Source organism: Brachyhypopomus gauderio, chromosome 1, assembly GCF_052324685.1.
Source record: "Brachyhypopomus gauderio isolate BG-103 chromosome 1, BGAUD_0.2, whole genome shotgun sequence".
NCBI lineage: Eukaryota > Metazoa > Chordata > Actinopteri > Gymnotiformes > Hypopomidae > Brachyhypopomus > Brachyhypopomus gauderio.
Window position 1 is genome coordinate 29,871,150 of NC_135211.1, and position 144,179 is coordinate 30,015,328.

Genomic DNA, 144,179 nt, shown 5'->3' on the forward strand with positions numbered 1-144,179 from the left:
AGCGTTAAATTACGCAGCCCCCACCCTTTGTGTTCAACACACAGTCTCAGGACAGAACCTGGTCAGGCCGTACTTCATTTATCTGATGGCAGAATATTCCGGCTGTTCCCAGATGCTTTGCTACAAGGTAACGAAGAATCATTCAATCATGTCTGATTACCTTATCATCGCTGTCACTCGTGCATATAGACAAATGTAGCCCGCTTTTGCCAGCAGTGTTTATGGCGATGATATGAATGAATAGAGAATGCAATAAACATAAATCGAAATGAACAAACCAAAGGTAGCTTTACAATGTTTTCTTCAGATTAAGGATTATGGAGTCTACTTCCAACTGTGACACACAGACACACACACAATAATATAAACAAGCAAAAAAAAACACACACAATAGCACACACAGAAAACACACAGAACATATTATAGTTAAAAAATGATGCAAAGTGAATGGACAAAAGAAAAATCTAAATTAAAAAAATTCAACCTTTTGCTTTCAAAACAGCATCAGTTCTTCGAGAAACTACACTAACTAAACTAAACTATCAGGGATTTTGTAAGATTATAGTCGGGTTTATGAATAATCAGTTATACCAATGATAATGATCATCGTTTTCATATGTAGGTTGAAAGAATGTCATTATCTGAATCACAAGCCGCTGCAGCAGTGGAGGTTTAAACCTGGGTGAGGAGAACCAAACCCTGACACCGAGGTGAGCTTCTGGAAGACTTCATGTCAGAGATCACACACCATGGCAAGACTGAGACACAGCAACAAGGCACAAGGTAGTTACACTGCATCAGTGAGGTCTCTCCCAGGTGAAGATCTCAAAGCAGACTGGGGCTTTGAGATGTGATGTACAAGCTCTTTTGAAGAAGCACGCGGAAACAGGCGATGCTGAGGGCCGTAGACGCGGCGGCTGGCCGAGGAAACAGCAGATTCAGGGGATGAAAGACACATCATGCCTACTTCCCTTCGTCCAGCTCAGAACTGGCAGGAACCAGGGGATGTGGGCTCACCCATCTACTGTTCAGAGGAGTCTGGACAGAAGTGGTCTGCAACGAGGGCCAAAAAAATCAGACCTTCAATGTAGAAACAAGGCCAAGCTATGCATGAAAACATCAGAACCAGGGAGCAGCAAAATGGCAGGAGGTGGTCTGAAGTGATGAGACAAAAATGTGAAATATTTGGCTGTAACAGAAGGCAGTTTGTTCTCTGAAAGGCTGGAGAGTTGTACAGTAAAGAGTGTCATGCAGACAACAGTGAAGCATGGTGGAGGGTCCAGGAGTTGGGGGTGTGGTCAGGATTAATGGCCTCAATGCCCAGAAATACAGACAGATAGTTGTGAGGCATCTGATTGGCTCCAAATTTATTCTGCAGCAGGACAACGAGCACAGACATCAGCGTAAAAAAGAACAAGGAGTCCTAGCAGTGGTGGTATGGACCACATATCAGTTATCAAAAATCTGTTTCTCACTTACATTTCCTTGCATTAACTTGCATTTAGTTAATTGACAAAAATAAACTATTAACACTTCTGTTTGTGAAAGCATTCTCACTCTATTTTTTTTTCACACCTCCCTATAACATTTGCGCATACACACACACAGGAATCAATTTAAATGTATCAATTTAAACTCTTCTTCATTATAATATATATATATATATATATATATATATATATATATATATATATATATATATATATATATATATATATATAATATTATAATGAAGAAGAGTTTAAATTGATTCCTGCAGTGCCTTTGAGTAGGCAGTAAACTAAGATTTAGTACCAAATCCAATTGTGGAAGATAACAGACTTAAAAATGGAATGAGAAGTCCTTTCATAAGATATATTGAATATTACAATATTACAGATATAGTCCCTTTTGATATAGTCTCAATGATGTAAATGCCACTTGCAAACATTATTATGATGTGCTTTTAGTTAAGCACTTCACTCTAAAGTGATTAGTTTAAGAACACTTAAACACTTATCTGGCGGCTGATACATTTACAATCTCAGTCCTTGATTTCCAGGTTATACAATTTCCCCAGTGGCAGAATATCTGGCCAAATACAAGCATTCCTTATCAGTCTCCTTACAATCACACAGCAGCCTCTAGGTCCACGTTATGTCTCACAGAAGCTACAAACAGTCAAATGGTCAATTATGTTTTGCACAGCTGATAAAGCAAATCAATAGCAAAGGCTAGATGAATGACACTGATGGATCACTCAGTGTGTGTGTGTGTGTGTGTGTGTGTGTGTGTGTGTGTGTGTGTGTGTGTGTGTGTGTGTCACGCCAGCAGCGTAATCTCTGGCGATCCTTTGCAAGCTATATATGCACCATACAGCAAGCTTCACCTGTCCATTATATAGCGCATCGTCTGTTAAGGACAAAATCAGAGTCTTTCCTCTGAGCAGAACCGCAGACAGAGAGAGAGAGAAGGAGAGAGAGAACAAGAGAGAGAGAGAAGGAGAGAGAGAACAAGAGAGAGAGAGAGAGAGAGAGAGAGAGAAGGAGAGAGAGAACAAGAGAGAGAGAGAGAGAGAGAACAAGAGAGAGAGAGAGAGAGAAGGAGAGAGAGAACAAGAGAGAGAGAGAAGGAGAGAGAGAACAAGAGAGAGAGAGAGAGAAGGAGAGAGAGAACAAGAGAGAGAGAGAGAGAGAGAGAGCGCTGCCCTGAAGGGAAGCACGTAGCCACCATTGCATACCACGTATAATGTGGCTTCAAAGTGTTTTCACGTTTTATTATTCGTATGGTTACATGAAGTTGTGAAGAGCTCTGCCTTTAAGTGTCACAGGAAAATAAGCTTAACAGAAGCATCCATGGCGGATATGGGCCTTCATTAATGATGAGCTGCTCATTACGTTCAATGTAAATGACAAGCTGCATGTGTTGCTACATTTAAAAAAAAGTCACCAATGCCCCGACATCAATTACGGAATCAATGGAGCGCGATCAATTTGCATTACCTCCTCCCTGCGGCCCGAGTTCTTGCGCACGGGCAAATAGCTCCCAGGCTAATCACTAACGACATTTCGGGCAGAACTATCCATCTCGGCACGCAAGCAGGGCCGTGGCTAACCGTGAAGAACACACCTGCCGGCCGCAGGTTGTGGTGGGAGCCGCCACAAAGCTCGTTTGTGCGTTGGGGACCACGGAACCAGCCACAAAAACCGCACGTGCCACACGAGCCGTTATGAACGGTTCCCACGGTGAACGGCTGTGTGGAAACGGTGCACCAGTTGTGAGGACGGTGTGAGGAGTTATCAGAATCACATGATCCAGGGATTATTCGCCCCTGTATTCCTCCGGCTTCAAACTGTTCATCTCATAATTGTTCAACCCCCATAATTGTCTTTTCCCCGTAACGCATCCAAACCGCATTACTGCGCCGTGCGCTTGACATCCCCCAGATGTATACTATTTAATAGATGTATACAAGAAGGCGACAACATGTAGCCTCATTAATCTTCCAGTGGAGCCAGATTAAAGTATGAAAATCTTGTTTGTAGGAATCGATAATGAGTCGGCACAGTGGTTCCAGAATCGGCCTTCCGGAACTCGATTACCGCTGCGGGATCCGTGCCAACGCTGACGGCATCACAGTTTAAGATACTTTTATGAAAGAAAAGTAAATAAACCCCTCAGCCAGCTCTAGACGTCGTGTCTGGTATTTCTTTTATAGATATCTTAACTCTATCTTAAATATAATATTCCCTTGATCTCAATACAGTCCTACATGTCACAGATGATTTGAAGAAGAAGCAGAATTTGTAAACAGAAAGTACCTCCTCTTCAGTCAAGCCATCATTCAACATTCAGTGTTTGATTCTGCATAGATGCTGCTACTAACACATTAGACCTGTTAACATGTGTCTGTCTACAAACATCAGACAATGCCACTTGAAGAAGTGTCTTATGTGATGTACATGTGGTGTAGGGTGTGTGATGTAGGCTACATGTGGTGTAGGGTGTGTGATGTAGGCTACATGTGGTGTAGGGTGTGTGATGTAGGCTACATGTGGTGTAGGGTGTGTGATGTAAGCTACATGTGGTGTAGGGTGTGTGATGTAAGCTACATGTGGTGTAGGGTGTGTGATGTAGGCTACATGTGGTGTAGGATATGTGATGTAGGCTACATGTGGTGTAGGATATGTGATGTAGGCTACATGTGGTGTAGGGTGTGCGATGTAGGCTACATGTGGTGTAGGGTGTGCGATGTAGGCTACATGTGGTGTAGGATATGTGATGTAGGCTACATGTGGTGTAGGGTGTGTGATGTAGGCTACATGTGGTGTAGGGTGTGTGATGTAGGCTACATGTGGTGTAGGGTGTGTGATGTAGGCTACATGTGGTGTAGGATATGTGATGTAGGCTACATGTGGTGTAGGGTGTGTGATGTAGGCTACATGTGGTGTAGGGTGTGTGATGTAGGCTACATGTGGTGTAGGATATGTGATGTAGGCTACATGTGGTGTAGGATATGTGATGTAGGCTACATGTGGTGTAGGGTGTGTGATGTAGGCTACATGTTGTGTAGGGTGTGTGATGTAGGCTACATGTGGTGTAGGGTGTGTGATGTAGGCTACATGTGGTGTAGGGTGTCCGATAAAGGTTGAAAGGCTGACAAAAGCTGTGTGCCTGATGTAGTTTGTATATCTGATACCTTTTGGTTGGCTGGTTTTGATTCTATTCACCATTTCTATTTCTGAAAACATATCAGAAATACATGTTTGATATATTCAATATACTTTAAGTCTTACACTGTGTAGCAGAGATTTACTTCCTAACACCATCTTATTGGTGGGCTGCTGCTTGGTGAGAAGACAAAACTAGCAGGTAGGGCACAAACAGAAAGGTTTGCAATTTGTAGTTTGATAAGGTAGCTTTACAATCAAAAAAGAATGATTGCTGATTGCATAAACCAGTCGATGCATTTGCAACAGCCACTACAGCACGGGCAAAAATAGCCACTTTAACCTAATAAGCTCCATCTGTAGAAGCTTTTCCTTTTCATTTGGGAGTCCAGCCTATCAGATGACACAAAGTGAAACGCTACACTTCACACACGCCATGTTTGCAGGAGAGCTTCCCCTATTACTGCACAGGCTTGGTAGCCTGCACTGATCCCAGACCTGTAGCTCCACCAAATGCCATTTTGCCCATCTGTATGTGCACCAAAGGGAAATGTGAGAGAGAAAACGAGTTTGTGCACAGAACAGCTCAGCTGCATGAAAAAGCAAAGTCACTTGAGTGATAGAAACTCAAGTATCATTTGTTCTCATTTCCTGTCTACTGATGATAGGTGTTGGGAAACTTAACAGTTTTAGAGGATTTCTTTATTTTCAGTGAACTTTGGGTGAACCTTCAACAACCCCTGCTGGACCCATGCCCAGGAGTACGAGTATTCTGCCAATTGGCCAGTTAGCTTACATTTCATGGCATGCTCAATTCCATGGTCACAGCAGAGGAGAGGGGTTTCCACAGCCTGACTCGAGGAACTGATGGGGAGGTTTGGCATACAGAACAACAGTCGGTGTAGTTTAAGTGGCTTTTTAGTTGGATATGATTTAGTTTTAGTGGGATATGATTTAGTTTTAGTGGGATATGATTTAGTTTTAGTGGGATATGATTTAGTTTTAGTGGGATATGACTGAAAGTTTTGTGTCATGAATATACATGAATATATATGAATATACTGTACATGAATATATTCAATAATGGGCCAAAGATATGTATAAACACCACTGTTATGACACATTTTCAATTACAATAAAATGTAACCAGATTACTACTTATATGAAGTTACAGACAAGGTGTTTAGGACAAATAAAGACAACAGACTAAAAATAAATTGTAGTAAATTAACTCCAATAAAATAATGTAAGCGATGAATTTTTCTGCAGTATTAAAGGTCAGAGCATTTGAGCTTTCCAATATGTGTGTACATAAAAGTATAAATTCCTCTCCAAGAATGTAAGGGTGGTTCTTCAAAAAACATGTTTCTGATTTCATGACATTTCAAGAACATTCCTGCCCATTGTGGGAGGTTTAATACATCATTCTTAGTATATACGATTGTGATCTTTATCATATTTCAGACAAGCAAGCTGGTGCCTCTGGGTTGGTATTCTGTACCAGATATTGCTCTGCTATTAAATCAACTTCAAACTCTTTGCTGTTCTAATTGGGTTGCCAAGTCCTTCATTTCTGAAAAGATCACACTCCATTCACTCCAGTGAGATTCCCCAGCGTCCAACTGATCAGAGTTAATTAGCCATTGAAAGAAGCAAAATACAATAAAATACTATTTTTACCAAATAGATCTTGTAGAGGCAAGGGTGAGGATAGGCTTGGAAACTCCTGCATTACTGCTCTAACTCCACCTCTGACAAGGGAGTCATTTACACAACGTTCTAAGGTAATTTACAACTAATTAGAAACTCTGGGGTGTCACTCCACTTCATCAGACTAAAGGAAGCCCTCATTTTCACTGCAACACTCTCTGTTACCATTTCAGTTTGTCCATGATATAAATCCCAAATTAAGGGCATCAGAATGTCAGGCCAAACCCGAGCGGGCAGTCACGAGCCTGTCGGGTGAATCGCTAACATAGCAGCTGTGCGAGTGACTCAGGGTGAGATCACCATCATCCTCAACAGTGGCTTTTAGCTGCATACAAACAGAGATGAGAGAGGAAAAGATTCACATTGAGTCACATATATGATTCATATATTCCTGAACACAATTCCCACATGACAAATTATTTTCCTTAAGTTGTTGCTCTTGACACCCTTATAGTTTTCTATGCGTCTACAGTATGTCTCGCTCCAAACATCTTGTACTTGATATGTAAACCAAATCAGTATGGTGTCCTCTTAATGCTGTGTCCTCTTAACGCTGTGTCAAGGACAACCAACATCCTAAAGCTATCAAACCACCCTCCAGTACAAATGTACAACAGTGCTAAGTAAGGCCAACTGAGACAGGAACGACTTTAGATGATTACGGGTTCCCTTCATGGGCTTTCAGACTTGTCCCACCAGGGAAGCTGACAGTATTTATACATCAAGTAGCAGAAGACAAGGAATAGTACAAAGCCATCATTACTTCACCATTGTAGCAGAAAGTGTGGTGCTTTTGCAACTTAAAGTAACTTATAACCTTACAATCTTAAACGTTATCTGTTGTAACCCACTCTGCATGGGCATTTGTAACTGCAACCTGCAATCATTATCACTACAGTATTAAGCAGGTTGTCAAGTTGGGGCTTTTCTTCAAATGTCATAATGTACCTTTCTGCGAACACCCCCAGCTCATCAGACCTCATGAAGTAGACCTACTGTTTCAGGTGATACAGTAGACCTCCTGTTTCAGGTGAGTCTGTAGACCTTCTGTTTCAGGTGAGACAGTAGACCTCCTGTTTCAGGTGAGACAGTAGACCTATGGTTTCAGGTGAGATTTTGCCAGACAAGTCTACACACATCCTTGACGTCCAGGTGACAATATCTCTTTGAGGCCAGAGAAGAAAAATAAGTTGAATGTAGACCTTCTGTTTGAGGAGGAGTCATGATTCAAGTCTAAATCGCTGTTGTTTTTCACTCGAGTCAATTAATGGTTCGCTGAGTCATGACCTGAGTTATTTTACCTTGGTGTGCTATATATTTCCCCAGCTAACTATACTGAGTGCAGAACTCAGAACTGCTAAAGACAATTACTGCTGATAATAATGTAACATTAGGATTGACTATACAGGTTTGGAGTTACATAATTCTTTTTTTCACTACTACATTCAACACATTATATGCAACAAGCATTTGGCTCAAGACTAACCAGGCAATTTTTCATAATGGAGACGTATATCATGCTTGATCAGTATATCAAAATGATGAGACCCTCCACACATTACCAAAATCCAGACAGTTCCTTTATAAATCATAAAAAATGTAAATAAAACAAACGAAAAAAAAAAAAACAAAAACCCATAGACATTTTGTCTTTTTGTCAATAGTCATCGCAGGTGAGCATATGGACTCAGGGCCTTCATAAACTATGCATTAAGTAGTTGTGAATGAAACACTAATGAATATGGCAAACTCTGACATTGTAACACAACAAATGTTAAAACATACAAAATTCACTCTAAAATCCCTGAATTTTCATAGTATTGTATTTTCAGACTGTATTGAGGATTACATGTGGATTCAAGAGGATGTAAGTTTAGAATTTAATTCAGTTCCCTATGACTGTTGAAAGATATTCAAACCTATATGAAAACAACATGATTTAGTTTTTTATGGTGTGGTCTAACCTGTCGTTTTCTTCACTGTGAAGAAAAGTTCATTTTGAGGCCATTGATTCCATATTACATATTCCATATATCCATTCCTCAGTGCTCTTATTGGCTGCTTCAAATTGGGTTGGGGGTTGGATATTGTGAAGTGATGAAGACTTTAGCAATATTTACGTTCGATCATATCTATTATAGTTTAATGTGTTTATTCAAGTGATATAAGACATTTGCTTCATGTGACATTACACCGAGCAGCAAATCCTAGCATCTTGCAGAATCGTGTTCTCAACAAAAAGCAAAATATGTCACAGTGACAGACATTTTCAGTTTCAGAATTTCTTGCCTGGCAGATATATAAGTGAACTGGTACAGAAAGTGCAGTTTCATTTATTATGCCCCTTTATATTCACCTATAAATGTAGCTGTCGCTTGGAAAAGAGCTCACCATGCACTAACTCAACTACCACATTGTTAAGAGCATTCCCGCTTAGCCTCACACTGCAATAACACATCGTGCATTTAAGTGCAAGGTTCTGTCACCTATTGCATCAGGTATTGTGTGGAAGCCGTGCCACCAGGCCTACCTCCACGGCTTAAGTAATGCTCTTGTGCTCTTGCCTGCAAAGATTTGTGCTGCACGTGTAACAACAGCTAGCTAAATAAGCTGTGTACAGCCTGGTGATATTGGCATAAGCGCTTAGCACAGTGTCAGGTGAGCTCGCTAATGTCACGTTAGCGCCACAGTTAGCCTGGCAGGGTGACTAATAAGATGTCAGTGGTCATTGCACTTCCTGGAAACAGCCGAAAGAATAGCCAGGCATAACTTTTTATGTTGCTACTTTACTTCCAATTGCACCCCTGAGAAACAGAAAGGTGGAAAAGGAAGAGGAAAAAAACCCCACAAATAACAGTTTCGACATCGTCTACATCACTCAATCGTATTACCATAGTGCTTACAAAAAATTGGCACAGAAACACAGAGATTTAATATGACAGGGACTACAACAGTAAAATGCCACTGGCAAACCCATGATCAGACCAGAAGGCCTGGGTTGATGTGGACTTATCTGTCTGTTCTGGGTTAATGCAGCAAGGAGACAGGGATTAACATGAGCCTATTAAACCGGGTTTAGAAGCCCGATATACCACCAGCTCTTTATATGCAACACTAGTTAATGAGCTATACATTAAACACTGGATGCTGTGGGCAAAGTCAAGGTTTTAGTCCTTCAGGCCTGTCCTTCATAGCAGTGATGGCCAAATCTTGGACTTTGTGTAATAATGCTTGGCACACATGCAAGGTGGCACTACAACCCCTGTGTAAACTGTTCAGTGCTGTTCAGTCTAAAAGTATTTCTACCAAACCTCCAAAACACAATCGCAGTTGTTTCAAACAGTTGATACCGTAGCAATGTAACATAGTTGAATTGTTACACCGAAGTTTGCATTGTGATTTGATGTGCGTGGCATTGGTGACACTCAACAAATGTATTCTTAATACGTGGTGTAACTGCTGATTGAATCCTGTGTCTTATACTTTCCGCACTGATCGGTTATCAAGGGAGGCAGATAGCAGGTCATTCAAATCCTTTATGTTCTCGCATGGTTTCAGAATTATATAGATTAAGCAGTAAATGCAGAAATATTAGTATTCCCTTCACACTATGCAGGGAGGTGGGCTAGCTAATGAGATTAAGCCCAGATGATCACCTCTGACAAAAGTCCAATTGTGCAGTATTAGTGATGATCCCATAATGTCTCAGATTAAAGATACGCCCATGACTCCTCAGAATGGCCCTGTGAGGATTCAAGATGGTGCTACTATGATTCAGGATGGTCCCAGGACGATTCAGCACTCAGTCCTGATATGTCATGGGCAACCACTACAAAATATGTTCTTAATATCTGATGTCATTTAGTGGGTGATATTCCATTTCTGACTAACGGACAAATGCAGAACTCTCTCCGGGGACCTAAGACTCGTCTCCTGATCGTACTGGAGAACATCTGCATTGTCCCTAAAAAGCAGATAAAACAAACACCAGGGAAACACAGATATCCAGCAGGGACCTTTGATTCGCTTATGATCGCCACGGTCTGGCTGGCAAGGTAGCGTGAACAGCAAGCCAGCTGTAGGCAGGTCACGATCTAATCGGGCATATTCCTCACCCACAGGGGAATCCCTGAGATATGAGAGTTTATACAAAACAGTCATTTTCCCCTCAAGCTGGGAACTCAGTTGCTGTGGTTACATGATCCAAGTGGAGGCACACACGACTAGCGAGCCACAGCAAGCAATGTGGAGATCACTAGCACCCTCTGCTGGCACTGTAGGGAACGCTTTTCCATCAGCAGTTGTGAGGGCTCCCTCTTCATTTTTCTCCTAGTTTTTACAGTGCAGCTACCTGCAGCTGTGTAAATACAGAAGTAAAGAGAATTCGAGTATGCACTGTGTAAACATAATTTTCTGAGTAACATAGGTCATAAAAGATGAAAAGACAGCCACAAAAAAATATTTGACTAGTTTCAATCAAAAAAGTTTTACCAAGAGTAGACAATCCTACTTTAAGTGAGCTGAATGCCTGTAGGACTTGATTCCAAGCCTAATCTAACACTCCTCTGTCTAAATCTAAGACACTGCAAGAAATTCAGAGATATTTGAATAAGATGAAGTAGGCGGATCTTTGTAGAACATGAATAAAAGCCATCATGCCCTCCAGAGCACCACCAGAGGAGGGACGCCCACAGCTCAGATAGATTTTAGTGAACTCATTTATTGGGACATTTGATGAAACCAGAGTGAAACCATTCTAGAAAAATATGAGCAAGAAGGTGCCAAACACAGCATCAGTCCTTTCTAAGGGAGCTGTTGATTATGGGCCTGTGTTTTGTTCCATCTGCACTGATGCTTTCAGTACCTTCTGTACAATACATAAAGTAGATTCTGCATTCTGTAAAACAGTTATAAAGTCACCTGGAATCATCTGGTGCTAGGTAATGGTGTCACTCTGTTTAGACCTATTAAATCAAACTAATACGAAAAAAAAAAACCGTGTAGCTCGCTGGAAGACAATGTGTATCAGAAGTCAGAGAAGAATGCTTCAGTTCTTAAATGCCTATGTCCTGAGTCAAAATAAAGATTTTTCTCAATGGATGATTGATGATTAAACCTGTAACCAAACAATATGCGTCTGTGGAAACTTTTTTCCCTAAATGGCTGCTAGCAGTTAATGAGCACGTCTCTCTTGGACGACTCTCCCAGACAGGGACACATGCTCTCTGGAGTATGAATAATCAGTCAATCTCTATTCTATCAGTGTCGGCGCGAGCTTCCTGCTGGCTCCGACCCACTCAAACTCCCGTCCGATGCGCTCTATAAAGGCGATTAACTCAATTAATATGCCTTCACGGATATCTGTATCAAAAACACTCTTCATTTTAAGATGTGTTTTATGCCAGCCAATAAAATAAGGGGGACGTGAGACCAAAGACACAGCAGAAGAGAAGATGAGACGTTTTAGCACAAGGCTACTGGTCTACAGGAAGACAACCAACAGAGCTCAAGGCCTTCAAAGCGTCCATTAAAATAGTTAGAACAGTTCCATTTTCATCGTCGACGTTTCTTCGTCATACTTTACGTCATGAGCAAAAGTAGCTGCGCCAATCAAAAAACGAGAGGGTGATTTGAAAGCTTCAATTCAGTTGGGTGTTGCTGGTCAAAACTCTGCACGCTGGCTCTCGCGCGGAGTGGAGAATCCGCTTTAAGTGTCGTGTTGCCCTTCAACAAGTTTTCAAAGAGTGCGTTCCACAAAAGCACCAGGGACTTTTAATGACTACTGAAGTCAGTCTAGTGAGTCGGCACTGGGAAATTCTGGACGACGTTAAGAATACAACTCCGCTTTCAGTCCTTTATGCTTTGCAGAGAAGTCTAGTACCAAAGCTTTCTTCATCTTATCTCAGGCAAAACTGATGAATCCAAGAGAAACTTAAAGCTTCAATGTGTAACTTTGCATTCTCGTTGCTAATGGAATGTGTGGAAATGCAAAGAAAACGTTAGCATTTAAGTGCAATTAACATGAAACTTTTGACAACTACGCACCCTTCAGGTCAGAACTGTTAACGTCCTACTAAGTCTTGTTTTGCTAATGTTGAAACAAACAAACATTTCCCCATAGAAAAGACTGCACTTTTGCAAATGAAATACTACTGACCATACTTTCCTAATGGACTTCTTTTTATGTTCTGACACACTAATTATAAGTATTGTTAATTCATCATTACACACTTGTATGCTGCATGACTCTACAGTTGCACACCCATGATTCAAAAGTCCACTCTTTAAACAAGTACTTTAGTGTTGATTTGTACAATGAGCAAGTTGTTACAAGCACCTACTAATCGAAATTACATACCTTTTTATTGGGAAAAATAACATGCAGGATAAAAAAGAATTTTTACCTGAATACTGGTTGAAACTGACAAAAGAGAAAGATGATTCCTGACAGTGATGCTACATTTGCTTTACTATCAGACCCAGGGGATGTCTGAGCGGTGGGATGTCACATGAACACTGTAAACTCATAAATGTGCCCCAGGTGCCCTGAGGCAGAAGATCTGGGATGCCATTAGTTTAATTGTAAACCACGAGATGTGTTCACTCAAAACGTGACAAACTGGTGCAGCTCGGTGAGTCTGGATCTGACATAACTGACATAGTACAGTGATTAAGAAGCTTTGTCCCTTTTAAAGCATTTGAAGGCATCACGGAGCATCAGGAGTCATAATGCACGAGAACTGCAGCTAACAATAAATCAAACCTCTCTGTTATTGCACAGTAACATGGAACATTTATTGCTATGTAGATCACTTTACAATGCATGTTAGTCTGAAGACACAACTAATAATTAGAATAATAATAGAGGGAGTGGCCATGCATAATACAGTGATCATCATTCAAATTACCATTATCAGAATAAATACTAATTAAAATGCACTGCATTCTGTATTGTACCTTACAAAAACAAACATCAGTAGGGCATGCTATTAAATCATTCTCATAGTTATAAAACTAGCCATAAAGTTGCTTGCTTTGTGCTCAGTTATTAAACCTGTGTTAAATAAATGAAAGATATCAATCCATTTTGTGCCAGAATTATCATCACATGTTCAAAAACCAACTTTGACAAAAATCCATTTATCATAATTATTCTCTCATTAAAAATGGCAGTCCAATGGGCATGGCAACAAAATACTGATGGAGAATATTCATTAACCAGATTAATATGCCATTTGTTTCTGGATACACCTCATTGAGGGCTCCATAGACACTAAAGTTCTCTTCCCTGATACACCTCTGGCTAACAGAACACTTACATGGTAATGCAGTATCTAATAGTGTCATCCATAAAGACACATTACAATTTCAGTACTTGTAGGCCAATAAAATTAACTTAAGCCAAACTGAAAATGAAGTGAAGCTTTTCAAACACTTCACACACACACACAGAGAGAGAGAGAGAGAGAGAGAGAGAGAGAGAGAGAGAGAGAGAGAGAGAGAGAGAGAGAGAGAGAGAGAGAGAGAGAGAGAGAAGGTGACGTATCAGATCCCAACGCTGTTGATCACAGTGTCTGTTGAAATTGCTTGGATGTGAGCACCCTAGCCAGTACACTACTGGCCTGCTTAAAGGTAACACAATCTTCAAATTTTAGACCGAAAATGTTTATCAAACATATTTATCCCTTAGCCGCATCTTAACTGATATGTTTCTCAGTCCCCAAACACATTTTGTAATCATTTTCAGCATTCATACAGAGGATAATCACAACATGGATTTATGGCCAAATTCACTAGAGACGTCTATCTTATGAATGCACGTGAGGAGTGTTACAGTCACAAACGTCTGATAGCGTGGCTGGTTCCTCAACACAACACTGTTCTCTGATCAGGCTTCTGCCAGTACTGCAGGACAACTGCGGTGTTTTTCCACGTGTCAAACTGGGTTAAGTTTGATCCGACACCCAAAAACATCCAGCCTAGCGCAGACGTGTGGATCCTGAGCGCAAACACAGAACCACAGGACGGCTAACGCGGTACAAGGCATTCAACAAACTGAAGGGTTGAACCGCATGCCTGCTAGCTTTGGCTAATGAATGTTTGGTAAGGGTATAAAGGAGCATATATTCACACTGCATGACACGCAGCCCCAATGTTCTCTAATGCCTCTTCCTGATAACATGAGTAATAGTACTTCAGTTTGCTAGGGTTAATGCTGGGGTTAGCACAGCCCCCTCCGGTCAGACGGATGGAGAGAAAGACAGGAAGAGGAATGTCTGTTCACTGTCTGCGAATTCTAAGCCAGGAGGCAGTCAATTCAACACCTGCCACACACAAACAGATCTATCAACAGCGCAACAGAGTGATGCACACTAAATAGTTTTTTTTTTTTTTATTGTGTATCCAAGCTCATTGGTTTAAAGAGGACAAGAGTCACATATTACAAAAGCACAGTATGCGACCTTTTATATTTTAATCTTATGGATTTGTTATTTAGCTGTAAATTGTCCTATTTTAAGTGGTGCAACAAATGAACTGCAAATCAATCTAAACACGAAATTAGTATTGGCGGCACAGCCCACAATAACTACAACAAGCCTCCAGCTTTTGGTCCTCAGATAGCCCGCTACCTCTGGGGCTCGTGTTTGGCACCATTATAGATCTGTCCATAAAACAGACAAGCAATTTGGATGCTGAAAGAAAATCATTCAGATCAGAAGCACGGTGAGGAGGCGTCTCAGAAATGAACGATTCAGACTATGTTGAAACGGGTTGGGTTGACAGTGCTCATAACAGGGGATCTGTGACAGGACCATATTCAAGGACAGAAATATTCCCAGAGCTGTGGAGGATCTCTGAAACGTCTCTCGCTGAGATCACCGGTAAACCCCAACCTCCCCCACGGGCACCAGTAACGTCTCCCTCACAAAGCCACACGTGTTCCATTAGTGTCAGAAACAAAAAGGCCATCTTACAAAAGATGGCACACAGCTACAGGTCTCTGGACAGAGGATACAATGGTAAACACGCACCGGTGTCACAGAGGGTTCGGAGGCAAGAAGGTGAAAACAGCTCTTTGTTTCGAGCATCATCATACATCTGTGAAATACTGAACCCTGCAGAAGTCTTGACTTGGCTATGCACAACAGTGTCTGGAGTCATTTCACTCGTATTTATTGGTGTATCTGAACATGGTAAAACTACAGTTATTCTGTGACTATACAGACCTAGGCTATATTGTTTGTTATTTGCTGGAAAAACCTCCGTAATGCACTGGGTAATACCTCTGTGCACCAACACACTGACTCAAGAAGTTGCCAAGGCAACAAAGGAGATCATTAAAGGAAAAAAAGTAAGTCATAGTGGTGAAGTGGTCAATCTCATTTACATTCAATTCAAATGCAGTTCGCTTTCTGAAAGGTGGCCAGAATCGAAAGGTCCATAATAAAAACAAGCTGGATAGAACGTTTGACATAGAAACTGAGAAGTGCAGATAATTACTATACCATAACTACTTTATACCATGACTACTTTATACTATAAATACTTTATACCACGACTACTTTATACTATAAATACTTTAGAAGGTATTTATTCTCTAATACTATAACTAGAATTTAATTCATCATAATTCATTACCTTAGAGAGGTAATTCATCCCAGTTATGTTCACCTAAACGTAATCACATTCCAATCACATTCTGTTCTTTTGTCTCATTGTTATAATCCTTAATTCCTGTGATCTTTATAATCTTTCATTCTTTAATTCTAGCTCATTTGGCAAACACAAAATTACCTTCATTGCCCTCACAATTTGGAATGGCCTTAAACAACAGGCTTTTTATTCAGCCATTAATCCCACAGCATTCTAAGTACATACTGTGAATTATTTAGTAAGCACATAAACTAATATGAAACTCATGATACAGCACAAGGGAGGAGCCACGACTGCAGTAGTTAAACCTCATTCACGAAAAAAGAAAAAGAAAAACAGGAAGTAATCTGATGGATGCCTGATCCTCGTCCCTTCCTCTAAACCAAGTGTTGAAGAACGTAATGCTGAAACAGCTAGATGGGCAGGGGCCTGGGGGCATTAGGTGTGGTGGTGTAGGGTGGAGAGTCCAGCCACAAAGGGAGGTCTGGGGGCAGGTGTGCTGGGGTGACGCAGTGGTGGCGCTCAGGGAAGTCAGGTTCATATTCACAGTTCCAGTGCTTCTCAGTTTTAACACCAGTCCTGGAGTGGGAAGGTGCACGTGCAGATAAAGGCTGACCCAACACAGGCTACCACACGCACGCCGCTGGCTTCACAACCATCTCTAGGTGTAGATTATACCAATCAGGGTTCACAAACAGCAGTATGAATTTGTTTAGCTCTAGGTGTTCTGTAGCTGGCTAGGTGACTGGGTTAGGGTCGGGATTGACAGAAAAAATAAAAATAGATAAAAATAATAATAATTAAAATTGCCGTCTCAGGACAACGGTAAGCAGAAATGACTGGAATGGGCAACGGAAGTATTTTTGTTGCATAATATTCCAGAATCACCTGTGCATTCTGAACCAAGCCATGAATGTACCTGTAATGCATGTCAACACCATCATGATACAGTCAGGTGTCCGCCTTTTACACTTACATATATATCTGCAGCATTCAACAGATGTTTTTGTCCAGGACAACCTGCAAGAGCGCTGTTATCTCAAGAGTCGAAGAATGTCATTCTGATAGTGCTCAAACACAAAGAGAATGCAGAAGCAATAGGAAGAAGGTGGATTTTGTAAGTAAATGCTTGTACAACTAATATAGTGTAATTGCAATATAAAAACAGTGTACACAATGTACACACACACACAATGTAACTGTAATAAATATTTGCCAAGAATTATATTATAAAGTAACAATCTAGTAACAAGGTAGCCAAGTGTTTGGACTGTACCCACTGGCATAGTGGAACAGCACACGGGGGCACTGGGGATGGGGTTTGTGAGCCGAGACTGCCTCACCAATATATATATTTAAAAAGGACTTCACCCAGCACCGTGTGGTGGGGACCCAGAATCCTCTGCTACGCCCTTATCTGTGCTGCTCATGCTGGAATTGATCTTGGCTTTGTGACGTATACTGAAAGACTAATGGAGTTAAAATAAGAACATTAAAAAGTAAAAAGGTTTTATTTCCAGAGCATTACAAACGTTGTGACTCTATATCTGAGATCTGGTCCAGTCAGCACCATTTATCAGATAGTGTGGGCTCAGCACATATAGACCAAACCATTCCAGCAACACATTTGAAGTAATTATGTATTAGATCTGCACTTTCCAGTATCAAGGAAATCTAACTTGGAAACAAATAATCACCATGGAGTTCCACTCGAAGGTTTTTTTAGGATCAACGGAGCTGAATCAACTGGGGCTGTTGAAACAGCAAGCAAGCGCAGACCACTGGGCCAACAGTGATTATGCAGCCTAATGATTTCACCGCTAAATACCTGCTCCATTTTGGGCGGAGACCTTTTCTTTGTTTAATGCAGAAACTAATTGTTTCTTCACAGCTAATACACCATCCTGCCAAACTTAATAGTGCATGTCATGACGATATTGAATTCAAATACTGCTCGTCAGAGGAACTCGGGCTGGATTCACTTGGTCAGTCCTGAATAAGTCTGCCTTCATTCCTGCTCCAATTAAAGTTAAGACTCCGGCCAATTTTACGGGTCTCAAGGAAAAATAGGAGTCTGCAGGCCAGCTCTGGGCATGGTAAAGATGACAATTAAGTCTTATTATGTTGGACAGCCCATCAATGCCAGCTAAAATTAGTTCTTTAGCATGTCTTTTTCGAGAAGGAAATTCATTCTGTGGGGGGCAGAGGGACGTGTGTGAAGCCACATCTGTGCGTTTCTCTTTGCGGTGAGAACGGAAGAGCATTCCCATTGTGCCGGAATGTCTCGCGCCAACGGACTTCATTAAAATGCACAAGGCAGAGCGGTTTCACATGTGGGTCGCCCGGTCCGACATCAAAGGCCGGGTGCACTTCTGGGAGGGCCCCGTGCCTCAGCTTGCTCCGGCGCCGGACACAGAGGATCGCCCACACTGACGAAGCCAAGCATGTGTGCATTATCATTTCTGCCAAACAATTAATCTGATGATTTTCCTACTAATGCTATAGCTGCATTTTAATATGACAGTATGACACTACTGACTGTGGTTTACTGGCTCTATGATTGTTTTTATAACAAAGATGTTTAAAAGCATTCAGCTGTTTGGTGTTCTGGACGACTCCATATGTGCAGAAGAGCATCATAATCAATTCATGATAATGTATATCATCTTTTACCCACTCCTTAGCTCCCTGAAATGGGTCACTTAGATATGGATTTGCTATGTTAACCACTCTGTTCACAATGCCACCCTTAGTCCTTGACAAACAGTGTTATATACACTCCTTAAGCTGTCTGAAGCAACCAGTGACACGTCAATAGAAATTCAACCCTACCTTAGATTTGTTCCTTTCTGGTAAATTCACTGTCGATCACTAATCCACAAGCTCCTTAACACTAGTGAGGCACTATATGAGCTGAAGACTGAAGCCTACTAGAGCAAGACAATGTTCGGCTAGATATTTTGGTCCATGTCGTATTTTAGGCATTACAGCAAGTATTATGGAATCAAAATGGCTACATTGTAGTAATTTCCAGGGTATTTATACATCACAACAACATGGCAGCACTGTGCCCTGAAACACACATTAAATACAGCACTGATACAAATGCACAAAGACTTTTAAAGATTTTCTTCCCCTCGTCAATTAGAGTTTAATTTACTGGCTCCCCGACAGGGCTAAAGCTACATATCAAGCTGGGTGATTGTCTATTAGAACAAAGGTCATCGTTCCTGGGGAATCACTGTTGGATCAGTACAGTGCAGTCTTGATTGACTAAAAAATAACACCTATTTGGAATCTTCAAAACCCAGTTTTGATTAATGTTTTAATGAATGAGTTTCTTCTTACTGCTATGCGAAAATACCATCTATCTAATTTACAAAAGGTGATGCTCTATGAAACTGAAAAGATTCAACTAAAATAGTGTGGTTTGCTGCAAAAAATGAGGGACCAGGAGAAAGAATTTTAAAATAAACAACAAAAAAAAAAACCTGACATCCAAAGATGCCCAGCAGCGTGGCTTACAGGAAATCCAGAGAAAGTCCAAAGCAGGACTTTCATAAGCAGCTCACACATCACGACAGATGCTGGAGCAACACATCCTTCTGACAGAATCGTAGGTCAGCAGTGCGCTCCCAGCTCACACAACATACAAACAAGTCAGGAAAACCACACTCACACCAACTGCAAAAAGCCAAACGAGATTGAAAGACCGATGTGTTTCACAACAGCTGGGTTGTAAATCCTTGGTTGAGCCATTCGTTTCAGCACTCTGTCAATACCATGAGCTCCAACATACGGATGATGGTGGTCCGTGAGGAAGGGGGTGGTGTGCAGTGCATACTGAGCAATCTGAAATTTACTAACCGGCATGCTTAAGAGCACGCTAGAAAACCCCCGAACTGGTCAGACCAGGCCCATTAGAACCTCTTCCAGTTCTTCTCACTTCCTGTGCACATGAAGATCTAAACTGCTTCCTCTCACAGAGACCAACAGTATTTCAGCTCTTCTCCATGGAGGCCCGTTTCAGGGTTGGACATGTTTTAAGTATGTTTACACGGGCACAGAATGCAGAAATGAAACTAGAGATAATGAGCAATGAGAGAGATTCTGTGCAGCTGCTTAGAGATTGTGAATAATGTAGAGTTTAAATTATAGCCAAAGGGAAGGAAAGTTCAAACGACCAAAACATTTTGCTTCCATTTCTTTCCATGGAAGTTTTTCCCCAGTGTGTAGCTCTACTGCCATCTGGTGGATTTTGCGGACAATATGTAGATTAAAAATCTACACCTGAAAGTTTTTACTGGATATTTTGATCTAAACATTTATACTCTGAAATATTTAGTATGTTTTTAAATAACTGTAATACTCTTTTTGTACCATCACCTATACTTTTTGAATATGTTTATACAGTCTTATACACTTGATAGTGTAGGTGTCACCAAGCCAAGGATAAATAACATTGAAATATTTTTAAGTCAATAAAGACAATAGTGTTGAAAAGACTTTGAGGTGGTATTTAATAGTCAGACAGTCCAGAGTACATTAGAGTTCCAACACTTACCGTCAAATAATTATGCAAATACAAGGGCCGTGGTCAATTTGCATGACATTTACATTTACGGCATTTGGCATACTTACATTTTTATCTAATTTTTTATACAACTGAGCAATTGAGGGTTAAGGGCCTTGCTCAAGGACACCTCAGTCATGGCCTCAGGTCTGGGAATCGAACCCACAACCCTCCGGTCACAAGACCAGTTCCCTAACCACCAGGCCATGACTGCCCTGCATGATCACTTTGCATGCGCATAATTAAAAAGGAGCTGATGCGAACGCATTGAGAAGTTCTTCCTCCTACATGCAACAGGGAGGCTGTGGAGTGTGCGGTCACGTTTGGTACTAACGTGGCAGGGCTGGTGGTACGTGCAGCGTGAGGGGGACGCCAAGAGAGGCAGGCGGGGGGGCGCTCGCATGCCAACGCCTGATTTACAGTGATTAGCATAAGGAGGTCTCTCCACTCTTGATTACTGCCTGGCAACCACAGATACGACACTGAGTATTAATTAACACAAAGAAGCATTTCATTAACATAAAAAAAGGAAATAGACAGATCTCAAGAGATAGTTGAGCCTCCATTAAAACAGGAGTGGGATTTTCTACTTTTAGACTTACATTATTAACCGATTATGCAAGCTACGCGGAACACCTTAGAATGTAATTAAATGGAGATTAGCAGATTAATGAATGTCTGGAAGTAAATGTTGACACGGGGCATTCCAGATTGAAAGAGGACAAAGATAAGCAGATACAAGCAGGCAGGTCTGACAAAGTTAATGAAAATGACTAAAGTAATTGAATAATTTAATATAGAAAAGTGATGAACTTCTCTGTACGGTGACCCATTTCCAGCCACGAATGAGAAATGCAGCTATAATTTTTTAATGATACATGAATTTGAAGATAGAAGCTTAATAGCCTGAAAATTGTAAAACCGTATTCAAGGCCAATCTCTCATTACATGAAATAAGAGGAAACATGAGCAGTGCTGCTTGTTTTGCTAATGACTGTTGTTTTAACCAAAGTCTACAGAGCACTAACTCTGGGAAGATATTAGCAATGGAAGCTGTAGACACTGTTCCCAATGTTTTATATTTATTAAATTAAAAAAGCGGTTCAATGCATTTTTTATACTGTGCACATATTTGAAAACGAGCTCACTTTGCCTTTGAAGGACTTTTTTTCTAGCACTTAATGGAGAACACCACTGTAGCAAAACATTAAATAAATACATAAATACAGAAATACCTTCAAAGCATTTGGCATTATTACTGGTCCTAGGTCATGTCTTAAATGGTCTCCTACCACTTAATGATAAAGCAATGGTGATTTTTCCAGCCCTAGTCTAAGCACATGTGTCACGGACTCTCCTGTTCACATGCTTCATGCTGTGTGTCGTCATGTGTAAGAAAGCAGGTTGATGTCATAACAACCATCCACCTGTGAATTGAGAAGGAGAGGTGTACTCGTCAGGAAGACCTCAGAAGGAAGGAGGTGGATGACAAAATAACCAAGGTGTTTGCCAAGGGCTTTAACAAGGTGTTTTGATCAACTACCTCTTTTCTTTTAACTGTACGCTACAAAACTACAAATCTCTGGCTGTCGGGTGGTATGCAAACTGAATAATCCCAGGATCTGCTGAAAGTTTTTGTTTAGGAGAAGTGTCACAAAGTTTGTTTGTCATTCCACACAAACCACCATGACGTCCTGACCACAGAAATCAACAGTTTCTTACAGACGTGTTTGAGAAGCCGATCTGCGTAGTGGATTCAGGGAGGCAATCGATGCGCACACTGTCCACTCTGTTCAGCTCAGGATAAACATGAAATTGGTCTCCACTATCTCGTTGTTTGCACGATGAGATGCAATATTTTAACCCATCAGGATTTTTTACAATGTCTCAATTTTTAAAAGTGGCAAATTCGTCCTCAATTATATATGTATGTGAGATTTTCCAATTTGATTATTTTATATTATTTGCTGTCTGTAGTAACTCGTCTCAGAAATATCCCTAGATGATGAGTGAATGATGCTAGCTGTGGCTGACTCACGTCGAAGCGGCCCACGGATGCTGTGGTCTGGCTGGACTGCATGACCTCGGTGAGGGCCCACATCTGCTGGATGCTGGCCGACACCTCGTCCGGGTCAGGAAGGCCCTGGCAGGACAGAGCAGGTCCGGGTTCAGAAGCTCAAATATCGGTGCACAGTCAACAGCAGTGATAAATCAATTAAAGATCAAAGGAAATGTCAGAGGAGTGTGGTCGAGGCTCTGAGGCACCCTTGGTCACAACCTCGGGCGGTGAGGTATCGCCTCCTTCAGTCATTCCATGAACATCCGAGCGTATGCAGCAGTAGAGGGTGATGGATATTAGCCATCATAATTAAGCAAAGGAGAATGGACCATGAAGGCTTTACTGAAAATACTCTGCATTATACACACAGCGCCAGTGAGACGCTGGAGACCATCTCCTTGTGGCCTTGATCTGAAGCTCGGTGCGCTAGATCACGCAGGGCTTGGGGCCACCAATGCAATCTCCCAGAATGCAGCAGAACGCTGAAACACTTACATTCAAATCAAGAGGCTCTTCGACAGGTGGGTTGGTAGACAACCAGGAGGGAACATCTCTCTCAGAGTCCTGGGAGATGGAAAAGACAGAGCAATAACAACTCAATATAAAAGATTGTGACATATCTCATCTGAGGCCCGGAGCCTGAGAGAGCAAAATTGACCGTTCTCTCAGGAAGGGAGGGGTCTCACGCTCTCTTTCCTGTCAGTTATAGAGAAACAAGCCAATCACAGACTCCAGTGAGCTCAAGCATATGTGGGGGGGAAAGTGCCATCTTCCGAGTGTGTTACACTACCTCCCTGATGTTGCTTGAGGCGTAGCTAAAAAAAAAAGTGACTGGTTGGCAGCTGTCATGTGACAAGGAAGAATTACTTAATGGGCAGAAACTGGCTACTATTAAAAAAATTGGGGGGATGGAGTGGGACCTATCTCCCGTCAATCAAATCCATAAAGGACATGGACATTTAAAGCACATCCTCAGGAGGGACGCCCCTGGTCCCGCTCTCACCTCTTGAGCAGTGGAGTAGATCTTGATCTCGTCGATGGAGAACCCGAGCCAGACCGACGAAGGCTGCCGCTGTATGATCCTCACCATGGTGACGTTGTCAGGCTGCGTCAACATCTGACACACACACACACACACACACACACACACACACCGAGGAAAAGGGGCCTCTGGTAAACACAGTCAGGAGCATTCACGATCACGTCCAGACACGATCACATCCAGGCTTCCAACCAAAGCTCATTAGAGCCGACGCATACACATTTACATTCAGGTTTTTTGTTGATGTTCTAATTAACATCAAATAAAATTAACTATGTGTTGTTGAAAAGAAAAAAAAAAAAAAATCACTGAAGAAAATTTTAATAAATTTTTTTACCATTGCGTTTTTTTTTTTAGTGTTGTTAACACTGTTGATAGTGCTTTTTTTTGCTAAGACAGCATAACACCTCTGCACGTCTCGCATGAAAAAATGCACAAGTCAAAATCACGAGACGGCTGCACCCTGTGGGCACACTCACGACACATCCGCACGCTGGCCCAGATGCTCCCAACATGAACCATAAATCTGCTCACAGTGTCTGCTGGACATATGCTGTTAAATCTTGGCTTTGAATGCCCATGAACCGTCAGGAGATGAGATTTTCTCCTTAAAGGAAATGTAACATTTAAGTTACACAAGTGCTGGTTTGCTGTCGGAGATCAGACAGCTCTGTGCAGGTCTGGACTGGCTGGGGTACAGTGTCGATGTGCATTTGATCAGTCACACACAGCACAGGGCTCTGATTTATTTGACTTTTTAACACAGTTAATCTGTGTACACTGACATATTAGCATTGCATTAGTCAACCTCCAAAACCACATATAATAGCGTCAAGGAGACTGATGTCACCAAATTAAGGAGATAAGTCTGAGCAAATGGCTTTCCTCGAGAAGTAAGCTGGAATGACCCCCCAAAAATGTAGAGAACGCAGAGCTAGTGTCATCATTGCAGCAGTTCTAATTTTCTTTCTCCTTTCCCTTCAGTGATGGATTGCAGAATTAAAATTCCCCACAAGTTCCTCTTTAAATACCCTTCCTGCACTCCCTCACACTCTAACCTCTTTCTACACAAATCTTTCAATGGAATATATTTTTGCTTCATGTCTGACATAACCTGACAGAAAGAAAATGGCAACTCTCGGTCACTTGCTTTCTTCCTCCCTGAACCCCCCACCCCACCCCACCCCACCCCACTCACCCAAGCCTGACCTGCTGTCTGTAGATGGAGAAGTAGTCTTGTGAGGCTGCCTCAGTGTGGGGGTCGGCCATCAGGCAGTGGTTTCTCACACAGGTGGCCCACTTGGCACGGCTGTCCTCAGCAACTCCCTCCCTCCTCAACACGCGCACTGTCAGATAGGCGGTGTAGTAGTTCTTGAAGGAGATCTCTTGAATCTAGATCACCAGTGGGGAACAAGAAGTCAGTCTCAGACCACAGTACTGAGTTGGACCAGAAAAAAGCAATAGGAATTCAGAGCCTCAGTCTCAGCTCAAGTTAGACACCACACTTATTCACCATAACGCTCTTAACGCTCTTACAGGTTAGCTGTTAGAATGCAAAGGATGTCACATGATTTAGAAAGAAATTTGCTAAATTAATGAGAAACATTTACCATCAACTTTATAGTGAATTATCACAGTTATGACTTTAAAAGGGGAAATTCACTCAATAAAAGCTATTAAACTGGCCCTTGGACTACTCAGTGCCGACTTCAGAAGTCAGAAATCCTGTCTATTTGGTGATCAGTGCACTTCAGTTGAGATCCTGTGACTACTGTAGTGCTGACGTATCTTAAGAAGTTCTCTTCCACCTCTCAGAAATGTCCCCTTTCCAGAACATAACAAACACTCACTGTTGAAAACAAGCCAAACTGTATTCGTGAGCCAACACCGGTGTCTGCCTCCTACACTAAAATAAGATATTTTTATCTCCTCCTCAGGTTTTGTCCCAGTGCCTGGGGGTTTGGACGTTATCACATCGGTCTTCCATCCAAGCCAAGCAGCGTGTGAACATACCCGAAGCCTACACCACCTGACACCTTCAGATCGGCCGTGTACCAGACGCAAGGCGAGCTTCTCGGCGTGTGTGTGTAAAATAAATACTTGCGTTCTCCGGCTGTCCCAGCACCACGTCCGTTATACACACGCCCGGACAGAACACGTCCGACACCGCATCCCCGATCTTCAGTGCTACCGGAGACTTCACGGTGCAGTCCACCGGAGTACCAGTCATGATGAAAACCTGGACGAGCAGCATAATAAAAAACATCAGCGCTGCCAGATTTTTAAAGCAACGGGTTAGTTGCATTACATCACAGGAATATGATGAAAATATGACATTAGTCTAGGCAGCTAACCGACTCGCGTACTCCTGTGCTGGACAGTGATTATTACCTAATATAGGATCGCTGCAAAATGCCTCTTCTAGTACAATATGTTTGCATCATATGTGCACTAAAGGTTTCAACAAGCAAGTAAATATAGGTAACATAACTTAAGAGAAGGATAGCTGGCTACAAAACTCTTCGGAGCATTATTATGCATGCAGATTGGTTTACAGGCACGAGCTTCTTCCGGTCTGGGCAACCATGGCGACACGTTTTCTTAAAGGGCCAACTTCACCTCAAGCCTGAGCCGAGTCAGTGCTGGATGTTTTCATACCTTGAGGAACTGCTTAGTGTCGATTAATAAAAAACACCATTCACCACCTCTGCGGTTCCAGAGGGCTTGCCGATTACAGATAGGCTACGTGCCGTTTCTAGTCGACTCGGAGGCGGTCCGGTCTGAACGCCCCTGTGATCCCCAGAGAGTAACAGGGATGCATGACAAACAAATCTGATTAATTTCATATAGAATATCTGGGCGGGTAACTGGGCTATTTTCTGAAACTATATCTAAACCCGAACTACCCCTATTGCTCCCTGCTCCTCCACACACACACCTAAACTTCCTAAATGTTAGTGTTGTTACTCATCCACTCTTCAGCAAAGACAGGCTGTTGAGACTCAGCACTGGCTCAGCTTAAAACCCCCCTGCACAGTTTTGAATTCATTTCAGAGTGTGAGAGTCGGTGGCGAACGTAAGTTGTTGGGGGGGGGGGGGGGGACGTTGTTGTATTTCGCGATCGATCGCCAGTGAAGGGCGACATATATATATAGATCAGAGGTAAATAAAAAAATTTTTCGCCGTGTGAAAAGTGTGGCGTGAGAGCGTGTGAAGACGGTAAAATGCGTGTGTCACACGCTCAATGCGTGAGACTTGAGAACACTGCCCCTCAGGGTTGCCAACTCTCACGCATTGAGCGTGAGACACACGCATTTGACCGTTTTCACACGCTCTCACGCCACACTTCCGATATCTCACGCCGAAAAAAAAATCCAGTTTATTTACCTCAGATCCACATATATGATTCAAGTTCGCTAGCTCTGGCGTCATCCACCGGCGATATAACATTGAATCTGTTGGCAGTTGGCAACCCTGCTGCCCCTGCACATAGAAAAACATTCCTTTCAGAAAGGTGAACTACCTAAAACATTGCTGGTGGTTAAAATCAATGACAGATACTCAAAACCCTTGAACATAAGCACAGGAGCCCCACACAGATTTGACGGTCTTTTTTGTTATTGTGTTCCATTCATATTTATTTTATACAAACAACTGTCTCATTGTGGATTTTGTAAGACTATACAACTTTGCAGACAACATTCGGCTTGTTTCTCCTAATTATGTCAGCCTCCCAGTAGAAACCTGCCCATGTGATTGACAGGTTTTATAACCAATGTGACCAAAATGGAGGATCATAGACTTTAGGGTAGGCAGTAAGGAGCTGCTGCCTTCATGAATGGCCCGAAGGTAGTGTGGGAAGGGAGCTTTAACGTTCGCTGGCTCCAGCATCTTTGGGAAAACATGAGGATAAAGCTACTTCTATCATGAATAAAGCTCACCAAATATCCTTTTTTGGGCCAGCTCAACAAATGCAGAGTGATAATGAGTGAGGAAATCCTACAATTCATTCCTGCAGTAATCTGACCTGGGTGTACTTGATCAATAACAGTCTGGTTCAGTACCATCACAGCCCAGGAAGGGATTGGCTAAATAAAAATGAATGCATAGCTTCTATGATCATTGGAATTCAGTTACCATCTCTCTCTGATATTTATTCCATTCACATGCAACAAATGGAACAAAATTTCTTTAAAATAACTTCCCACCCAGATTATAGCCTGTTTGAATTGCTCCCTTTGGGAAACACACTCCAGGACTTTAAAACAGCACACATAACCAGTGCCCACTTCCTACAAGAGTAAGTGCTATTTTAGCTAATGGATTATTCTTATATGCGCATGTTTCATCATCATTCCATGATAATTTGTATGCCATTTGATGAAATGATTTTTAACATCATTTGCATTTTTTCTTATTTGAATACCCTGTTCTGTTTGTGATGTCACTGTTCTCGTGTTTTCCTGATGACATAGCTACACATTTCCTATCAACCTTACTGGTTGACGTGGGAATAAAGTTTGACTTGACTTGTTGTATTGATTATGATAGATTTGTACTACAATTAAAACATTGCACTGATGCAATTTCCTTTCTTCAATGCAAAAGTTCTGTTGTAAACATATATGTACTGTGCTGCAGTGCTGACAATAATGGTGAATCCACATAGATAATAATTAACATGAATGAAGAATATTTTAGAATATACAGTATACTATAAATGAAACAATGCCTAAAATATGCACACATTTTCATAAGCTACTGATGTCTAGGACACTGTTGTATTGAACAATGTCATGTGTGCTTATAGCATTTGTGTTTTGCTTTGGAAAATTGACATTTGTGATTAGAAGCTCACAAATTATATCACTGTTTAGCAAGTCAGTGATTATGTATATGTATGTATATACATACTGGAGCCTGAAACCTCAGCTTGACTAATACTGTATTTTAATTTGTTTTATACATTTATATTGGGTATGTGACAAATTATATTTATGTATTGTTTGATTAAGATGTGATACTTTGAAAATGTCACATTTTCTTGCATTTGTTTTAAGACGTTACTCATTACAAGTTGTACAGTTTTTATAGATTTATTTAAAGCCACAGTAATATTCCTTATAACCTTTTATCATTGCCAACTTCAAAAAGGACCTTTAGATAAGGGTTTTCCCCAGTGCTCTCGTAGAAACAGTCAAGTAGTCTTAAAGTACATGCATTTTCAAAACACTTTTAATGCTTAAGCTGGGAAAGCTAACAAAACAGGTCTCAGCACTTCACGCTCGGACGGCTGGATCTGCAGCTTTGATGCGTTCAGATCCTCAAGCCACAGACAGAGGGCAGCAAGACTCCATGATTGGCCAGCCTTGCTCGGGTAGTGCAGGGTGAGCTACCAGACTGCCCTGCTTACACACTGATTGGTTTGATTGGTTAAATAAACACCTTTAAGCTGCTCCAGTGTACTTCAGTACATCTCTCCTGTAACAGTGCCCCTCTGCTGCCAGGGGTTATAATTAAGCATGCTTAATCACGACATACTCTAAGGATCAGGATTCCCCTTGATTTGTTTGTGCTGTGCTACAGTGAAATGGATGGATGTTCATGGAACACATTGAGCTAATGTCTTTCATTTAAGAAATATGTCTCAGAGTTCCCAGACAGTATGGATTTTCTTCTGATGAAATTCAGAAAGAATTTGTGATAAATGCATTTCAGACATATTGAGAATGGCAGCTTCATTTAAAATGAATGCAGGCTTAATAAACCCATCCTAGCAGTCATTAATTCATTTCAGTTTGTCCAGTGACACAAAAACATTCACTTTGAATTAATCATAAACGGGTACTCTATCGTGTGTATATCATTTGTCATCTTGAAATGTCCACAATGAAGACCAAACTTAGGCGAACATTATAATGGAACCAGAAATGTCATATAGATATTCCTGGGGTGCTCAACATGATACTTTCTCACAACAGCACATCCCTCCTACACATGCGGACACACACACACACACACACACACACACACACACACACACACACACACACACACACACACACACACTTCTCACCATGATGTCCTGTGGGTACACATTTAGGTTCGACTTGGACAGAGAGGAGAGCTACCAGTGCCACTCTGGGAAACACAGTTAAGAATCCTGATTCAGCTGGGCCAGAGAGTCATCTTCTTAGGCTGATAGTTTGTTCATCTGTTTATTTATTTATTCACTTGTTTATTTATTTATTTGCTAACATAGTCAGTTAATTAGGTGTTAGAATTGCAGCATGGTCCTAAAGGATCCTTTCCTTGTGTTTGGTCCACTACCCAAAACCAATCAGACAAATAATGCTTCCTCCCCGAGAGAGAGGTCCTCTTCAGCGATGCAATGCAATGGAAAATGCCCTCAATGCGGTCCCAAGCTTCTGCCCAAGGATTTTGCATATAATATGGTTTCAGCATATAATACAATATCATAGAAAGAATGAAGTGAATTATTGAGTAGCTCGTTCATTGTGTAGCTTTACTCCTGTAACTCACTGGATTCAGCAGGTATGTGACCTGCGTGCAGGGGCAAGATCGTTGTCTTTGCGTCCCAGGCAGCACATGTATTGCGACACTAATACATATGTAAGACTTTCTGGATAAGAGCGCCTGCCAAACGATATAAATGAAAATATGTGCCCACTACATCACCATAATGGCCACTGTGTCTCACACAGCAGATGTCTGTAAGGCCCACACAACGACTTACTGTAAATTGCTTACGTCATCATCTGAGATTATATTGCAGGCGTTATTAACTGCCATCACCTCTTATGAAACTCTTTCAGTGTCTAAAACGCTATTGTTTTTTTTTTTTTTTTTGCACAACAGGTTAGGGCGTAAGACTCTCGTTCCTGGGCTAAAACCCAAACGGATGAATTTCCAGATAATCATTTGGAAATCGGTCCTCACTCTCAGCAAGATCCCTTGAGGACCGGACCCCGAAGAATTCATCGACCTTACCAGAAACCGCGTCTCGAATGGGCAAATGTTCAATACTCGAGACTAAACAGTCGTCACCGGACATACCTTAACAAAATAGCCCTTCATGCTTAGGCCTTGGTAGTTGCGAACATCCTGTATCCATTTCTACCTTTATGAGCCCTTTATTAAGATATGACCGGAATTCTTCCAAAATACACGCCATATTACTTTCATGTAACTAAACTGCATTTAATTTCATTGTTTCAGATGTCTCATTCACGAACAGTCGCCTGTTCTTATATCACTCAAAATGCTATTTTTGTTATCAACAAAAAACCCCGAACTTCTTTAAGAAACCATATCGATGATTTCAGACAATGATTCAGAATCGAATGTATTATTCTGAAGTCTGGAACCTGCACAGTTGGTACCACACCTGCTGTATTAAGCTTGCAAAAATGGTGCCAGCCAATTTTAACCTGCACCATAACCTGCTTGCTTCAAACACATAAGTAAAAAAACGAAATAAGCTGTAGATGCAAGACTGATTATAAAAGTACCTGGAAAAACATCCCATAATGGCCGCTTTCAAACATTCAGGAAAACAAGAATTTGAAGACCCTGTGAGGATAACATCAGAATAGACTGTAGTAGTCTGAGCTGAACATGTGTTTTCTTTTGCAAGCTTGAGCAAATAATGTATAAGGAGATGGTTTATGAGTCTTTTCACAACCTCTCCCCCTCTCTCTCAATTACTCACTCAAACGGAAGTCCTTTCTCTCTCTCCCTTTTCAACACACACACACACACACACACACACACACACACACACACACACACACACACACACACCAGCCAGACAGTGTGCTTAATGTCCACATGTTTGATGTCCTCACGTTTTCAACCACATTTCGCAATGTTTAGGTTTAGCACTAGCATCAGCAGAACCTGATGAAAAACTGCCCTCGAGTTAAATTCTCTGCGATTCCCTCACTTCCCCCCAAAATGCTTTGCCTTTGCCGGGCCTCCATTTATGAATAATTGATAGCTTTTTGTATGGCAAGGAAATTCAACATATTTATCTAGGTCATTTAGGCGCATTCGTTTTAAATTGCGACCTAGAAGTTCAATTGGCTAGCCGGCTCGCGCTCATATCTCACTTCGCAACCACTGTATTAAGGAGGTTATTCACATTGCGAGAAACGCTATATTCGTTTTAGTGTGTTCTACAGTTCTGCTCGGTATAGAGCTCACTGAAAGGGGAGACGGTTAACGCATGTTCCAGATGTTGTTACGAAGGGACCCATTAGCTGCATTGCAGGGTGAAGAATGGCTTAAAATTGCATGCATGTTTATGAGTGCATTGTAAATGGGGATGCGCTTTGCAGGAAAATCACCCGTAAGTACATCGCATTCAGCGCAGGAAAGCCGCTAGGCTGATTGGAATATTGTGAAACATTTCAACAGAGACAAAAAAGTGTTTCATTTTTATCCCCAATATCGCATTGAATGCATCCAGTTCGGTCTTTTGACAATGGTAACTGAAAGGAGTTCTAGCTCAGTACTGTAAAGGCCTATCGCCATTGTCGTCACCTCAAAGGATATAAAACACTTCATAGCAGAACATCATTCAGAAGTGGTACAACAATACAGAAGAGACAGAAACAGACTTGTATAATGCTGTCCTTTTACAACTACGTAACCTTAATCAGCCTCCATTGTCAAAATGGGACTCTTTGCTTCCTCAGTCCAAAAAAAGGTGGAAATCATTTGGAATGTTATAAATGGCACGAGCAAGATCGAGTGGCAGAAGCAGCACTGTGGCCAACATCAGTACTGTTTATTGTGATATAGAGATCAAGCAGACCACACGCCACTGCGCCACTGACTGACCATTAGAAACGTCTTTGAACTTTTTCAGTTTTTATTATTTTTTGATGTTGTTGTTTGTTTTATGTTGCATACTAGCACAGTTACTCAGGCAACAAGGTTACAGTCAGAAGTTCAATATATATATATATATTACACCATGGAAAACATGTGTCTGGAGCTGCAGTCTCTGTGTGCTCATTAGATCTGTGTTCTTGACTAGGATAACCCTTTGTTCCAGGTTTGCTGTGCCCGGGTCTTCTCCTAACCCTTTTCTAACCTCTACCAGCATCTGCAGTTGTTTTTTCGTTTTGCTGTTTTTTAATCTACAACAAACAGTCGTTGGTGCTGCTGGAAAGAGTATTAGCTGCTCGTGTGCTTGCGGTTTGTCGAGTTTGGCCGGTGTCGGGTTACACGACGCACAGACAGAAACACACAGACCGCGCTGTAATCGAAAAGCTTGTTCAGACACCTCTAAGGGTCTTGTTAACTCAACGGGACAAAACATCCCTCCAACAGACTGCTTCACACCGAGCTCACATTCTAACGTCTGACTCTGTGAAGAGTTTCCTTACTGTAAAACTTTATTTTAGCAAAGGGCAGTAAGTCGGTTCATTAAAAACGTAGTGCGGATAGGATATCAAACACAAATCCCCAAGTGTGCCTGTGCTGGGATAAAATTATACTGTGTAGTATAAGATGTATAAGATAACTATAAGAAGTAAACTGTTTGTGCTAATATATAAAAAGTGAACATGCAACTAAAAGGGAGGTTTTTTTAGTGTTTATTATGTAAAATGTATTTATTTCTTTCGATGTTTTTAGATGTCACTGTGCTCCCTGAAGAATAAACAACATATGTTTTTATGAGCGGAACTGACGTGTAATCACGAAGCTGTGTACTAGGTACCCGAGAACAACTGGACACATGCTCGCTGAAGGTTTTTTACTCTCCGAATGATCATCTTTCATCATCCAGAAGCACTCGTGCATAAACTACAGCCGGCACTGTCCCAAGTTCATCATGCGGAAATATCATCTGCCAATTGTCCATTTCTGAATGCCTTTCCCCCACAAGGCTTTGCAGCCTGTTCCAGATCCGGTGGTCACCAATGGCATCAATCATTCCAATTATGACCATTATGACAGTGTTATTTCCACCAATCTATCCCGAGCAGCGCCCCAACTGCGCACGCTCGGAGGGGGGAGAAATTCTGGCTGGTGAAGAAGGTAATGCGGTATTCTATCGCACAGATCAGCTGGGGTGGTTTATAGTCCCGAGTATGAACTAACACGGATGGTGCGGGGAGAGAGCCGGATCTGTTGGTGGGAGGGGAAGCATGCTAGTTTGATATCTGTCACCTGCCTGTAACAGACCAATACATCTCAATAAAAAAAAAATACCAGGCCTTGAGAAATTGCAACACAAAGCACTATTATGATTGATATTTGCTGCTGGATGTTTTCAGAGTAGGACAGGGAGCAGGCTAAGACTCACTCCCTAGGCTGACATAGGTGGGCTTTATGTGCACATGTGTGTATTAAACAGAAACTATTCCACTGACTGTGGTTCTGTTTGTTTCGTCTGCACCTGTACACAATAATTACACTTCCATCACTATGACAATGCTGACATTCAGAGTTAGATTTCAATTTTAGAGAAAAACTCAGCGACAACACAAAACCAACCCAAGACCATCCAAGCATAGCCAGCTGGTTATCTGCTACATGCCCAGAGTACAATATCTATATTCCTTGAATGTTTTTGGACAAGCGTTGCTTTAGTGCAGTGTCAGTCAAATCACTTTCATCTAATTACATCTCGATTAAAGCATAATGAACATTTGTAACACCACCTTCATATTCAATTGCCACTTAGCACCTAAGTGGAAGCCAACTCTGAGTACAGTGCGGAAATAGCTGCTCCATTGTTTTCGTTTCTAATCAGTTATACGTTAATCAAATTACCCTGAAGCTCTGAGTCAGAAGTGTAGGCCCCCAGTCAACATCACTGTAGAGGGCCTATGGTGCTTCTTTCTACTGAGCTTCCCCCAGGAATCTCACGAAACTCGTGTTACGAGAGCCTGGGAATCCCGTCTCTGGGCAGGATACAGCACTAAAGCCATCGCCCAATTGTCTGACGCTCCGTAACAGATCAGGGATTTGCTTAGAATTTCCCTTCTAGTTATAAATCTTTCAATCAATCTCTTGCCTGCCTTGCAAGCGCTTGATTTGGCTGACTTCAGAAGAGAGCTGGCACAACATTAGAGGCTAATCTCCAAGCAGACCCTCTTGGCGTTCCCAACTTCAATGGGATCGTGTTGATGATGGGCTAATCTAATCTCTGGGAAGGGGAGTTTTCAGAGCGTCTCCACTCAGCCATCAGCAAATGTGGGATTTAATGAAAACTTAATTGTTTCCCAACTCCAGCTGTAACTCAATATCAGAATCTACCCACTTGCATGGTGTTTAAAGGACTTCCACCCTTCATGTGGTGATTGAACCAGTATCAGATGCTCTGGTCTCTCGGGAAAATTCAAGTCTTGTTGCTAAGGTCACCTGTGGTAATCTGTGGGGATGCTAGACTAATTCTCAGGCTCTAGAGTTGCTATCACTATGATGTACTGTAGGGTATAGCTATCACTTTGATGTACTGTAGGGTATAGTTTCTTGCAGGTTGTGTGTAAATGCATATGTGACGTCACATGGGAAAGTGAAATAGAAATGTTTTTCAGTTATGTTCTGGGGTTAGTGCTTAACTTTGGCAATCAAAGGAAGTGTTTAATAATATATTAAGTATTAGTAATAATGCAACCTTGTTAAGTTTTTTAGAGGAGTATGTTATTTAATGGTCTTGATGTTCACTATTGATAATTAAACTGGATAATGTCAGACTTGATCATTAAATTGAATTATCAGTGACTGACCTAGGGAATCATTTAGTCTGCTGAGTAAGACTGAAAGTGACACCACTGGCTGATTGTAAGACTTTCTCTATGGATGTGTTCGGAAAATATTTCTGATGGGAAATACCAGTGTCAAATCAGATTCATTTCCAAACAACAACAATTATTATTATTGTTGCTGTTGTTGTTGATGATGATAATATACAGAAAAAATGTCTGAGGTTGAAAATGATTTTCTAAAATGAAGTACCAACAATTTGCTTCCTGGCATAAGTTGTTTTTATTATTTTTTATTATTAAAAAAAACACTCAAATTTAATCTCCTGCTATTATGTTTTCCAGTCTCTTTCCAGAACAGGGACACAAAACTATGAATCAAAATGGTTATATTTGTTTGAACTCTGAAAACAAGAGTTCATTTTATTTTAAACCTCATTAGCAAGAAGAGGGAAGGGCGAAATGAATATTCCTGGGCTCATCACAACGTTTTGCAGGGCACCTGACGCTACTCAGATAACTTCTCGGCATCATTAAGCAGCTAGTATGAAAGCTCCATCAGATCCTTGAGAAAACTCATCATGACACGTTTTTCCTTTGAAATAATGCATTCCAAGGACGTGCCCAGGGAGGCTGACTTCCATCAAAAGACCTACTGTCAGGAATAGTGCTCAAAGTCATTTTCTTGAAACTGTTTACTCAGGCAATCCTGGAAAGAATACAAAAAGAAAATAGTGTGCTTAAATCAAGGAGCCAATAAATATACAACAACGTGACGAAGGACGCCACAGGATATATGGTTGTTTTTGTTGCCTTTTTTTGGTGTTCTCAAGTGCACAGCTGCTGTTTTATTTCTGATGTGGTATTTTTCAGGGCTGGGTTTCCCAAAAGCATGAGAAAACAAAGATTATCTTTAAATAGTAGAACAAATTTTATTCTGAACAAACGCTCTTGTTCCAGTTCACTACGATGGTTTTGTGAAACGGGCCCCAAGCTTCTTCAGCAGAACACGAAGCTCATGAAACAAGGGGAGCCACCCTTTAGTGTGAAATACCTTCACGTACGTTTTTCAAATGAGTTATCTTGGAGAGAGAGAGAAAGAGAGAGAGCATAGAGTGATTACTGTTAGAGCGCCAAAATCAGGAACAGTAATCAAAAGCTCTCTGGTTATTTATTATTCACAGCTTGACTTATAACTACAGAAGGGAATTGGTGCGTTGTGTGAAAATTAAGAGATTTATTTTCCTATGCGGCATTAAACTAATACACTTTAATGAGATTTCAGTTTAGGAATGAGCATGCATTTCCACTGCGGTATTTAACCCTAATCACACACATAGGGTTAACCATATGTTTAAAGTATGTATGCTATTATGCTTTACATTATGTTTTGTGAAACGTAGATAAACAATGCAAAATCCCGAGTGCTGAATTAATTCCTATGATGTTTATTTTAGTCAGCTGGGTGCAAATTAATTTTAATGCAAGAACCATTTTGCTGAGCATAAGCCATATGACGCCTGCTGTGTGTCTGTCACCGGGCCAGATCGTACCTTCCAGAGGACTTCCACTGTCACTCCCAACTGGACCTGGTCTGGGTCTATTACCAGTGTGGGCCCTGTTCCCCCAAATTATCGTAGTATTAAGATGACCTTAAATGAGAGCGTGTTCAGTCTAACGCTCTCTCTACCATTTCGAGATAGTCTTTATAGTCGTTATAGTGTTTTATGATGCTGTTGGGAAACCCAGTGCTGTAGTGCTGCGTTTTCTTGCTCTGCTTCTGAAGTGAAGGCAGCACAAACTCGATCGTTCTTGTGCCTCGTTGTGACAGGGGAGCTCACAGCCAGCCGTTACCACGCTGTGGTGCTCACACTTTACTTACGAACCGAAGCACTGCACTGTACAAATCTCTGTTAAATAAAACGATTGGCTAGACTGGCATTAGATGAGGACCAGCATAGCAATGTGAAATATTTCATTGCCCCCCGGTGTATGAATTCTCGCTTAGAGGCCACAAGAGTTCTTCAGAAAGTTTTTGTAGACCTCTACATTACTTTAAATGAAAGTAAACAGCATGTTTAATATGTTCTTGCTAAAAAGACTTTTGGAATAGTCCTTATTTATTCAAGCACTAGTTTTGGGAGAGTTGGGCCACAGTTTTCTTATTCATGATCGCTTCATTCCTTGACCAGGTATAAGAGTCATAAAGCATGAGTGACTGTGACAAGTGGTGTCATGAGCATCTTCGGCACACCGTAGTCCCTCAGACCATAAAGAAATCTAGTTGAATCCCAGTAAACTTTCAGGAAGTCTTATTTACGTCACTGCGTGCGGCACACTTCCAGTGCCATATAGTGCCCATTAAGAACCCATTAAGAATCTTCCCTCACAAATGCGGTTGTGGTTGCGGTGAAAAAGATGACCTTTTCTGTTCGACAAACGCATCTGTTCCCCATCCTCCATCCCCCACTCTCACCACCGTCTTTCTCAGCACCCCCTCCTTCCCATCTTTGGTCTGGGACTCCCCGGACGTATTAAAGCAGCAAATTGTCCATTACGAAAAGTCATTAGACAGTGAGAATACATTAGGACTTTGTTATGGTGCGAGCATTGTTTTCCCTTTTAATCAATCCATTAACACGTTAGCACAAATCAAGGACAGTGCTATCATGATTCACTGATCCCCTAAACTGGAGTTTCTCCTGAGGCAAGTTCATCTGAATTGACCAAGTCACATGGGTCTGCGTGTCCCACTCTGATCGAGGCAGCTGCAAATCCAGGTCCATTGTTAATGTCTGGCAAAAGGTCATACAGTCACGACGGTTTGTAGGTTATGAAGAATAAGGGGGGTAAAACTGCATTTAAATGCACAAATTCCAAACCAGCACTCGTGATTTGCCAGACTTACAATTTATTTAGGAACGTTTAGCCTACATATCATATTGAACAGGCTGATACTGGAAATGGTTGCTAACGGCAGGGTTAGTGGTGGTTCTGTGGTGGTCAGCATGGGAAGAACGGCTCTGTCTTCCAGCCATGTGACCCAGTTGGGCGTCGGGTGAACAGCTATTGCACCGTGTAACACTGCTGAACCAATCAATCATGCTGTCAGTCTTTGGACGGACACGTCCGACACTTCACAATGGCAGTTAATGACTTAACTTGCCATCACTGACCGAAAAGGACCTTAAAACATCTACAAGCTTCAGATTAGTAAGGACTATGTAAAAAAGACAGATGAAACCACATGATCAGACCCAGACATTATGTCGTTAGTGCTACTGATAAAACGACGGAGCAGAATCGTTGAGAAAAACGCAGCTCTTTCAGAGCTTGTCAATTATCAGCCATTTCAGGTTATAAAAGAGATCCATTGATTCATAAAAGACTCACAAGATTTATTTAATTCATTCATTCTTTCATTGCTACTGGGCATAGGCCGGGGATTTATGATTCATGTGAGGTAAGTGTTCATCTTGGGAACCGGGGGGGGGGGGGGGGGGGGGGGGGGGGGGGGATGTGAAGATCTTATTTGTAGGTACTTTCAGAGGCTTTGGGGAAACAGTAACATGGCTATCATTCCATATGTGTTAGCTATCATTATATTTAAGCATCTCTTTGGTCTGTAATGACCCGATTCAGAACGGATGTAGCAGGGTGTAGCTTCAGATGAGCCAGCGCTCACAACCCGTCGGCTGGCCCTGAAACTCAGACTGTGATCAGGGTTATTATCACACCGTTTTTATTTCATCATGTAGCAAGACACACGCTGCTAACAGTGATAATATTCAACGTATGACGTTCGTATGTTTTTCGGATTTGTTTGCTATGACACTTAGAAATTTATATTATTATTGTCTTATCGCTACGAGAAAAAGATAATGTTGTCAAATATATACATAATTGTTTCTCAGGAACATTAACACTTGCAACCATGGCCTCTTGAACATGATGTACTTTCACACATAATTTTACACTTGATAGCTCACCAATGACTTCACATAATAGCTCGTAATTATGAAGATCTATGGTGTAGGCACTCAGAGTGTCCGAAAAAGCTTTTAAAAGGAATCTTTCATGAAATTTAATCATGTGTCTACCATCACGCATGCAGCCTGTGATGCAGAGAAACTGCAATCTATGTCAATTGCAATGGCAACAGGAAAAGGGCACAGGAAAAATATTCCACTTTTGTGCAGGAGCAATGAATTCACAACATATAGAACTGTTTGGCATTGGATTTCGTCAGCAGTGCATTATGGGTGCAACACTGCTCATTTGCATATTTACTACACACAACAAATTGAGAACAATAACAACTTGCCTATGAGCCATTTGGTCACCATTAACTCAAGTCACAGTGTACCAGAAAAGGACTCTTAAGAGGTTTTTAATCCATTCCTAAAACAAGAGGTATAAAATAAATGTTCAAGAGTCAAGTGTGAAGTCTCCAGAGCAGCATGGTTTGAACATACAGGTATGGACAGAACCGGGTGTGTATGGACAGGACTGGATGGGTATGGACAGGACTGGGCCAGTATGTGTGACGGGCAGGTGTGAGCAACAAAAAGGAAGCGATCACGCCAAGTCTCAGGGAAAAAGGGTGGTTTAATATAAAGTGTGCAAACCTAAAACCCGTGCAATAGATCCGAATTAAGGATATAATGACCAGCGGTCAACTGGTACAAAGACAAGGCATATATAGACAGACAAACGACCATCAGGTGGGAACGGATCACGGGCTCCGCCCACCTGAGGGGCGTACACGACGTCACAAAACAACAACAACACAGCCGCTGTGGACAGAGGCGGCCGGTAGGGGGCCGCCTCACCGTGACAGACCCCCCCACCAAGCCGCACTCCCCTCCACTGGGTGTGTGGCACACAGCGGCTGCACAACAACACGAAGGGGCAGAAAGGCAAGGACAGGCAGGGACACACCTCCTGCAGTCCACGAGCTGAAACACAAAACACATAACATTAGTCAGCTCACCTCCCTGGGCGGGACCCTGGACCGACCGGGCCGTTAACAACACAAAACCACGACCCAGTCGGTCACAGGGCCCTCACGCCCTAACCGGCATTCAGCTGGTAAGCCCCATGGGTGTGAAGACGAGGGGCTACGGCTCCTCTCTCGTCCCTTGTGTGTGTGTGGGTGTGCAGGCTACCTCTCCAAGGCGTGGCTACTTCACCTCCTGGACCTACCTCCTCCCAGAGCTGACCCCTGCCTTCTGCTAGGGGTCACCCCAGCCTCCTGGGGAGCCAACCCCTCCCGGGGCCTCTCATCTCAAGGTGGACTCCTCCACCCAACCCAGGAGCGCCAGAGACCGAGGCCCAGAGCACCCCCGACGCGGGCTAGGGAGCAGCCCCAAGGGCCTCCTGGTCACCCCGGGCAGGAGGGAGGATCTCCATCCCCAGCAGGAGCTTTTCAGACCGGAGCCCCATGGTCCCCAAACATCCGGGGGCCCCAGCCCTCTAGGGAGGGGCTCTTCACGACCGGGCTCCGGTCACCCCACAACACAAGGGGGCTCCTGCCAGGTGGAGACCCCCACAAGGTCCAGGAACACTGCCAAGGAGAAGCACCTGCACAAAGAACACACCCTCACACACACACACACACACACACACATACAAACACAAAACACAAACGCGCCTTACCCTATTCAGGGCCTCCCTTGGGAGAGACGCCCTCCGTGCCACACCCCATGGCACGGGACCACAGCCGGTCCCCCCCCCAAACACACATTCAGGGGGAGGAGCATGCGTGGAATTACACGCAAACATTAGACAACACGTTAGGACACAACACACACGCAAAGACTAGACAAGCAAACAAAAAACGGCGTACACACAAACAGACGGGACCCACAAACGCGCGCTCTCCATAAACAGACACAGTGACGCGCCGCTCACGTCCGCAGTCGCTCCCCACATGAAACACAAGACAACAGGGGAGCGAGGCGACGGTGAGGAGCGGCACCAGCGTCACACACCACATGTAACATATAACACAACGAGCGCGCATATCGATCGACACGTCCGTTCACGCATACACACATTCACAACAACACGAAGAGTTATCGCCAGGAAGACATTCCTGGTCTTCGCCGTGCCACGGACACAACACGAAAACACGGCGGAACTCTTCACACAAACTGACAACAGACCCGAAGAGCTTTCTCAGGGCAGACTGCCCTGGTCCTCGCCGTGCTACACACACACACAAAACACAAAAGCACGGCGGAGCTCTTCAAACAAAACACTACGCAGACAAACACTTACCACGAGACATGACCACGAACGAAGGAGAAAGAAAAAGAGACTCGGCGGCTTCCGAAGGGTGGCTGGTCATTCTGTGACGGGCAGGTGTGAGCAACAAAAAGGAAGCGATCACGCCAAGTCTCAGGGAAAAAGGGTGGTTTAATATAAAGTGTGCAAACCTAAAACCCGTGCAATAGATCCGAATTAAGGATATAATGACCAGCGGTCAACTGGTACAAAGACAAGGCATATATAGACAGACAAACGACCATCAGGTGGGAACGGATCACGGGCTCCGCCCACCTGAGGGGCGTACACGACGTCACAAAACAACAACAACACAGCCGCTGTGGACAGAGGCGGCCGGTAGGGGGCCGCCTCACCGTGACAGTATGGACAGGACCAGGTGGGTATGGACAGGACTAAGTGGGTATGGACAGGACCGGGCGGGTATGGAATGCTGTCCCTACAAGGAAACAAAATGAAAATGCCCTGGGTCAAGTTTGCTGGAAATTCACTGGGAGGCACATTTATTACTGCACATCAACAACACAATTTCACAACACAGTCGTGAAACTCGGCAGTCGAAAAATCCCCTATTGGTTTGGTGCATGTGGGTTTGCGGACCTTCCAGCTGCTTCTCTGACCCGTTGGCCCGAGAGCACACGGGCATGCTGGAAGTTGTCAGGCCGAGTGGACGGAAATCGCCTAAACGGACCTGGGGGTGCAGGGACGGACACGGCCCTCCCCACCTGTTCCCCGTCTGTTGCGCAGACAGGTGTTGCTAGGAAACTGGGGCCTTGTTTGGTGGACGTGACAGCGACGACAGGCAATTTGAGGTGAAGGAAGATGGATGGGAAAGTGACATTCGGGAAGCGGATGGATCTCCAGGTTCAACAATAAACGACACCGCGGTCTGGCAGAGGTATTGGTGGCCAAGGTGTGTGTGTGTGTGTGTGTGTGTGTGTACATGCAGAAAAGTTATTTGTTATGTTACGTTGCTACAAAATTTGCTAAGTGAGGACAAGGAAAAGATGCTTTCTGGCCAGACAGTTACAATTTTTTAATTGTTAGACAAATGAATGTTTTTAGGGTGAAACGTTCCTTTCAACAGCATTCTGGAGACTTGGCACAAGAACTCCATCGGCATCAAGATTGATTTCTCCCACCATGGCTTGTTTGTAAGTTATCTTGAGTTGAAACAGGCAAACTGGGTTTCTTGCCATTGAGAGTGGCTAAAATTTCCATCATGAATCTCATAATGTCAGCAAACATTAGTTACTCAAGGGAGAGGCAAGCTAAGCTTGGTAGAACAAATTACCACAACACTGTTAACAAGATGAAGGCAAGGAAAAGAGCCAAGAAAACATTTTGGGATGCTGTCGCTACAAAAGGTGTTTTTCTGTGGGCTGATTTGAGACACGCTTCAGCCATTCATTTTAATTATTCATTTTATAGCTGACATGATAAACTTTAAAACTGACCTCAGAACAGGATGAAAAACTCTTACTACACAAGCGGTCTTAAGTTTTAAAACACCCCATCATCAACAACAAAAACCCAGATCAAGCTGCCCATAATTACTCACCAGCAGCTGAACTAAGTTCCAGACGTACTCTCATAAGGTCACGGATATTTTTAGTTGCATTTTGACATTTGGCTGTCGGGACATAGAAGAACAGCATAAAATCAAAGTGACAAGATATCAGCGACAGGACAGGACCCAGTGTGACCCTGAAGGCCACTGCAGCATCCTGCCATGTGACTGTATTTATGAGGCAGCTGTATTGGAGAAATACTGTATAGCTGAATTTAAGTTATTTCAATTCAATTCAAAGTTATTGTCATAATAAACATACACAAAGTGTACAAAATGACAAAAAAAGACATTTATCAGTCTTCAAGTCCTAGAAAATAACACACGTCAGATCGAATGTGCATGCAGTGAGAACCATGTTTCTGGAAAACCCAGCCATGAAACAACAGTAGATGAGCTTTGGCCACACAAACCCACAAAAATATATGTCCCGTGTCACCTTCTGTCGTATTCTTGTATATTTATTGGCCTCATGATTTAAGCATGCTTAGCGTGTGCAACAAAACGCACTGACATATGACACTACCAGAAGCAGTAAGCAAATAAAACAGATGACAGCCTATATGTGCCGTATAGCAGCAGCAGATGTGCACAGAATACACAAAAGTATCAAGCAAAGTGATGGACCGCAGCACAGAACATGCCGCACGTCGAGCAGCGAGCGAGCGACGAGGTGGCGCCCACGCCGTCTGGTCCAGGTGGGACTCCACGGCGCCCCGGGCCAGTGAGCAAGCCAGCGCAGGGGGTCAGACGCTTGCCGTCCCTAGGGCAGAAACTGTTCCCGAGTCGCTCTCGCGCAGAAAAGAGAGACGTGCGCTTGCTACGGCGCCTCTCTGCGTTTCGCACCATGACGCAACGTGGGAGTAAGAGACCAACGCCGATCGCTAGCCGAGGGCCTTGCTGACGCAGCAAAGCATGCAGAAACCAGCTGACTTCATCCCCCCCGAAAAAGTCAAATGAAATCATAACGGTTATTACTGACAACATTATCTATATCCCTCCACAGTAGCACTCCCATAGGGTCTAAATCTTCACAACAACACTGAGCTATCACAGCCTGAATGTAAGATTAGCTAAAAACAACCGCCATTCGCAAAGCTTCAGGATGAAGCTGGAAACCTCGAGGTCCATATGGAAAAAAATAGATGAGAATCAGTCCAACGAGGCTGCTTAATAGTACTTGTTTAAGTTGTTACACAGGGCCTTGGGGAGACGTGAAGAGAATGGCTGACTCAGACACGCGGATGACCCAGGCGAAGCGTGAGAAGAAGGAGGTGTGGGACAGCATCAAAAACCCAGCATCTCCTCCCCCTCGCGCGTAGCTTTTTTTGATTGCGAGTAACGTCAACTCTGCAGGCGAAGCGCTCAAAGCGGCTGTCACGGTGTCTCCAGATGACGTTAGTGGCCCAAAGAGGAGTGAGAGTGGATGGATGAGAACCACCCAGAAAGAGTCTGTGCTGGAACCGAGCTCTGTCGGAGTTACTAAGGCCTAGCTAATCAGTGTCTGGCTCGGGTTTAATAGACTCGATGAACCACAAACTGAAAGCAAAGCACCGACCCTGAAAAGCAACAGGAAATGAAGTCCTGACACAATGGAGCGACAGTTCGTGACCCCCGAAAGCAGGGGGGGGGAGGTGCGGAGGTTAGTGGGCGTAAAGAGGTGTATCCACTTCCACTAAAACACCCGGTGGGTGAGGGGCTGGCCCAGGGAGATCTGAAAAGCTTCCCATTGTAGTCGTTTGCGTTACCCAATTAGGAGGTTCGGTTTAGAGAACAGAGACTGGGGGGCGCAGAATAACAGGCCTTAATCATCGGGCCTGAAAAGCTTATATAATGAACAGCTCTTTGTAATCAGTGTTGTACTTTGTGATTTCTACCGGCCTCTGTGTATGTAGAAGCTCTGTGTGCAAACCCTAGTTAATTCTTTAGTAGGAGCAGGAGCTCTGAGGTGCGGCTGAGATTACTCCGCCATGCGGGATGTAACGAGTGGCACTACATTCACACAACTGTGTGATGGAGCAGCGCCGAACATCACGAGGATTATCTTCATCTTCCCGTGGCGAAAGGCCAGTGCGTTTCGGCGTTTTGCCAACTGCAGCCATGAGTGCTGCAGGAGGGGCTACGAGGGTCCGTCCAGCCGACCGTCTGCGGAGGACACGGCGAGATGGACCCACCGGTCCAGGAAGCACGTCTCCCCACTCCAGGTGGTGGAACTCCTCCCTCCACACAGACTCCGCCTTCTCCCGCCACCGTAATCAAACTCGAGATACGCCCGACAAAGTGAAAAGGGCCATCTGTCTGTAGCCTTTAAATATTAATGCCCTTTCAGATCAATAATCCACGACCACGATGGTAAACCGGGGGCTTCACATCCAAGCCAAAATGTCTTAGTAGCTGAAGGCTCATCTCCACCTCCTTCCAGCACATCTGATTCAGACAAGGCTGGTGTACCACTAGCACAGGGTAGCTAATAAATGAGGGAATAAATAAAAGAAGCAAATAAATATTCATAAAACACCATCTGCCCTGTACCAGACCTTAGGCTGCAGCACTGTATTCTCATCAGATCACCTCTTTGTTACCCTTTCTTAGTCATTCCAGATCTCTCTCTCCCTCTCTCTCTCTGTCTTGCCAGACAGCAGTTAAATAACTGCTGGCTTGCCTACCATGTTTACATGCAAATGCCCTGGGTACTAGGAATAATCTTCAGTATGTAGTACCTAATTAAAAATTAACCGCAGGCCCCTGGGTTGCTCATGTAGTAAATGTGCAGTTTCCGGTGCAGAAGTGAGACAGTTGCTGTTTGAACTGCGGTCCTGCCACGTGCTCTACACGGGCAGGAAACACCGGCGTGAAGATGAGCACACGCAGCTGGGTAAACGTGCACAACTCACGCCTCAGATATTACAAAGGACCAAATACAACGCCACATGTTCAAAAACGTTCAACTTAATCAGCAAAGAGGTTCGTGAGGAAGTGATCTGGTGACAACACAGAAAATCCTTTGATTACATCAGTATGGTAATAAAATTTACCAAAGAGGATTTAATATGCAAAATGGCATAAGTGTCTGGTCTAGAAATAACCTGTCAACATGGTTCAGGCAGAGGTGTTTCAGTCTTGATGACTGTTAGCTCATTTACGAGGCCTAATAGAGTCATAGGGGGTGCCAGGAAATTTAAATAAGTCCAACAGAGTAGCAGCACAGGAAATGTAGCTTAATGTGGAGCTTGTGTTCCAAGCAAGAAAATCAGCCAAAGGGAGACACACACACACACACACACACACACACACACACACACACACACACACACACACACACACACACACACACACACACAGACATATATATATATATACTGTATTTAAATATTAAATGATATGCATAAACAAAAGGTAAACAGTTTTACATTTTATCAGCAAATTAATTGCTCGGCGCTGATACGGCTGTCTAATCCAAAACAGTCCTGTGTCAGGTAACAACAACTCAACAAGTTAGCTCAGGATGGTGAGAGAGCTGGAACCTGCTCTGGAAGGGAGGAGGCATCAGCCACCTCTGAATGGCCGAACCAATCACGGCCCGACCAATCACAGGTGTGTAGCCCCTTGCCCGTGGACTCGCCAAGTGGCCGACCATCTGTGGACGTCCTCCACTTCTCGTGCACCCTGGCGACATCTCCGATGAAGATTCAGAGCTGCGACGCAGCAGTCTCAAGAAACAGGAGCAGGTGGACGGGCACTTGGCCCTCAAGGAGCCGGACGGCGCGGCTTTCTGAGCGGGCGTAGGCGAGGTCGTGGTGGAGCGGTGGGGTCATATATCCTGCAGTGGGTAGCGGCTGTGGGGAAGAGAATCAGAGCACCAGGTGCCGTTTGCCCTGGTGCCGGCAAAGAGTCCCAGAAGTGAAGCATGCAGCAATGTGAACCGAGCTGATGTCTCCTACAGGTGAATGGTGCATCGCTCAGAGGGGAGCGATCCTGCAAACTACCTAGGCTAAGGCCCAGTTTAGTGTCACATTCCCTAATTTGATATACATCTCTTTTTCAAAAGACAGAATGAATGGCATTTGAATGAGCAGACCGACAGTCTGTTTCTACCTAATGGGCTTTCTTCAGGATGCATGTTAAAGAATATAACACCCCCCCCACCCCCTTTTTTTAATCATTTAAATTATTTAGTCATGTCTGTCTGGCCTAGCAAACCATGACCAATTTAAGCATGGCCACTGGCCATTTCTGAGCTGTCTCTGTCTTCACTTAAAGGCTTTCAAAATCATTCCCATTGACCCTGGAGGTGACTGCTGCAAGGTGCGCAAAGCAGATGCATTATTTACAGCAGCAATACAGCCGCTAACTGATCAAAATTGCAAAAAACGAGTGGATTAAATAGAGCCTTCCCTCCACCCTCTGCTCCTGGCAGACAGAACAGGGTAAGAGGATGGAGGATGGGCGGCTGGTGGAACAGCCGCGCATAGCCCAAATGATTCATGACAAGTTTGTTCAGCGGGGAGCCCCAGGAGGGCACAGGAGGTGATAATAGGAGGAGAGGAGAAAGGAGAGACTGTCCTCGCCTTATCTGAGGGTTTATTACTTCTCCCACTACCGCCAGAGGTGCAGAAGACACTGGGGGGTGGGGGGAGGTGCGGGAGCGGGGGCAGTTGAATATATGGTCTAGTTCGTGTACCCCCCCCCCCCCCCCCCTCCCCGGCACACGCACCGCTCCTCTCTGTGTCATCTGAGCGCAACGCCAGTAGGTGAGGAGTTGCAGGTTTGACCCCCGGCAGGCTCGAATCAGCACGCAGGTCTGCAACGGCCGACCGCGAGATACTCGAAAATGGAAAAACGGCCGGGATCGGACATCAGTCCGGTTTGATTAGCTCTGTGGAGGGGTCACGCGGGCCAGGAGGCAAGAACACACGCACTGGGCGGTGGTTGAGCCCCCTGCCCCCTCCCCCCCACGAAAGAAGAAACAGGCTGCTGGAAACGAAGATGCACGCACACATGTGCTCACCATGGCAGTCCTGCATGGCTAATCCCTTCAGATGAAGCACTTTAATATTCTCAAGGCGGAACCGCAGAGTCTGCAGGGATTTTCTGCTACCTGCTGCTGTTCTCAAAGATTGCAACAAACTCCAGAACTCTTATCTCTGACTGGACCCAGCCAACACGCAGCACCAACAGCACTGTTTGCTCAGACTGTGACTGCTCACTTTCTGGTTGTAAGAAAAAGAGAACAACAGAACTGTCCATTTCCTTTGGGACCAAGAAGATTGACAGACCAACCAGATGTGGGCAAATGAGTCCCCATTAACCACAACGGCACAATCGCCATGGACGTACAGGAAACCTTCCTTTCTCTCCAATGACCTCCTGAGGTTCTCAGCTATAAGTATGAATGTTGCTGAACACAATCAGTTGATCTCATCCCTCAGGGTTTTTTAACCAAAAAAAGATGTTGAGGTGGGACTTGGTGTAAATAAACACGATACATGTGAACGGCCCAGTGCTGAAAACACATGCCACCTCCCCGCCACCCCCTCGCCGCACCCTCCTCAAGATCTGGATCTGTAAGCTCAAGGATTCGGCTTCCCAGAGAATCGGAGAGCTGTTTGGACGTAAGGGCCCAGATGGTTCTGTGTGAAAGGGGGACTGGGAGAGGAGGAGCAAAGTGTGTCTGAGGAGTACATCAAGTGCCTCTCATCCACATCTACCATTTGGCTCAGTTTCATAGTGCATGGTGGCATTGTTTTAATGATAACTCCACACTATGATCTTGTTTATTTTTGCTTCTCACAAAACTTTAAGCTAGTCAGAATTCCCTTTTTAAAATTAATTCAGTTGTGTTCAATTGTTTTCAAGTGACCGAAATCTTTAAAGACAGATCAGCAGACTAGGACAGTTCATAAATTTAAATACATTTACATAAATTTACATTTATACATTTACAGAAAATACATCTAAATATTGTAAGAACTAAAAACAGTAAACAAGGACAGAAAATACTCCTAAAACTGTATCTAATTTCAGCAATAAATGACAAACTTTCATACATACTTCAAGGGAGTGATCAAAAATATTGCCAAGTTGTAAAGCATGGAGTTTGACACTTGAGCATATCTGCATATCTTATGCCATATGCCATGAACTTTAAATAGTGTACCCAAGTATGCTTAACAGTGTACATCTGTGAACACTATGTCCTTAAATGTAGCTTGTAATTAGACATGTGCTAAGGACTTCACTGAATAATCTCTACAAGCCTGCACAAAAATATCACTTATTTATTTATAAATGAATAAAAACTGGTGTTATGTAGGGTGACCATATATTTATTTTGGTTTTCAAAAGATGCTGGGGTTCATGTATACATAGCTACTTATAACCAATTTATTTACTTACAGGACCAATAAAATACTTTAAATTGCTTTCAGAGCCAATATGGCCAGATAATCATTCTCCTCTCTGTACAGTTGTTCCAATCCTTACAAATAAAGAAAATGTTAAAGACTAAAACTTTTTTTTTGTTACACATTTAAAATTTGTTTTAGGTAAACGCTAAGTAAAAAGGTAAAAAACGCTAAATGTGCAATCTACATGTAATACAGTTTTACACACAAACTCTTGCAGAATTATAGAAACCTCACATCTATAATTCTGTCAGATTTGTCTTTAATTTCAGTTTTAATAGCCCTAAAAATTAATAACATGATTGGAGGTGGTGATGTGTAGGCATGAGGAGACGTTATTCTTCTCAAAGTATTTTGTCACATGTAGGCAGTACATAGAAAAAATAGGCATTGCAAAAAATACATAAATAAAGGGGCAAAGCCATCAGATCGACCAATTGTGGCATGCGAGGAGGCAGAACCTATAAAGTATGGTCCAACCAAAACGCACCGTGTATGGTGACTGTAGAAGGCAAATATTCAGACTCAACACTCAAAAACAGCAAAGTGGGTAAATGAGAATGTATTATGCAGGTTTACGGCCGCTGTGAGGGTGGAGCGTGTTTAGACACAACACTCGATGTCCAGAGATAAAGAGACACGTTGGCTGAGGTATGGAAGATCGTGCACAAGTGTGGACACAGGTGGAGTAGGTGGTGTTTCTGACGGAGAACCAGGTGGAGAACAGGAAGCTTTTTTAAAATTGCTGTCAGACTATTTCCTCCAAGCCACCCTCCACCTGACCTTCCTATTTTATCTCTGCCCGCGAGTCTGGCGGGGCTAACAGGCATCAGGGGATCCTATCTGGGTCAACACAGTAGTAATGTAACTAGTCTGCCCATGGTCTAGAGATTGCAACCCACACCTGTGGGAGCACTGGAGCATCTGTAAAATATAACGGATTGGTTTCCTGAACTACCTTGGCCTGTAACTGCACTGGAACAACATCTTCAATTCCAGAAGAACTGTACCAATGACCACGACAGCAAAAAACAAACAAAAAAATAGGAAATTTGAATTTTGCAGAACAATGAAATACAAAGAATGAGCTAACAAAACACCTGGCCCGACTCCGAGACGACTCCAGCCACCTGGCCCGATTCCGAGACAACTCCAGCCCTCCAGGTGTTTTCGCTGGCCATTCCCGCCAGGGGCCAGCTGCATTTGCCGTTAATGTATCAAGTCAACCGCCTTGTGAGACGTCGTCTGAGCCGGCCTGACCAGGCCGTCTCGTTTAGCTGTTTGAGCTGGAGGCAAGACAAAACAAAAACACCTTCACCATGTTTATCCCGTTCAGATGCATGTAATGAGACGGCCAGGCGAGCTCGGAGGAGCCTACCACCGCGACGGCTGCAGGAGCAACTAAAAACTTCCTGTCCCTTATGTTAAACATTATGCCTGTGGACAACGTAAGTTGGCGAACGTACGTGGTTGAGTGGGGGTGGCAAACGTAACACTCGCTCGTGACGGAGTGTTTTTTCAATAGCCCTGAAATAAATGCTCCAGTTTTTTTTTTTGGTCCGTATCCAGTTAATCAGGAATGAGATTGGATCCAGACAGGACTGCGTTCAGGTCCGGATCCGGACTGCGGTCTGCCAGTTGAGTACCCCTGTTCTAGTATGTTCTAGTACAGTAACAGGGTGAGTGTGGGTTAAGTGTTTCTATACAGTAACAGTACTATGTTCTAGTATGTTCTAGTACAATAACAGGGTGAGTGTGGCTGTCTTTTATTCAGCCCACTAGTTTGTTTGTTGTTAGTTAAATAAATATCACATCAACAAATGTCTTAAAAGTACAAAGTACCGAACAGTTTTAGGGCTGAATGTCCTTAGTAACTCTGCAACACCAGTGTTCTTGTGATTGTTTAGAATTATACAACCAGAATATGGCAACTTAGAAACTGCCCATTACACTTCGCCAGTGCTTTTCTGAAATCAAATGGTAAATAGAAGGAACCCATCCTTTCAAGGTCCCCGATTCAAAGCTGCAACAGACTACGATGCCCGCATTCCAAACAGTTAATGGCAGAAATATGCAGTGCGTGGGCAACATGTCTGCGTAAAATCAAATCCCTGTGGCCCTGAACCAGAGCAGTGGACTCAGTGCCGTTCATCTAATTTCCTGATGTAGATCTAATCAATCTGAAATGTGGCAAGCCAGTTGGTTGCCCCCCACCCTCACGACCCCCACTTCGTCATAACCCCCACCCTCACAAACCCTACCGCCTCAAAACCCCAACCCCCTCAAAACCCCACCCTCACAACCCCCATCCCCTCATAACCCCACTCTCACAACCCCCACCCCTTCACAACCCCACCCTCACAACCCAAACTCCGTCATAACCCCCACCCTCACAACCCCCACTCCCTCACAACCCCCACCCCCTCATAACCCCACCCTGTCTCACCCATTTGCACTTAGCCAGCTCTTCCAGCGTTACCACTGAGCACGCAGCAGTGTTAAAGCTGCTTGTAAACAGAGAGAGGAGGTTTAAAATAGCAGTTCATGACCACACACCTGTCACCCCCCGCTAACACACCTGGTGGTGCATGGAATTCAGCAAGATTACTAGCATTGTTTTGGTTGTGGCTTTTGTTTGTTTATTTTTTTAAACCAGATTTTAGGTTATATTTGAATACTTACTGCTTGGCAGTTTTTTTAAAGCTTCACTACTCTAGTACCTTCTGAGTTTAATAGGAGGGTGATAAAATCAATCAATCAATCAATCAATCAATCAAAGTTTTCACAACACATGTTGTCACAAAGCGCTTTACAAGATTTAAAAGGTTAACAATACTATGGGTCCAGAACCCTAATGAGCAAGCCAAAGGCGACAGTGGCGAGGAAAAACTCCCTATGATGGTGGGGAATAGGAAAAAACCTCGGGAGAACCAAGACTCAAAAGGGAACCCATCCTCCATTGGGCGGCCCGTTAACACACAAATTACACAAAATACAGACAAATACACAAGTCACACAAATCACACAATCAGACTAAGTAAAGGTAAAAATGAAAGTTCTGGGTTATGATATTGTCACTGTAAATGTCTGTTGATGAATGCCAGGCTTTCATTCCGTGTCGGAGCAGCGATGCTGGTATAGTAGGCTCCGACTGCAATGTTACTCTCCAGGTGAACCTCGGAGAAAAGATACGAGATGTAGTAAATATGTAACAGATTAATCAAAGGCCAAACTAAACAGATGAGTCTTTAATCGAGTTTTAAACATTGAGACTGTGTCTGAGTCCAGAATAGAGGCAGGAAGATTATTCCACAATTGTGGAGCTTTAGAAGAAAAGGCTCTTCCACCTGCTGTGATCTTTTTGATCCTAGGAACAGTTAATAACCCTGCGTCCTGCGAGCGAAGTGAACGCGCTGGGTTATATTGTTCAATAAGTTCACTAAGATAGTCTGGAGCTAAGCCATGCAGCGTTTTATATGTTAATAAAAGTATTTTATAGTCAATACGGAATCTAATTGGCAGCCAGTGTAATGACGATAGTACGGGACTAATGTGATCAAACTTTTTAGTTTTTGTTAAAACTCGCGCTGCTGCGTTCTGAACCAGCTGGAGTTTGTTTATCGATTTACCAGAACATCCAGCTAGGAGACTGTTGTAATAATCTATACGAGAGGATAAATGGTGCCAAGTCATTTTTTAATAGCTGACTGCTACTCTATACATTATGATGATATTAAGAATACTATATTATACTACGTTTTCAAGTCAACCTGGATTATAGGTGTGTCTGCAATCGTTTTGGAAGTCTGTGTCAGTGAGATATACATTTTTTATCTTTAGTACAATGGAAAAATGGTCCCATTTGTAGATTTTTGCCAGATTTCTTAGTGCTGTGTCTAGAAACACTGGAAGTAAATCAAGTGTCAGGGTCACCTCCGCACCACCGCACTGTTTTGTAATCTCCGACTGCTCCGGTAGGCTGTGGGAGTTTGTGACTGGGATCCCAGCATGTTCGCCACGCCAGCTCCACCCACACCACCCGCCTCTATGGACTGTCAAATTTGCGAGCCGGGCTCCGCAAAATCCCCTCGCGGCGCCGCCGGCAACCATCTCCATGGGAGCCTCGAGAAGGAGCCGACGAACGGGTAGCCTGGGAGAAATCGAGTTTTCCGGGTCGGACACGGCAGAAGCTCCGGACCAGGAGGGCCGGCTGTTCCGGGCCCAAGCCGAGCTGGGACGAGTGTGGGGAAGCAGGCAATCTTCTTAGACAGCTGGGAGACAAATGCCATATGCCAATCTGTGACCACAGAGAGGAGGGCGGGCGCAGAGGTAGAGGAGGGTTGAGAAGAGGAAGGCGATGATCCTTCAGCTGGGAACGTGAGCGGGCAGGAAATCTCCCGAGCCGTGAAACTTAATTAAAGATTGTCATGACAAAACTCGAGCATGGAGCACCAGGGAAAATGATCGGCAGGGACTAAGAGGTGGGGGGGGCACAAAGATAGAGTGGCAGGGTGGGTAGAAAAGTCCAACTGAGTAGAGGAAGAGAGGAAAAGAGGGAGAGAAAAAGAGGGAGAGGAAGAGAGGAGAGAAAAGACAGAGGTAGCAGGGAATCATTAGTCAAATAAAACAAGTTTCCTCTCAACCCAGTGCTTGTAATGCAACGCACAAATGACCCTTATATCACAACCTGGTAGCAGCATTTTTAATGGATGGGTCCTTATTTGATGCGTCAGCAAAGACACAGAAGCTCAACGTGATAAGGAATATGAAAAAACCTCCTTTGATCCATCCACAATGAGTTCCTGTTTATCACCCTATCTGACCTTCCATTAACATACACATAAATATACATATCTAAGAACAAATCAAGGCTTCCCTGGGCCTTCATGAATAACTCGGATTAGTTCTAAGGAGAGAACACATTTCCATATGGATCGACCCCCGGATTTTATTATGCTGTGCTACACAGGGGAGAGTCCCTGCTTTCACACTGGCCTGTTTTCTTCGAGAGCAGCCTCATTGTGATTTCACAACAACTTCTAACCCTTGTAGGCTGACTGTCAGCATCACCAGGTTCCCCGGCAAAGGGCAGAAGGAGCCGTCCTGTTGGACATACATCTCACATACACATAAACACCGACGCATGCGATCCCGCTAACCGAATTGCCATAACAACAAGAAAGCAAGCAGCCATGAAGGCCGATTTTACCCCATCCCATGTCTGGTAGTGTGAGAAGCAGCAGTTACTCACTCAAAAGAATGGGAGACAGAGGATGACATGGGAAAGAATAAACTTAGATTGGACTGAATTCTATATGCTATTCGATTCAATCCAGGCAGGCAGCATGTGTGCTCAGAGCAGTGGCTCTAAATGGCTTCAGGGTAAGAGATACATATGCTTGGAAATTCATGAGTGGGGGAAACAAGGGAAGAGAAGAGGTGTAATGCACAGAACACCCACTTCATCCCCAGGCTGAGCTATTGAAGAAAATGGGCTACAGCAATCACGCTGACTTCTGCAGCCAATATGTGACAACTTTGCTGAGAAATAGAACCAAGTTGGACAAAATGTCAAATGTCACATTCACCTGAAGAAATATAACGTTTGTATTTAACATTGTTATATAGGGTCTGATCAAATTACAAAGTTATATCAAACGACCTGTCTCAAAATGACTCCGTTTTAAGTAGTAATTGTGCCTCGATGTAAAGCCACTTTATCTACACTTTCATTGATAGCCTATATGCCAAAGAAATACTAGAGTCGTAATACCACACTGTCTTAAACGGAAGACCAAAGGGAGGGAATGGGTGTAATTATGAACATTTGCACAGACACATTTTAACAACTGACCACTGACATTTCTCGGTCAAAACGTGGTCTGGAGATCGAGACGAGCTTTAGAAGCCGTTATCGAGCAAGCCGCGGTTAAGTGATGACCGCATACAGTCATTACGCAAAACGGTCTTGACGGTCGACTGACCTCAGGCATATTTGACGTCACTTTTTAAACTAAATGAACAACGTAATGTGGAAGCACGCGGGAGGATGGTTTGGGCTCAGCGTTTTTGTGCGCTTCCATGATCAGCCTCATAAATGATTTCTAGTGCGAGGACATTAGAGCAGAGACCGACCTGTTTGAAAATGTCCCCCGAGGCACGCGTTAATCTGGATAATGCTATAAATAATTAGACATGCGCATAATTTCTGTGCTCTGTCGAGCGGGTGGTCTTATCAAGCTCACCTCTGCATGCCCTTAAGCTGGATTCTACTGTTCAGCATACCTTCAGTAGACAGATGGAGTTTGGAAGTTTCAGCAGCGTGTTAGAATAGTAGCCTTGTCTGCATGGAGACCACTGAACACCGGAAGCTCCAACCAGAAATGGAAGAGAGAGTCACAGCCGGTGATCTGTCGATCCGTGCGAAAAATGGTGCTCAGCGCATATATATATGTTGTGAGGTAGGCCTCGGCAGGTTTACGGAGATTAATGGAATCTGCACCAAATTAGCTAGTTAATATTGTTATGTACAATATATAACAATATATAGCAATAACATTACGGAACTGTTACGGAATCCCCCAAAGAAACCATCATTTGTATCCTAAACTCGAAGACAGAAAGCCGAATAAATTGATGTTGAGCTGTAGAACCCCTTTAGAATGTTAAAAAAGTGCAAAGCGTTAACATCGTGTTCTGTAGCATGTGGACCCTGATGCCACAGTGTTCGTGAGGTGTTGGGGTTAAGGGATGCCTTCATACATAAAACCCTGTTAAATGCATAACGAACTAGTCTCAACTCAGTAAGTTTAAAGAAGTCTGATTTAAGGATTTGTAAAGAACAAGTTGCTACTTCTGCCTTATTGTCATTGCACTCGTGGTTCAATGAGTGTCACTGAATAATGACAAGACTGACAAGTGTTTTTGTTTGTTTCTTTTCAAACGTATATGTGACAGCTGCAATGACATGTGGAATCTGACCTTGAACAGACATTATTGTTTCTAGCAGCTTTTGATGATATCTACACAGACTAAGGATTAGTAGCGTCTGAAAGTTCACGAGCGCCTTCAGATTTGTGTACTTGTGTCGTTTGTAGTGTGTTAAGACAGAGCTGACTGTGCCCTTGAGAAAAGCGAGGAGCTGCGGTAAATAAGCCGTCTGCAGTGACCTTCCCTTCTGAAGTCTACCACAGCAGTGACAGCCGTTTAGCTGCCGCTAAATGATCCTCCATTTGACACTGAAAACTTTCTCTGAACAGGCATTTTGAGGAACTGAGCAGTTGATGAACTGTGCCGCTTAAGAAGGAAATTGCACAGCCGCCTGTTACTGTTGGATTTCTTTTATTTGTTTCTGAACATAAATTCTGGCATAATAACATGAACGTTCAGAAACTGGCTGACAGGTGGCACCAAAAGCGTCCCAACATTATTAGTTTTCAAAGCTTATTTTGCCTACAGAAACAAAGAGGATGCAGATAAATCGATAGTGTTGTGAGACGCCTGCTGTTTCATCTCCCACCACTAGTGACAGTGACCAATTGGATGCTTAAACGCCTTCGAGCGTGTGTAATATGTCAGGCTCGAAGAGCAAGATCGGATCTTTCGGATATTGATTAAACCCCTATCCTGATCAGTTGTGGTACAGTGGCAGGAAATCCTAGTTCCGCGGTAACTTCCCCTTTCTTCAGAAACTATTTTTTTTGCCAGAGCAAATGAACGTTCACCAGACTATGATAAAATGACACCGGACCTCCGTTAATTGTCCGCGTTCAGAGGTGTCAATTCCAGGTTCAGAAAGTAAAAGTCCTCACCAGGATTTTGCCCAGGCTTCCTGGATTCTGTTGATTCCACTCATTTTACATGGTTGCACTAATTAGAAAATCTAGCAAGCTTGAGCAAAATCCTGGTGAGGATTTTTACTTTCTGAACCTGGAATTGACACCTCTGCCGCGTATTTATCATGTTAGTGCAGGTTCACGTGCTGCACTATATCACCTCTGGTCCTTGCTCACCTGGCTCTGCAGGTCAACTTCAGGGTCATACCAACCAAGGGGCCACCTGCGTACCTGTCAATTTGCTTATTATAATTTTGGGTTTCAGTGCGATTTGTCATTGCGCTCTTTCCAAACATATCTGCAAATATGCCTTAAAGATGCAGAGTACATTTCGGGCAGATTTCGTTTCAAATTTGTGTCAGGTGCCTCATGTTTTATCTCTGCTCTTCAGATTGGTCGTTGTGGCTTGGTTTCCGCGTGCAGGACATTTTATATCACTACAGTGGGTTTCTCAGAATGCGCTTTCTAATGCATTCTTCTTCACCGCGCCCCGGTCCCCGGTCCCACCCCCGGGACTTGCCAGCCAGGTTTCAGAAGAAGTGTCGGAGTGATCGGTGGATTTTTCTATTCCGTATTTGTTGGATACATTTCCCAAGATGATGGCGTTGCGGAGCAGCTGGAGGTGACATCATATCACGAGCTTAATGTAAAATTGTTTCATCTTCAGAACTCGCAGAGTGTAAGCCAATCAAACTGAGCCACTGATCCACGATGTAACTTTATTATATTTTATAGCCTATTGTACACACACTGTGCGTATGTGGATATATGGATATTGTCTATAATCCCAGCAGAAAGGAGTTTTCTTCTAAAATTTTGACAAGTCAGAAATCCCACCTACAATAACCTTTTAATGCTGGAGCTGTTTAGTCATTGTTATGTTAATAAACTGAATACACCATTTATACTTTCACGTGTCTTTAACTCCCCCTACTCGGCTCTGCCCCTGTGTCCTGGCGTGTCGTGTCTTGACAATTCATCAGAGCCAATTAGATTCGCACTGACAACGGGGACAGATAGCAATTATCCTTGCATTCTGTCTGGAACATTATGCAGATTGACAACCAAGATGATAGCACCCGATTAAGAGTGAACTAAGATGTTTGACTATACACTGTGAAAGAAGTAAGATTTATTCGATTATATCTAAAAAAATATGGTGTTCTGAACGTAAACGTCACAAAAATGTGACTACAGCAATGCTGTTGTATTCTCCAGGTGTCAAAGTCTTCCAGACTAATCTTTTTGGATGTATAAATATTGGATAATTCCCTAATGACCGACTTGATCAAACAGCCTTTTCATCTCATGCGTCATACCTCTATGATCTTAACATCAAGAAACGCTCGGAAGACTGAAAATCGAAAGAGCGCAACTCTACGATCGAGATTGCGCGGCCTGTGATTCCAGCACTATCGTAAAAGTCTACATTCTCCGCTGCTTTGGCTAAATGCAAAACATTTTAAATCGAGCCAGGTATTAAAATTTTATCGGTGGGTGTGAACAGACACTGCCAGATCCCGGAAGATGTGCACTGGGAGACCCCCTGAACCAAGCACGTAGAACTTAGGTGCAGAGAAATTGTTGACTGGCATTCGGAAATGTCAAAAGGATAGCATTTACAAATACGGTCAGGTACCAGGAGACTACGTTTTATCAACACACAAATGAACAGCATGTGATATTTGGAGCGCATCGTGTAATGTCAGCTTGGAATTCTAATCAAGGCAGACACGTACTGGGAGGGTTCGCTCAATCAGGCTTTGATGTGGCGGCGAGGCACGAATGACAAGAGCGCAAAAGAGAATCAGAAAAGAAAACAAGGATCAAAGTGCGAGTAGCGGACGAGTCGAATGTAATCTGTAGATTCACTGCTGTCTCAATCAAGAGCAGGCTCCGCTTTCTTACCCATCAGTTAGTTTCGTTAGGACGCTCCAGATTGAAACCAGATAGACAGAAACTGTACGTTTAGAAAGCCTGCCTTTCTAAAAATCTTTTTTCTACACCACATTTCAGATCCCATCTCTTTGAACTAAACATTTTTTTCGGTATCAACATTCTATAAATTAATAAAGCGGAACGCATGAAGACAGCGCTGCATTTGCGCACGGTTTAGCAAAAGTCCTTCACCTCTACATTTTTGTAATATGAAAGAATACAGCTTCTTTAAACACATAATTTCGGTGTGCGCGGTACCTAAGAGCCATATTACACTGCCGCAATGCCTGATTAGGACTCCCAGATGTGCCTCGTAAACAAAGCAAAAAGCCTAATTGTGCTTTTCTCAGTGCGTGCTGGCATAAAAATAAACAGAGTGCTCACAAGAGTATAGGCGTAGGCTTTCATTACACATAAACCTGCCAGCTGTGAACGGCTTTAGAGAATACACTTGGCTGCGTGACAGTTTGCAGGCTGCTAGCCCCACACACACACACACACACACACACACACACACACACACACACACACACACACCGCTCACTTTATTAAAAACACCTACACTGCACCTACAACTTTATTAGGTACACCTACATCTCGGGGAGTTTTTATATGAGCGCGGCTACGTTACAACTCATCGGCTGGCATGGGGTTTACCGGCTGCCCTCTGCCATATTGAGTGCAGATTGGTTCCTGACCAATAGGCCGCTGCTGACCGGATATTAACTTGGCGGCAGATCGTTCAGAGCATGGCAGTGATGCTCGGGTGGAGGTGCTATGAGGTGGATGTTGCGCAGGTGTGGGGGCATCTAAGCGCTGCTGGACTTTTGCTCATTTGCCAGTTTCGCTCCCGGGTTGAGTGAGAGCGGCTTTGCCATCTCATACGCAGCCAGCAGTGGTCCTGCCGTCAGAGACCGACTGTTGTAGAGTCAGAGGAAGGTGAACAGCAGAGCATCCGTGTTGAAAGTACAGTATTTTGGGATTTATCCTGCGCTAAAACGATATGCTTAACTTCATTACTATGAGGCATGTGTACACTGGCTGTGAGAGGCATAAGGATGAGAAGAAACCTCTGTGGTTCTGAACGACTGAAATGAAAAGGTCTTGATTTATTGGAGGCCTCTGACAGACGACGTGTTCTCTGTTTTCCCATATTTACGTGGTTCAGAGCAGGTATGCCCAGACCCACTCCTGGAGATCTGTTACCGTGCAGAGTTAAGTTTCAACCCTAATCTAACACACTTGATCCAGTTAATCAAGGGCTAAAGCAGCTTGCTAATATTAGAGCCAGGTGAGTTAAATCACTACTTCTAGCCATTCATCAGGTAGTCAGAAATGGCTCAACAGGGCGGAGCGAGGATGATTATATGTGTGTATCAACAGACAGGTCAGGGCCTATGATGGTACACTTAACATGAACGGTGCCTCTAAAAATGTGGCTGGTGATTGTAGGTACAAGGTGGGTTTAGTTTTTAGTAACATGGCAGGGGACTGTAGGCAAACTGCACAGGCAGCAAGATGGAGTCAGCCACCTGGAACCGAACGTCAACATGCAACCAGGTTCTTGAGCCCAGCGGCGCAGAGTCATATGATCGTGTCAAGACACAAAAACATTGTGTGTCAAAACGCGCTAGAGCACTAGCACCTCTGCGCTTGTCCTCACTGTCCACGTGCATTCACAGCCTTTTCGATTCTTTCCCCACCACACCAGATGCTAAGGAATGAGAGAAAGAGAGGGAGAGAGAGAGAAAAAGGGAGAGAGAAAGAGAGAGAGACAGAGAGCGAGAATAACATCGTTCCATGCATGGATAGGCTCATGGTGATACCCTTCCTCCAAATTACCTGGCGGAGACTGAAAATTAGGAGTGACGGATAGACCACGTGACAGACTGGCTGTCTTTCCTGGATTCCAAGGTGAAATAATGACACAGAGAGATGGCACGAGGGAGAGAGGAGAGGGAGAGTGGAGTGAGAGAAAGAGAGAGAGAGGGAAAGGGAGGGATGGCAATAGGAGACGCTGGGGGAAGAACGCCTCTCTGAAGTGTTGAGTTCAGTGTCAAGGTCTTTCCAGCTTTGACACGCACGTGTCTCCTTAGCAACGTGGAAGGCTCTCCATCATGAGGACGGTAGTGGAGAAACGCACACACCCGCCAGCATCGTTTAGAAAAGGCTTCCTGACTTTTGACGGAGGGATTCGGTTTCGCCTTCAATGCACGATAGACAAGAGACAAAAGGATCTTGGGATGGTGCAATCTCATGATTTACTATAGCAACCTTACACAAAATGACGACAAAAAGCAAGTGAAAGCCCTTTTTTAAAGATAACTCTATCTGTGTGTGTCTGCTTTTATATCTGTGACAGGGAGTGAAATGTTTCATAGTGCGTCTGTTCAAGACAAAATGAGGCAGACGACTGTGGAAGGCATGCATGTGGGATGAAGACTGGCCTGGGAGTTTATGAATTTGAGCTGTTTGGCAAAAAGTCAGCTTTGTTACGTAAGGTCTTGAAAAGTGCAATGGCTGACATGCAGAGATGAGCACATGACAGTCAAGCTTGGAGATGATTGGACAAAGTGTGCACGAGTTGAATCTGTTTTAACAGTTATTCTCATTTCATACTGATTCCAGCATAGCACACCGTTCCGCTAATCCAACACATCCGTCAGGTTTGCTAAGAACTGGACAGTGTTGAAGATTTAAAGCTTTTTGTGACATTGTCAATCACCTACATTTTTGTATTCAAACCAGACGGCTTAGGAGATATGGAATTTTTGCTTCATGTTGCTTTTTCCTTCCTCAGAAGTGGCCATCAAAACCGTGACAGCTTTATCTATGTATGTATAGAACGACAATACGAAAACAGAGCACTTCCATCGCACATTCATGAGTCGGAGAGGTTCACATAGAGCAGGAGAAAAAATATGTAACATGTATGTTCTATTCATCAAACTTCCTAGCCTGCAAGCTAAACATATTCCTCACATGCCTCTATTAAATTACTATGAAAGCGTCTTATTTTAAAGGAAGCAAACCTTCTTATGAAAATATTATCAAGGCTGAAATGTGCAATCATACATGGAATTCAGTGCTATTTCACAATAAAATCGGACGTATTAAATGTTTGTGTTTTAATTAGTACTGATTTGAAATAGGTATTACCAAATCTGTATGCATTTGCACAAGTTGGAATTACTCTTAAATCTTGCTCATATAATATATCTTAGGACACAAGCCTCTAACAGAACAACAATCCCACATTTTGAGTGCTTTTTAAAAGCATGTTATTGAAAGGCCATTTATTAACATAATACACAAGTGTAATGACTCATCTGACAGCCCGCATTTACCAATTTGTTAGAAATTTGTTGATGGTTAGAAACATTCGCCGCCACGACACATCGTATTTGTCCTGACTGGTCCACTTTCCTTTTTTTGTTTGTTTTCCTTCCTGGTTTTCCAGTTTTAATTTGACCTTCCATCACTATCACGCTGTTGGTGGACCAGACCAAACCAAACATCCAGGTATTTACATAAAAGGCTTCATTAGAAGCAAATAACATTTGGAGTGCCCCGCGAGTGTCTGACAAGGGCGCGAGAGGATTTATGTGGCCGTGTAATGAAAAAGAGAAGATAGGCCAGTGTGAGTGCCATCCAGTCTGCCACTGCAGTGATCCAGTAATACAGTATGTGTTAAGCAGCTTGGAGAAAAGCTGCTCCTAATAGCCACGATCACACTGAAGGGCCATTACGGGGTTATCAACACTGTATTAATTCCCCACATGTCCGATGAGATTTACGCCGCAGCTCTCAGTCATATTAAGTCCAGAAGAGGTGCTTCTGCCAATTTGTGAGAGCACAAATATTTGGAGAAAGCGGGATTTGCCAGCTCTTCATGTGTCGGATAACGTTGGAAAGTACGCAAATGCTTTGTGGTTTGCTATTGGCTGTATTTCCCCGCCTCACAGATCTGTGGGATGTGGGACGTTAGCTCATTACAGAGGCCTTTCTTTTGCCCATCCTCTCATTTTCATGTGACAATTTAAAAAATAGCTCTGTGCTACTAGTGCGACTGCAGGAAAAGCACATCTGTGGTTACAGAACAATCCCTTATGGTCTACTAATGGGCCAGAAATAACACCACACACTCAACAAGTACAAAATAATGAGTTCCAGCCAGCTAGTGGCTTGAGAGAATTTCATCCTACCCTACAAGCCAGGGAAGAACTTCGGAGACTCAAGCTGAGGTCTGGTTCTGCATGATGAGTACCTCAGTAGAACCTCAAGGAGATTTCTGCAACATCAGACAATTGCATTGCAGAATGTATTCCCAAATGTCCGTTTCAGTCAGTCTTCTCTGTATGCCATCCATAAAGAATTACTTCGTTAAACCAAAAAAATCAAATTTTATTACACATTCAGAGTAGTTTATAATAGGATGTTTTTTTTAACCATTTGGTTCTAGTGTTTCAGATGGGGACATAAAATATCATTGGATAGTGCACAGGGCATAACTACACAGCACAGGTTTTGCATCATCTATAACATATAAAACACTGACAAAAAAATCCTAAACCCATTTTAAACTACTCTAAATGTTGAATAAAATGTTTCTTGGACATTAACGCTGGAGTATTTCTCAGCCGTTCTCATCTAGGTGGGTTAACGGTCTCATAATTTTAGGCCTTTCATGGAGGTGAGTGATGGGGAAGGGTGGTCTCAGGATATAGTGATCAGTGAGAAGACGTTCGCGCTTTTGTCTTCAAAGGTCAAATCCCAAAGTGGGAAAACGCTCCCTGGCGTTTCACTTTGGTAAGAAAAACAGGGATGAGCACTCTCGCCGTTGTCACAGTAATTTGCAGGGAGAGTTGAAAGCAATTCTTTGCCATTAAGGAACACAGCACTGGGTTAGAATCCCCATATCAAAGGGAATGAGTGAAACTGGTTTAAAATACTGGGAGAAGCTTCATTCCTTTTTAAATCAGACGCCCCCCCCCTCTTCCAATGTTGTGTTGGCCTTTATGACGATCATGTTTCTAAATCAAACAGCATCAGCTATAAACCTCAAATTCATCTAACACAGATGTTGTATTTTGATTTGTGCTCTAAGTCCATGCTGTATAACATATGGAGATTTATTTGTGTGAACCCCAAGATTTGGTCTTGGAAACGACTTCCAGAACTGTCCACTAACATTTATGTCTCCACCCAACTCCTGCGTGTATTTGTTCCCCTTCTGTTTCCATTACCAAATAGACTCATAACTCAACTAAAAAAAACAAACAAGCAAGCAAGCAAAAAATAAACAAATTCTTGTTGGAGCAAAATGAGCACCAACACAATAGGGGATAATCTTTGTTATAATCTAATGAGGTAACAAATATTTGCTTCATAGATTATAATTATTCAGACTGATCAAGACCCTTAGTGAAGAGGCCAATTAAAGTAGATTATTGTTGGGATTGAAATCCGTTGGGATGACAGATCATCAGGTGCAAGGTTGAGTAGTGTCTGTGTAGTGCACAATGGCGGTTTACACAGAGGAACTCTCTACAAGTAGAACTTTCCACAAGGAAGTGAAAAAATGTTGGTCAACAATCACATCAACATACGAAACATGAGCAAAGGTCAAGTCATCAAACGTGGAACAAAGCCCACAACACAGCCCCAAGGAACTCCGTCTGGATCTCAACCCAGCTGCACAAGTGGCCTATTAAAAAGCCCCACCCTCGCTGCCATGTGGCCTATTAGAAAGCCCTGCCCTCACTGCCATGTAGCCTATTAAAAAGCCCCGCCCTCACTGCCATGTGGCCTATTAAAAAGCCCCGCCCTCGCTGCCATGTGGCCTATTACAAAGCCCCGCCCTTGCTGCCATGTGACCTATAAAAAAGCCCCACCCTCACTGTCATGTGACCTATTAAAAAGCTCTGCCCTTGCTGCCATGTGGCCTATTATAAAGCCCCGCCCTCATTGCCATGTGGCCTAATAAAAAGCCCCGCCCTTGCTGCCATGTGGCCTATTATAAAGCCCCGCCCTTGCTGCCATGTGGCGCTGGAGACAACCTGCTTGATGTCGACAGCTGCATGCTTGGCAGTGATACATGAAACACACATCAAATAATAAGTGCTTCTGTGTTTTTTTTTTTCTAGGCCTTAGAATTTCTTCAGAAGAACAAAAAGTGCCATGGAAAAAATAAAAATAAAAAAACTCCTAGTTTTAAGTGTACCCTACTGGGACCATACCAGAGAGACACTTCTCCAACATGCATTTTGGAAACCATTAGTAGGTTTTGCTTTAATGAAGATATGGGAGACCTACTTCACATATCAATGATGTCATCATCATTGTTGGCAGCACGGTGCAACTTTGGAATCAGAGCTACACTCCACAGACTGATGGGTCTTCATGGCACTTTGGGGCACATCTAGGTGGTACTCTTAGCCAGTGACATTTATTCTCAGCCTAAACTGGAGCTTTGAGAACATCAGCATGTTGTGGAGGTTTTTTTTTAATATATATAAACTCAGTATTTTGAAACAGACAGCTGAAGTAGTGAATATTAAAAGATGCATATTTTTCCTGGGATTAAATGTTGGTCTTGGAAAAAGTCTTGGACTGAATTACACTGACAAAAGTCAAACAAAGAAAATCAAGTCCTGTTCCAAATAATTAAAAAAAGAAAGAAACAAACAAAAATCATGGTATTAAAACTGGGCATGGCCATTCTATGCCATCTCACTGTTTACTGAAGACTTGAAAATAAAGCTCATCCATCCTAATACTTGTAGCTAAGTAAACGCTAAACTCAGGAAATAGGGGCCATCTGTGTGCTTCAGTGAGAGGAACTGCTAAAAGACAGCACGACTTTAATCATCATATTCATGGCGAGTGAACACTGCAATCTGTAAACTACTGCACTGCATCACAAGGACGTTCAAATTGTTCGGGGAGGAGGTGCAGAGCAGAGCCAAAGTGACCAGAATTGAGTTAAGTCTCGCAGGCTAGTCGGCGTGGCCCTGTGGACACGGCAGGACAAGCACAGTTAAGTTCCGTTGCTCCTTTGACTTTGCCTTTAATCACCTGAGAATTCTCCAGAGCTAACCTCAGAGTTCTTGTTCATCAGCTCCGAGGCTTCGTTTTCAAGTGCTCGTCACAAGAACTGTTTGACAGAGTAGTTTCCAATTAGTTAGGAGATGATATGGCCACAAATAAAGGAGAAAAGGAAAACATTAATGTGCACAGCAAAGCGTGCTGGTGGCTTTTATCTTTGCTCTGTGTGTGACACCTTGCCTACTGAAATTCCTTTGGCTGCCCCCTGGACAAAGAAAATGCATGGATAAATGTTCATCAACTCCTGTGAAGGATAAGGAGGGTGTGTATGTGTGATGTTTAAACACAAATGAGAGGATAGATGGGGGTTCAGCTTTAGGTTCTCTGTACTTCAGGGGTTCACAGAGGCACCTGCGCCTCATCTGGGAGTCCTCACACCTTCACAAGGCGAAAGCTTTTGAATTTGTTCAGGTCAGTATACACAGAGGTTTGTCCCTTAACAGAATCTTTCAAAGGGGATCTTCACACACAAAGGAAGCCTTAATTAGTTACAACGTAAGGAAACATATGGTAACCAACAACAAAGAGACTTTTTGGTGAAAATCTTTTTTTTTCCTTTTTTTTAATACAAGATTCCAACATACAGTGTCTAGTGGCATAAATTAATCAACAGTACTGAACACAAAGAAAACAAATTCATTTTGTATGCACTCATTTATTCGACCCTCTCGTCTAGATTGTAAGCTGCGGTAATTAACCGTAACTGTCGAGCTTCCCAAAGTGTGAGCAAATTTTCCTGTTCTGCTTTCTACTTCATCAATTATTGTTCTCCACTGTCCCTGGTGCTTAGTTAGCAACCACCATCAATCCTCCCACGCAGCTCAGCTGTTAAAATGAAGTTAACCCAGCTTAGAACGAGCCGAGAACGAGCCTTACGGTTAAAGTGTCCTGCCTGCAACTCAGACAAACTGGGGTGAAAAGATATAAACAGTGAAATGAGTATAAGTAATCATATGCCTGTTTCCACTCCCTTCCATCCACCATTTTAGGCCAAAACAAAAAGGCTGACATGATACCAGTAGTCATACAACAGAACATGGGAGGCCGTACACAGTGACGGGTGCTACAGAACAGCTCACACAAAAACTAACATTTCCGCATGAAGACAAATAACAGAGTGCATGAAGTCAATGCTAAATACCTTTGACATTATAAGGAGTTTACATTACTGTAAACAATTACATTACTGTAAACAAGGCTAAAAAACTGGAGCATGGATTTGTTAGTTTTATTCAGATTGTGCAATCACCTGTATAACACAGTGAAAAACCCAATGTAAAAAGAAACCAAAGGAGAGCTTGAGTAGCATATTAAGGCCAAACGTTAGCTAGTGACGGACATTTCACATTTTACATCTTTGGTTTAACATCTAAAAGTTTTTACCCAGTCAGGTTGTTTTTTTAGTGTGGAGGGACAGCTCAGCTACATCGGATTTATCTGTACATCGACAAGTGTGATTTCAGTGTTGTGTATTAAGAAAAACAATTTAAAGATTGTATAAAGGCAAAAAAGAAAATGACTCCACTGTGAATCTTAAAAGCAATAAAGGTACTTCCTGGTTAATGCTTAAATGTTCCTGATTAATGCTTAAATGTTTCACTCAAGTTGAGTGAAACATTGAGTGAGTATCTTATCATTGCTGCCCAAAGAGGTAGAGATATGCCAAACACCTACAGCATACATACATAGTTATTTTCATGACTGAATTTATTATAAGTGAAAACATTGAACTGAATCAAATATGCCAAATATATTTTTATTGATCAAAGCAAAAGGTGCTAAATATAATTCAACCCACTGCAGTAGCCTGGTATGCCGTACCGGTATATTTTAGCAGGAAGGACACATTAACCAGCTAATTCATCTTAATGTCACAAACTGCTGACAGACGCAAAAATCAAATCAATCCTCAGTGTATTTTAACATATGAAGCAATATTAGGGTAAAAGGAAGCATCTGAAAACTGATTACAACTAAAGCACATTCATAAAAATTAAATCGAAGCTACGCATAACATATTAATTCTTATAACTCTTCAGAACTGAAATTGCACACACATCAAAATAAGTGGGTCACTCAAATGAGGGGCTATCCACTAAGACCTCAATGGGGTCTGTTATAAAGTCCCCAATAAACTCATCTGAACATGTTTGTCATAACTCTTCCACACTTTATTGCAAAGGGTCACTTTAAAATGAAAACCCTGAAACAAACTGAACATAGAGAGGCATGAAGCAGAAAGTAATCTAAAATAATAATAAAAAAACCAAACTCATGATAAAACACATGAAATGATGATGTAATAATGCTTACATAAGTTTTAACATTTGTTTTAGAATTTGTTGAACCCACCACTCCATTTGCAGCCCCAAGAAATTGCTTACTCAAAAAAAAAAAGAAATAAATTACCTAAGAGACCTATGAGGACAAATATGCTATGAATAAATCGCTGATGCTAAGCTTTTACAAATCGCAAAACACTACTCATTTATTGTTATTAATAAAACAATGTTGAGGCTGTATCAAAAACTTTATAAAAAATTAGACTGATTTTGTCAACCATTTTTTCATTTTTGTGATGATTTTGTTAAGGAAACAAAAATTCTCTCCACCATCCTTTCACTCTTTGTAACTCTGAGTAACGTTCGAGTTGTGAATATCACTACACATATTTTATTAATAGAATTTGACATTTCCCCCCCTCGATAAAGGTAAGCTTAAGAGATCCACTACATAAAAAAATAATAACCCCTTGTCTAAAACAAATTGCAGGAGTCCCCCCCCCCCCATATCTGATGTACACACTTCTGGACTATAAATACAATGATATCCACAGGCATATTATTATTTACACAAGACACTTGCTGCATTACCACCCAGGCAAATAAAATAGCATTCAACTGCAAATATAGTGTGACCCTTACATTAAATAAATGATGCCATTGTTTAGAAGGTGGTTCGTTAACAAAATATTCAGTCTTTATTTTCAGGTATTTAATTCAATCCAAGGAATACACTCTCATTACTTGAAAATAACATAAAAAAAAGATAAATGATTAGAAAATCGAACCTAGACTGTGATTCTTTCAATCTTTTGAGCTAATGGTCTCAAAATGGGTGGGGGTTTGTTCTGAATGTCTACACCGAGATGCTATGTTGCTTTGATCTGAACACATAGGCTTGGGCTACATCATGTTTCCTTGGAATTGGATCACAAGATGTTCTCAATATAAACAGTTAACACTGATGCATATCAGAACTGAATAATGCTCTAGCCCTGGCTTCAAACCTTAAAAAAAAAAAAAACACAACAAAACACAGAATACAAGTAGACAGTACAATAAGACATCTTCATATCTGTGATTATCTATCCAGATCTGGCATGACTTTCCAAAGGGACAGAATACACATTCTAAAACAATCAGCCAGAACACAGCCATAGTAGGACAACTGCTTCCATTATTTAGGGGTACAAACAGGGAAGTTATTTCAGTGTTACTTTGACACCCCCACCAAAAAAAAAAGAATAAAAAGAATAAGAACATTTTAGCAGAACGATCATCAAATATACAGTGGATTTATCAAACCGTTTTCTATCTCTCAAGCTTTTTGGCTACCTCTTGAAATTCTCATCTTTGCTAGACATGTGAATAAGGATAAAAGCAGTACAGTTAATGTTAAAAGGCAAACCGCATTGAAACAAACACAGCCCAGTAGTCTGCACAGCCGTTTGAGTCCCTCTAGGTCGTGTTTTTCTCCTTATTCATAGAATGCCTCTGTGAAGCACTTGCACCTGCAGCCAGCTGACTTATCTCTTCTCGTATTATAAAAAAAAGCCAAAAAAGGAGAAAAAAGTAAACAAAAAAGTTCAGAAGATAAAAAGAGTGCTGTTAGGCAAGTAGATTGATTTTGAAGTCAGTCAAAAAAAATTACAAACAAGAAAAAAACAACAAAAAAGCCCGTCTAGACACAAAGCGCAATGACTGGAGGACACGTCTCCCACCTAGACACAAAGCGCTAGGACTGGAGGACACGTCTCCCGTCTGTTCAGCAGTAGCCAGTCACATGCTGAGGTGTCTCTCGCTGTCCTCTGCAGACTACTTAGTCAACCCCCCAAACCCTCCCACCTCCCCCAAAAAAGGACAGTTTTTAATAAGATCATCCCAACTCTTGCAAACCCCAATGTACCCAATTGCAGTGCCCCTTCAACATCCAAAATGCAAAGAGACAACACTGGAGTTGGAACCACAAGTTCCCCGTCCTCCACATCCGGAGGGATCGACAAACATTAGGGTGGTACATATGGAGGTGGAGATCTGTATGGGGTCATGTTCTTGGGGCGAGACCCTTTACCCTCCATGGGGGCAGAGAAGGGTGGTGGAGGCTGGTAAGGAGGGGCATTAGGGTCCTCATCCTGTATGCCTGTGTACTCTCCCAAAAGGTCCCTGTTCAGAGGAGTTGTCTCTGGACTGGCCATATTGGGATATTCAGGTGGGGGAAGAGGAGGTTTTTCCTCTTGAAGGATGAGGGGCATACTGGACGATGGAGGGGGCTTAGAGTCATCGAGTTCGTCTGCAAAAATGATAGGAACTCCTTTCTTAATGAACGTAGCCTGGTCTTCGATGGTAAGCTTTCCCTTTCTCTTCTTACGATAGCAAATCATGGCAATGATGCCTGCAATTAACAAAATTGCAGCTACAACCACAGCTGGTATGACCGTGTGAAGGTAGACATCATCGGTGCTCTGTCGTCCTGCTCCAACAGCAGGAGTAACAGCAGGAGGAACTGGGTCTGGAATCTCAGCTGGTGGAACAAACATATAGTTGCGACAGCTTCCCGTTCCTTTGACGGTAATATTTATGGGCTTGAAGTCTGGATCCATGATATTGTTAAATGCTGCCAATGGTTTGCCTTCACCATCAGAGATCTTTTGACTCAAAACCTGAATCTGCTCCTTGGGACAGGGGTCCTGAGGGAGGCTGTTATTTGTCCACTCAACTACAATGGATCCCTTGGTGATGTTTTTGAGTGTAATTGAACTAGAGTTCCGATCACCAAACGACATGGCCAGTTTCTTGATGAAAAGGATCTTCTTGTGGATATCATTAGTAATTAACCGTGGTTCACCATGGAATCGAGCAGCAAACAGAACTGGTGGCTTCACATTGTTTCCAAATCGACTGACACGAACCTCAAAAGCATCAGTTGTGTAGAGACCACCTTTATCAGAAGCCTGCATGAAGTACTCATGTTTACCCTCATGGTGCCAATCTGGTAATCCATAAAGCAACTGACTTGTGCTATTAAACTGAATCCAGGAATCCTCCCCAACAACTTCATTGTTCTTCCTCAGGGTTAGCCTCAACTTGTCCGTTGTACCATCTTCTTTGTCAAAGAACGTGTCTGATGGAATCTTCACCTCAAAGTATGTGCCGATGTATGCCTTTACCTGATCGATTGGGTTGCGCAGCTCTGGTCTCACGTTAACATCAGGTGATGGAGTGGAACGTTTGGGTAGCTTGGTTATGGTGGGCACTGGGGTGGTCTTGACTTTCTTGGGCCTCTTTGTTGGTTTCCTGGTTGTTGGTGTTGCTGGAGTTACAGAAGGACCAACATACACTGGCCTGGTTGTGGTGGGCTGGATAGCAATAGTGCTGGTCGTGTCCATAACTCTTGTGGGCTGAGGGGGCCCTATTGTGGGAGTATGGGCAGTTGGATCTCTGGTACGAATAGTGGGTTTCACGGGGAGTGGTACTGGTCCCCGCACAGGTGGGGCAGAACTGTCAGAAGTTGGACCAATTGATGGAGATGTAGGTGTGGGGACAATGCGGCTGGGTGGTTCAGGGTATGTTGTTGGAGGAAGCAGAGAGGGCACGGGTGTAGGGGTATTGTTAAGCTGCCTTCGTACCCTTTTAGGCACATGAGGTTTCTTGTTAGCAATGTGCCATCCAACAACTGGGTATCCCAACTGCGCTGACATTGTCCCTTCTTTTGCTGGAATCTGAACACTGCTGATGTTGGGAATGTTGCTCTGATCAAGAGCACAGCCCAATTTCCAGGACAAAAGAGCACCATTTTCCACAACCTTTTTAGCATTTCCTGGTCCAGCCATAAAAGCTGACATATCAAACAAGCGGTTGTTGACAACAGGCAAAATCTTCATGTGCTGAAGCCCCACCCCTGAGAACTTTATCATGTTGGCCAAAAGCTCCACTCTCTGCTTGGAGCTCATCTTGTAGAGGTCGGCATCCAAAATTACAGTGAGCACAGTAACAGGTTCTTCATTGCCACAGACAAAAGGTTGTGAATCGCTATTGGCTGTCTGGACTGCTAATTGAATGGGGTCAGTGTCAGCATGCTCCTCTGGGTGAACCTCGATGGAGAACACATCAGGGCTCTGGGACACACCACTCACATTCTTACTGGTAACAGATATGTAGTGGACACCCTTGTCTACCTCCAGTGGAAGTCCTTGAAGGGTGCTGCTTTCTGGATCCCAGTGCAACCATACCGGTAATGTGTCTTTGCCAGATTCAGTAATCTAGAAAAAGGAGAAAAGTATAAAAATTACCATCACTGGTTTACATGTAAATTACTGCTGCTTTGACATCTGAATACCAAATGTTATCTTCAGAGTGGGATATAAAGTGAAATTTATACATGAAAAGCAGAAATAAAAGAATGAATGCATAAAAGCCAAAATACCCTTTAAAACGCTATTAAGACTGACAACATTAAAAGGCCAAACTACCTGATATAGTAGCTGTCTCCTTTTTAAAATAAAAAGCTTGGCTTACTGAAACAATGCACTGTTTAGGCAACACTGGGACACAACCAATGTGCTGGATATTTCCAACATCTGTGAATGCAGATCCCCAAATAAAAGTTAATGAGGTGGTGTTCAAATATGGCACTGGGGTTCTCTCCAGGAGGAGAGACTGGTTACACAGCTGGAGGGTTGTTTGATGAGCCCTCGTAGTCAGAAGAGTATAATCATGAATCAATCTGAAGTTATGATACATTTAAATAAACAATCTGCCCTACGAATATAAACACACACCTTCTGCCACCAGCACCTTCATCTGGTGGATAATAAATCTTGGTTGATAAATAATGGAAAGACAAATGTTCCTGATACAGGCCGTGCTATTCCTAGTACAACTACAGCCGCTGGACTAGATCTTGCATCTGAGCTTTTAATTTGGTCTTAAACTCCTGAGCTTTCAGAAGCATAGTCCCCTTCCATACCTTCCAACACCTCACCTGTTACCAACCCAGTCTTCATCATCTGTTGTGATCCTAAATGTTGTTGTCACATTAGAGTACAGCAGGGTCTACCTACCAATTTGTTCTCTTAGAGAGATTTTAATAATTCAGGTGTGACTCTAATTATAGTCTGATCTATAATCCAGATGATGAATAGTGCACTTAAAACACTAACATACACCATACTGCTATTTTGAAAAATTCAAAATAGAATACAAAAGGGACATTGTCAGTTAAAAAATGATGAAGAGAAAATGGGATCTTGTTTATGGTGTATTACAGAACACACCACTGAAACTGCCATTATTTTAAGTATTGTTTTGGAATGATCTTAGTATATCTCGCATCCAACAGTGGTATGAAACACTACGTTGGTAGAACAGACAACCATGTTCTTAGATTTCATATGAAAAGCAAAATAACATTTAGGGTTTTGCCCTTCTTGTGGTGCTTGAAACCAAGACATTAGAATAAAACCCACTGCCAAAATCCCAAACTCGCTCACATTTGGGCTACCACAGTTTCCAAACTGATGATTCATGCAACCCACTGTAAAGAAAGCAGTCTCAGCCATAGACAAAGTCTACCCTGAAGGGCAGGATGGGCAACACAGCTGTGAGGAATATCTGGCCTCCTTTATTATATTTCCCTTGTCATGTTTCAGTGACACTGAATCTTGACATGTTGGTGCAGTGACACTGTGTGTCCAATCTCTGTTTAATGGAAAATATCCACTTTGCACCACAGTCCTCCAACACAAGCACGCACACTTGGAACAAACCAAACCAGAGGCTTCCAATTCTCAGTCAAGTAAAGACTGAGGAGAACGATCCCGCTGACATGAAGGAATTAAAAGGAAAGAAATGCGAACTCCTCTGTGAAAGATGAAGAATGGGGCTCATTGTTAGTATGTATGAGTGGTGCAGAGCGAGAGAAAAAGGCCCCCATTGTTATGGCGTGAAGACGGCTGAAAAGATAAGATTCATAGTTCTGAAGCAGTGGGCACAAGCACGTCTTCGAGATATGAGGCTGAAATGGAGATGGAGAAGACACGGGGAGTGGGGGGGGGGGGGGGGTCTGTTTCCACTGGAAATTTGCAGGAGTGATTTGGTCCAACCAGGCGGGTATTTACAAGAAGCTGGTCTTCCAGTCCATTTTTTACTCGTAAAAATATATGTAAAACTCACCCGCTACATTACAAGAATATACTTGTTGAACTTGGGGAAAAAATTAAAGAGGTATTGACTATAGATATACAGAGGTATATTTCTGACAAAGGTGTTGGGAATGGGGGAAAATCAACATTTGTTCGAAATGACCCTTTTGTTGCTATGGTAAAACTTACAAGCCGTACTGAGAGAAAAGTTGTATATAGTGTGCAAAAATCAGGGCCAGAGGCTTTACATGAGTATTCATATAATACACAACAGAGCCTGTGTGATTTCACAAGAAAGGAGAAGTAAGAACAAATCTGGGACAGAAATATTTTTTATGCAGGTAAAGAAATGAATTAGGATTCAGAATAAAGTGAACCTCTACTCTGTTTTTTAAGTAGCATGTTTGTTTAAGTGGGGTTAAAGAAAAGCACATAGCCTGGCTGGTGGGAGGGGCTGGTGGGAGGGGCCGGATGTCCCGCAAGCTCTGTCCAAACTTCAGGCACTGAACCAACACACCTTGTCAAAAGCCTACACAAACACCCAAAGCAGAATCAGCGAGACACTACAAGACTCCATTCAACTACATTAAAGTTGCAGGTCACTCTCGTAAACTGGGTCCGTGTCCTATGCGGAGCCAGAGTAAGGGAGGTGGCAGCCCAACTCACAAGATAAGAGAACGGGGTTTTATCAACAGATATCTGCTCACGGCGACGCCTGAAAGAAAGCAGCCACAGGCACGCTCCTTAAACTGTCAACTCCCAGCGCTGCACCCTTGTGGACACGCACGGAATGACTACGTGAAGGGACGCGTAGCCTCACCAACGAGCTGTGGGTTATTTTCTCTCCCCATATGACTAAAAGGCTGTGTAAATGGAGCCCGTTCCCAAAATGACAGACTTGTCAGGGTTACTGAAATATTCTTCAAATGGGGGGGTGTGAATGGGTGTAATACTCTCCTTCCATATGACACCGGCACCGCAATGCTGGTTGCTATGCAAAGCAAATCACAACAAAAACACAGGGAATAACCCCTTAACGTAGCGCTTCGTTCTTGGCATGATTAATACGTGACCATAAACATAGAATGACTCATGTTTCCATGCTGGTCTCTCTCTCAATCTCTCCCTCTTTTTTTGTGCATGTGTGCATGCGTGTACGAGCGAGGGGGGGGGGGGGGTGATCTGCGTCCACTGCAAGAATACAAAAGCGTTCCAATGCTGTGCAGCCAAAGCTAATTAGATTTCAGCGCCAGTCTTTGTGTTGCGAGAAAATGAGAAAAAAAAGGGGGCGGGGGGAGGGGGGGGGGAATGAAGAGGCGTCCCGTCAGGAGGCGTGAAGGTGCAGGAGGAGTGGAATGCAGAAGCAGGTATTTGGGGAGAGGCCGCGGGACGCTCGCTGGCGCCGGACGCAAACGGTGGCAATGACATCACAAACATCTGTCACTGTTTATCAGAAGCCACGAGACTGATGCGCCCGTCAATAGCTGTTGACATGCAGTTTTATTATTAGCATTTTTACATACACATACATACAGGTACATGTGTATGTGAGCACTTGGTGACCTCATACCCCCATTCACACACAGGGCTTCTACCAGAGGCCTGGGAGTTTAGGGTGCAGGGAGGTCTATTCACCGCACACAGGCTGTTGCTCTGTGATTGATGTCATTCCTGGACCTGTTGGAGGAACTCCTCCTGCTTAGGGGTCAAAGCCCCCCTCGAGTGCCCAACCACCACTGGGAGAAGTCGCCCTTAACCTCCCACACTTGTTCCATTTCTACCTTCACGCCCCGTCACTTCTTTTGGGTCTTTACATCGCTTGGACTTCCGTGTCTAACCATCACTGTTCTCCGTGTCTCACCCACTATAGCCATGCCTGGCTGCTTCGGCGCCTGTTCGTCTGGACCTGGAGGTCCCACAGGATCTCGGCCTTGTTGTTCTCACAGTTTCCTCCCATGTGGCATTGGAGGTGTCCGGCTCATGGCTTTGGACAAGATGGTGTCTGTCAGTTAGTCAGACATCTGTCTACCGACGATCTAATGGCCAAAGTCTTCTCACTCTCCACTCTCTAATTATATATAAGGTGTGTGTGTATATTATATAAGTGTTTATATAGAGTATGGGATGTAAAGCACTGAACTGCTGTGTTTATAGCCTTCATTCTATTAGGTAAAATTAAGCTTGATCTCTAGAAGTATTAAGTAGGTCAGTGACTTCAAACACTTCCTTTACTCTGTGTGCCATTTCCCCATCTTCTAATAGTTAAAGCATTTTTCTTTTAAAACCCCCTTTCTTTGTTATTAACATGGGGACATCGTGGGTCGCGTCGTTTGAAGTGAGCAAAGAGAATGACGGCAAACGAGACCGTTCGCTTCTGAAATCATGACATGTCTTTCTGGTAAACAACTTTCTGTACGGCCCGTCATATTAGGTTATACAAATGGGCAGACCCGAACGTCTACTTATGTCTGATGAGTCCAGAAAATGGGGGAGAAACTATTAAAAACTTGGCTTAAGACCTGCTGAAATGAATACTGTCAGTCAAAAGTTGCAGCTCTCGGCTCAATTCATTACGCTGGCCAGGCTACCTCACTTTGAGATGTGGGAGCGAACAATCTCTCAACAGTTGTGCATCACCCAACCCATGGAGGCCAAATTCATTATAATGGGGTGGGGGTGGAGGAGCAGTGCGAGCTTGGGCGGGACCCTGGAGACACCAGCTGAACCCGCCCCAACAGTGGGGGCGGCACCCTGCTCAGCACAGCTGAACCCGCCCCAACAGTGGGGGCGGCACCCTGCTCAGCACAGCTGTCGCGGGAGTGTCTCGTAACGCCGACGCGGGACGGGGCGACACAATGACGGGACCGGGAGGGGAGGCTGTCACAGCAGCTGACATGGGCTGGTGGAGACGGAGAGCAAGGAGGGAGTGAAGTCCATCAAATTATGGATATGGTTGAAAAATGATGGGATAGGAGGATTTCATGTTTTCAAACGTTCCACAGGCATCATACTTTATGCCAGCTTAACTAAGGCACTGCACAGATTTAAGCAGCGGCAGTGATTAATACGGCACCCTCAACAATCATGTGTCTGTAGCCTCACCTGCTGAGGCCGGCAGACAGACACCTCTGGCTCTGCCGTTAGTGCTGGACAGAACGGCGAATGCCGTGCGGGGTCTGGGGAGCGTGTTGTTAAATGTACGGGTCAGCGTCGACGGCCTGTGAGAAGCGCTTGCGCCTGCCCCGATCGGCACCCATGGCTGGCGAGCGTCCGCTGAGCTCAGAGTGCCCCGGCCCGCGGGATCCAGGAGCGGTCTTGCGTCACCTGTTACGGGCCATCGCTCGGCAAGGGAGCGTGGAATAAGTTTCGCCGAGCGCTGCTGTCGGCAATGTCACTTCTCCCACTGACTAAGGACACAGGCCGGGGCACTCAACTTAAACGCAGAGGCATCTGATATGCAAAACGGCCAATTGAGATGAATAATGGGCGGGTATATTGTGTCGAATACATTTGCATGGCATTTCGAGGGGGAGAGGGTGGGCGGGGCTTCATATAGGGGTTCGGCGCGAACGCTCACCTTAACCACTCCCCTGTCCTTGGTCGCCGTGGGGACGTGCATCCGGAACACCCTTCCCACCACCGCCGAGGAGTCCGGAAAGGCCGCGGCCAGCGCCTCCGCCGCTTGGAGGTCGGACAGCACCGCCGAGTGCATGGACGCCTCCAGCTGGCCGAGCTCCCCCAGCACCTCCTGCGGCCAGGAAGCCTGGGCCCCGGCTAGCAGCGCCGCCGTCAGCAGGAGCACCGCGGCGGTCTGGCCACGCGGCCCGGCGGGCCCGCGCTCGCTGGCTTTATTGCGCATACTCGCTTCTGTGTTCTCGCGCTGACACAAAGGAGGACGTCCAGTGGAGGGGGCAGCATGCACGCCCCCCGCCGAGCCCGGAAGAACTGATCCTCTTTTCAGAAGCGCCCCTGCGGCTCGACCCACAATCCTCTGCCTTTTGTTCTCGCGGCTTGCCCTCTTCTCTCGCCTTTTGTCCGAGGCTCTTCAGTAGTTCTGGAATCCCATTGTCGGCCGCCGCCTCAGAGACCTGTTGAAAGAGGAGAGAATCCATTAGCCTGCGTTTCAATACCGAAGTTGACGCGGCCGCGTCACGGAACCGGACCGGAGGACACGACTCCGACCCCGTTATGTTAAAGGTCTGGGTAATTCCTTCATTTTTGTCCTCCCCTCCAACAAACACACACAATTAGGCGTGCACGCGCACACTTGGCTCGGCACGCACACTGTTCACACAGGTGGATAAGCCTAATCTGATTAACATTCACAGCTAGCGCTCTCTCTCTCTCTGCCTCTCTCTCTCTGCCTCTCTCTCTCTGCCTCTCTGCTGGCTCCCTCAGCCATTACCAAACACGTCTCCTGAAAAGCACCGCGCTCCAAGTCGAGCGGCTGGCCTCCCGGGGGCCGGCTGGAATGCGCCGAGGCGTGGAGGAGGGGTCAGCGCTCGGCGACCGAGTGACTGAAGCGCTCCTGAGGGGGAGGCAGGCATGAATGCATGCCTATTCCCCCTATTGTCTAATGGGTGGGGGCAGGTGGACAAAGACAGAGGATGGAGAACTCTAGGGGTCTGTTATTCATACAAATCCTTTCAAGAGAGGGGTCTTCAAAAAAATAATAAAAGCCCAGAGCAAACAAATGGGGGTGTTTTAAAGGGCTGGGGGTTAGTGGGGTGTGGGGTGTTATAACGGGGTGGAGGATGGGGTGTTATAAAGGCTTCCAGGGGGTGTGGCATGTGAAGTGGGGAGCGAATCTACACAATAGAGCCGATTTCCCCAGAGGCCCTGTGCTCAGTGGCGTTGAGGCCGCGGGGTTCAGGTCTCTGAACGGGACGAGAGGAGAGGGGAGATGGGAACAGAGCTGGGCTCTCACGCCCTCGGCCCGGCCCAGCCCAGCACATGGGAGATCGCCTTGAAACAACGAGAAAGTAAAACAACAGCCCACTAGTTCCACATCATCCCCACACCAGAACCCGCCTGGGTTTCATTCCTGGTGACAGAAGGTCTGTTAGTTTTAAGCACGATGAAAACAATCAATTTGTCCATCTTTTGAAGTCTGGATCTCGTTAGCAGGCACCTGCGCAGGGCGAGGCGCCGTGTGTTGTGGAATCAAAGAGACGTAAACGGAAGGAAAACAGGAGTGATACTGGGGGACCGGGTGAAAGCCCAGCGGAGCGCAACCCAGGGCCCGAACTTCACGGCGGGCCCTGACTGAGAGGTGATGGAACATGGCTGAACAAATAACATGGCAGAGTTATGCAACGTCCTTCCAAGTCCTGGACCATCGGTACAGCACAACCCCTGTGGTACAAGACCTCTCTGGTCTGATCTCTAATGACTGACTGACAAACATTCCTTCCTGTCAGAGTACTACATTTGTATTTATATACACACACACACACACACACACACACACACACACACACACACACACACACACACACACACACACACACACACACACACACACACACACACACACACACACACACACACACACACACACACACACACACCTCAATATTTAACCTCAAATTTGAATCTCACAATTGTTAAAAACATCTGAATAAAGTACTCAACAAATACCATATTCACTTTGACAACATTACATTCTTATATTGCAGTGGCATCATTGGCTGTTTCTCCATAGGTTTGTCTGCTAACGTTTTCCATGTGCTAAGTGCCATCTCCTGCTCGCTGTTGTGCTCCATGCTGTTAGGACATGCTCCTGTCATTTGCATTGGTCACAGTTTCTTCTTTTGTGCTGCACCATAGACATCATTTCATTTCATACATAGCTGTATATAGCTGGAAAAACATTGCTGCTGACAGGTGAACAAGCTTCAGAACCAAGGCCCGTTCTTCAGAACCCAGGCCCGTTCTCCAGAACCCAGGCCCGTTCTCCAGCCTTGCACGGGATTTGCCCCCTTCACTGGCAGATAACAGAAACAGAAGCGTTTCTGTGTGTGATCATATGTCCACAAATGAAGTGGACCCGACACGCTCATTCGCCATCGGATGACGGTTTACTCAAAAGCAAAATCTTCATCAAACAAACAAAAAAACTGAAAGCTTTAGGAACTTACCACAGAGTCGTGGTATACAGCAGCTCTATTTGGGGTTATATCCTTCCGACAGGCAGCAACAGCTCTAGATCTAGCGAGGGATCTAGCACAACTGACCAGCCCAGTGCTCTACTCCGAACAGGCTGGGCAATGGAAAATTGGAAAGGGCCTGATCCAAAACGCAGGCACACCAAAGCAAACAGCTGGGCCGGCGTGGCCTGCAGCGCCTGCCTGAGTGATGTAGAAGGCCCCATCTTACACTCATCAGTCACTTCTGATTGAAAAACACACTCCTGAACCTATTGATTAACCAATAACACTCTGGACTCCAGTAGTATTGACGAAAGGGAAAGGGGGGAAAAAAGAAATCGGTTTTGTCTTGGCAGAAAACTCATCTTTTTTTTTTGGTTCATTTGGAAGCCGGCTGCATGCCTCGGGTCTGACCAGCCGAGGTTTGGCAGCGGTGTGGTAAACATCACGACCCTCTCCACCTAACCCTACCTAACCCCCACGTAACCTCCTCAAACCAACATCCCAATTTTAAACTGTAACAATAAGCCTGATGGGACTAGAAAGAGAGGACTTTAAGTGATCTCTGGCTGTAGATGAAGCCATCCTTACGGCACTCCAGAAAAGAGGGACTCCTACAAACGGTGAAAGGAAAAAGAGGCATGAAAGCATGAAAGGGAGAACAAGGCACCCATCAGTAGGTCCCACTGCTGATCATCCAGGCTCCGAGGCAGGAGTTCTGGCAGCCTGCAGAGCCTTTCAGCATGGGTGACCTTCCAAACACCTTCCACACCAGGGAGAGGAAAGACGCTTCAGCAAACACGGAGGGAATGAGGAGGGTCCGACCACGCTCCACACACCGCGCTCCACACACCGCGCTCCACACACCGCGCTCCGACAGTGGGCCATTGTGTTTGCGGACTCAAGCTGGGCAGCAGGCTCCAGTCGGAGATTAAGATTTAAGACGGAGCTAGGAAGGTTTCGGAAAGCGTTGTGTGGTGGTGGGGGGTTGGGGTGTGTGTGTGTGTGCGGAGTTCTGAATAAGGCAGCTTCTGGAAACAGGAGCACTGGCAGCGAGCTAACACTCTCTCCCCCCCGGCACCGTGGCGACGGCCCATTGTCCACAAGGCTTTGGGAGGCTCGCGCCATTGGACGGGATTATAAAGGCGGTGACTCACGCTCTGTCTGCAAACGCATTCCACTCCTCGAGAGTCACCGGACCAGTGAAGCTCACAGCCTTCATTTGAGCAAAATGAGGGGGCGCAAGAAATGCTTTGTTGAACAAATCCAGGCATCCTCACTCCCTATTAGATGGTACAGAAGAAAAGAAAGCACTCCAGCACTTAATTCATCATTATTTCTGGACTTGTTAAACACACAAGAAAAACAGCACTTGTAATTGGAGAGGAACCATGTTTAATCTCCAGCTAAACTGTAGCAACAGTGTCCGTGGGTAAATTGTTAATTCTGAAAAAGACTAAAGGGGAAAAGGCTTGTGTGGCCCTCCCCTAAACACCAAACCAACCAACCATTCACACCAACGTCTATGAACACACAGCTTTCTGGTCTCAAACACAATTGCCACTGTTATTTCTCATACATAGTGAAACAAAACTCACTCATTTGAATGATGAACTTGTTAAATCCCATTTGTAAATAAAACACTGACCACTCAAGTCACGAAGTTGAGATTAACCACATCAGTTTGAATAAAGCACATGAGCTCTCCAGACTGTACTATGGCACTACAGGTTAAACGGGCAAGATGATGAATTTAAGGTTAGGGATTCCTTGCTAATAATGATGGTAAGCGCACACACTGCTTTACTACACACTGCTGTGTTACTCAGCACTGGTGTTGGGAAAGATGATGCCATCGTCCATCGAGAAAGGCTGACTGACAACACAATGTTGAAGCTTTTTAACTGCAGGGGCTAAATCTGAATACTTAATGGTTATTCCTTAATGAGGTTCCTCTATGTACTTTAGAGCAGTTTATTTGACCACTACAATTAGTGAAATTACTTTTAAAAATGCTGAATAAGTGAAAAGGTCAAAAGCAATAGACAGGGACATGAAAACACTACACAGACCTCAAAACAAGTAATGGGACAGACGGTGATTGTCCTGCTGCCTGCAGATACAGTAATAATGAAGTAACATTTAAAGGAAGTACTCGGTCTAATAAGAAATGCCTGGTACCGTTCGCCTGTGGGTTTAATCACGATTTCCCCAAGGGGACAGACTTGTTAGGCCTAATCAGGCTGCTGGAGGTTTCTGGAAACACACAACACAGATACAATGTTTCTATTGGTTCCGAGCAAACATCCGTGAAATATTTTACAGACCATAGACCAAAAGAGCACTTTCCACTTACAAGCGATTTAGCCCAACAAGGGCACACACCTTTCCGCTCAGTCATGAGCAACCTGTCATTTAGGTAACCATCTTGCACAAAGTGAATTACAGCCACCACAACATGACATGGGGGAAGACTGGCCCCTCGGTTAGGGGTACAGTGGGCAACAGCTGCTTCTGAACCCACTATGTTCTGAGTAACCATTACAGGATAAGGTGAAATCAGGTGGGAGCAAATGCACCAGTCTTTCCTCACTTGTCTTTTTTTCCCAGTTTAAAAAATGAAGCAGAAAAAATAACCCACCCTTTTGCATCAAGGGACATCGAGTGATAGCAAGAGTTCATCGGTAGTGGCATAGCCTACTTAATTGAGTGCCAAGTCGTCGTCGTCGTCCCCTCCACCCCCAGATTGGTACGTTCCATTGTTCCATCACAATAACCCACAAGCTACATCTTTTATAAGTTGCAGATGAACAGGTGACAGAGTCCAGCCCTTTAAGTTATAAAGGCGCTGCCGTAGCAGGCTAACTCTGGCGCTCTCTGCCCTGGAGCGGCTTCCAGGGGACAGAAGCCCCCCCCCCCCCCCCCCCCCCCCCCCCCCTCCAACCCTTAAACTTCATCTGTAAGCGCCTATGTTCCTTCTATTAATGGCCACGACAGAGCGCAAAGATGAGACGCTACAGGGTGGCCAAAAGCAGCGCTCCCTTGACAGAAGGGGCCCGGTGGGCATGATGACAGCTCAGGAGGCCCTGCCAGCGTGTGCAGCAGTGCCGATCGTGACCGGGGCGTTTCCGTCCGAGACGGGGACGATGCTGCGGGAGCAGGTACCCAGAGTCCAGACTCGGCGCCGGACCTGATGGTGAAGGTCCCCAGTGCTCATGAGGAAATAACAGAAGGAAACAAATACCACGACTCTAGCGAGAGCAGGCCGAGCAGAAATATCACACCCGGTCTCTTTTTAAATTGAAAGTGCCCTAGCAAACACGCAGGTCCCCACATGCATGCCGAGCAAACATGAACCCGGGGGCCTGGCAGTAATGCCGATACTTGAGTATGGGGTGTGGTGGCCATCCTGACCCCCTGTGCATACCAGCTACAATGGGAAGCTATTACTCTCCCATGGTTCGTTGCAAAAGCTCCCAAGATCTCGTGTTGCAAAGCACACCGGTGGGCCAAAGCAAATATTAAAAAAGCTCAACTCCAAACACATTAGGGTGTAGCAGCAGCCCCACACACGCCTTCGTCACATCCATAAACACTAAGCTTGTTAGAAACCATCAACACCCCACAGCCAGCCTATAAACACGGATTTAAATATGTTTACCGCTGATCAGGGAAGTTTTTACTCAATCTGGCCATAAGTGCATTTATAATTTTTAAAATGGGCTACAGAAGCATGTTAAGCCTCACAAATTCATTTTTAATTCAAGGCAACGCAAGGCAAATATGGGAATATAGCAGCTCTTCCCCAAATGCCACAGAACACGTGTCCACCTTGATTAGGCAAACTGGGCCGCCAGCTCTTCTCTGGAGAACGGTTCCAGCTGATGGGGGTTCCTCTACCCAAGCTCCCTGGATCCCTTTAATTACAGCACCACAACACGAGGAGGGGGACATTACAATTCTTGTTAAATCCCTCCAAATCTGTAGGTATCTGGGATAATTACATTTGTGGCTAAAATTCCACATTTTGAAAGTTCTTTTTCTACGCCTCTCCAGAGTGTTTGTTACAGAGATGTTGTTTCCAAGAGCAAAAACTTTGAAATTAGGACACCGGAAATAAAAGGTAACAAGAAGCAACAGTGGTCACATCTGGGCCTGCGGGCTGAGGAGACTCAACAGTGAAACTGCTGTGCTCAATCTTCCAAATGATTCTTAATATCACGATCACCCCAGGGGACATGAAGGTCCGACTGGTCATCTTTTAAGGCAGGCTGAAATAATATTTTTACTTTTTAGCCTCCCAGAAATGTATGGTTTAAGAGCTTCCAGTGCATCAGCTCATGGGGAGGTTTGGAGACGCAAATACAGCCTGGCCTCTCTGCGTTCTCTGCTTGACAGCTTGTCCAAATAGATCATGCTTACCTCACGCACACGCACACACACACACACACCCCGGCCAACACGGAACAAGATACACACTGTGACCTTTCTAATTGTGTGTGATGAGCTGTGCCCCACTCACGTTTGCCCAGAGACGGCCCGTAATGAGAGCGGACGGCGGGCGCAGGTGAACGCGATGCCCATTTTGCCCGCAGTGTCTCGGTTTAGGAAGCGTCGGTTCTCACAGTGACGCGAGCACCGGCGTCTGGGCTGCAGCTGCCGTCCTTTACATGTTTGCTTGCTGCCGTCGGACAGCTCAGAAGACCACCAGACACCTCCCCGTCACAGGACGACGGCTGGAGCAGCGACAGCTGGAGGTCAGCCCCCCCCCCCCCACACACACACACACACACACGCACGCACGCACGCACGCACACCTCGTCCTGACGTCCGTGCGAGAACAGCCTGCTGGCCCACAAGGGCAGCTCACACTCGCGTGCTACTGCACAGTCTGGCCCATTTCCAAAAAAGGGCGTTGGTTGGGAGCCGTGACAGACACGCGTGCGGCCCGCGTACGCAGGACGGTGGATGACAGAGCAGTGACGTGTGCATTAGACCACCTGCAGAGTTCTGCTCATCTCACATGGCCAAGGGGCCTATAAATAACAGGGCCAGCCCCCGATACACCCCTCCCACCCCCTAAAACCACAGCTCTTTCTAACCACGTAGCCAGACTAAAATAGGCCCAGCAAGGTCAGGGCAAAAAGCACCAGGAAGCAGGCAACATCTTATCTCCACCAAACATTAATAAATAAACCGAAAAATAAACACAAAAAAACACTGCAAAATGAATGATGCAGCAAACACACACACACACACACATATATATATATATATATATAATTTTTTTTTTTCTCAAATGGTGAACCATTCAAGGACAAAACATGACTCTTATCCAGGACAAACCCATCCACAATCACTTCCTAAAATTATCAGTGATGAAAACCTCCCAAACACTAGAGGCTCCATATTTTAATCATAAGATGGACACACACACACACACACACACACACACACACACACACACACACACACACACACACACACGATGTGCACCAGGAGGCTGCAGAGTGAGTCCCTGATCCTGTGAATGAGCGGTTCAGCCCAAGCTGAGATGATGCCAGCGTGTTAGATCAGGAGAAGACCAAGCGCTGCCACTAGTGTGTGTTCTAGACACTGGGTGCACTACTGCCTGGAGGAGGGGAAATGGAACAGAGAGAGAGGGAGAGATGGAAGGGGGAGAGGAAAAGTGGAAAAAGAAAAGGAGAGGAAGGGAAGAAGAGACGGGAGGTTTCATGGGTGAAGCGAAGGTCTGAAAATCTACATGAGGAAAGCAGCTTGCGAGGGGGCAGTGGAGGACGGCTGTGTCCAGCGCAGCGAGAGAGACTGTCCCCTCTGGCCCCGCGCCAGGCCCAGACGCAGGGGAGCCAGGGAGGCGAGGCGGGGCAGTGCTGGGGGGCGGGGCATAGAGCCCTTCAGAAGAGCTGAATGTTTGCTCAGAACAAATCACAGCACTGGACTGTGAAGAGGAGGCCAATCTCTTCACCATTCACCCCATGACTGACACACTCAGGGTGAGATCCCCACACTGCACTTTAAAAGGTGGAGGCCATGTGCCAGGAATGGTATTTAGCTGTTGTTTTCCAACCCCCACCCCCTATCCCAAACCACCATTGGACTGAACCAGATGGCTTCTCTGTGGTTAAAAAAAATTCACTAAGCACATGTTAACTGGCTAAACAGAAACACATCTGTGGAGACCACTGAGGACCAAAGGCCTGGGTCAACAAACATGCACGGCAGACGTCAAACACGCCGGCGGTGTGAAGTCAGGTTACGCGCCTGAAGAGGAGACAATACCACCACCTGTTTGGAGAGCCATGACACCGCAAACTCCAATTCTGTCACCGTGACATGTAGAAAATACACCAGATAGGTTGTGTGTACACGTTTAGGAGAACGCACGTCATTAAACCCAACAGCGTAACAAACCACAGCGATTCAAATGTTTCAGACAGTGAAATCTACACCGAGTATTATCTAGCAGAACATTACGCTGACCCACTGTGGCGTTTTTGGAAGAACATTCTGTTTGTGGATCTGCAGGTGATTCCAGGAAAACGTGGACTTGAGAGCTACGTGCGCAGTGCTACATGAAAACTACAGGTCTCCACTGTACACTTGAAAGCCGAGGCAAATTAAAGAGACCCCACGCTGCAGGAACCAGCTGGCAAATTGCAGCTTACAACAGGACGGAGAAGTTAACCTGGGTTAGTTTGTTAAATATGCGCCACTGGTGGCATACCAAGATACCGGCCCCTCTGATCTTTGCAAATACCCCAACAGCTACTTCCACTGACTTCACTAGGATGGAGCTCCATGTGGTTTATCCATGGATGGCTTCCAAATTCAAGATTATTAAACATCTTTAATCACACAAGGACACACTGAAGTCCAGAGCTGCAAAATATATCCTTTGTTAATTTATGGCAATTGTGGGGCCTTTAAAATACAGATACCACAGACTGTTGCTTTCCTGCGAGCTTCAATAAATAATTAAATAAAAGAAAAAACACCAACCCACAAGAGCGCATTTTACAGGGTGTCGCGAGTGTGCAGACCACTGTCAGACATTCCAGATGAGTGCTCTGTGGGTGTCTGGATGAAACACTCCATTCAGTCCAGCCAACGTCAATAATTTTGGTCAACACAATGCAAACCGATCTTTAACCCCCATCAACAAGAGTTCAACAATATCGCTTTAATAAGCTTCAAGCAAAGCCCGACTGCAATACACATGGATAGAACAATACAATATTTAGCCTGTACTGTCACAGTAACATATAGGCTATGTAACACTGCCCGGTTGGGTCATGACAGCAAAGAGTTTCCTCATCAGCCCCAGTGCCCACTCATCCTCTGACCACACCAACAGTCCTGTAGAAGTGGCCGTTCTGGCAGGCGACTCGCTCAGATCTGCGGCCTGCCTCCAAGCTGCAGATGTGTGGGGCTAAGACGCTGAAACACCAGTATCCAAAGATCATACAAGCATCCATTACCAGCCCCCTCCTCAGATGTCAGCCTATGGGGTGGGTGTGTGTGTGTGTGTGTGTGTGTGTGTGTGTGTGTGTGTGTGTGTGTGTGTGTGAGAAAAGCAGCAGCTGATGTTTAACTGTGAGAAGTAGCGTCCCTGTGCACACGTTTCCTCTTTCTCCGTGGCGATGCCCCGCTGTGTTTACCAGGTCAGTGGCGCCAGAGTGGAGCCCTCATCGTTTGCTGCTACGGCCACTCCCCCAGCAGGGGGCGGGGTGGAGGTGTAGGGTGGAGGTGTGGGGTGGAGGTGTCTGCAGGCTGCATCGGTTCCATCTTCGATGGAAACACGCCACCCCGCCCCATGCGAGAAAACCCAGATCCCCCTTTTATACATAATGAGCCCCTGGATCCCTGAGGCCGAGATAATCACAACCTACGGTTCTTCTACTTGGTCCGCTAAAGAAAGGTCAAAGAACGTCTTGTACCTGAACCGGTGATTACGAATCTGGACTTTTAAAACTGCAGGAGAAAGGCAAATCGTACTCATCTGCGGACGAACAAGAGCGAGACGATTTCCTTCCAGATTTTGTGATTTTGTGTTACACGTAGCAGGTAGAGACTCCGCACTGAACAGGGTGATTCCTCAGGGTAGGTCCACATGCGCTTAACGATAGTCAACACCCACCTCTGCAGCTGCCTGAAGGGCTTTGGCCATAAAAGCCTCTGTCAGAATTCCTCAGCTAATATTCCACGCATTGCTGCGTGAGTTATTGTCTGTGGGGAGAGCAGAGGAGGGGGCATACGTGAAGAATTAAATTGATGGCTCTCAGAGTTGCCGGGGTAGCAGACGTGCCGTCCGGCCGCCCGCCCAAACCTGCAGTGCAAATGGCTCGGTCATTGCTCAAACTGGATCGCAGAGTTTAATTGCCAATAAAGTACCTCGCCCAGGTCTGTAAAGAAGACGTCAAAGCCGTATTTCAAGAGATATGCGTTTCGCGGAGCCGCTTCAAAAGCAGGATTTCGACATTAGAGTTTTTTCCAGGTGGTCTCCTAAACAACAAATAAACAAACAAACAAAAAAGACAAGAGCTAAAGGAACTCATTGGGCCCAGAGCTGTTTAGATTTAAAATGGCAGAGTCTCATTTCTACCAGGGATCAGTGTCAAGGGCACATAGCAAATAGGATATCAGGGTATGCAAACCAAGCCATGGAGGGTGTGGAGGGACAAAGGGCTTACTACTTTCTTTATCTATAAAGATTAAGAACTCTTCCTGAATCAGAACTGTGAGATTAGTGTTTTTGTATTTGTACATGAAAAAAAACTATTTATATGGTCTGTCCTTCAAAGGACATTTGTCTAGGGGGCTGTTCCCAGCACGTTTGTCTAGGGGGCTGTTCCCAGCACGTTTGTCTAGGGGGCTGTTCCCAGCACGTTTGTCTAGGGGGCTGTTCCCAGCACGTTTGTCTAGGGGGCTGTTCCCAACACGTTTGGCTAGGGGGCTGTTCCCAACACGTTTGGCTAGGGGGCTGTTCCCAGCACGTTTGTCTAGGGGGCTGTTCCCAGCACGTTTGTCTAGGGGGCTGTTCCCAACACGTTTGGCTAGGGGGCTGTTCCCAGCACGTTTGGCTAGGGGGCTGTTCCCAGCACATTTGTCTAGGGGGCTGTTCCCAGCACGTTTGGCTAGGGGGCTGTTCCCAGCACGTTTGGCTAGGGGGCTGTTTCTAGCACGTTTGACTAGGGGGCTGTTCACAACACGTTTGGCTAGGGGCTGTTCACAACACATTTTTTGGACCCTGCCAGTCGTTTTTATTCTACGGTACTGTATGGTATTACAAGGTTTTATGATTAATAAAAACTTTCAGTTTGATTTCCCCCACAATTCCAAGGTCCTGTGAAACAGAAACAAAAAAAATACAACGCTGACAAAGAAATCAGTAATTGCTCAAATGCAATAATTATTAACGATTACCAAAGGTAAGCTACTTAAATAAACAAAAACAAATAAGCTAGGGGCATCATTAGGAGTGGACCTTCTGGACCCTGAACATTCTGATGAAGGCCAAATGAGATCTCCGGTTTACTAAAAGCAGGACAGTTTAGTGTGGACACTACAGTATGTGTCAAGCATGGACAGTATCCCTCAGACGGCCTTAGTCTTAGACCCCCAAACTCCCCATCCCACCCCAGGGACAAGATGGACATATATTTCAGGTTATTGGAGGGTAATAAATAGGTAACTTGACTAAAAATGCATGGATATAATGTTTGCTCTCTTTGCTATGAAGCAAACATGGTGCTTGGTGATCTTATAAAAGCAGGCTGACATGGCTTGGTTGAAGGACTGATGACCTTCCTACACGCCTTAGGTCACGTAACGAAAAACATTTTCATACAACATTCAAAGTCCCCCCCCCCTCTTTTAAAGCCAGTGTTGCACTTAATTACCACCTAATAAACCGTAGCCCTCATCCGACGGTACGCTCAACACTGCAGAGGAAAAGTATTGTGTGGCTAGTTTCAAGCCATTGGGGGCTCAAGCCCTGAAAAAAAATTTCCAGTGATGCCCCTGGAATGAACTGTAAAAAAAATAGAGCAAGGTAGAGCAATTATAACGGGAGAGCCAGACGTTTCAAAGGTTCCCAAAACAGCTGAGCCCCACGCCTCTGGATTCCCTTCAACGCGGTCAACGTGAACTGAAGCGTGACGCTCCGTGAGCAGGATGTCAGGTGCCTGAGCAGAGATGGTGTATTCCACATTTTAACAGCGAAATTAAAAAGTAGAAATATCATACAAAAAAGTGCTGACAAAATGCATCTTGCGGTTCGCCGATGTTGAAAGCCTACAATTAGCCTCCAAACCCCACAAATGTCACAAAGTGTGAATACCCACCCAGCGAATAGGTAGGATAGAGCAGGACAATTAGGTCCATCCCTGACTGGCATCTTAATCTCTGAGATAACTGCACTTTAGTCAAAATTCAAACCCAGGTTTCTCAAGCCCTGTATTTTCATTTTAATACGGTTTAAAAGGGGGGGGATGCCTAATCTTAAGGTTAATAGGTTATCAATTAACCCAAGCACTTTACAAATCACTTCCTCCAAGGTAAACAATTCTGGCGAGTCCTTGTGGGGCTGCGTTGCGCTGGTCTGACTCGCTCCTTTGTGAGGGAACAGGTGGGGATGAATAGGCAGCTCCGCTTCCAAATGCGTCTCCCGGAATGGCCACCCGCACTTTTCCCGCTGTTCGCTGGGCCTAATCTGGGGAGAAACTGCAGGTGGTCTCTTTGTTTCCTTCTCCCAGTGTGTGTGTGTGTGTGTGTGTGTGTGTGTGTGGGGGGCTTTATTGGGTCACCAGGTTTTGTGCAGACAAGCACAACCCCCCCTTCCCCCATCACCCCCCTAAAAAGCACTGCACTAGCATCTCTCCATAACCTCTCCTTGCTTCAAGAAAACCTGTGCGATCTGCAGAGAGGTCAAAGGGCATTCTCCACCATGCTGGGACTGGAAGGTTTTAAAAAAGATGGCTTCTAGCAAACATTAATTAGCTGTGTCCATTTGGTGGTTTATAAATAACAGCACCCTTAACAGAAGCTGGACAACTATTGATGAGTCATCTGATGAATTACAAGATCCCGAGGGAAAATAATACCAGTACATCGGTGGGTCATAAGGTCAGATCGGGTTAGGCAGAGTTACTGACTAAACACGTTAGCAGTAGAAGGTTTCCTCATCTGGGTAGAGGACAGGGTCTTATCTAACCATGGATTACACCAACATACTGCCCTAAATTAAACCAGGGGCATTCCAAGTCTGGGAATAGGACCTTCTCTGAACGAGAGCTCTAGACTTGGTAAAGGTCTAGAGAAACTCGGGTTTCCACTGAGCCTACAGAAACCAAACAAACAAACAAAAAACCCAGGGGGAGAAAACCAGCGAGGGAGTGAGACTAAAGCAAATCTTTGCGACACTGAGCCCGGCGTTCCTGCTACTGAAGGACGGTTTTATCACAGCATTACAGGAATGCCTCACACAGGTCCTGTGTCTACTCACAGCAGCTTCTCTATAAAAATGCCAAAGTCCAGGTCTGGACAAAAGAACAGCAGCTACTGGTGCAGCGTGAAGTCCTACGACAACACTCAGCCCTGCAACTGCGCTGCTGCCATGAAAGGCGCAGAGCTCAGATCACTTCCTGTCCCGCCGTATCCAAGGCCAACAGGGAGGCTGCTGTTGCAGACACCGCTCCTTCTTAGCCAATCATATGCTTGACCTTGGTCATTCTAACGATTTGCTTTCTGGTGGCGGGGCTGAACAAGTTAATGACTGAACAATCCAGCTTCCGGAGATCTTGCGTGTCCAAATGAAAGTTATAAGACATGGTCCTCCCAATCATCACTTCTCATAAGATTTACAGCAGAGACCTCTGCCATTGCTGTAATTTAGTTAGATCGTTTAATTTATAATTTCTTAAGTACTGCTGAAGACAATATTTAAAATTACTACTTATTTTAAAGTAACAATACTTTGCACTGAGTACAATCTTTGGTTGCACCTTCGTACTTTTCTCCCAATAAAAGACCATACATATATTTCTCTGCTTTTCCCATTTTTTATCTCAATACACCAAGTTATGCATTTTTCTTTTCAATCAGCTTTCGTACATATTGAAGTTTCTCACAAGCAGTTTTAGTTGAAATTGGGTCAGTGGACTCTGTGCAAGGTCTCTGGTAAATTCTTGTCCCTTATTCAGTGGTTTCAGCTGCTAGGCCTATTGTGGCTCCATCATGGGCAAATGTCACACTTTCAGCACATACTTTGATTGTATGAAGACACACACATGCACGCACAGTTATGTGGTTACTGCATCTGCAATCTGGGCACAAACTGTTAATCTAGTCTGTTACCTGACAAGTTCTTTAGAGATAGGCATTTCAAGTACTAATTTTATACAATTATACACACATATGTTAGCAGTTGGGTGTAGCCAATATGGCTGAACAGTGTTTGGTGCTCATCACTGTAAATGTCACTTTGATGCTCGTCAAGGTTATTTTCTCCATTTATTTGGTGAATCCAATACTTTGCCTCCTTTGACCCAAACAATTTAAAACATTACTACCTTCTGTAAACAGAAAAGCCAGCTGAACACTCTCATATGGCCAATTCCCCAACACATACAGATGTTCCAGTGAAAGTTAACCGGTGTAAAAAACAGACGATGCAGCTGTTACATGATTCATTGTAACACCCCCCCACAAAAAAGAGAACCTGAGGTTATTTACAAGCACTACTACAGAAATCTAGGTTAGCTGCGTCTGAAGTGTGAACGGGCGACGCGCTGCAGCAGACAGCGCTTTAGAAAGCGGGAAGGTCTCGCCGGGGAAGCAAACAGCAGCTCTGTGTGTGCATGTGAAAAAAGGGTTTCTTATGCTAGGAGCGAGCGGCTAGCTCACGTTCACCCGCCACAGCCGTCTAATCTCAAAGCCAATCATCACTCCCACTTACAAGTTTGATTTAGAAACGAAGACGCTGGATAAAAAAAAAATTGTTTAAACAAAACAAAAATAAAAGAGGGGGGGGTATGCCCTCCCAGCAATGGGACTCTTGAAGACCTCGCCTCAAGGTCGAGGAGGTGAATGGGAGAATGAGTTTAAGGTCTCAGTCGAGAAAGATTTAGGCCACGCCCCAACGAGACAGTGGCGTGCCGTCACCAAAGTGCACGTCACCTGTAGGAAGTTGCAGCTCCACTCCCCCTCCCCCCTCCCACTTCCTTTCTATTTTTAAACCCAAGTGGGGCAAAGTCACATGGTTAACATTAGCTGTCTATGGGGAAAGGGGGTTGCCTGTTTCCAACACCCTCTTGCATTGCCTGAAGGGCTTACGAGTCCATGAAATGCACAATATAACACCCAACTGTAAGGTGCACTAGTAAAACACTAACCCACTCAAATTGAAACACATTAAAATTTCTCATTTTTGCAAAAAATAAAAAAAAGTCATTGCAGTAGCAGTTATTTGCTCACTGTATAAAACCAGAATCAGTGTAGGGGTTTTTATTTTTTGGCACCCTGGATTTGAAATGAACCAACAGCTATTGAGGTTATGGGGCAAAATGTCAGCTTTAATTTGAGGACACGTACATCAGCACTGGATGACACATGACACATCCCTTTATTCCCTTTGTACCCTCCCCCTGTGACTATGACACCAGACCTCTGCAGGCACCATAAATACAGTATGACGATACTCCTGCAAACGACAATAATGCGCCTCTTTCCCCTTGAACTGCCTCAAGCTGGGTCAAACAGGGCACCAGTGTTAACAGTGAACAGACTGTAAAGTGGTTACATTGAGAGAGAGGCAAGACTGCACACGCCACAATGTTATGAGAGAATGAACAAGTGAAACTGTGTCAGAGAACATCAAGGGGGGGGGAAATAACTTAACAGGAGGACATTTTTCCCCTCTGACATCTATACAAGGCGGACTTATTAAACGATTAGCTGATGGATGTCTTACAATGTTGGTTGAAACAATTAAAAAAGAAAACCATAGCCGAGCATACCACCACAGAGCCAAGAGTTGTTTTCAGATCAATACCAGTGGATATCTGTTGCAGTCCTACACACCCAAACACCCTTGCGAGGTGACCGCCCCAGGGGACAGAACAACAGTCACTACCGCAATTATACTGTGGGCAGCCCTGGAAAATTAGACTCATTTACGATCTTTAACGGCCTGCTGGGATGTCCTTGCGGCCTACAGTGGGGAAACGTAGACTTCACATGGCATTTCAAGTAACGCAATCTATAGTGGCCCCACCAATCTAAGGACAGAAAAAAAACATGAGGAAACTTATGCCTGTCTTCTAATTTTATCCCATCTCCTCTAGTTTTCCCCCCGAGGGGAGCGAGGGAGTTGGCGGAACACTGAGCACACTACACGCCAGAGCAGATAACGCTCCACAACTACACAAATACGGGCCAATGGCGCCTATATGCAGCCACACAACACACCTGCTCCTCTCAGCCCGGTTCTTCCTTCAGTACCAAAAGTCTTGGGAGCTTTTCCATCATACCAAACACAAGAAACGTTACCAGGCTCAAACCTAAACACATCTGTGGGTTGTGTTGCTTTAGGACGTCGTGCGCAAGTTACGACCAGGCAGAGCAGTACACGCAGTCCTAACACATACAGCTGAATTACAAATAAAATAATAATAATTGCACGTATAATTTAGTTGTTTAGTATTCCCACACCTCAGGTTGTCTCCCTACACCCCGCTGCCCACAACCCAGTAACGTCTACATCACCCGCAGTGACATTTAGCGGATTTAAATACGGCCGTTTCGTCGTCTGACAGCAGAAACGCTCCGTAACGCTGGAAAAAAGGTCCAAATCGTCTCCGCGGAGATCCGGACGTGATGGACATAACACCGCTAGAGAAGCACCGGCGCGGAGCCCCGACACCCGCCACCGCGGCCACCACCTCCGCCGCTCCGGGACGTTTTAACCGGCTATGAACCTGCGGACTGAGCTGCCACACTAAACTTACGACAGGCCTGACGAGCTCACTTGGCTAAAGTTACAGAGTGTTGAACACACTTACAGATATATATTGAGATATATAGAGACATATTGAGATATTTAGCCAGGTTGTCGTTAACTGTGTACCTGCTGGCTGACTTACAAGTTAAACGCCAGTTTATGAGATTAAACTTTACTGACGTGCCGTTCTCACATCGTTTTACATACGCCCGTGAAATCTGGGGGGTATTTTACGGACACTGCATCTCCCAGCCCGTTAAACCTCCACAGCTGCTACCACAGTGTCGGCTCGACGCCGGATAAACCCAACTTCAACACATCCCGGTCCGCTGGCGCCGTCACCGGGTGCCGCGCTTAACGCGCCCGCTTTAGCCAGCGAGCTAACGCCAGCGGGCGTCCGCGGAGGAGCCGGCTAGCCCTGCTAACGTGGGGCGGCTGGCGAGGCGAGATGTGTGGCACACGCGAGGATAATGTCGCCAGTGCCGAGCCAACGACGCCCGGATCAGACACCAGAATCAGACACAAGTGTGAACACACACACGCCTCAACACTCCTGCTTACCTCAGTGTTGTCCGAGCTCACATTGTTGTTTAGTTAGCTACCCTAGATTTGGTTTTTGGTTTTGTTTTGGGCTAGATTTTCTTTTGTTTTTTCCTGTCTGACACTACTGCCCGGTAGCTCGTATTTCCACCGAGGGGTAGTAGAATCTTTAACTCGCCCTCCCCTCGGATCTTCACCCCGTCTGAGCTAACTGAGCACTTTCACTGACAGCAACGAGCCAGTCTCGACCAGTCGATCCCAGAGCGCCGTGCATCTGTACACAGGTTAAAAGACAATCCTCGCAACCACTCCGGGCATTCGTGACGGTAAAAGGAAAATTGGACTAACCGTTCCGGAAACTTGATTTTAAAAATCCCTTGTAATCTGTGAGAGAAGGAAGAAAAAACCCCAGCCACGAATGGAAACGTGCTGGCTGTCCCGTGACCCTGGTATTCTCGAGTCAGCCTTCAAAAAAACATGAAGCCTTTCTTCGTTACAAACTCCCTCGGACGCAAGCCCGTGATTGAGACGGCTTCCGTGCGTTTTTGCAGCACTTTTTTTTCCACCGAGGTTTCTTTAAAAAAAAAAACAAATCCACAATTTTACATTCAGCAGCACTTCGTAACACGGTGTTTGATTACAAGTCCTTCTTTGCCTCTTAATGACGAAGAAAATCAAATAAAGGGGGAAAAAAACTAAAGTAAAAGCCCAGGAGCGAAGCGCGATCACATGACGCACTTGTGTGTCCGCAGAGCGCAGCGGCGCACTCTGTCCCCCCGCCCGCGCGCGCGCACCGGAGCTGCTTCTCGTGTACTGTAACCCGCTCACAGCGCGTCCTTCGCCTTTTCCGCTCCTCCGCCAACAAGCTAATGCTAACCAAGGCAGTTAGGTTGGCATATACCGTTCCCCTTGAAGACACCCCTCTCTGTGGGAGAGGAGGCGGTTATTTTTCTTTACTCCACCCCCTTGAACGCTTTCGCTTAGTCGGTGTGTTTTAGGTGACCATAAATAAGAATTTAAATGGTGCAACTGTTTAGTGAAAACGGTCAATTTAAAGCGGTTTCAATTTTTATTCCTATAATTTATTGTAGACCATCTTACTTGAAAAGCATACGGTAGCTCATGTTCATAAAAATGCACAGTTATACCCTGAAGGGTGGATATAGCTAATGTGATGATATTTTCTGGCTGTAGTGAACCAGAACTCCGGTTATTGCACATGATGAATTCTTAGATATATTAATATTTTTATTTTATTTCGGCGAATGAATAGGCATATATAGAGCTTACTTCCAGTGTCTTATGACATCATACATCTGCATCAGAAGGGTTTGCTTCACGAATACGTATCTGCTGCTCGTGACATCTCTGACACGCCCATCAAACTGGAGCAAACAAAAGGTTTATAAATAGAAAATACTACCTGAGCCTTGAATCTTCTGGCATGCTTCATAAATTAGGGGTCTGTAATATTAACTCGTGGGAACATCTAGGCAAGGAGTTTTATGTAGGAAGCAGTAGGCTACTCAGGTTTACAACAGAATATCCAATACGGAAAACAATACCATATTTAATACAATGTATTGTTAAAAATGTATAGCTGCAAAACCAAATATGATAAAGCATATGCTATTGGTTCATGATAAAATGTTTATGACAGAACATTAAGAAAAATAGAATAAAATGTTTGCCATGTAGACCATGTTTACCAAGTATGTAAATGGGCCCGTTCTGCTCTCATTAACCATCATATAACCATCATATAATGCACAATGGCCATCAAATGCACATGAAGCACAGTTTTTACACTAGATAAAACTATCCAACACTTGGGGTCGATTTTCCCAGACGAGTATCTTACAATCAATATCCAACCATTTCTGGGTATGAAACTGGTCATCTAAGAAACCTTTGGGTGACTACAGATCAATAAGTGCAACTTTAATAAGGTCAAATATCCCGTACAGGATCCTATTAACAGCAAATATTCTCAAATTATAGGAAACTGATAGATGAGAACAAGACTCCTGCAGCTCAGCGAAAACAGCATACAGAATATTGGCAAATAAATAAACAAATAAATAACTCAAAAATATTTGCTCACGCTCTGATGGTTTTGCTGCCTGTTTCCCATAAACCCAGATTTTTTTATAAATAAATTCAATTCAATGAATTTTTATTCAATAAATTACAAATACATGCATTTGTCAGGCTAAGAATATATGTTGTGTACAGCGATTGTGGAGTTAAGTTGTATGAAACACCATGTATACATGTATACACATTCATGAACACATTTACTGAACAACAAACAGCCATGGTGTATATAACCTGCAGCATAGCGGTGTTTTATGTTAGAGGGAATCCATTAAAGTGTGTCAAATGTAAAGTGACAAAGCATGGTGCCGTTGAGTATTCCTGTTTACAAGGCGTCCAATCCTATTTGCTTTTTCGCACAATGTATTAAAAATTACTACAAAACACCCTGAGATCTTTGTAATTTAGATCTTCCGGCAAAACGTGCTCCTCAACAGAAGTGCAATCCTCACTGCATAAGATATATGCATCCATTTATATTTTTTGAAAATAAAAATCTGAGGTTTTAAATTTATGACTGATAAGTACAGACTGTAACTAAATATAAAGTTTTATTTGTGGTTGGATAACTGCTAAGTATATAGATGTAATTCAGCTACATAAGTGTTCACACCATATGGAAAGCATTTCAGTAAAGGCTTAAAAAACTATCAGACATTAACAATAATTGTAGCTACAGTTCTCCATTCCATGTTAGTTCATGCTTTCAGCAGTCACCTCAACTGTCCTTGCTCTACTTTTGATGTTTTTAGGACTGTACATTCAGAAGGAACATGGCATGTATTTAAGGCCAGGATCATGCAGAAGCTCAGATGCTGGTATCTCCTGTGCCGTCTATGTGGAATTATGTGTTTATATTATTTCAACACTGCAAGAAGATACGAACACAGTGATACACGAGGGAGAAATGAACACAGCATTTGTTCAAATGGAACTCAGTCCAAGCTACCTTATAGACTTCCATCAGCGGTCACCGAACACGTTTACATAAGACCACCAGCAAGCAATTTCCTACTGCAATGCTTATTATTTCACTATATTAACCATGAATTTAAAGTAATCTTGTTTCTGGGTGAGTTTTCTCTTCCCTGCCTATGACATAGCTCGACATTTATCTGTAATCCAGATTACAGATTAATGCATGTAAAAGAGGCAGAATGCTATGCGTTGAGAATGGCTTCATGGACTGCTGTGAAATGCAGAGAAAAGAAATTATTGTGCCAAGCAGAGAAGCAGGTGGGCAAGGTATCTAGAGGTCATTCTGATGCATCATGTGTGCTCTCCGTTCTTCTAAACACAAAAGGCAAATTTGTGCTTGTTCAAAAACCTTGCAGCCACTGTTAATGCATCAGCATCTGGCAGTGAATGAATATGAATTTCAAATGATTTAGCCAAGATACTTAATCAGAAAACTTTGAAATCTGTGGCACTCTACAAGGTAAGAAATTTTATCTGCAAGTGGTAGAGCCTTGGCTGTATGTTTTCATCGCAACGAATCAGGCGCACTACCGACACAACAAATCAATTTTTTGAAGTCTGAGACAAAATGATTAAATAAGTAGAATCGAGTGCTTAAATTAATTGGTATAAGTGGAACTGGAATTTCAAATAAAACAATGCAAGCGTTCTCTCTCCCGAATAATGACCAATCCTGACATTTCCAGTGTGACCACGCAGCCAGAGTATCATACATTTTTCATGCTTTGGACATTGCATCTGTAATTGGGGTTATTGTAAATGTTCCCCATTCATAAATATCAAAATGATGCTCTGGTTTTGTGCTAGATGTTTGTGTCTGTTTGAAGGCAAGAGAAGGGATATGCACAGGGAGACTGAATAGGCCTTTGGTATCTCCATCATTGGATATTGTGAATGAGAGAGGGAATGTACATACTGTATGTATCATGAAATTAACATATTCACATAAATACTCATCATCATAAATCTTATCAAAGCTGCTTCCCCTCTGGTGAATAATTTAAATGTGACATGTACACCAACGATAGTGTGATCACACGTGACAGCAAGGATCCAGTTCAACACATACCTCACGAATGTGATCACCATATTTTCGAACAGTGTTCTTCAATTCTAGTGTTCTGGGGCTCTGAGCATTGCACAGTTATTGCTTTCCAAGTGTGAAGCAATTTGCTTGCACAGCTGATGAAGAATCTCTGTCTGAAATGCCCTGTTTCTCTGGAAATAGTATGAAAACCTACAACCTGAATAGTACTTAGTATTATGTTTCGAGATTATGATTCGAGTAATATAATTGCAGCATAATTGTCTTTTCTTGCCTAGATGTTACACAAAAATGGAGAAATATTTTCAATTTAGTACAGTGGGCACAAATTACATCACAAGTAATAATAAAAACTCAACTCGTCCTCTTAGATTCTGACTTGTTTTCTGCAAATGTTCATACCATCCCAACATCTGCTGCAGAAGCTGATTCAGGTTAAATAATCAGTCGGCAATCTCTTTCTCTACTAATAGTTGCCTGCGGTTGGCCATTTGGCATGTATTTTCATGTCTTATTACAGCTGATCTAGTTTGTCCATTTCCCTTGTAATTATTTGAAAAATAAGTAAATTTTACACAGAGTGGAAGCTTCTGTGTGATAAATGTGCTGCATTAGTAGAGCTGAACAAGGAGGCAGCGGCCCCAAATAACAGGACAGCACAAGTTGACTTTTACTGTGCAATTTGATTCTTGACTGTAATGCCACACCAGGCTGGCAACAGGATGTCACATTCTGGTTTTTCATTCCCATTAATGGATCACAATGCCAGAGATCCTCCATTGTGTGCAGTGAATTGATGCTGGCTGAAAATTGCACACTGTGACTTGGTGCTGTTGGAAAATTGCACACTGTGACTTGGTGCTACTTTAAATTGCACAGGAGAGCAAGTTTGAGGACAGCCAGGCTGAACTGGATGCAAGAAAGTTGGACCCCACCGAGCAGGAAGCAGCGGGGTGGTCAACAGGCCGGAGAACGGCGGCTCGTTGGTCTGATTACTCCTGGAGCACTGCCTTGCCCACATACACTTATTCATCGACTCCAAATCTCCCATCTCATTGCAGCATGGACACACACACGCAAGGCGCAGACACAAGGGTGGATCTTGGGCTCAGGGAAGTCAGCACTGTCATGTGACCCAGCCCCAAATCTCCCAGAGAACATCTGGAGTGGTCAAAGACACAGTGATTCATAGCACCTGTCTAATTAGCAAATTAAAGGTCTCCTGGGGCCAGAGGTACGTGGATGAACCACTGAATCACTAAGAGATATAGCTTCTGGAAAAACTCCACCTGGATAATGTCCTCCCTGTGATCTTTAGACATCTCCATTCAAATTCATCAGCGCCTATCACACCGTAAACAGACATCTGGCCGCAGCAGGTCCCCCCCCCGTTACTTAGGGCTGTTGGAAAGTGGGCGACGACCTCCCTTACCCTCCTTCCCCCCCCCCTCTGTCTTTCTCCTCTACAGGGCCCCTGGGGCCACGCAGTGGGTCACTAAGGCCTGAGAACGGGGCGAAATGGGAAGCCGTTGCCATTGATCTTTTGTTGCCGGGGGGCTCCTACAACAGCCTATGCCCGAGCTCACCACTTTGTGTCTCCTGCGGTATTCCACCCGGCGTGGTGTGGGGGGAGGCTCGTATGTCTGCAGGCCGCCCATTCTGAGATCATGTCACCTCGCCGTACGTCCATTCTTTGTCCAAGAGCCTTGTTTACCCCAAAACAAAAAACGTCTCCGCCTACCCATAGACCCATAGACACGGGGAACGTCCCAGTTGTACCATGTGGAACTGCCAAAGCAAAACAAACCGGGCCCCGGCTTTAAGGCCCTGCGGCCATGGAGACATTCCAAAGCAATTTCAGCTGGAGAAAGCGCTGTCACCTTTTGCCGATACTTATCAGCATCATGCTTTGTATCAAGGCAACTCATTATTCACCCTGGAAATTACTGTCGGTGTGCATCGGTGCAGGCTGCAACAGCAGAGGCCCTCACCACTACACTGTGCCATACGATGTCTCCGCCTTTGTAAAGAGGACAGGAAATCCTCCCGGGAGGCGTCGGGTTTTGCTGTGAGTTAAATGAGCCATAAGGTAAACAGTAAGTAAATTGGCTGCAGTGAATCCTTTATGGGAATTCCTGGCTGTAAAAGCATCGCTGGGAAGCAGTGATGAGCTTAGGGTACCGCGCACAGAATCAGTCAGACGCGACGTTGTAGCACGAGCGCCGGACGCAAAAGGAACCAGCAGACTCAAACCGATGCTTTGCTGGTTGCTGCTATCTACACAAATTCACCTGTCCATACCTCCGAGGGGACAAACAGAACCACATAGCGATTTTGAATCAAAGGCGGGTTTGCGGTCTGGTTGAAGTCGAGGGCCGTAGGAGTCTTTATTTTTGTCTCTTCGTGTGACTAAGGACATTTCAGCCTACGGCTGTGGCAACCAAAAACAGCTCTGGGAATGAAAGAGAGAAAAGCCCCACAGCCCGCAGCACGGCCGTCTCTCCCCATGACATTTCCACCGCCCCCCCCCCCCCCCCCCCCCCCCCCCCGAGCCGCTCGGTCATATCAACTTCGTGATCGGGCCGCCGCACGCGCAGCGGGAGACGGTTTATTACTCATCCGTTAATACTGCGAGACAGGATTAGCGATGGCTGAGACACGGCAGAGCTCTGGGGCCCGAGGATGACATTAAACACTGAAACTGAGAGCCGCGCACATTCTTGGAGCGAAGGGGCGCAGGTAAACGACCTCAAGACAGGGGCGCCCGTTAAATCGCCAGAACTTTTTATTACATACCAAAAAAAAAGTGGTATGCTTATAAATGAAGTCAAATGCTCATGAACTACTGTATTAGAAACACCTATCTGATTAGAAACTGCTGCAGACCATCACGGTACAGTTTGTGTTAGCTGTCCTTTGGCCCCGCGTTAATGGACAGCGTCCAACTCCAACACTGCTGCTGTCTGGATGTATTTGTGTGGCTGCTCACTCGTAAGACCCCAGTGGTCCTGGCACATGTAAAAACTCCAGTGACGCCGCTGTGTTTGATGAACTTGTACCAGATCGCCGTCGCCGGTCTTCTGCTGCCATGTCAGTGTGAACGCTGTGTAGAGATGGGCCTTCTGCCCAAACAGGATCCAGTCAGCAGCGGCCGGAAAACGTCCAGTAGGTGATCCGAGTGGAGTTTGGCTGATGAGCTGTGTGTGCCAAGAGTTGAGAGACAGCCTGTAATTCCCCACTTACAAAATGATTGATTTTAAGTACAAGGTTAGTGATTGGCTGGTAAGTATAGTATAATATAATATGCTGATGTGTCGAATGTAAATATGACGGGGTAATGTTTGCAGAGTTTGAATATTTGTGCAGATGGACACATCTGCAAATTATTTCAACCAATACAAATAAACATTTGTCATCCACTGTTTTGTGTATTTGTGTATTACTGATTTCCGGGAGACTTCCGTGACTTTCATATTACGCATCCGGAATACATGTAGAAATGTAATTGGGAACATAAACGCTACAAGCCAAATATGGCTGTGGATAAAAGCTGACGGGGCAAATAGGAAGACAGCGGTGGTACGATCACACTTCCGTACGGGGCTGTTTACACTTCCGTACAGGGCTGTTTACACTTCCTTACGGGGCTGTTTACACTTCCTTACGGGCTAGCCACACTTCCTTATTGGCTGTTTACACTTCCTTACAGGCTGTTCACACTTCCTTACGGGGCTGATCACACTTCCGTACGGGGCTGTTCACACTTCCGTACAGGGCTGTTTACACTTCCTTACGGGCTAGCCACACTTCCTTATTGGCTGTTTACACTTCCCTACAGGCTGTTCACACTTCCTTATGGGGCTGATCACACTTCCTTACGGGCTGTTTACACTTCCTTACAGCTGTTCACACTTCCTTATGGGCTGATCACACTTCCTTACTGGCTGATCACACTTCCCTACAGGCTGTTGCGCGAAAGTCAATTCAGTTTTCCTCTATTCATTTTCAACTGCTCTAGTGAACGCATTACCAGATGCATGATCCTGTTAAGGGGAAGTGCCAAGTTCTGTAAAAATACATGTTTATACACTTGGTGTAGGGGGAAGATGTGAGTCAACTCTTTGACTATCAAATGTAAAACCATCCCCAGGGACGTTAATGCAGACTTTATACCCTTATGCCCACTTTAGAACATGCATTACCGTTGCCTTGCAGCACACGACTAATGATAATTATGGCTGAGAGATTTGATTGAACTGAAGTTTCTAATTCATTTGCAAGGCAAAAAAGCACGAGCCAATAGGCACCCTCACTATTTAACCAGCAGCCTCACTTCCTGCTGGGAAAAGACAGACAGAGAGGGAAGGGGTTAAGGCAGTGAAATGTTGCTAGGCAACATATAATCTCCTTCTGTTATCTTGCATGCATGTCATCATTTAAATGAGAACTCTACATTCTAATTACGCACCTAATTGGCAAGTAAGGAGACGGCATCGTATCAGAGCAAAAGTGCATGTCTTTCACACAGGGTCACCGGGAACGTCTTATAAAGACAGAGCCATCTCAGGGCAGGCTTTTCTCCTCACAGAAAACAATGTGAAAAATGTACCCAAACCACCCCCCCCAAAAAACCATGATTTCAAGTCATGTCACTTTTGTGATAACACATTTGACCAAATGGCCTGAAACAGCACTAAATCCAGAACAAAATTGCTTATGAAGGTCTGAAGGTCACCTTTAGCACATACATCTTCCATTCTTATATGCTGTGTTTTCTCTACACGTAAGTTCATTTGTTATATAACTTCAGCCCTCACTGGCTTTGTATTTTAACCCTGATTCTGTCCAGCTTAGGCTGTGCATTGTGAACCAAATTGGACAATTATGCACAATTACTCTTCCCACAATGCCTTTGGTTCCCAAACATGCTCTCTACGAGCTTTCAAGGGGAGAGTTTATAATGCTGCACATTAGCCCACAAAGAACTAGTTCCACATTTGAGCAATTAATCCTTTCATTTTTAATGGCCAAGAGTTGGAGGAATTCATCAATATCACGTTTTCACCATGCTTGGAGGCTGGAGATAGGGAAAGAATTGCTTAGCTGAGCATATGGAAAGGTGGACTAAGGCAACCACCCGGTCTTCTCACAAGCTGTGGAGTAGACTTCACTACAACACAAGAGCTGGGCAGTTAGGACTTTGCCCTTGTATGTAACTATATATTGTGTTTACATACTAAATAAGAATAATTAAACTATAGACGTGCATGAATCGCTCGTCTTTGGAATTACATTCAGCAGAACCAGGTATTTTATTCAAAAGCTGAGCACAACTATGGCCCCTGCCAAGTTTCTCTAATGGTAAGACTATGGAACTATAATAAAAAATGCTATTTATAATAAAGCTACTGGAATATTTCCTCAAGGGATTGTTATTAAAATAAATTAGGCACAACGAGTAGTTTTGTACACCACTACAACTCTTGAGGTTGTATTTCTGCTTTGGGTGCAGTTAGCTATTAAGTATTCTCTAAAAACAAACATGGCAGTCTGTAGAATGTAGCAAAGCATTCTGGCCAAAAAGCTTTCATTCCTTAAAACCTGAACTTTCCCTCAATAGTTGTGATGGTGATATAGGACGGTGTAGAAATGGTCCCTTGTAAGTAAACATATATCTGTTTGGGGTAAACACACCTGGCCTGTGGATTGATTTTAGGAACATATTTTTTTTATTATTTGGACTTGAACAACATCCACCATCAAGCATGGGCAAACTTGAAGACCTTCAACACCACGAGAGATCTTCCTCTCCAGATCTGAACCCATGACATTTTTTGCCAGGCACATAATTGCTGAGCGAGGAGAGATTGGCCTGTTGCCATGGGGCTGCTCCTGCGTCACCACAGGCCGGCCGCTGTTATTTGGACGCGCTGACAGATTCGCTCTTCGCCACGCTTTCATGTCCCAACCCCTTTGCACCAGCACACGCCCTCTTTCCTGTGCCCCAGTTATTCCCTCTGCTCTATGACCCAAAAGTCCCACCAATCAGCATTAAGACCGAACTCCCTTCTGAGTGCTTGTTGCATACTGGAGTGTGCAGCAGTAAATTTACGTGAAGTACAAAGAAAAACCTCGTAAATCTCAGGAAGAGCTCGTGTGACTCCCAGACAAAGGACAAATGAAAAGCAAGAACGTTATCTCTGAAAGTGTTGCAGCCAGGAAGGTTGTTCTCAGAATCCGCTGCCTGCTTCGACAAGCCTGGGATGAATGTTTAGCCAACAAGAGGAGCTCCCACAGTGAAACACTCACCACAAACTATTCTTTTTGTCCTGAGGCTGGTGGGTCTGTTTTAGATCAAAACAAAAAGATGTCAGCAGGGTTCAACCTGATCATAAATGAGGACAAAGACCTCACATGATGTTTTAAAAATAACTCAGTGAATAACTAACTTTTTGTGATATATGCCGAATGTTTGTTTTGATTCAGTAAACACACACACACACGCACGCACGCACACCCACACACACACACACATACACACACACACACACGCATACACCCACACGCACACACACACACACACACACACACGCGCACACAGGTTTGGATGTGCACAAAAGAAAGACCCATGAGCTTGGCTCCTCCACTCCTCAAATAACATCATTGATTTTCATTCCAACATTCCAGAGCACCTGTATGGAGGCCAAGATGAGTCAGCACCTCCTACTGGGTGCAGGGGCGTCTCGGGCGTCTCGGGTGTCTCAGGTGTCTCAGGTGTCTCACACGCCTCTCTGGATCACAGCCGGCAGCCAGCACTGGCGGAGGCTTAAAAAGAACACGGCTTAATTGGTGAAGGTTATCAGTTAGCAGGGCGTAGATGACACACTGGGTCTATTAAGAGGGAGGGAGCTTCTTTGATAAGGGAGAGGACCCACGATGACTCCATGAACACAACATTGTTAGTGATTAACCTGGACATGAAGTGTGTTTTGGCCAGTCATTTGGACAGGGATGTAGCTGCAGTGTTCTTACACACAATCAGACATTCATCATCATATGAGTCTGCTCTGGACAGACTTAGACTCACAGGAACTTTCTAAGAGCTGATTCAATCCCAGGTATTGACTGTGTGACTTGCTTGACTAATTAAATGAATGCACAAGTTCACATATTTTGTCATTTTGCGGTTTGGTGGTTGTCGCAAAAGTGTATTTTTGCATCTTCTTCTAGTTCAATAACTTGAGTAGTATTTTGTATGCAGATGTCCAAAACATTCCTCTGACTGCAAGGCTAAGCACTGTGTTCTCATGGAGTTCTCAACCAAATCGCCTCCTTTGGAAAAAGAAAACTCCAAACGTCTCAAGCCGGGGAAGTCAGACGCTCGAGGCAGATCGATAGGCTGAACGTTGACCATGCTCTCAGAGCCACGCTCGGATCAGTGTTTGTCGAGCGAGGAGTGGCCGGCTGATGTATGCACTGGTGTCTCTTTGTGTCAGGGGGAGTGTCCGGCCGTGCGTATCTGGATGTAAAAGGGCCATTGATCCAGCAGTAAACCAAGACAGCACTGCAGGCCACGCCTCCCGTCCGCCTCCACTCTGAACACCACAATAATCAAACGGAGAAAAAATTCTGTTTGTCAGCAGGACAAACACCGGTGTTGCTTATTGCTCCCATGGCAACGGAGGCAGGGGGCTATTACGATCTCTGCTGTCGTTTAAGTGGGAAATAACGCTGTTGAATTTTCAGCATTAAATGACATCCGGGGAATGACGCTGTCTCACTATCTGGTCTCGCACTATCTGGCCTCTCACTATATGGTCTCTCTTGAGTAACAAAGCCCTCGGGACCAAGGAGCTAATGTGAATGCGACTTCATGAAGAGGTGGAGGTCATGACAGAGGTCAGTGCAGGAGCCTGAACATCCACGTTCCCCTGCGTCCTTCTCATGAGGACTCTAGCGTTCACTCGTATGTTCTTTGCCAGCTGAACGTGAGGCGACGGCTGCTTCCTTACACCACCTTACACCACCTTACACCACCTTTCACAGCAGTGTGCTCCAACTCAGGCCTACCTCTTCCACACCACCCACATCCCTGAAGCTTCTTCTGACGTCTGCCGAACCTCCTACCTGAAGCGCAGGGAAAGGAATCGTCACTTCGTAGCACTGAACCCGGACCTGGCATGCAGTTCCCCGTGCATTGTGACTGACAACGGCTGTTTCTCCTCTGCCCTCCACGCGTCACATCGGAGGAGGAACCAAACCCTCCGCTCACGGCCGCTGCCGCGTCCTGTTGAGCGGGAAGCGACGACCGTGCGTCCGCCCTGTGCCTTTCGCTTCAGTTTCAAAGGCCCCTTTGAAGTACTGAGCGTGGCGATCAATACTGCTTCCTGAAACCTTCGCATACCTCGGTGTAGTTCAAATTCACATCTTCTTATGGAACCACTTTGGTTGCATACAGACCTCCAAGAAAAGAAAAAAAAACATTAACAGCAGCTATATTTTAAAATCATGTGCTGTATCTACATCCACCTTATTAGGTCCAGTAATTTTATAGGCGTGTGTACGGTTTCATACTCTAAGTCATTTGTCCAAGCCCAAGCATTTAGCCACACACCATATTCAGTGAGCAGCGGTCCTACTCAAAAACTCATCAGTAATGGTCACTAAGGTACAGAAGGGTCAACACAATTTCTGCATGGCTAAAGACGGCCTCTACGCCGCACACCTACATGTGCGTGTTTCCGATAACTTGTCTCGTGAGTGTGGGCGTGCAGCCGAAGTGTCAGCCCTCCGGCCAAGCAGAAAATGCTCGGATTCAATGGCCCAAAGGCTCAGCATAGACGCAAAGGTCACACGTGCCCACCGTAGCGAGTCGCCACCAGCTGGAAATTGGACCGTGCAAAGGTCACGTGCCTGCCGGACGCTAGCCCGCGTGCAGAGCAGAGCACCAGGTGGGTTAAGCCTCACCGAGCCCACCGACGCCGGCTTCACGAAACAACTACAGAACAGCTGCCAACAAGATAAGGAAGACCATAGCAGGAGGAACCTCGCTCAGATTCCTCCTCCCTCTATGTTTACGCCACTGCCACCAAATCTTAAAGAGGGGCAAACGTGGAATTATTCATTACCTGGAACGGTGATCTCTTCGGCGAGGGCCAGTTAATCACAGGGGTTACGGCTGGGGTACGACTGATTCTTAGCGGCTTGATTCAGAGTGGCCACGCAGAAGGACTCAAGCTCAAGAAATCCCTGATTCTTCACCTTTGTTCAGATTGAGAAACCCGCTTGTCTGAAGGAAGGCTCAGTTAAGCACAAGAGGCATCCATCTGACATTATGTTGTGATTAATCAAAGAAGGACCCAGGAAAAAAGAATACATAAAAAAACAGTTATGGAAAATAGTGAATTGTGACATTTGGACTACTTCAGGAAGATTTTAAGGCTTGTGTGCTAAGCCATCTTGTACAGAACCAGCAATAGGTGCTTTAACTCATTTGAGATTCCAAGCAAGGTTTAAAGGTTTAATAAAGCCTGCAGCATCGTTTCATGTTTCTTTTTGTCTTCTCTCAAGGATGGCTGGTCTAAATGTGATTTTCATCCTGCATCTGTGCAACAGCTCACTCACACCAGGCTAAAACAAGCCTCGTTCTCCACACTTTCCCAGGATGCCGTAGGTAGCTTTCATCGACAATCATCGGTATCTGTCCCATGCTTCACGACACAAATAAATTTAGAAGGGGGAAAACATTCCTGTGGACATCCAGGAATACACCTTGGCCTGCTAATTGAGCCAGATAAAGCGAGACACCGGGCTGGAGCAGGAGAGGGATTATCAGACCTTCGCCGTCACGCCCTGCACCATCGAGACCCAACCACTTACTGTCAGCCTCCTAACAACCGCTGATATCACCCTCGGGCTCCCCCGGGTACCTCGCTATCAGCTGAGCTGCGTTCCAAGCAATTATCGGCAATCCAGACACGTTATAAAAAGAGGGAGAGGGAAAGAGACAGAAAAGACAGACAAAGAAACAGGAGAACTCTGCGGTGGGTTTGGGGAATTTCAACCAAACGCAGGCCCAATCCATCAAGCCTCACAGAAGCTGCGGGAAGTATACAAAGTAGCGCACTTTCCAAACTTCCCTGGCCTTCCATTGATCCTTAGGTAACAACATTTGGCACCGATAAGGGTGCCAACAGAAGCAGGTACAGGCCAGGAGGGCTGAAGGGGGCGGGGGCGGTGGGTGGAGCAGAAGGGTCTTCTCCGCAGCTGCCCAGAGGGTGTGAGGGGTGTGGTGTAGCCGGGATGCCGCAGTGCTAGTGCGGAAGCTCCCGTTAGCTTCACGCCAGAGCCAGCGGTGGGAAGAGCTGTGCCCTTTTCTCCGCGAGCTGAGCTGAGCGCACTCGGCTTGCTTTGTGTTTGCTTTGAGTCTGGTCCAGGAGTGTTACCCACGGGAAGGTCGCCCTGGCACGGGGGATAGCCAAGCTGGTTGTTTGAGAGGGAGTGAGAGAGAGAAACAGGAGAGGGAGTGGGAGGGAGAGAGACAGAGGGAGAGAAAGTGGGAGAGCGAGAGAGAGAGTGAGAGAGAAAGAGAGGGAGTGGGAGGGAGAGGCAGAGAGAAGGAGAGACATGCACAAAGGTTCTGCACCACAAGTCTGATCAAACAGCCAGGGTAATACAGGGAAGTGGAATACCTGTCACCCATGGTCTACCAACCAGCTGTCCTGAATTAGCTGCAAATAAGGGCACTAATTGATCTCTTTCTCATTTTTTCTCTTTTTTTCTTTTTCATGGGCATTCGTGCACGAGCGAACTGGCGAAACATCAGCTAAATTATAATTGATCACTTGAGTTCACACAGTTTTGGGTAAAAGAGGACGATTCACGTGAGCTTCGCGTCATAGAGGACAGAGGCCCTGTGGCATGTCCCTACCTTCATCACGCAGACGCAGGACTGTAACCACAGCTGTGGGCGGAGCATCAAGCAACGTGTCACGCACCCTGGTTCACTCTGTTCTCTCCACTCCCTCCACCTGCCTCCCACTCGCCCTCCCTCTCTCCCTCCCTCCCTCTCTCTCTCTCTCTCTCTCTCTCTCTCTCTTTTCATTCCTCTCTGCGTCTCTCTCTATCAGCATGACCTCGAAGTCCTCCAGAAACAAAAAACAACAACGAAATAAAAAACATCTCATTTCCCAGTAGCACCGGTTATACACCATGCCTTTACCCCTGAAAAGGTAAATGCAATTCCAACTATTAGGGCTCATTCCCATACACACTGAAGAAAAGTTGGCACTGGGTTTTTTTTCTGCTAATCTTCTATCATGGTCTAGATGCTCAGAGACCCATGAATCACCACGTGTAACAACACAATGGTCACGCCATTCAGAAGCGCCCCCCCCCCCAACCCCCCACCCCGCATTATCTCCATACATATTGATCAAAAATGCCAAAGGCCGGGTGTAAGTTTGATTTGTTGATACTGTTTATCTGAGTCCATCTTCTCTAACAAATGCTTAGACACACACAAATACGTACCCGCCTTAGCCAAGAGCGCTTGCCGAGTTAGTCTATTGGACTCAGTATAAGATAGCCAGTGACGCATTCTTGTTGAGTCAATAGAAAATACAAAGTGAGTCATGCTAAAGTCAAACACACAAACACACACACACACACACACACACACACACACACACACACACACGCTCACATGTACACATGCGCACACCACACACACACACACACACACACACACACACACACACACACACACACACACACACACACACACACACACGCTAACATGTACACATGCGCACACCACACACTTCAGTCACTGTGGACAGAATCTATTCAGCCAAGGCAGTGCAATATTCTCTTCCACAAAGAAGCCCAGATACAGTGATGGAATCAAATGTCTGGTTATCTAAGAAGGAAATTAACTAGGCTCTATAGTGTGTTTTTGGGATATTAGACTAAGCCAACCATGACATTTTCAAGTGTGTTTCAAGTGTATTTCACTAATGATAGGAAGCATTCTCAAGGACACAGAGTCAAAATTACTCTAAGAGTCAAATTTTTTTTTCAAAGTGAGGCTGTAACCTTCAGGACTGTAAACTATGGCACCAGGTCTGGAAGATCTTACACCAGTGTGCTATACATCCTGTGGACTATGTTATGAGTTATACAGAGGGAGAAATAAAGGAATACCCACTTTTAAGAGACGCGTGTGGCAATGTCAGTTATTGGATGCTACAGACGTGCATAGTAATGTTTAAGTATAAAGAATAAAAGAAAGTGCTCTAATACTTTGTGTGCTACACGTTCTTGATTGAGAGAGGTTCCATATACAGTTAATTCTGGTGTGGATAGTCAAATGGATTTTACATTACACATTCACACTAAAACCAAATAGCATTTGTTTCAGAACAAAATGTCTTCTACAGTCAAAACTCAGTATTTAGTGTGACCTCTCCTTGGCTCTAAGTACATCTTGAACTCTGGTGGGAGATGGTCCTGAGGTTTTCTGAAGTAATCTTCTGGTTCCATTCAGGTTCCAGTCCATTCAGGTTTAACAGAGCAAGGGTCCTGTCATTTCTCAAGTGTTAGGGGAGGTCACACTATATAGCTGCCTGCATAGCTTATAGAAGCTGCTTTTTGTTTGTTTGTTTGTTTTGATCGATGCTGAAACTGATTCTAACAAGGAGCTGGTTATATTCTAATAAAGAAACAGAAATACCATTTGTGAGGCGAGGGACGAAGCAGGATGCCGATTCTTCCGCTTTTATTTTGACATAGAACACATAACATGCACGGGACTGAAGTCAGAAACAAAGACAAGTAACCAACGTGACACAAACACACGTAAATACACATACGCTAACAAGACATACGCGCAAAACAACGATAACAAGATGAGACGAGGTGAAAGCAGTAACGCACACATGGGACTAGCACGCGGACCCATGACACCACTGCTAAAACAATCAATGTAATGGTGTACATCATACATTAATAATAGATATGCAGAAAACAGAAATAACCCAAACCTCACTCAGAGCATTCATAGAGGTCATTAGAGAGGAGTTTGTTAACAGCATGTAACAGGGATGAGTCACAAGGTGAGGATGTTTCCGTGATCCAAGACCAGTCATACGTTAAACTCTCAGCCCAATCAGTGGTCTTCAAAGCCTGACAGCTTTGTGTGGGAACTCAAACTTCGAGTATCCCGTTACTCCGTGTGTATCCACTTTCGGTAGTCACTGTTCTCAGACGGAGACCTCAAGGGCTCTGACATTTAAAATGAGCACCACTCTGTGTTGATGGCTTATGTGGCTGTGAAACAACTCTTATTTCATGCTTCAGCTAAAAGGGATACTAGCCATCACCTCCCCTCTCAAAAGAGAAGAAATAGAAAATAACACCTTAAGAATATATTCATTTAAAAAAGAGATACTTTTAATCACAACTTATTCATGGATATTGGGCGGCTGTAATTTAACCCCTGCCATAGTGATTATGCTGCTTTTGATACAGTCTCCAACAGCCTCAGAGGAAGACAAGGGCCCCTTAGTGACCCAGAATGGGAGAACATCAACGTGATGGGTTCTCCGTAATGCCAAAGTACAGGGCATCAAAAGACGACTTTAAAGCGATGATGATCTGCTCAGATTGGGACACGTGAGCACGTTTCAGGCTTGACCTGACTGATGAGAGCACTGCGCCACGAGCTCGTGACCCTGACGCTTACCGTCCTCCAGCCAGCCGACGGAAGGCTGGGCTCATCTTCAGAGAAAAAAAAAGGCCACAAGCTCCTTTAAAGTTGCGGAGAGAGATTACCTCAGCCCAAGGTAAGCATGGCATCACAGTACATTTGAGATCCAACCCAATGATCAGCATATCAAAGAACTAAAAGTTGCATACTGTGTCGCTGACTAAAATCACCGACTTTTTCTTGTGTAGCAGACAGCAGGAACCCGAGACAGATGCATGGCCTGAAAGACGTGTCGTAGGCATAGGAAGCAAGACAGAAAGCCCAGACTAATACGATTTGCTAGATCCACAATCTTAATATGGCATCTATGTGCATTGCAGCAATGCCTGAAGAATGGATTGCTATGAAGGGGCGGGGCCAGGGAAAGGCCCCAAACATGCCACAGCTTCTGGTTCATGTAGTCCAGTTGACCAGCTAGATGGAGGATGAGGGGTAGAGAGTGCAGGGTGGAGGGTGGAGGATGAAGGATGGAGGGTGGGGACTGCAGTGTGGAGGGTGCAGGATTGAGGGTGGAGGGTGCAGGATGGAAGATAGAGGGTGGAGGATAGATGGTGGAGAGTGCAAGGTGGAGGGTGGAGAGTGCAGGGTGGAGGATGGAGGATAGAGGGTGGAGAGTGCAGGGTGGAGGATGGAGGATAGAGGGTGCAGGGTGGAGGATAGAGGGTGGAGGGTGGAGAGTGCAGGGTGGAGGATGGAGGATAGAGGGTGGAGAGTGCAGGGTGGAGGATGGAGGGTGCAGGGTGGAGGATAGAGGGTGGAGAGTGTAGGGTGGAGGATGGAGGATAGAGGGTGGAGAGTGTAGGGTGGAGGATGGAGGATAGAGGGTGGGGAGTGCAGGGTAGAGGATAGAGGGTGGAGGGTGGAGGGTGGAGAGTGCAGGATGGAGGATAGAGGGTGGAGGGTGGAGAGTGCAGGGTGGAGGATGGAGGATAGAGGGTGGAGAGTGGAGGATAGAGGATGGAGGGTGGAGAGTGCAGGGTGGAGGATGGAGGATAGAGGGTGGAGGGTGCAGGATGGAGGATGGAGGGTGGAGAGTGCAGGGTGGAGAGTGCAGGGTGGAGGATGGAGGATAGAGGGTGGAGGGTGGAGAGTGCAGGGTGGAGGATGGAGGATAGAGGGTGGAGAGTGCAGGGTGGAGAGTGGAGGATAGAGGATGGAGGGTGGAGGGTGCAGGATGGAGGATGGAGGGTGGAGAGTGCAGGGTGGAGGATGGAGGATGGAGGATAGAGGGTGAAGAGTGCAGGATGGAGGATGGAGGGTGCAGGATGGAGGGTGAAGAGTGCAGGATGGAGGATGGAGGGTGGAGAGTGCAGGGTGGAGGATGGAGGATAGAGGGTGGAGGGTGGAGGGTGGAGAGTGGAGGATAGAGGATGGAGGGTGGAGGGTGCAGGATGGAGGATGGAGGATGGAGGGTGGAGAGTGCAGGGTGGAGAGTGGAGGATAGAGGATGGAGGGTGGAGGGTGCAGGATGGAGGATGGAGGGTGGAGAGTGCAGGGTGGAGGATGGAGGGTGCAGGATGGAGGGTGAAGAGTGCAGGATGGAGGATGGAGGGTGGAGAGTGCAGGGTGGAGGATGGAGGATAGAGGGTGGAGAGTGCAGGGTGGAGAGTGCAGGATGGAGGATGGAGGGTGCAGGATGGAGGGTGAAGAGTGCAGGATGGAGGATGGAGGGTGGAGAGTGCAGGGTGGAGGATGGAGGATAGAGGGTGGAGAGTGCAGGGTGGAGAGTGGAGGATAGAGGGTGGAGAGGCCTGATGCCACCAACCCACTTTGGCTCACATTGGAGTGGAATGCGCTGACATTATGGAGTGGGCTCACAACTCAAGGGGTCCTGATCTCAATTTTTATCACATTCAGAATGTTTAAAATCCAATTCTGAAACAAAATTGAGTCTTTAAAGTGTGACTAATTGTAACTACCAGCGATAATTTAGGCAGAGTTATTTCCACTTCTTCTTAAATCCTGTCTTATATATTTATGCATCCATGCAATGTGCTTAATTGTTTCTTTATTTATTTCTCTCTTTATATATCCATCCATCTCTCCAATGGGCCGCAGCCTCCTGTTTTACTGCTAGTTTCACTGGGGTCACTTCTGTACATCTTAACTTTCATGCTTATGAACTCTGAGCCTTTGAAGTCCTATTGTCCTTAGTATTGGTGTCTCCATGGAGATGTTCCCCTGCTGCACTGATGAGGGCTGCGTGTGGTTCTGAGTTAAGGTCAGCATCAGCACCAGGGCTCATCCACAGTGCAGTCCAAGGCTGGACAATGCGAGAATCCCACCTGGACCACTTCACGCACCTCGGAATGGCAGAGGGTGAACAACATCTTGTTTGGTTAGAAATCAGACAGAACGCTGACAACTAAGACCCTATTTTGTACACTTGTTCACATGGTAATGGACAAAGGTCTGTTTTGTCAGATTTACATGTTTAATCTGCTCATGATCATAATCATGAAAAGCTATACAGCAAGTCACACAGCATATCTTTCATGATTGCTCTGACTGCATGATCTGACTGAAGTATTCTTTAACTGCATTCTGCTTAATCATTCAGTAAAATGTAGGTGTGATTTAACCAACTTTGGTAGATGCTCTAAAATGCTGGTGAAGAAAATAAGGGGAAGTTAGTCATCGTAGATGCAATTGGACACACCTTGGGGCAGGAAGGAAATGTTTGATGGATGGGTGTGTTGAAGGATGGATGGAACAGGGCAAATATGCTTCCCAGTTGTGTTTCTTTGTTTTCCCATGAGACAGCTAAACACCCACCCACAGCGAGCCACAGCTAGCCACAGCGAGCCACAGCTAGCCACACTGCTCTATGGGAATGACCTCACCATGGCGTCACCATGGCGTCACCATGGCGTCACCAGCGTGCTCAACCGGCTTCAGCACTGTCCCCCTGTCTACAGCTAATCTCCATTACGCACATTCAGTTGGCACACATGCGAGTGCATTTGGCTTGTGACTACGCAACTTTCTCCTGTGGATTCGCTTCCTGCCTGGTACAGAGGCCTGGCAGGACCAACATGGTGAAACTCTCTCTCTCTCTCTCTCGCCTTCAGAGATCGGACTGCCGGTCCCCACATCCCTAGTGCCGAAGCTTATTCTGCCTAACTTGAACAATTCCATCTCATTTTGGCATGAAGGCTTCGTATCTATTTCTAGAAGATGCAGCTGGCGATCTATCAGAAATGAGGAAAAGTGAATCAGTGTTGCATGGCGGTGGCTAATCTCCAGTTAGCAACAGAGGAGGGACATGAAGCCTGTGGCACCATCATTTAAAAAACTTGTTCAATGCTGGAGTCACATCAGACATTAAGCGAACAAGGCCGCGACTCAGAAACCGTCGTTTATGTTTGGAGAAGCAAGAAAAAAAAAACAACAAAAAAAGGGAGGTGCTTACTGCATGGCTCCGTTAAACTATTTCCTGTATCAGTCCTCGGCTACATGTGACGTTGTACTTCTGTATACACCTCAGGTGCTTACGGCACGGCTCCGTTTGGGTTGGGTTTGGACATGTAATCCTCTTTGCAGCTTAGAATGACACAAAGTCAGAATACCTTTAAGTCTTTGAATTCCTAGTAAAAGCAGAGAGACAGACCAACGGAGGGAGAGAGAGAGAGAGAGAGAGAGAGAGAGAGAGTCAATAGATACTGGCAATATTATTCTCCCTTTCAACCTTGTCCGTTAAATATCTAACACGTTAATATTACCACAAGCCCTTTGATAATCATTTGTTGATAGGTTCAGAGCTCAGAGAGCTCAGCAGTCATACGCTATCAGCACTGTGACGTACTAGCCTGTGTTTGACAGTGAACAGGTGAATAGTGAGGAGGCAAAGACGAGAGGCACCTGCGTTGTGAACCACGTTGTCTTTGGTCTGTTTCTGCCATATGTTAGTCCAAGGAACCCATGTGAGACAGGCCCTGTGCCAACATTAAAGACAAACCTTCTGCTTCATACTTCTTATTTTAAGCATGAAGAGATATGACAGTGTTGGGGCCCACAGCTCTGCCAGGCATTGCTAGGGTATCATGATTAGAACTGCTTTGGTGGACATGGTATGGATGTCCAGTGTTGACATTTATAAATGTGATTCCCAGTAGTTTGAGTTATTCTTCTTTTGACTGTGTATTCTTCAGTGGTAACTAGATCATCTAATTTGTTTATACTTCAACATCTGTAAGTCTTATAAAAACATATCAAGGTTACATTTGATGACTCAGTGGAGATAAATGTGTTTAATATTCAGCCATTTTTCAAATATAATGAAGACAGTGAGGCAGTGAGTCTGGTTCTCTAGTGTCTGCAGTGTACATGCAAGGGGTTATTGAGGAGGGTTATAGGCAGGGGGAGGGGTCTGTTGAGGGCAGTCTGTAGGAGATGGTATCTCTTTGGGGGAGTTCAGCTGGGGGCGGGGCTAAGAAGTGACTGAAGGGACTTGTTGGTTTCATGCCATTACTTGCTGCAGGCAAACATGCCTTGAGAATGTAAATCTCTGGGTTGTCCCTCCCACACCCCAGTGCCTCCGTGCCTCTCCAGTTATGGCATTCCATTCCAGTCCTCCACTGAGAAAAAGACATTCACTGGCCACATTAAGCAGAAAGGAAAATGTTCTTTTAACCGAAAATCACTGAAAAGCCCCTATTCAAAAACATGGGTCCTGTAGCAACATTGTTCCATGTTCACATATCTAAACTCCTATTGTTTTGCAAGTAACTATTTAATGTTAAGAAAACTGACGAATGGCCACGTAACCACTAGCAAGAATACATGTTCAAATGCTAGTTGAAATAAAATAACACAATAAGAATTTAGCAGGTAACGGCCAGATGTTTGCACATTTCAGATTAGGAAACAGGTAGGCCTAGAAGTTAAGCTGACTGAATGCAGGGATTCATGAGTATGTACTGAGTGCAGAGATTCATGAGTATGTACTGAATGCAGGGATTCATGAGTATGTACTGAGTGCAGAGATTCATGAGTATGTACTGAATGCAGGGATTCATGAGCATGTTCTGAGTGCTGGTATTCATGAGTATGTACTGGGGGCTCAGTGTCCCTTTTCTCCTCATTAGTGACACCTGGTTACTTGCTTAAACACTGGAACTGGTTAAACTGATTGTGAGTCATAATTTGCACTGATTGGAGCACATTTTATGACTCTATCAACAAAATGTTACTACATATAATGCAAATTTAATTTAATGCTTTGATGCTTTGCTATGTTTAGTGCTAAATGCTAACAGAGGTGGTCAATTACTCAAAGAGATGATGGAATAGGTTCAAATAAAAAATTAACTCATCACTTATCATTATTTGCACTTCTTAGCAACTTGGGGGGGGGGGGGGGGGGGGGGGTACCAATGTTATTTTCAATTGGCATATTATAAAACCACACAAGCTAACTTATTTATTTCAAGACCTCTGCTCAGATCTGTTGTTTAAGGGCATGTAAAATACAGGCTGTTTGACTCCAAGTCAAGCAGGGGCCTCGAAGGGCTTCAGAACAGCCTCTGACAGATCTTCACACTCTCTTTGATGATTTTATTGCACTTGCGTTTAGATACAGCCACGTCTGTCACACCCAGCCCCTTAGCAGCTCAACAGCCGCCGGGTCGCAAAGCTCGGAGACCTTCCACACTTTTGCCTCTACCCATGATTCATTTACAAGCGTGGGTTGCTTGGTTACCCTTTCTCAGATTTGCTGTTCGCACACAAGATTTTATCATGAAGCGCGTGAGGAAAAAAAGAGCATGAAATTGCCTGTTGCAATGGTCATTGAGTTTTGAAGCACGACTTGCTTTCCTGTAAACAACACAGATTGGTGCCACGACGGTAACAGACGATCACCAGTGAAGGAGACCGCCAGAAAGCCGAGATGTCGACCTGTGTGTCGGATTAAGCACCCCCCCCTACACCCCCCACCACACACACACACACACACACACACACAGCACCCTTGCATCTCCGCCGATCCGGACGGAGCTGCGTTAACTAGGCGGTATTCATATTTCATGGCTGTCTCTGCAACCTGTCCAAGCCCACAATGATTAATCCAAGAAGCCCTTTCATCAAGTCATGAAAAATGTACGAGGCCCCACCGAATGACTCGTTTCAGCTCGCGGGCATATGGGCAGAGTTCTGCCTCCGCGCCTTCAGTTCAGAAGACGTTAGCCGCGCCGCCAGCTACCCGATGGGCTCGCCACACGCTGAGCTTGGTTCGCCAGTGTTTCGAAAGAGCAGATAAAAGGGAAAGCCTCTCTCCGAGGTGTCCCGCACGTGGTCCCGCCATGCGTTTGTTGATTTTGATCAGCAGTGGTGAAGCAGCAGCTTTAGAAATGCTTCCGAACAAGTGACCTTTACGTGAAGAATGCAGGGCTACCCGAGCCGTCAGCGCCAAAGCTAATTTTTGGTACGCGTATTTTCGCACGCGGAACTCCCCTGGCCGCCCAGGCCCTCGTAAAATGTCAGGGCTGTTTGGAAATGAATAAATGGTGTCACTTTCAATTCTGCTCTTTTTTTTTTCAGTGAGGAGAGGAGATTTCCACCATCGAGTCCAAATGGTTCGAACGTGTCATGGTCTCTAAGGAAAGGTGGGATATGTTTGAGGGAGGGTCTGTTTAGGCTCCGTGTGTCTGAAGGAGCTTGTTTCCTTACCGGAAAACCTGATCTTCGGAGCGTCGGAGGGAATGGATTTCCTATCAGGATACAAGCCACCCCCCCCCCCCACACACACACACACACACAGACGCCTGCACACAGACTTGGGTACAAATTTGGTACATTTAATCCTCTACTCTGCTTTATTTACTCGACACTGAGCGTCACAACAGGATGGCATTCAAAGCAGTTGGGCGGCTCAAATGACAGCTCTGACATTGTTCTCTGTCCAGGTTCAGGTGAAGCCGGCGTCGGTGCTTTCTCTCAACCCCTGCTTGCCTGCTCCGGGATCCATATCAGGTGTTACTGCAGTGGTTCCCGGGGGACGTGCTGGACCAAATTTAACTCCATCGGCCAATGTTGCCAAGGCAGCAAAAGGAAGATGGGGTGAGGAGTTGGGGGTGGTTGGCAAGCGTCGTCCTGAGTTGCTAACTTTGTCATTCTTAATAGCAGAGCCAGATATCTATGAGTCACCGGTGTAATTAACTCTTCAGCTCCGTTCAGTTGATCCCTTTCACGCTGCTATTTATCAGACTCGGCTATTTTTAGGACAGAATTGGGAGCGAGGATACGTCAACACCAGCATTCTGCTGAGACCCAAGTGGCCCAACGCACTGAGCTACTCTCTGCCTAGGAAGAACCTCCGGCTATTTTTACTCTGAATTCTCATGTAGCAATATTAAAAATAATGCTGTTTTAATTTTGGTATTTTGGTATTACATATATGGGTAAATGCGTTTTCAGTATGGACCTCATACAAGAGGTCAAACCAAGAAACAATCAGGCATAATGGATGTGTTATCTAGCACAGCAGGAGCTAAAGGCAGTCTTGTAATGATAATAAGTAAATGTTATCTCAGTAAATCAAGTGGGACACCATTAATGGAGGGGCTACTGTGCATTGTCAAAGGCAGGACTCAACCCAAGAAGAAGTACCAAGCATGGGGAAAATTGGGGAGAAACACTTTAGTTCTAAGATCTTGCTGTAATCACTCAGGAAAGGGGACCCTGAAAGGGTGGGACAGGACACATTAATAACAACACAGAGCTGCCAGTCACTTTAATCAAGGGCAGACCCAACAGGACAGACAGCTGACAGACTCCCCGAGGTCCTGCCTATGCTGGGGTTAGCTAGGTGGTCTGAGATGGAGACATATAGAAAGAGACAGAGAGAGAGAGATAATGATAGATAAATAGAGGGAGAGGGAGAAAGAGAGGGGTGAATATAATGCAGTTGAACAGTGGTGTTAACACTGCATTACTCCATAAACTCTACCCTTATCTCTAATACTAATAAACTCAAGACATTTCTATTTCTCTTATATATATATATATATATATATATATATATATATATATATATATATATATATATATATAGTGAGGTTAATCTTGCATATAAAATTCTGAGATTTCTTACAGGTGATATACTGTGATTACACTAATTTTGTAATTATACCAATCTAGGTGCCGGTCTACTGATGTACACAGTTGACACATCCGAGATATTTAACACATAGTCGAGAATTTCATAATAAATTGAGACCGTTAGCCTAACATGTCACAGCTGGCTGACATGCATACAAAACACTGGTGATGTCAGTCCTGTGTGAAAAATGTGCGACTCTTGGAGAGACAATCCTTTGCTGTTGCAGTGATGTCAAGAAGCTGTTTTAAGTACTTCTTTCTGTGTAGATTAGAACCAGACTCAATCAGTCAAAAACACCTTGAGTGTGCAATTGTGAAGCAGAGTTTTAATTAACTGGTGCTTGCAGAATGTTTGATTACAGGTCTCCTCTGCATCCGAAGGTTCAAAGATCGGCAGCAAAAGGGATAAACACTCTCCGTGTACCACAATAGCCCCTGGGATTACAAGCTTGGTGTTTGTCCTTTCAAAAGCATTTATACACATAAAAAGATTCAGGATTGTTAATTGTGTGGCTTGTGTGGTTTTACACACAGCTTTTCTGGCTTGGCCATCTAATACTGTATGTTATGTATGTTACATAACTCATGGCTATACGGATTTGCATAGATCTTGAAATTTCCCTCAGAGAGGGATTTTTTAATTTTTATTTATAATTGAGTTGGAAAATGGTCCAGTCTCTCCGTGGCACTAAAACCTCTGCATGTGCTAAAGCCTTGAAAAGGGACTTCCATGTATTTAGATGTTTATTTTAAGCAGACTCTGGCCACGCAAATCTCCTTTTTCTACAATCCATCCCATTCATCTATTCCAGTGCTGTCGCCTTTGTTAAACCCCACTCTTGGTTATAAACGTGCTATAACCTAATCAATTAGTGCCCCATGAAAACACACTAAACATACCCTAGGGAGTCAATGCTCAATAAATCCACTGGGCAGTGGTTCAAAGGGTCAAAACACATTTCAGAAGATCAAAGACACCACGACAGGTTGCTACCCACATGGTGTCCACGACAGCACGGTTCCCCAAAGACCACCAATGTGTAATAAACATTCCAACCCCAGGCAAACAAACACACATGTAAATGAACCTTCTCCACATGGGATTTGAACTGCTGCTATTGTCACATCACACAGCCACCCGTACTGGTCTTTGAGGCTTACTGCCACTGAAGAGCCCATGTTAGGGAACATCTGTGTAACCACGCTAACCCCCCACCCCTCTACACACAACAACCCTCACACACACTAGTATACAATTGAGCTTTACAGGAAACATATTTGCATTTTCAGCCCACGAATGACTGAAAATAGCAGCAAAACGTTTCTATTGCATAACATGGTGGTTGATTATTAAGTTGCCTCTTGTGTAGAAAAGCAGTGTATTTTGGCGAGCTTTAAAAAGCTACCAGGACACAATGGAAGGTTGGCTTTCCTTGTCAAATAGTTGAAATATAAAGAAGCAAACTAATGACTATTATTAAAACCTTGAGTCTTTCCCTGGAGGTCTCTTAATTAGATCTGCTGCATTATAACACTGTCACTATACTGTTATTCAGATAGACTGCTTAGTGGAAACTGAACATGGTTCCTGGCCCCTCTGAACCAGACTCAGACAATCAACTTGCTCCGATTATTTTTGGTGTTCATTAATAAAAATAATAATATATATCTTGCTGCAAATGCATGTTTTGCTTACTTACTGATTTTGAATCACACCGAAGAACATTTTTACATTCTAGAAACAAATGAGTGGAAGACTGATTGCATTGTCACAGCTTCAGAACGCCGGAATGTGCTCGGAAAACATGAAGGCTATCAGCATTCCGTCTTACACGAAAACAAATGCAGACACCGTCAATCCTGGTGACGCTGGAACAGTTTGGGTGTCTGGGGGAATTAAAAACGTGGAAGACACAGCGTGATCCGTCCTTCTGCCTGCAGAGAGCCCAAACCCAGACTTTACTCACTAATCTAAGTTTTAGACTCGCTTGCGATGAATTGGTTGTAAATCAGTCGAGATGAACCAGCTCATGGTGAAGGCAAGCTCATGGAAGTCTTCTGAGGACAAGGCTGTCACAAAAACACATACAGCGCCATGGACGTCTCCTCCCCGATACGCAAGGTCTGTACAGTCAGGTGAAGAGATTTAGACTTAGCTGCACCAAAGACACTGTGACCAAACCTGCACCAATGGCTCTGTTGTTTTGAACAATGAAAAATCCTCTTTATCAGGTCAGCTTGGGCTCATTAGGAACACGTTCCTCATGGTGCCAGGTTCCCTGATTGAGGAAGCTAAACATAAAGAGATATGTCATGTCACACTAGGGTCAAGTGGCTGACATGGGCTGATAAGAGTTTATGGAGAGCCTGAAACTTCTGTGCAAGGCTGATGCCCACAGCCAGGAGAGGACCAGGAGGCCCTAGTGATGCTGCCCCTAGTGATGCTGTCCCTAGTGATGTTGCCTGCTTTTCTGTAAAATGATTCCTTACACACACAAGTTCTGACCTCTTGACACAGCTCGTGCTAGGCCATCCCATTCTGGTAATACAAGGTTTAATACATACATTATTGTTTTTTATTATTCACAAATAAAATATTTAGAATATATACATTCTTTCTCTTGCTAATTTAATTGTAAATTAATAAATAAAATACTGTTAAATGGCTTTGCACTCATTTGAATCTCAAAGCAGCCTTACTTTAGTATGAATTATGTTATTGGCAATTTTGTAAGCAACACAATCTATTTCAGGCTTTGTAACTTATTGCATCAGTCTTTAACACGTTAGTCAAAGACCTGTAGTGCAGGGTGTGTACCAGCGCTCCTAGACAGTGATGCAACAGAAGGTGAGTGGTTGTGAGAGCTGGGGGCCATAGCAAGATGACTTAGAGAACGCTCACTTTAGTGCACATTCACCTTAGTGCACGCTAACGTTAGTGCACATTCACCATAGTGCACACTCAGGTTAGTGCACATTCACCTCAGTGCACGCTCACTTTAGTGCACATTCACCTTAGTGCACGCTCACTTTAGTGCACATTCACCTTAGTGCACGCTCACTTTAGTGCACATTCACCTCAGTGCACACTCACTTTAGTGCACATTCACCATAGTGCACACTCAAGTTACTCCACATTCACCTCAGTGCACACTCACTTTAGTGCACATTCACCTTAGTGCACGCTCACTATAGTGCGCATTCACCTTAGTGCACGCTCTCTGGCTGCCTGCTGCAGCTTCCCCTGGGCACGTACTGTCCGTAGAGAGGGAGAGCATGACAAATCTCCTACATTAAGCTCCAGGGCCATGCTGACCCAGGGCCGCCCCGAGCTCTCTCTCCGCTGCTGTAAGTATATATCCCCTCTGCTCTGAGGTCAGCAGGTCCAATCGCTCCCTGCCCCTCCGTGCCGAACATCCCCGCTTGAAATGCGAGACGCAACCAAAGCTCCACAGAGGAGATGGAGTCAAACTCCAAGATTGAGGGCTTCAAAGGGCCATCTTAGCAATGGACTGGGGAAAAACAGTTGAATGTGACTGAGGATCGAACCAAGTTAATAATTCAAGCATCGTATAGTGGATCTGTCAGCTAATAATGTCAGCTATTATGCAAGACTCCTTTCTCCACATTTTCTGAATAATTCTCCCACTCTCAAACATGTCGCTTAGCAGAAAACCTTACATTTTTTATCCAATAATGTTGGAGGAATTCTAACCTTTACTGCATCCACCACAAGGAAGTGTCTCACTACATGCTATACTGAGGTGAAACACCAGTACATTACACACTCTCTAAAGTAAAACTCACACCACTGAACTGCACAAATGCAAAGACATCGAGCTTGTAACTGCACATTTGTAAATGTACAATGCATGCATGTCCGTTCATGGGCTCTGCTTGGGGGATGGGGGGGGGGGGGGGGGGTCCACCCACCTCATGTGAACAGTGCCACTGAATCGCCTATAAAACCTGCATCTGAGCAACTAAGCTTCTCATAAGAGCTTGATTACACTTTGCAGACGAAACAAACGGAAGTCGTATACAAATAAAACAAACATGAATATGTAAATATGAATATGTATGAATATGTATATATGTATATGAACAGAACAGCGCATGCAGAAGAGTACAGTGGAGATCGTCACTCTGTGGCTCCTGTTTGGTGATGGCTGGGTGAACTGCAGCTTGGAGTGCTTAACTGGGTTCAGCCCAGCTACCGCTGTTCCTGAGCCGCAATGGAAGACCCTCCGCCGCCATTATTGAAAACGAATCATGCGTTTGATTTCGCTTCTGGCGCCGGCCAGCAGGTTGCGGAGCCATTTCGGCTCCTCCAGCCGTGGTTTAATGGCTCCTGGAGACGCTGCGGAGAGGAACGGCTGGGATCCCTTTCTCCCGGTGCCAGGGCGACCACGGCCACACCCCCCACACCCCCCACACCCCTCCCACCCGGCCAGCGCGCCATCGTCTCCTCTTTATTTTTACAGCCCTGCTTTGAGACGGGGCTCCGTAACCAGAGCTGGGGCCACAGCTGCTGCGACCCGCGCACTTTGCCCAAATATGTCAGCGAGAGCGGAGGGGGCGATCGAAATTAGCCAGCAGCAACCCCACCCACCCTCATAACGGCTTGGGACAGGGGGTGGGGCAGGGGGCTACAGGGTGACTGGGCCCAGATCCACTCTGGGGGAACAGTGGGGATGAGGCGGGGGGGCAGACCACACACACACTTGGCATCCAGATCTTAGGGGCACCGCGGGTCACTTTCCACCTTATGTCACTTTCCACACCGAAACACAATAGCACACACAGTCGCATACCGCTCGGTGCAGGGGGCAGACTGGCAATACCTTATAGGCTGGGTTTGGACCCCACCCCCTTTCCAAGGTCGGACCCAGCACTTACAGCAACACAGACTAACTGAAGTAGGTTAGTGATGCTATGGACTACACACGCAACATAACTCCAACACTTCTAACAACAGGACTCTCTCTATGGAGCCAGGTTGTTTTTGTTATTGTTTGTTTTTTTTTATTATTGTAATTCGGCTTAATCTCAAGTAAATCCACACAGCCTGCGGGCTAGTCCTCTGGCTGCACGCTACTTGGCAGCCTGGCAGATGATGCTTACTGAAATTACGTCTGGAAATGCCCCGAAATTTTTATTTACTTCACAAAAACACTTTCCGCAAAAGAACTAGTCAAACTCTTAACAGAAATTCTTTTAATTATTCCTGGTGGGCATGGATCTCTGACATTCTTTCTTAAGTTGTGAGCTCTTGTGGGCTAGGGACCCATTCATATTCACTAGAATAATAAGTCAGTGTATCACTGTCTTATTCCTAGTTACCAATGGTATTTCTTTTTCGCCAGATTCGAGCATCCCGAAGGCGCTGCCCTATAACCACTTTTAGTGTCTGAGAGTGGTGAAAGCGATATTGTCTCGGCCGTCTTACCGCGGGCACTGTGGTGCTTATGGAAAAATTGCTTCTGTATACATCAGGCCAGGCCTAACCCAATATCCTTTCTCTCCAAAGAAGGAAACAAACAAAAAAAACCAAACCTTCAACTGTTTTAGTATCTACAAAATTTGCTCGTCCCGCCAGCCTTAAATAATGACACGTCAGCCATGACCTAGATAGGACAATGTCGGTTCTCACACGCGTGTGGAATCTGGCCGAGCACACGCCTCACGCAATTGTTCATGTAATGATGCCTCACGCGAACTCGATGCCTATTCTAACCCCAACACCCCCATCTATGTGGGCCAGGGTGATAAAGGGAAATAGATCTATCATGTCGCCTCTGATGGTCTGAAGCATAGTAAAAATGGAAATGCGAAGCTAATGAGCTCTGCAGTACTGTTGATAGTCCCTGTAATCTCTCTGCTTTTCACAGACAAATGCACTTAACACCTCCCAAATGCCTTGGCGGGAAATACACCATAGAGGATTATTCTTGCCTTGGCTGGAGAGCTGGCCGTGCAGTGACCCTGAAGAATGAGGTGGAGGAGGGTAGGAAGAAGGTGGTGGGTAGGTAAGGAATGTTCTAGAAGGTTCCTTTATTGCTCTGAAAGAGCATATCTCCATCATTGTTGTTTTGCTGTTTTTATTTGTTTTTTTATATACTGGATTAAAAAAAAGGGGGGGGGGGCAGATATTTCAGATATTTAGTCAGCAAATAAAGTGGAAAAAAGTTTGAGCTTCGATTGCTCCACAGTGCTTCATGTCGCATTTTGAAAACATTGAACATGGTGCATGGGTAACTGGGTGCCTGCCAAGAGCTTTTTGCCAGCTCACGAGCAGAGTCACTTCCCCACAGGAAATGGTTCACGCATTTCAATTCTCCCCAGCAATAACTGAGAACATCATGAATCGATCTAAAGAACCTCGTCTTCTGTTTCTGAGAGACGGTAGCTGGATGAATTTTCTGATTGTTGGTTTGTTTTTGTCTAACACCTTAGCCACGCAACTAAGTACCTAACATGGCGACCGCCAATCATATTCCTTTATTAACGTGCATAAAAGCCTCCGCACCACGCCCCCATTTTCTGAAAACCCAAGACAGGAGGCATTCAAGGGCACATCACAAAAAAGAGAAACTGAAACCGAAGTAATTAACGGTAGGTGCTGTGGTCCCATCCTCTACGTCTTGGGTGTCCCAAACTCAAAGACGGGGAGCCTGGGGTCTTCAGCAGAAAGGCCAGCGGCCCCTTGAAGGAAGCTGATCGCAGAGCCCAAAAGCTGGGAAAGCCGATTGCAGACTCTGGGTCACGGGGGATTTGACTGGCTTCAACCTCCACCCACCTCCACCCCCTCCTGCCTCATCTGCAGGTGATAGGGTTCCCCGGCAGAGAAGAGCACAGAGCCAAAGCAGAGGAGCCCCGAGGAAAAACCACAAGATAGCTGGCGCGAGGGAACAGCCCGCCTCCCCGAGGGCCTCAACCAATCGCTTGATTGCATTCCCTGGTTTCCACCCACCTCTCCTGACAACAGCTGGCTTCCAGGACTCCTGCAGCCGTCAAGAAGAGGGAGGGACTTAGCGATGTCTCGTGAGGTTGTGAGTTCTTCTCAGTGTTGACTTGTAGGATTGTTGTTTGCTGCCATGCTTGTCGAACAAGCGGGCTGGGGTGAGAGAGGTTGGGGGAGAGGGGCAATTGGAGGCTAGTCCAGAAGTTCTTAACATTTCTAACATTTTTATAATGCGGTGGTGATGTGTTTGTCACACTGTCCATTTTCACTGGCAGCTACTCAACAACCTCAATCTATATTTGGGAATAACATGTCACATTTTTACATATACAAAATGGCATCGGTCCCCTGGCAGAAAACAGTTCCTGTTGTGAATCAGCAATGAGGTGGGGCCAGAGTGGCGTGCGGTGGAAGGGCTGGTGGTGCAGCGTGTGCCGTGGTGCAGGTGGAACTCCCACCAGATTTCAATTACTAAACTCCACGGGGCACCTTCCTCGTCACAGAGCCACAGGACGGTCATCTTCCATTGCGTCACACCAGACATCTTGTTCACGTCGCGCGTTTAGCGAGCAGTGGGAGTCGGGGGGGGGGGGGGGGGGGGGGGGGGGGGGGGGAGGGTAGGGAGAGAAGCGCGTCTCGTGTTTTGGAACACAGGGTCCGTGTATGAGGGGCTTTTTTTGGTATCCACTTTTTTTTGCGCAGCGCCTGAGACAGTGTCACATACGCTCTGTTAAACTTAGCTGCACCGACAGCAATCCAGAATGGATAGGACAGTAAAACTGAATATCTGCTACTCAGCAAGGGGTGGGGGTTGGTTGGGGGGGGGGGGGGGATTTTCTGGAGTTTGGTTGTGGGGGTGGAGTGCCTTTCTTGAGGGCCCCCAACCCCACTCTCCCCATGCTGCATTCTGGGTAACTGCAAAGTGAACATCACAACTCCAGAGGGAAATGTCACAACTGCAAGTGAGATGTAAATGTAAATGAATTCATTAAACTGAACTCAGAGGCGCTTTCCTGGCAGCAAACGACTGATGGCTGAGCGTTGTTCTGGAGCACAAGGGGCTTGGGAGTTAACTCCATCAAGAGCCCTCCAGACAGCCCGGCTCATTACGTCCCGATCCCCTCTCTTCACTATTGTGTTGGCCATTGCACAACATGACTGCAGAAATCCAGCACAAAGATAACACAAGGGTTAAAATAAGATGTGTAATTTACATTCAAGTTGCCCTGTGCTTTAGGAGCAGACCATCACCCCCATCAGCGTCACTCTGTCGAGGATATGTATCGCTTTAGCACCTCCACACAACCCTTAGTAAAGCAACTTCCTGCTGTTTGCCACGTTTTTCTTTCTGTATTTATTTATTCATTTATTTATCCGACCCTGCAAGGCAATCACTGTGGCCACAGCAGGAAGACTAACGCTCCCTATCTGCATGCACAAGCTGGCGAACAGATTCCTGCGCCCGAATCGCAGTGCTCCAAAACGTACAGACCCAATCCCCCCCTCCCCCCACCCCCCCCGGCTGTACGGTGATGCGAGTACGAGGAATGGAGGTGTTTGCGCATGCTCGCCCGTGGCTGCGCGCCCAGAACGACTTCACGGTTTAAAGGAAGGTGGCCGAGACATGGAGCTTTCCTCCGCCTCGAGTCAGAGCGCTGGGCTGAGGAGAGGCACTACATCCAGTAAGCAAAGAAGCCAAGACAGCAGAGACTGGACCTCACACACACTTTCTCACTCATATTACAAGCTACATTTCTTTGGGGAAACATCAGAGGACATCAGAGGACATCAGAGGACATCAGGGGACTACATCAATATAATGCAAGATGGGCACAAAAATTGTTCTAAACTGGCCCAGATTTAATATTCATACAGTGTGGTTTACCATGTCAGTATAAAAAAAACATTGTTAAAAAAAGTTAATAAAAGTTACTAAAACTGAAGTTTCCCCTTTCCACCTTCCAACCCTCATGTTTCTGCTTATATCTCGGCATGCCTAACAGCCATCTCTTCATGGGTGGCAGCTTATCACTTGAAGCAACATCTCAACAAAACCAAGCTGATTTATGTCACTGGAGATGTCTTCCCAAGTCAAGACCTTGGGATTTCACAAGACCTTGGGAGAACAAGGCAGGATCGCTCGTGTCTCTCGAAGGGCCCCAACCTCCCTCCCTCCAGCTGCATTCTGGGTATTCAACTGATATGCAGAATTACCCAACCTTGGGGTAATTCTATCATGCCCTTATATTATTAATTTCTTCCACTACGGCATCAGGAAAATCCAGCCATTTGCCTCCATGAACGTCAGCCAGGTTCTCGGTCAGTCTGGAGACTGAACTACTGAACTTCCTGCAACTCGCTCCAGGAAGATCTTCTCCTCTGTGGCATCAGGCTCCTGTGACTACTGTAACTCCTCCATAGTCCAGCAGGCACGAATTGTCTTCAACGTCTCAAAGTTCTCCCACATCACCTCCCTTCTGCGCTCCCTCCACGGGCTCGCGTCAGACTTAAACTCCAGCGCTCTCCTACAAAGCCATACCTGGAGCAGCGCTTACGTAACCGAAAGCACAAATCAAACCGCGCTCTGCACCACTGCTGGACGGCTAGAATCCAACCACCCATCCATCAAGACGCAAAGAAGACACACATCAAGACACCGAAGCAGGCCGTGGAGCCGAGACACTGGCTGCCTATAAACAAAGACTGAAGACTTTCCTCTTCACCGAGCACTTAAATATGCACTTACAAAAATAAAATGTTTACAGTTTTCTTTCCAACTTTAGCCGGGGTTTTACCTTCATAGAATTCTTCAAAATGACCTGATCTGTGTTAGCAATGAAGATATCTGTTTAATAAGAGAACAAAGCAACTGTGTAAGTCGGTTTGGACAAGGACATCTGACAAGTGTTATAGATGTAAATGTGAAGGTAAAAGAAAGAGATTAAACTACACAGATGAAATCCCTTGGTGACTAATAAATTACATCCATAATACAAACACCTCAGGAAATATTGCCCTTTCAGTGTTACATTTTGATGGGGGGTTGCTCGCAAATTAAACTTGCTTATTAAAAGGAATGCAAAAAACTCAACCACTGTACATCGATGTCAGGCCAAAGAACATTGTCTGTTTTCATTTGTGCCTTCTGATCTCTGTGTTTGTCATGTATCTGACTCTTCAGCCTGACTCATTCAACACATCCTGTCTATTATACACTTTTAGTACCTGTTGTCTCAGCTGAAATATCCTCCAAAGTTTTGGAGCTCTATTTTCCAGAACCATCTCCTCTTCTCCATCCTCTCTATAGGTCCTTTCCTCCTCTTATGACAAGGCCCGTGACTCCTGATTATACATTCAAGCAGCCTGACTCTCAAATCATTACTATTTTGTTTTGTTTTCCATTAAGCTTAATCTTGGTGCTGTTTTGATTGTACCAATGCTGGGACTGTTAATTGGTGCGGTTAGTATAAGTGGTATTAGTGTGTTACACCACCACCTTCCCCACCCCAGGAGACCCAGGCCGGGCGGTCACGGAAGCCCATGGGCAGACGCCCGACCCCTGCCTGGCACACCTGCTGGGCCTGGGTCTGCTCCAGAGGGCTCGCCATATGTCCCCCAGCCTCGGCTGCAAACTCTCTCACCGCAGGGTCAAAGGTGAACAGCCTCTCTATAATGCATCACAGTTACTGATCTTCAACTACACCGGCTTCCCACCGACCGTAACTGTGGGTTAGCTGCTACTGTATAGCATTCCTTTGGGAAATGTCATATGGTTTGAAATATAGAAATAGACAAGCTGCCTGCCCCTCACTCGTCTGCTTGTTACTGGAGTATGGTGGTGCTGCGAGGCAAGGTTTGCAGTGGCAAAGGGAACCAATCACTGGAGAGGGTGATGGCCTGAGAGAAAATGTCAAACCGAGCTAAGCAGCCCAGTAACGATTCTAGTGCTAGCAGAAGCATCGCTCCTCCTCACCTCCTCCCGGGCCGCCACGGCGACACCGCTGGGTTTATCCACGTGAGCCTGGAACTGGGCCCGCTAGGTTCTTTAATTACTTCATTAATTTTAATCAGATCCAATTAATTACAATTTTCTCTGGCCCACTGGAAGCCTTAGGTGCGCTGACCACACCGGGAGACCTTGTGAGTCTTGGGATGCATAAAAAAAACCCCTCCAACTTCCTTGAAAAGAATCAATTATTTCCACGAGTCCAACAAAGCCAGTAGTTATTCAGTGATTATTCCCCGTTGGCCGTGTGTCCAGTATAGGAGCCTGGCAGTATGTAAGGACGTCCGAGCTGCTTGGACGTGCGCTTCAGCGGGCGAACGTGTCGCATAGCTGCGGGAGTCCTCCTCATGCTCCCCAGACGCACAGCGAAACTCCGACGGGTGCGAGGATGCCCGACCACATCACCGAGAAGGAGGAGGAGCTTCACAAACAATCTATAGGGGAACCTTTGAGTTTGCACTTCCATCTTTACTTACTGCAGTGTGCACGTAGCCTCACGGGCGTGCACGTAGACTCACAGGCATGCACATGTACATCCATAAACGTGCACAGTCCATGAACCACATGTGTGGGTCCACATGCATTTACATCACGTACTGTCTTCAGTTACGTCAGGACACCAACTGAGCATAATATAATCTAAATGAAACTGCAATGTGATGCAAATCATGTGAATGAAATTAATGCAGCTAATCACCAATTTTAATATAGGAATGCCAAACTCTGATGCTCTACTCAACTGTTATGAATTATTCACTCAAGCATTATAAACCTGCTGTATTGCACATAAGGATACACACGCATTAAACTATGTGCACACAATCACACACACCTGCACAGACACGATCACGCAACCACACACACAGCCACACACAAATGATTAAGGCTGCGGTAATGTCTTTGTAATTGATCTCTTTACCATGCTGGTGCCTAATCTCCAGGACTACAGTTGCTCTTAGCTTCAGGTAATGCAAGGAGCTTTATTTCGGAAGGCAAACAGGCAGATATAAAATATGCCCTGAGTAATGTGTTTGCGGTGCCTAAACCATCCTCATCTCCGTAATGTGCAGCCAAACGTAATTAAAAGCCTTCTTGATTACAAAGACAACAAAAAGCCTTATAAAATCTGTTTGTGGGTTTATCTTGCAAAGCCTGGAGGTAACCATTTAATTTTATTTATTTTTTGGGTACATGCAGCGTATAATAAAATCATTGAGACTTCAGATAAGCTCTCTAAGGTGCTGGCCTAAAACAACCTGCTGGTGAAAGCAAGTTTGCGTGTAAGGACGGTGATGGATGGGCAGGCGGCGAGGGGCAAATCTCCTTTTTATCAACGAAGAAACAAAAGGACGGACAACGTACGTCGTGCAACGCCAGCCCAAAACCAACAACTTCTCGTTGGACGGCACGGGGTCCAGTCACACGGGCTTGCACTGTCTTCACGGTCTCCTGTCCTACCGGGCTGTCCCGAGAGCGGGACAGGTGTGTCCAGTATCAATAATCCTCCGAGTCAACCCAAGAGCTGTGGAAGATGATACGTAATTACCGCTTCGCTCTCGTGGCATCATGACCGTATAAGGACATCCTGACATAATGCGGTAATCATCACTCGGATCAATACTGTAATTCCTGCTAAGGTATAGTGTCCATTCAATTACATGACTGTCTCAACACAAGTAATATTCATGAAATGTTCAAATCTAGTTTTCTGGCATTCAATATTGCTGCAGTGCAGCACATTTAGAGTGTAATGATGTGACAGTTGATAGGGTCTACAGTAGCCTCCCTACTGTAGCTCTACTAGATCACAGTGCCTTTGACACTTGCCCACCTGTATCTCTTGACTAGTTGCAGAACTGGTTGCAGGTCTCCAAGATTCAGACTGGATCAGAACTTCTAACTGGTTATAAGTCTAATGTCAGATTGGATATTTATACACGTGTCGTGAAGTATTTTTGAAGCACTCTTAAAGATCAATTCTAGGCATGATGTTCTTTATCTCCATTCATTTCTCCTAGCTGCTGTAATCCATAAATGTTCTGGAATCCATAAATGTAACATTTGCTTTCTTCCACATGCAGAGGCAATGCAGACATTCCTGCAGGTGTATTGCTCTTGTCTGACTGCATTAACCAGCAGATGTCTCAAAATGTCTTGCAATTAAACCAAAGTAGAGCTTCTAGTTATTCTAAAAAAGATATGCGCTCATTCATTTAACCTTCTTGTCTATAAAAACCAAAAATCATGGCAAGAATCTAAGGAGAATTTTAACTACGACCTCAATTTCTACAACCACATCAGTAATGTCAGTAACTAGGATACTCTCACTTCCACAGCACCTCTCAAGTCCACGACATTCCCTTCATTCCTGACATGTACAAACGTATCTGTCAAATAGATAAGATTACTGCAATCTTATCTGGCCTGCCCAAAAGCACTCGGACTAATTTAGGTACTCAAAATGTTGCTTCCAGAATACGGGCCTACATCACGCACGGCTCATAAATCTCTTCATTGTCTGACCATAATATTTTAGAATGAATTCTAACGTTCGTTCATTTTAAAAGATCTTTGTGGTCTTGCAGGTTTTTTACATTAGCAAACTGAAAGTTGGTATTTTCCATTTCGATTCCTCAGATAATGAAAGGGTAACATGTTTGGTTCCCTTAAATAACATTATTTATGGTACTAGATATGAATAGAGACAATGCATAGTTTGTAATCTGCAAAAAGAAAAAAAGAAATGCTCACTGCTTAACCAAGAGGGCGGTGATGCAGTAATAATGTTAATTACTTTATTACAATTACTTATGGCTTAATAGTGAAGCGGCCAGTTTATTAATGTTACCTATCTTGTATATAACATTAGTGAAAGGAGACTTAATATAAAACATTATCATTTTTTAATTTAATTTCTCTACAGCTCAGCACAAAGAGTATATTTATCCCAATCTATACCATTCTAGAGGCTTTAGCAATCAATTATATAGTATAAATTTTATACCATATTTGGAGAGTTATAGCATAAGTGCCATACAAGTAAACTGGTAACTGTGTTTCTGTTTCATGCTGACAGAAAGTCACTGAGTCACTGATCCACTGAGCCCAGATCTACAGCAATGTCACAAAGTCACACAAAAGTACCGGATGACTCCAGAGGCAAAAGTCAGATTGAGAATCAATATGTGCATTCAGCAATATATAAAACATTGTAATAACTTGCAACATCTGAAGCTCGAGTTAAGCAGTAGCAGTTTCAAAGCAACTCAAAATGACGCAGCAGGTCACGTATGTGGATTCTGTTATAGTGACACGTGAAAGTTCTGGAAACACAGCATCACTGTGTCAATTACGTCCTTAGAAATGCTGTTGGCACTTTAAGATGGTTTGTTTAATTAAAATAAACAGATATCGAACCCATTTTTCCCTCCTGAAATTAAGAACCACATCGAACTTAGCCAATCCCAAGCCTTGTCTCAAGGCCACAGGAGGCTAACCTGCATGAGAACACTCTCAGTTTGCTCCTATAAGCAACTGAACTGCTGCCATAATGTAATTGGCCATCCCTCGGAGGCTGTTTCTGCATGATTTGATGGAATTATTTTTGCGGGGAAACGTGCTTCTCCTGAGCCTTACACTTCCAATTACTCACTTTATCTTGCTCTGTGCAGGGCAGCGCAAATAGCAAAGCAGGTTTCCCCAACCCTGGCCGCCAAAAATGTTGTCATTAGAAGCTTCTAAATTACAAACTGCAGATTGGCAATATGCGTGTTTATATAAGAAACCGGGGAGTCAATTGATTATAGTGGGTTTGTTGTTATCTTCTGCTGTGTTGGCAACCCGGAGCTTCACCACCTGGTAATGTCTTTTTCATTTGCACATTATGCTTTAAAACTGTTCAGGTTCATGCTATGTCAGTCATAACGAGGTCATAAATGTGATTACACAAAGCATCATACCCGAACCTGGAGTATTTTGTCCCTTGACAGATTAGGGGTGAAGCTATGTAATGCAAAATTGTTGCTGTTGTTTGTTTATTTGCACAAGGAGTCAGTTTGCATAATATTTTATTTCAACACAGAGATAAACAAGGCCAGAAACAGCCTTCATCCCGTCAGTGCTGAGGCTTGAAACTCAAACCCCCACAATGCATTAGTAAATAAAACATAAAACATACATATAATACACATACACACACAAACACACATACATAGTACTACTACTACTACTACTACTACTAATAATAATAATAATAATAATAATAGTAATTATTACTCTTATTCTTATTATTCTTATTCTTACTTATATACAGTAAATAATCCCTCTCAGCACTACCCAGGTGTTGAGACCTGAGGAAAACAATGCAGATCCACTGTCCAGCCTGCTCTGCTCTGCTCTGCTCTGCTCTGCTCTGTTTAGTTTTGCCTGTTCTGTCTTTAACACTACGTTACATGCCTGTTCCTCCCAGTAAATCCAGTGCACCTTCAAGGTGTTCTCGGTTAACAGCAGCGGGACATTTACCATGAAGTGAAACTGCTGAAATGGGTCTTGCAAAGCTCATCAGAGTGTCTTGTTCTAGTCCTGTCTGGAAGCTGCACGCAAACCCACAATCTAGCACCCACTGAACCCACTGGCTCAAGTGTTGTGCGCTTCTCTGGCCTTCAGGGGACAGGGAGATTATTCTGAAATACACATAAGTGCAAATGGACTGTTGATTTTACATGCATTTCCCTGTGGGTCATAATCACAATGGGAGATCAGACAGCAGGAAACACACGTACACACACACACACGCACACACGCACACACACACACACCGTTATGACCCAGCTTAGGCTACCAGCTTGCAACAGAGACAAGATGGGAAAAAGAGGCAAGTACAGTAGACATTCTATTATATGGTGGGAAAAAATTGGTTTCTATTTGATTTATTTTTTTTATATGGCCAAAATAAATGACAACAATGAATGACTTCTGATAACCAAAAAGAACTATCTTCCTATTCAATAAACCAAACAAAGGAAACGTACAATAACCTGATAAAGAAGACCTAACATTTATACACAAAAATAGCATCAACTCCCTACGTCCCAACCACTAGTTTGTAAACCACTAGTCTGTAAACCACTAGTCTGTAAAGCACAAGTCTGTAAACCACTAGTCTGTAAACCACTAGTCTGTAAACTAGGCGACCAGATTTATATAAATGGTGAACCGTAATTGTTGTCAGGAAAACTAGTGTAAAGTCATAACCGACACAAACCCCTTCCTTCCAGGTCTTTCTTCCCAAGTCAGTTTAAATGGACAGAGAGGAGACAGCCAATGGGATTGCCGAAAGGGAGTGATGAGGGAGGAGACAGCCAATGGGATCGTCGAAAGGGAGTGATGAGAGACAAGACAGCCAATGGGATCGCTGACAACGTCGTGGCGTAGCACAATTGGACAGGAAGTGTAGGAAACACCCAACTTTACACACACACAACATGTAGCGCTCACACACAACATGCCTTATGACACACCCTAGTGAACGGTAATGACCACAAAACATCGACCAAAGGGGTCGTAACACACACACACATGGGCAAAGACAAGTGACGGTTGGCCACATTCAAATAAATAAATAAACAATGCCATGAGAGTGAGTGTGGGCCATGGTGTGACACTACTAGGTAGCTAATTTGGAATTAGTTCTGGATTACTGCTTTGCTTCTGTTATTAAACTCATAAATCAAAGTCCCGTCTTCCAAGGAAGGAAAATCAACAGAGCAAAGTTTTGAGGCGGGAGGTGCCCGTCTGGCCGTGCCCAATTTTTATTTTTGAATTTGTTTTGTTTGTTTATTGTTTTGTTTGTTTGTCTCCCCCAAGACGCTCCTCTAGTATAATCATTAATCTAGTGACAAAGCTCATCGTTACGTTGACATGAACCTGTGCACCTCTGATCAAGCAGGGTGTAGTAACAACAGAGCACAAAGATCTCTGACCACACGGAGACGAAGGCTGAGCTCGGCAAAACAGACAATAACAGCATATCTAATGGAGCTACATGCTAGACAAATGTTGCCTCAGAGTACCATGTAGCAACCCCGTGTAGCAGTACAGATTCGCACAAAACAGATCGTAAAACTCAGCTTAACATTTCTCCCACACAGATTATCAGAAATTACGTATCAAAGTCATAAGCATTTCCACGAATGGAGCATTATATTAAGATCTGGAATACCCTGTACAAAAGAAGAGGAAGAATGAAAGACTTTTCTTCGAAGTGGCCGAGAGGACAGTCGAGCTCCACGACGCTGCTCACACAAAGCACTGGCACTCTCTTTATTCGCTTATTTATTTATTTGTTGGCGCCTTAATTAAAGCTGACTATCTTTAATTGTTTGTTTGATATGAATGACGGGGAAGAGTTTGATAGGCGACTTGGGGTCATCAGTCTGAGAGCCGCTGAGAGAGAGTAATTACTGCCGTGCCACAACCCAGGGAGGCGATGACACGACTGGCCGAGGAGCACTTAAAAGAGAAGGCAAGGGTGGGGGGGTAGAGGGGTAGGGGGGGTAGAGGGGGGGGCAGTTCCTTTGATGATAATAGTACTCTCACTCATAATGCACAATATGGCTGGCATGGCCAAGTTAGCAAAGCGATCCGTAACATCTATTTTGTGTCAGAGGGAAAGAAGAAAATCCAGACCATGTTTAATACGCCCTCCCCTGGCCCTTAGAAAACATTCACATGATGAATGAAGTCAAAAATCAATGGACATTCACCATGCCACATACCATCGGGGGCTAATGCATCGTGGGATGTCACCTCAGTGAAATTTTGCCAGGCCGGGGGTAAAATCCAAAAATCCTCAACTGTTCACCAGCATTGAAATGGAGACACCAACGTTATGATGAGATGAAAAGTAAACATGGTGGGAAAAAAAAACAACTTTTCTCTGGTCAGCAGAAAAATAACTTCTCAAGGACAGCCGGTGACATATGAGGGGATGGAATGCATGCTCAGATTTTTCAAGAGCTTCAGATGTACTTTGTTCTGATCTCCCTGTGTTACTGTCTCACCCCAATCACTGAGACAAGGTCAAGTGAAGGTATTTCTCAGAGATGCCAGCAAGCTTCTGGCTAGTCACCTTCAAAGAGTGTCTAAAATAATGTGAAGAGATGCTTGCTCAGGAAGAAAAGAGCTGCACACCATGCCCTGAACGCAAAAGCGTCTGAACGCAAGACAGACACGGTCATTACGGCCGCTGGTTCGAGCCCCAGGCAGCACAGACACACGCTGCCATACCACTAAATGTGTACACTACTCTGGATATGAGCGGCGAATCCAGAGTGTGGATCAGTAAATGTGAGTACTGAAGCGTATTAGTCCCACCATAAGGCCCTGTGTGTAATCTCTAGGCTGATGGAATCCAGCATTAGCATCCGAAGTATTACAGGGCCTGCATGCTAACAGGGTCTCTGGGCAGGTAGACTGTACAGAAAAATATGGGAGGTAATTCTGTTTGTGAGTCATGCGATAGGGCGGCGCTAAGGAGGATTACGGAGAGGAGTAATCACAGAACGGTGTGTGGAGCAGGTCGAGTGGAGGGAAGAGTCCTCTCCTCATCCCCTCCCTCTGACGCTATCACGTGATTGGCTTCCGAGCGGTTCCATCACCGGAGTTGGAATCCCAACATTCCCAAAGCTGGATGGGCAACGAGGAGTGCAGCGTGCAGGGCACTGGAGAGCTCGCTCCTACCCCTCCAGACCTAGGTGGGGTAATAAGGGCGAGCCAACATTCCCGTCTGCCAAATTACAACACACAGACACACACACATTATCCTAAGCATGTGCAAGCAACAGATCCTTGCCATAAACAGCACAGATGCCTGCTGTACAACAGGAGGCGAATAGATTTTCTTAAGTGCAACACATCATTTCAGTGCCAGGTTTCCATACTTAAGAAAATCCTTAAGCTTTTTTTAAACCATTAAATAAGCACAGCTCACACCGAGCTTATTGTACTGGATGTAACTTTCAAGCTCCTTGCCTACACTCGACTTCATTTACGGTATATCCCCGCAGAATAAAACACGTGCATAAGAGGTTTACGAACCATAAATACTATGAGAACGATTTCCGAAGGCCCCCCCGGAGAGAGCCTTCCACACAACGGAGATGGAAAAAGATGCGGAACGGCGATTCAAACAGGCCGGAGATCTCAAAGCCGTGCCTTCTGCTCCTGGTGCCAGGAGGTGGGGTAAGCTGCCGGATGTGCCCTGATCCCCCCGAGAATCTGGGGGCTTAATGAGGTGTACAGGGGCCTCCAGAAACGACGACCCCCAGAGCCAACGCCCCCTTTTCCCATTTAGCGTCTGCAATCTCGGATCACAAAGTTTTCTAACCGCTCGCTGTGGGCTATCGAAGGGAACTGGGGGCTGTAATGCTGTCTACTGACATTGCCTCTTCTCTCATACCTTACACACACACACAGACACACACACACACACACACTCCCTCTGCCCACTGGCCTGGCAAGGAAAACGGCTTCATCAGAATTCTCCCCCATCTCCTGGCCCCCCGAGAGCCTCTCAGCTGGGCTAGGATTGGACAGGGTTCATTACCCCTCTTTGATGTATTTCTTCTTTCAATTTTACAGCCCTGCACCTTTTCCGTAGTCTGGATCAACGCCGCACGCCGATAAAGACCAGTGCTTCACGCAGTTGTTGTGGGGGAAAGAGGAGGTGGGCACCTCTCCCTTCAAGGGCCTTTTTTTCCTTTAAACCAGCATTTGAACATCACGCCAGAGAACCTGTTTTCACATGACTAACCCCCCCCACCCCCGATACCCCCACGTGCATCCACAGGCGACCACATATTCACTCGTGACCAGCCCTTCCAAACACACACAAAACGGGCATCTAAGCGAAGAACGAGCTAAAAATCTGCAGGTGGGGGTGGAGAAGATGAGAAGACTACGGGCTCTTCAAGTTCCTTAGCTCACCCACGGGTTCCACATAACCTCAATTCGAGTGCAGAAAACTCAGAGATGAGGCCAACACAAGCCCTGTCCTATGGTGAAGGATCATACACAAGGCCTGTCCTATGGTGAAGGATCTTACACGAGGCCTGTCCTATGGTGAAGGACCATACACGAGGCCTGTCCTATGGTGAAGGATCATACACAAGGCCTGTCCTATGGTGAAGGATCATACACAAGGCCTGTCCTATGGTGAAGGATCATACACGAGGCCTGTCCTATGGTGAAGGACCATACACGAGGCCTGTCCTATGGTGAAGGATCATACACAAGGCCTGTCCTATGGTGAAGGATCATACACAAGGCCTGTCCTATGGTGAAGGACCATACACAGGGCCGGTCCTATGGTGATGACACAAGCAATCACTGGTACTCAGAAAGAAATGCCACATTGCGTGCGCTCATGCAAGTATTTTACCATGCCAGCAAGCACTCATGCCCAACGCAGTTTAGCTGGCCACAGTGATAAGCGCTGTAGCTTTTTATTCGTTCTTTTTAGACTCAAAAAAACGTACTACATGCCTTCAACACAGACGTGACTTCTCCACAGACGTGAGGTCTCAACAGAGGGTCACGTCTGGCATGTTTTAATAAACCCCAGATATTCAGTCACGCTACCAGGCAAGGTGCTTGTAGTGGATGGTAACTCTGCGCCAGGAATCTCTGTTTTGATCTTGACGATCAAAAAGGCGGCAAACGGTTGCCGTGGCCGCCTCCCTAACAAGGTTGCGATGTTTGCGTTAAGGAGGAGAATGAGTATTTGAGTGGTATTGGAAGGTTGCCTTTTAATTTCACAGGTCTTGCTTCCACCTTCTCCCCTGCACAAGAGGGATGGTGTGATGTGGCCCAATGAGGTCACATCCACCGCTGTTGCCCCAGCAACGTCTAATTGCTTTGCTCTGTAAAAATGGCACTGTTTTTGTTTCTGTCTGCCTCCCTCTCCTTTTCCCGCCCTTTATTTCCTGGCCCGAATACATTCAATTTAATTTCAGCCAGTGTCCACTAATCCTCCTGCCAGGCTTATAATCACCTGGTTTCATCTTCACGAGGGGCATTCTGCAGCCTCTGCAGAGCCGTGTTATATTCACTACCGCGCAAACCCCTCCCACCTTACTCCCATGACAGCCAATCAAGAATGGTGAGGAGTTTGTGGCATGTTTTTCACACTAGACATCCCTGTTGTTCTGGGATGGTGCGTGGTTCTGGTTGGGCTCTCTGGTGCACAGGTGCTCGTGCGAGATGAAACAGCATTGCTGCACCAGTCAGCAACTGACACGCAGCACCGTAGAGAGCTTTCATTCATGTATCTAACGATTGCATTTTGACCTCATCAGGCCTTTAAGTGTATAACGCCCATTGTAATTTAGCAATATATCCTGCAGTTTGAAGACTGCAGAAACCTTTTCAACGTGCCTGTGTGAAGTTGGATCCTCAGAAGAGGCTTCTGAGAAATGCTGAATACACACAAGGCTGCTTGACCGTGGGCCTTTTGTTAGA

General features: G+C 44.8%; 2 protein-coding genes and 1 long non-coding RNA gene across 6 annotated transcripts; all 3 read right to left on the reverse strand.

The window, feature by feature from the left end:
* Nucleotides 1-20,520: 20,520 nt before the first annotated feature.
* On the reverse strand, nucleotides 20,521-26,476 carry nicn1 (nicolin 1). 2 transcript variants are annotated; one of them, XM_077008021.1, is made up of 7 exons: nucleotides 26,346-26,476; nucleotides 25,792-25,926; nucleotides 24,897-25,079; nucleotides 23,649-23,762; nucleotides 23,141-23,209; nucleotides 22,625-22,729; nucleotides 20,521-22,013 (listed from the first exon to the last, which is right to left on the reverse strand). In XM_077008021.1, the coding sequence occupies exons 2-7, from the start codon at nucleotides 25,915-25,917 to the stop codon at nucleotides 21,972-21,974; spliced, it is 639 nt and encodes a 212-aa protein (XP_076864136.1). In that variant the 5' UTR covers nucleotides 25,918-25,926; nucleotides 26,346-26,476; the 3' UTR covers nucleotides 20,521-21,971. The 2 variants fall into 2 exon arrangements, with proteins under 2 accessions (XP_076864136.1, XP_076864128.1); XM_077008013.1 differs by lacking the exon at nucleotides 26,346-26,476 and adding an exon at nucleotides 26,079-26,273.
* Nucleotides 26,477-49,515: 23,039 nt separating this feature from the next.
* LOC143527108 (uncharacterized) lies at nucleotides 49,516-57,237 on the reverse strand. The gene is made up of 3 exons (XR_013134031.1): nucleotides 55,979-57,237; nucleotides 50,794-50,979; nucleotides 49,516-50,617 (listed from the first exon to the last, which is right to left on the reverse strand). It is a non-coding gene; the product is annotated as an uncharacterized LOC143527108 (long non-coding RNA).
* A 10,550-nt stretch (nucleotides 57,238-67,787) lies between these two features.
* dag1 (dystroglycan 1) lies at nucleotides 67,788-97,573 on the reverse strand. 3 transcript variants are annotated; one of them, XM_077008035.1, is made up of 3 exons: nucleotides 97,052-97,573; nucleotides 78,573-79,083; nucleotides 67,788-73,114 (listed from the first exon to the last, which is right to left on the reverse strand). In XM_077008035.1, the coding sequence occupies exons 2-3, from the start codon at nucleotides 78,852-78,854 to the stop codon at nucleotides 70,862-70,864; spliced, it is 2,535 nt and encodes an 844-aa protein (XP_076864150.1). In that variant the 5' UTR covers nucleotides 78,855-79,083; nucleotides 97,052-97,573; the 3' UTR covers nucleotides 67,788-70,861. The 3 variants fall into 3 exon arrangements, with proteins under 3 accessions (XP_076864150.1, XP_076864160.1, XP_076864170.1); XM_077008045.1 differs by lacking the exon at nucleotides 97,052-97,573 and adding an exon at nucleotides 96,725-97,011; XM_077008055.1 differs by lacking the exon at nucleotides 97,052-97,573 and adding an exon at nucleotides 85,667-85,685.
* Nucleotides 97,574-144,179: the final 46,606 nt, after the last annotated feature.

Coding starts and splice junctions, on each gene's coding strand:
- nicn1 (XM_077008021.1), bottom strand. CDS start 25,917: ATGACTGGTACTCCGGTGGACTGCACCGTGAAGTCTCCGGTAGCACTG. Junction 25,080..25,791: donor TGCTGGGACAGCCGGAGAAC/GCAAGTATTTAT, acceptor CTGGTGATCTAG/ATTCAAGAGATCTCCTTCAA. Junction 22,014..22,624: donor CATCCGTGGGCCGCTTCGAC/GTGAGTCAGCCA, acceptor CTCAATTCACAG/GTGGATGGTTGTTATGACAT.
- dag1 (XM_077008035.1), bottom strand. CDS start 78,854: ATGCGCAATAAAGCCAGCGAGCGCGGGCCCGCCGGGCCGCGTGGCCAG. Junction 73,115..78,572: donor AGGACAGGGGAGTGGTTAAG/GTGAGCGTTCGC, acceptor TCCTTTTTCTAG/ATTACTGAATCTGGCAAAGA.